This window comes from Microtus oregoni, unplaced genomic scaffold (genome assembly GCF_018167655.1).
Source record: "Microtus oregoni isolate MIOR12 unplaced genomic scaffold, Mior012 000016F_ref0000370, whole genome shotgun sequence".
Lineage (NCBI taxonomy): Eukaryota > Metazoa > Chordata > Mammalia > Rodentia > Cricetidae > Microtus > Microtus oregoni.
In genome coordinates, this window is record NW_024543075.1 from 23,685,915 (window position 1) to 23,808,682 (window position 122,768).

At 45.8% G+C, this 122,768-nt stretch overlaps 1 protein-coding gene across 1 annotated transcript; it reads right to left on the reverse strand.

Moving 5' to 3' along the window:
* Positions 1–32,117: 32,117 nt before the first annotated feature.
* Positions 32,118–104,759, reverse strand: Otoa (otoancorin). Its single transcript, XM_041667004.1, has 27 exons — positions 104,494–104,759; positions 104,372–104,402; positions 104,228–104,255; positions 102,672–102,759; positions 99,721–99,852; positions 96,756–96,991; positions 88,876–88,979; positions 83,041–83,141; positions 79,274–79,413; positions 75,147–75,270; positions 71,925–72,140; positions 68,201–68,368; positions 67,549–67,692; positions 64,764–64,822; positions 63,930–64,047; positions 62,305–62,378; positions 61,822–61,957; positions 60,680–60,870; positions 57,450–57,543; positions 54,299–54,428; positions 52,189–52,376; positions 48,110–48,265; positions 40,166–40,308; positions 39,725–39,861; positions 39,132–39,229; positions 34,532–34,718; positions 32,118–32,595 (listed from the first exon to the last, which is right to left on the reverse strand). The coding sequence occupies exons 1-27, from the start codon at positions 104,572–104,574 to the stop codon at positions 32,525–32,527; spliced, it is 3,375 nt and encodes a 1,124-aa protein (XP_041522938.1). The 5' UTR covers positions 104,575–104,759; the 3' UTR covers positions 32,118–32,524.
* Positions 104,760–122,768: the final 18,009 nt, after the last annotated feature.

Consider the following 122,768-nt stretch of genomic DNA (forward strand, 5'->3'; position numbering starts at 1 on the left):
AATGAGTCACTAAGAGGACATTTTATCTCCTTTGTCATCCTCTGGGTGTACGTTCTAGAAAACCACGAGCTTCATTAAATGAGTTCAGGCTCAAATGGAACACAGCAAATTTGAAAACATAGGCTATGCGACTGGAAAGAAGGCTCAGTGGTCAATGCTCTGGCTGCTCTTGCAGAGGATCCAAGGTCAGCTTCCAGCACCCACATGGTGGCATACAACCACATGACTCCAGTGCCAGGGAAGCTGTGCCCTCTTCTAGCCTCCTCAGACATTGGATTCACATGTTGTGTGTGTGTGTGTGTGTGTGTGTGTGTGTGTGTATATATATATGCACATATATGCAAAACACACACACATATATGCACATATATGCAAAACACACACACACACACACACATATATATATATATGTAAATAAATCTTTGTTTTTTAAAAGAAAAGTTGGGCCATATTACCCAGAAAGCTCTGTCTTAGATGTATAACCCCAAAGAATTGAAAGCAGGCTCTTGAGTACACAGGGAGAGATATTTGCAATGTTGACAGCTGCTAAAGCAAGGACACGACCCACGTGTCTAAAACAGATAAATGAGAAACAAAATGGGGTATAACAATATACAACGGAATGGTACTCGCCTCTTAAAACAACTTCTACCATTATGTTCTATGTGGTGAGCTTTGAGATTGCAATACTAAGTGAGATAAGCCAGTTGGCACCGTAGCACCTGCCACACTCTTTAACCAGCGTAAATTGGCATTCTGGTTCTGACCTGAAATAACTGGATATGTGTAGATATGAGAGTTCTCCTATTTATGCTTAGATGCAAGGGAGACAGATTACTTCCTGCACCAGTGGCAGATGCCTCAGGCCACAGGATGGGAAGGACCATGATAAACAGCTCTGAATGAAAACTTAGGTCATGTCCAGGTTAGTAGAGACAGTTGAGGATATTGGGTCCTCATAAACATCTGAGTACATGAATGGCCCCCACTCTTTGGGAGTTGAGAACTGACCCACTAAGAAAAGGAACACATCACAAATAATTGAGAAATCAAAAACAAGAAAGCTGCTTCCAGGTGCTTCTTCCCAACATTTGCCAAACTTTGATGATTTTAAAATAATGTTTTGAAAAGTTTTGGTAGTGAGACTTAAGGTAGACCTTTCAATGAACAGGAAGATTGGTCATTTTTAAGACACTTTGTGGAAGAAAAATTCCAAAAAGATTAAGATTGGTGCAGAGACCAAGGAAGCATTTTTTTTTCTATATCATATTGATCATTTCAAGTGGAACTGTTAGCTGTCTTAGAAAAATTGTGGTTCTGAATTGCTTTCGCCTCTCACTCTGGACCTCTGTTCCTAAGGGGTTGTTTCCTAAAAGAAAACACTCAACCAGAAAATTTCAACACACCATAATCTCTCCAAAGATTCGGAAATCTCTGTGAAAAGACCGAACGTCGAAATTGAAAAGTTTTGGCCCTGGCATTCAGGTGTGAGTGAAATCTTTCTTAGTACGTACCCCTTGTCTGTCTCTATTCGGGTAAGCCAACTTTTCTCTCTGAAGTGAAATAAAATTCAAGTTCACAACACTAAGCGTCAGTCATACTCAGCGACCTCCTCTCCTGCTTCCCTTTTTGAGGTGTTCCGGAGACAGCCATCAGACGCCACCCCTCTGCTTAGTCGGCCATTCTCCTCTGCTCATTTTCACTTAACCTGAGTGACACCGCTGGTGTCGTTTCCAATGGGAACTCATTAGACCGGGTCATCTCTGGGGCTTCTTTCAAGGTTCTTTTATGAAGGATTAGTGTCCCCTCCACACTATGTGGGGGTGACTTTCCATCTACATCAATGCCTTGTCACTAAAGCAAAAGAAAATGGCATTCAATCTCTCAGTAAGGGATCTCACTAAGTTTGCTATTTGTCCACTACGGATGGGACATTTGGGAAGCTCTCAGCCTCCCTGAGGACCTGTCCTCCCCCCTCCCCCACACTGATCTTGCCATACAGTCTTCCCAGGTCTGCTGTCTGACTTCCAGACCACCTCCTAGAAGGAGAGTCTAGATCTAGTCACTTAGTGATGCTGATGCAGCCAAGGGATACAGGTCCCCACATTCGGTGTTCCCCCGGCTCCTGTGCACTGGGGGAATGCTTTAAAGACGGCACCCAAGTGTCCCAACTGGCTGGTCTGAGCCTGTGAAGCTGGAGGCCAGATGCCAAGGAGAGGCCAGATGCAGCTGCTACCTGTGATATCACATGGGAACATGGAATGCAATAAGATATGGAAAATTAGACATCTTCCTTTTCCCAAATTTCCCTCAATCTTGATTCTCCTTTAGCATCAAGGGGCTCTTCCTGCGAAGATGGGCCTTTCTGTGCAGTGGGGCACAGGATCCACCTTTTCCCATCCCACTTACCGCCTTTACAGGCAGTGCCCCTTGCTAGTTTGCTTGTGTAACTCTTCTCCTATTATTTACTTCATGTTTCTTTTTCTTGGGAGGAGGAGGTAGAGTATGCATGCAAGGATGGGGTGCAGGTGACTTCTGCCTTTTTTGTTTGAGAGCGTCTCTTACCGGCCTGGTACTTCATGAGTAGGGCTGGCTAGTTGTCTAGCCGGTGAGCTCCAGGGACCTAGCTGTCTCTGCCTCCCATCTTTGTCATTGCTGGGATCACAGGTGAGTCTCACCAGTCCTTTAGGAACTCAAAGGCAGAGCCGCACTCTTTCCAGACAACAGCCGTACTGCCTAGCCTCTGTTTGCTTGATGTATTCTTGTGGCTACCTTGTCTTTAATGGGTCTAGTCTTAACCAATAACCTCTCTGTTGTTATTCGCCAGGGGAATGAATTATATATTGCTGGGGTGATACTGAGAGGCTGTCGGCCAGCTAGAATCCCCTCCCTCCTCCTAGTCCTCCTGTGGACAGAGCATCTTGGCAGAGAAGAGAAGTAGGGTACCTCCCCAGCATTAGAGAGAAGGGTCCAAAGTGAGCTCATGGAGAAGCAATCACTTCCCAACCAGCACACAGTACTTGACAAAATACCATCCTAGAAGATGCCCAGGCGAGAAGCGAGAAACGCCAGTTTGAGGAAATACACTTATGTGTGGATTTGGAGCTGGCTTTCCAGATCCCCTTAAGGCCCAACAAACAAATTATAATTTAGACAAGTCTGGGATTCTTCACAGCTCAGCTTGTGGTGAGGGTATTAGCTTCACAAGTACAAACAAGCTGGGCTGTCTCTGTGAAAGCCACTCCGAGGCACCTCACTGGGAAACCTGCCGGCACCGAAAGCCCAGGGATTTCCCTGCATGCATTCAAAAAGGGGCAAGTTTGACCCTCCGGGTGCTATATGATCCTCAGGAAAAGGTGCTCTTCTAGACCTTGCATAGATGCCAACCAAATGACAAGGTCCGGCATGTGCTACTGAAAGCTCCCACCACAGTGAAGCAAGAATGACCCCGGCCATGGCCCTGCTACTGCTGGCTCCAGCTTAAAACTCTGTATAGTCCAATAACCCATATTCCATACCTGGTTCCAAGATGAATGTACGCTCTCACCCATCTTGTCTCGCACTCCTTACAGTACGCTCCCTTCCACGGAGAATCGGTGTAAGTCTCTCACTCCTTGCATCCAAGCTAGGCATGCAACTTGTTTAAGATAACAGAACATGGTGGAAATGATGGGTCTAGAGTGTCAGACTCAAGGTCTCTCAAACAGGTGCTTTCTTTTAGGATCCTGGCTCCGCTTGGACAACCCTGCCCAAGCTGGCCCAGTAGAGAATGAGAGGCTACATGGAGGACAGCCAAGGTATCCCAGCCAACAGACACAGAGAGACAGACAGACAGAGACAGACAGAGTGACAGCTCTTGGATCACAGTTGGCATCACCTTGCCTTGATACTGGATCTCCCAGCTTCCACAGTTGTAAGAAATAAAGTTCAACATTTTACAAATCACTGTCTCTGGCATTTTGTGACAGCAGCCTGTAAAAGGGGAATGAAACAGAGTACCCAAGACCATTCCTTCTTGCCCTTATCCAGAAAACTATCAGGACTTTGTAGGTCTGGTTTAAATGCTACTTCTTCCAAGACCTCCCTCAGTCTTCGATAAAAATTCTCTTCCTTCATGAATCTTAACACAATGAACTGTAATTCTTTAGCTAGCCATGGAGCTTCTTATCATCTTCCTAGTCACAACTGCATGTAATTCCAGCGCCAGAGTGCCCTCTTCTGACCTCCTGAGGTACCTGCACTCATATGGCACACAGAGACAGACACACACAACACATAGACACGGACATACATCAACACATACACCTACACAGACACACACATAGACACAGATACACGGACACACACACAGACATACAACACATAGACACAGATGTATATACACAATACACATATAGGCATGCATACACACGCACACCACAAACACAAAAAAGAAAATCTCCCTCAAATCAATGTATGACTTCTCGAAAAAAATTATCTAATTCTTAGAGAATTTCCTACCTTGGATTTCTGTCATATCCATCCCCTCCACTGACTCTTCCTGGATCCATCTCTCCAGACCACCCAACTTTGTGCCTTCTTTTTATTTGAACCCATTGAGTCAAATGTGTGCCATTCATATATTCAACTGTATGCCATCCACTAGGTCATGGTTAATCTAACAGGGTCACAGCCTTAAAGAAAACCTCTGTCTGTCTGTCTGTCTCTCTCTGCAACTATAGATTACAGTAGGTCCTCAGCTAGGAGTGGGACCTCACGCCCACCTTGCCCCTGCATTCTGGGATCTTGTGTGGCTTGAGCTTATGCATACCTTGTGCTGCCACAGCTGCCATGAGTTGGTGGGTCTAACCGCCCTCTTGTATCAAGATAATCATATTTTCCCAAATAACACAGGAAAGAGACTATGTACCCAAAGATGTCTGGGCCTCAGCATGCAGTAACCCTCTACAGGCAGAAGGTTTAAATTTCTATCTCTTCAAAATTCCAATACAAATTGTTTCTACTCTACTCGTTTTAATATAAAATCCTATTTTTCACTTCTTAGACATCATTTTAAGTGGTTTTTAAAAAGATTCAACCTCGTTTGCAATAAAAGAAAAGCAAGGAGCTGGAGAGAAGGCTCAGCAGAGACGAGCGCTTGCTGTTCTTGCCGAGGAACCGAGTTTGGTTCCCAGCACCCATGTCAGGCGGCTCATGGCCGCCTGAAACTCCACCGCAGGCACCTGCATGTGCACATATTATTTTTTACTCTTTTAAAAATAAAGGCAATTTAAACCAACTATAACATAATAGCTATAAAATTGGGAACAATTTTTCGTGTGATAACACACTGCTGGCAACGTTATGGAAAAATGATTCTCTCTGCCTTTGGAACCTTGTGGGAGGAGGGGGTAGCTGCAAAATTTGTGTTCAAAATTTCAAAGAAAGTTTTCAACCAAGCCACAATTCGACCTCTAGGAGTCCAGCTTCCTGATTCCTTGCACAGACACATGTGCAAAGATTTCCAATCCCTGCTATGTGTAATAGAAAAAGACTGGAAGCCCCTAGTGCCAATCATCAGGAGACCGGGTCCAGGAAATGCTGTATGTGCCGACTGCAAAGGGCATGCAGACACAGAATGTAAAAGATTTACTAAGACTACACCTACGAAGGAAAAAGAAAAGAGAAGGAATTGAGCAGAGAGGCCATTAAAGCATCGTGTAGATCTGCTTTTCTGGAATCAGCAAAAATTGCTTAGTAGAGAAATTGTCTCCCTGACAGCAGACACAGGCTCAGTTACTGGCTGGAGTGCCGTTCAGAAGAGCATGCTGGAGCTCCACCGCTGGAGTGCTGTTCAGAAGAGCACGCTGGAGCTCCACCGCTGGAGTGCCGTTCAGAAGAGCATGCTGGAGCTCCACTGCTACGCGGAACTCTGAAAGATCTATCAGCTTCGTGCAGTCAGCACCCCACTCCTTGTAGTGCAACTCTGAGCAAGCTCATCTCCCGGTCTGGCCCAAGAGTCACCCACAGAACAAACATGAAAGGTATAAATATGTACTCCACGAAGTACTGTTTGGTCAGCTGTCTGTTGCGGCAAAGAAACACATGAGGCAATCAACTTATAATGAGGAAAAGGTTACTCTGTTTCACAGCTCTGGTGGGACCATTGTTCCGTTGCATTGGGTGTAACACAGGGAGAAGCAAACTGCTCACCTCATAGCTGAGAGATTGGGGTCCCATGATCCCCTTCAAGGGCACACACCTAAGGACCTACCACACGTTGCTGGTGGCATCTTAACACATGGACCTTTGAGGAAACACTTTTCCAAACCATAGCAATTAAGAGAGCAATAACAGGAGAGAACAAAAGAGAATGCGGTATTTGGGATCAGATGGGCTGCTAATTGCAGCTGTGTGAAAACATGAGAGTTGTGTGCTTTAATATGCAAATTTCACTTATAATATCAATACTAGGAAAGTGGAGACAGGGAAATCCCTGCTGGCCCTGGTCAGCCAGCTCTGGGCCATTGAGACACTCTGTCTCAAGAGCGGTAGATAGCATTTCTAAGGATGACACCCAAGGTTATTTTCTGACCTCCTCACTCACATACACAAACACACAAATTTCACCCCCACACACATATACACACATGCATCATACATAATTATTACAAGAAAGGTCAATTTAGCATTGAAGAGTTGATTCTGTACTCTTGCCAAATAAGCATAAGGACCAGAGTTCGAATCCCCGGAAACCCATATGAATGCGTAGTGAGCATGGAGGCCCACCCACCTATAATTCCAGCCTCAGAAGGCAGAGACAGGAGATCCACAGAGTAAGCTGTCTAGTGAGACTATCCACAGCTCTGGACTTGAGACCCTGTGCCTCAGGGAATAAAGGGATAGAGCGATGATCCCCAACATCAACACTGGGCCTTCACAGGCAGGCACATGTGTGTACATACACTTCCATGCTCATGTGCCCTCCCACACACACGCCAACATGCTTACACATCCATGCACACCACATGCACACACATGAGAAAGGAAAGGGGAAAAGGCTAATTTTCATGTGAATTGTACCTCAATTTGTTTAAAGAAGTAGGAAATACAGGGTTACTGCTGCTTTGAAGACAAGGGAACAGGGTTCAGAAGTGTGCACAGAGCTAGCACGGACCCGTGCATGCAGCCGTGAAACTCGGCGTCTGAGCTCTCCAATCAGAAGACAGCTTCATTTCCTCTGAACAGCCTCTGTGCTGCTCAGATTTCTATCCCAGCATATAATTACACCCTCTCTTTCAAAAACACCACTAAAGATGTTGTTTAATTGTTCTCATGGAAGAATAAATTACTTGCCATCAAGAAAAACAAGTGATGAAAAACTCCCTGCAAGACTGTGATTAGCAATTCACTACAGTGCTGAGTGATCCTTCCAGGAAAGCCAGCCCCCCTCGGGGTGCACTGACAGTGTCTATTACACAAGGCTCCGTCCTTCCAGGGTCAAAGCACCTCAAGGACACAGACACAGTAAAGTTCTGGAACCGCATGGCAAATATCAAAACTGGCTGGAAAGAAGAGCATGTCTTCTTGAAATTGCCTTACCGGGTGCTGGGAGACGGCTCAGTGGATAAAGGGCTCACTGTGTGAACATGAGAGCCTGAGTTCTGAGCTCCAGCATCTACGGAAAAGCTTGAAGTGCAGACCAAGTCTGCAACCCCAGTGTCACAGCGTGTGCACTGGTGAACTGGAGCTCACTGCCAGACAGTCTAACCAAAAAGTAAGACCCACGTTGAGTGAGAGACCCTGTCTCAAAAGCTAAGAACGATATTAGAGGAAGACACCCAACTTCAACTTCTGCCCTCCGCATTGATTGTATATACATGGGCGTGCACACACACACACGCAGTGCTTTACCTGCTGATAACTGCTCAGCAGCAGGAGGATTGCCATGTCCTCATAGGCTGCTTTAGAGTAAGGCTGGCAAGGCAGCTCCATCTTCTTTCATTAAAATAGAAAGGACTGTCCGCCTGCGTCTCTGCACCGAAGCACAGCTTTTGAACCCATTTGATGGTGTCACTCAATAAGGTCACCTTTTTCAACTTGGCTGCCTCTTTTTGACCCAAAAATAATTTCCACCTTTTCTCCAGCTCCAGGCTCCACCAGGGTTTTTATTATCGCATGTTCCTTTCACGGTGATTCTGAGCTGACCTTGAATGAAGAGACAGACATTTTTTAACTGGGTTTGACTGTATTTCATATTGGACTGCTCCAAGCCCAGACTTTTCTTTGGAGTTGAAAAACTACCAGTTCTTACTTCCAAAGTCACACAAGTAGCTTTTCAATGTCTTTGCCAGTGTTTGGTTTTTCTGCCGTCAGTGCTCAGATTTCTCTCGATAGAGAGACATATGGTCCGGGCCTATTTTAGCAACTCCATAATAAAACCAATTATAAAAATAAGCATCTAAGAATATCTTATGCTTTTAGGACTGACATGGCTGCTCACTCCTCAATTGCTAGTTGTGGTTGGCACTGCACTCAGCATCTCTCTGTGGTCAAGTGTGCTGCTGCAGACTCAGAGGCAATGTCATGTAACCACGCAGAGATTCTGAGCCGGGCAGATAGACATCCATTCATCGTATTGCACGTGATGCCAACTCCAAACTTTTGGTTTAAATTTTTATATCTTCTAGGTCAAAATGTAACTTTGACGCGGGTCATCTTTGAGAAAGCACCCTGCATAATCTTGGTGAGGCATGAAAGCAGATGGTGGAACTGCTCAGGAGGAAGAGGGGGCCAGCGTGGGGAGGGAGGCAGAAGAGGATGGCGGGTGAATGTATATAGCTGAAAAGCTGTAATGAAATCCATATCTTGTATGCCAACTGAAAAACCTAATTTAAAATGATGCTAACATTTTATGAACTGAGGCAGGGGATTGCTAGCTCAAGGCCAACCTGGGCTACAAAACAAGATTGTGTCAAGGAAAGAAAAGGAAGGGAAGGAGGGGGAAAGGAAAGAAGAAAAATGAAGAAAAAGGGAAGGAGAGAGAGGAGTGACGGGAGGGACTAGGAGGAAAGGGAGACACAAAAGTCCACAAGGCCAGAATTCTCAGCAATCCTATGTACTATTCATTTATTCCTTCATCCAACAAATATTCGTGAAGTGGCTGTTTGCACCCCCAAAGCTCTATGAGTCCTGTAAACACAACTGCAAAAATAAGAAAATAAAAACACGGTCTCTGACCTCGTGGAATTTATGATCTCTTAGGGAGCTATAGATGCTAAATAAATAACCACACACGTGTGTACTTACATGCTGTGAAATGTTCCAAAGGAAACCATGCTACCCTGAATGGGACCAGGGGCTCACTTTAGTCTGGAGAGTGAAAAAAAGCAATATTCAATGTGAAAACTGAAAGATTAGTGATTGGGTTGGAGCAAAGAGGGTGGAAATGTATTTCAAGTAGTCTGGGCGGCAAGAGCAAAAACCGTGGAGAAGGCAGCCAAGGACGTAGTTAAGGGAACGAAAGGAGGCCCGCATGGCTCACACAGCTAGAGAACCACAGCTGAGCATCCAAAGGAAGACAGGACCAGAGAGGCCGGCAGCGCCAGCCCATGCTGGGCCTCGGCTTATGATAAGAGTCTGGGATTTTCTAGAAACTGTAAGGGAGCTTTTGAAGGTTTAATGAACACAGCAGCTTGATCAGATAAGTGTTTGTTTGAGGATTCTCTGGCTTCTGCTGAGAAAACAAACTAGGCAGGGAGCAAAAGAAGTGTGGATGTGAGCGGAGGCTAAGGTCCCATTCTGTTGGGATGTTCTAGAAGCCCAGAGTGATGACAGGGTGGAGAGAAAGAAGCAGATAAACTGAATGAGGCTTGTTGTTGTTGTTGTTGTTGTTGTGTACAGCACAACACATATGTAGAGGTCAAAGTACAACTTTATGGAGTCATTTCTCTCCTTCCATCTTAACACGGGTCTCAGGGATCAAACTCAGGTAGTCGGGCTTACATGGTAAGCACCCTTGCCCACTGAGTCACCTCACCAGTCAGAACTGGGGGTAAGCTGGTGAACTACACAACAGTTGGAAAGAGAGTGTCTGTTCAAAGGCAAAGAGTGTGGGGTAGAAGATGTGCCAAAGCCGTGAGCCCAGCAGCTAACCACTGCCGTAAAGCAGTGTGCCATCTGGGTATCTCCAGGCCTCAGTTTCCTCACCATTGAAATGAGAACTCTGCTTCCTATCTTTGAAGATGGCTGATCTGATGGATGAGAACAAAGTCTGAAGGCCATCACTAGTCAACACTCTTTAAGGCAGCCCATCATCACCATCTTTGCCTTTTCCATGATGCTGCTTGCCAAATGGGCTCAATCTTTCTTCTGTCTTTGTCCATCTTCTCACCCCTACCCAAATACTGTCTTTGCTCCTTTCATGTGAGACTAGGGTCACAGTCCATAAGTCCTCTGGATTGTCAACTCTTTTTGTCCAAGAGAATTTCTTCTACAACTCTGGGAAAGCTGTGCCTCCCCCTTTATCAGCAAGTCTTTCAGACACTGTAGGCTTTTAGTAGTTCTTAATCTCTTATTATATACTATTATTAGCACATGTGTGTGTGTGTTCCTGTGCATGCATATGAGTATTCATGTGTGCATGTATGAGGCCAGGGATGGATACTGGCTGTCTTCTCCCATTGCACCCCACCTTGTTTTTGAGACAGACTCTCTCAGTGAACCTGGAACTTTCTGATTTGGCTAGACTGGCTGGACAGTGACCCACTGGTCTCAGTTCTCCAGAGATGGGGCTACAGGCACCCTAGCCCCAGCTGAGCCATCTCTCCAACCTGTTTTGACTAGTATTTTGTCAACTTGACACAAGATAAGTCTTTTGGGGAGAGGAACCTCAGTTGAGAAAATGTCCCCACCTGTGAGCAAGCCGTGGGGCATTTCTTGATTCATGGTTGATGTGGGAAGGCATGGCCCACTAAGGGCAGTATCAGTTCTGGGCAGATGGCCCTGGGCGCTGTAAGAAAGCAGGTTGAGCAAGCCATGCGGAGCAGTCCAACAAACAGCACTCCTCCATTGTCTCTTCATCCGTTTCATCTTTCCAGTGTCTGCCTTGAGTTCCTTCCTGCCCTGGCTTCTTTGTAAAGAATGAGCCAAAAGAAACCCTTCCCTCCCCAAGTTGCTTATGGTTATGGTGTTTTATCACAGTATAGAAACCCTAAGGCAAATTATTTTTATCATTTTTTATAGCAACATATCATATCAACTTCTTTAACTGTCTAAATTAAAGTACTTAGAGTAGCATGGTTTTATCTGAGCAATTCCACGACATGAAAGTCTATAATACATAGAGGGCTATGTATTTAATGCCTACCTCTCCCAGAAAGTGTACAAGCTTCATGTGGCCAGAGACCATTTATACTGTGTTTACAAGGTTCCAGCTAGAAACCAGTGAAAAACAGAAGGTGTGGCCTCACTAGAGCATTTTCTGGTCACCGTCGTGGCTGCCAGTCCAAAGTTACCTGGACCTAGAGAGATAGTTCAGTGGTTAAGAGCATATTACTCTTGTAGAAGACCCAAAGGTTGGTTCCCAGCACCCGTGTCTGGTTCACCACCTGTGCCTCCATCTCCAGGGGCTGTCTAATCATTTTTCTGACCTCTGTGGGCACTCATGTACATGTTGCACACACACACATGCACACACACGCACACACACACACACACATAGATTAAAACGTAATTAGTCCTCATTGCCTACACATGATTCTTAAGTAATGGTTGCTATAACAAGGCCAATCACACCAGCTCCTCCACAGCAGGGGACATCATGGAAATGTCTGAAGTCTGAGCTATGGCTCTCATGGAGACAAATTGCAACTTCTTAGACCAGGAAATTCAAGGTTTGCAGTAAGCTGCTTCTGGATAACTCCCCAGTTAAATCAATTAAAGAATTAATAAATAAATAAAGCTTAAAATCAATTGGAATAGTATTATGCCAACATCAGTTTCCGGGTTTCAGCAACATGATAGGGTTATGTAAATATCACCAAGGGAAGCCGCCGATGGGCAAAGAACACTTATGCACTACGTTTGCACGTCCTGTGAGTTTTGGACTATCTCAAACTAAGAGATTACAATTTTCAAAGCCATTTAAATGCAGCCTTAAAAATTAGTCGTGGCCATCCGACTTTGAGCACAGTGGCTTCACATCTAGAGGCTTTGGGGAAGAACATAATACAGCTTCATATGGTATAACGATGTCTCTGTTGATCACAGACCACAAATATGACAAAGGTCCCACGAGATTGAATCACCTAGTGAATCGGGAGCTGTCTTCATCAGTCTAAGTACAAGTAGTCATGTTCCCACACCTGGGACACAGGCTAATGGTGCATTTCTCAGAATGGGTTCTTGTCATTCAGAGATGAGTAAGAGTGCTTCACGAGCTATCAAAATGGCAAAAACAGTATACAGCTCATCTGCAAAGACAGGCAGACCCAACGTTATAACGGTAACTCCACTTCTAGGATCAAAGTTCCCAGCCAGTGATGGGTCATCTTGAGTGTCTGCTTTTTTTTTTTTTTTATTGAGAAGCACCTAGCACAATGGTTCTCAGTCTTCCTAATGCTGCGACCCTCCAGTATAGCTTCATATGACATGCTGACCCCAGCATAAAATTATTTTGTTGTTACTTCATAGCTGTAATTCTAATACAGCTATAAATTGTAACATAAATATCTGATATGCAGGATGTCCCATATGTGACGCTTGGGGGTCGCAACCCACAGGGTGAGAACCAGTGACCTAGCAGGTTAGTGAAGTATGCTCTGAGTGTATCTGAGAGTTTTTCCCAGGAGGATTAGATGCAGAGGGCACTGGCCTAAGGAGTGGATTAGCCACTTGGTAGAGTCTCCTTACCATGGCCATATTGGCAGCTGCTGGAAGACAGAGAGTGGAGTTCAGCTGGAGCAAAAAGGTTTCTGGGAACCGTTCTTTGAGCACTACATCTTGTCCTGGTCCCACACAACATGGGAATCTCTCTGCTTTCCCACAGGCTCTCTGACATAGTGGATTGGACCCTCTGAAACCATGAGCAAAATAAATTCTTCCTTTAAGTTGCTTCTGTCAGCTTCTGTCACAGTGGTGACACACAGACTATTAGTCCATTAGCAAGCGTGGTGGCTATAGTTCTCAAGTCTATTATAGATACCATCTCCTTTGAACACCTGTGCCGGGCTCTCGAGATGACTGTGGGGGTCTTCCCCCCACCCATCCAGCCCCACAGTCCTCTCTGCCTTCTTCAGCCTGAACAATTCACATCATTCTCCTATAGCCCTTGGTCCAAGCATCCTCAAGTATGTCCACAGTTCCATCCCTGCACTTGTGACTTCTGTTCACAGTGGTACAACATGTGACAGAAATAACTTAGGGAAGGGAGGATTTATTTTTGCTCACCACAAAAGAGGTTTTGTTTGTCATGGCATTGGGAAGGCGTGGCAAAGCTGAGATCATGATGGCAGGAAAGTGTGACAGGCCCTATTCACGTCACAACAAACCTGGAAGCAGAGAGAGGTTGACAGGAACCAGGAGCCACTCTAATCCCTAAGACTCACCCCTAATGACCAACTTCCCCCATCCGGCCCCTCTTCCTGTGGGTTTCACAGCGTCCAGCTGTAGAATAAGTATGTGAAACACAAACCCGTGGGAGACATGTCAGACTCCAGGTGACAGTCCATACCCACAGATGACAGGAGTGGATGGGCACTAACACTGAAGACCATGTCTCGGTCCTTTCTGCCCATAGTTCACTTCCTCATCAAACAGTAACCAAGCATTGAAGAACAATAATTCTTTCTTGGACCAGCAATCCTAATCCAGGGACTCCTCTGCCAGGCTTTTTTAGTTAGGACCTGTCTCCCCCACCCTACCTTCGCTCATAACCCCGCAGGAAAACCTCTCACTTCCCCCATCTGGGGTCAGAGAAACTATATTGAAAATGGGGTCCCTCATTTCAAGTGTTGAGGGAGAACAGTCATTTCTTCATCTACTATAGAGTGGGGAATGTTAGCTCCACTGAGCCCCAAACAAGTTCTCAAATGCTTTGAAAAAAAAAAAAAACTTATAAATCAAAGAGTGTTTGTCCATCTCTCAACTCTGCAAAACACATGCGTGCACCTGAAGCTTAAACAAAGAAATCCATTAAACAAACAAACCTAAAGTCATAAAACCCAGATTTAGAGATTTATCCCCTCACAATAATGAATATCCAATTCAGAATACCATTTTGTCTTCAAAGAGCCCTGAAGGCTCTTATCTTCGTTATCTTTCCCTGCTGTTAGCAGAAATATTACATCTTTGGAATGAATAAAAACATTATTCCCCAAGCGAAAACAGAAAGGGCTTTGAACTATTTGGGGGTTAGGGGAATAAATCAACTCGTAGTTACCAATAAACCAAAAAGAATAAAAAAGACTATTTCAAACCAAGTTGGTTCCTCTTACCTATATATGCAAGCGTCAGTTCTCAAATCAGCTTCAGAGTAAACAGACACAATCAATTCTTCTGTGTGCCACACAAGCCCCTGTTCAATCAAATGATTTAATGCTGTCCGTGGAAAGGGAGCCAGGCTGTTGACTGAGTTAACCTGAAGCGCAGCTTCTAGACCTGATGGCAGTAGACTTTACTTCTCCTATGTAATATCTTTCACCTAGGATAGCATTCCTTATACATTATATGCAAGCCTATCTCTACTTCATTCAAAGTTTAAAGCACTTCCTTCTACAGAATTGCTGGGTATTACAATAGAATGATAGTGGATACCCTCATACCTGTTTGATCTGGGTGTTCACTGTACGAAGGCACAGGCCAAGGTGACCAATGGGGACAAATATCCAAAGGGCCATGCTCTTTTCACAGGTTAGGCCACCTAACCTGGCTCAGAGGTCCTTGGCTTAGAGGAAGGATGCCTTTTAATATCCAATAATCCCAGACAGAAGAGTCATTTTTTGCATTTATCTACACAATATCAAAGCAGGTTGGCAGTTCACTAAAGGAATCCTAGGTGTCTGCTGTGGGTGTAGGCATCACCCACCTACTGGCTGCTGCCTACGCTTCCCACCTTCCTCTTGCAGATGGAGACAGGCCTTAGTCCCTAGCCCTGGATGCACAGATAAAGCATTTCCCTATTGTTATGTCTTGGGTCTCTCTCTCTTTCTTTGTCTCTCTCTTTCTCGCTCTCTTTTTCTGTGTGTATGTGTGAGACAGAGTGTGTGTGTGTGTGTGTGTGTGTGTGTGTGTGTGTGTGTACACTAATACTTTGAATTCAGACATTCATGTTCCTGGGGTACATGTGTTAGTTCTCGCCTTCCCCCTTGATTGGCACAGGGTCTCTTGTTATTTATTGTTGTATACAGCAGGTGAGGTGGCCCAGGAGGTCCCAGAGATTTCCTTGCTCCACTTCCTACCTGTAGAAGCTCTGGGATTTCAAGATGCTCATTCTGCATCTTGAAATCTCTAGAGCCCATGACTTTTATATGGGCTCTAGAGATTTGAACTCAGGTCCTCATGCTTGCACAGTTAGTACTTGTACCACTGACTGATCTCCTCAGACCTCTAGTATTCTTAAACTCTGGAGTTCCACTCCCAAAAATTGTGAATACAAGACCCATTCTTTCTGAGTTGTCTCTTATCAAAAAAATAAATTACAGGAGAGATCATTCTCAGAATGCCCAACCCTTGACAAATAGAGGATGCTTCACAAAATGCATTATAGGACTGCAGGAAAGAGAACATCGTATTACAGCTACGCCAAAGAGCCTCGGTGTTGGCAAACTTAAAATCACATTTCTGTCTTAGAGTATTATATGCAGATGACTGGAAGGATTTTTCACCTAAGTTGCAAAGTAAATTTTAGATAAGCTTGATTTTAAATATAGGACACACAGTACGTGGAGAATTGGCTTTGAGGGTTTCTAGGAGAACCTCAAAGATATAAACTGGTGTGTTTTAAAATTTTAGAACAAATGACGATGCTCCAGAAACACGTTGTACTGGTTGCTTTTAATTGTCCACCTGACACGATCTATAATGGTGACAACGATAGACAGACAGGCAGGCAGATGTTGGCATTGTTAGGGCTGTGATATGTCTACCAAGGAGCGCTGCATACATGGAGTAGATCCAGACTAGAGAGAATCTGTGCAAAGGCAACAGCGCTGAAAGGATGGGGCTACGCAAGCCCAGAGAGTTCCATTACAACCCCACGGTGCTGGACACACAGCTGTGGAATTTGGTTTTGGGAATTGATAGATTTGGGGGTTTTGGTTTGATCATGCTTAGCCATGACCTGTTTCTTCCATTTGCAATGAGAATTTTTAGCCTGTGACATTATATATTGGAAGTGTGTAACTTGTTTTTTATTTTATGGGAACTCACAATCAAGAAACACTGTACTTGTTCGATTTTCTTTTAAGACTGGGCATTTCTACGGTTGGGCTATATTTGCATCATGAGATTCTGAGGACAAGAGGTGAAAGGTTACAACTTAAAGTGACACTTGTGTGTTGGCATGTCAAGCTTTAAAGGGGTAGAGGTGCGCTAGTTAGCTTTAATTTTCAGCTTGACACAACCTGTGCTCATCCATGAAAAGAGTCTCAAGGAGGGCCTGTGTAGGTAGGTCAGGCTGGCCTGTGGGCGTGCCTGTGGAGGATTATCCTGATTCTGTTAACTGAGCTGGGAAGACTTAACCACTGTGGGTGGCACCATTCCCTAGGAGATCCTGAATTGTAAAAGAGTGGGGAAAACTTGAATACAAATATGCATGCATTAGTTCATTGTTCTTAACCGCAAACATAACAGTCACACTTCTCTCATGTTCCTGCTGCTGCTGTGACTTCCCTGGTATGATGGACTGGAACTGGGGATTATGAGCTGAATAACTCTTTCTCCATGATTTGCTTTTGTCACAGTATCTGACCACAGCAACAGAAAGAAAACAAAGCTAGGACACACATACCGTACATGCCAAGATGCTGGTAACTCGGAAAACACCAGCACTTAAGAGAAAAGCCCTGAACCACTGTACTAAGTAGCAGTAGCCACGCCAACTCAGGCCCTTAACTGTTATTGCTTAGGCGACTCCACATAGCCAGTCTCTGGGAGAAGTTCGGGAAAGACTCACTTTTTAAGTGATGTTGGAAGGAAGTGATACGTGATAAGGAAGACTGGAGAGATGGCTCCATGATTAAGAGCACTGACTGCTCTTGCAGAGGACTCAGTACTATTCATGGCACTCACGTGGTGGCTCACATCCATCTGTAACTCCAGTTCCAGGGGACCCAATGCCCTCTTATGTCCTCCATGGGCACTACACACATGTGATACACAGACCAACATGCGGCAAAAGACTCATAGATATAAAAACAAACAAAAATTTGAAGGATGTTTTAGAAAAGTAAGTATATAACATATGTTTAAGAACCCTCCTGCTAGTTATGTAAGAAGTAGAACTAAAAGTAAGGCCAATTGTATAAAGGGATGGTTGTCCTGATTTACATAAGCCAAGAGCTAGCAGTTTAAAAGGAATTCAATTCAGCAACCTGTACGGCATCACCCTTTACTACTTATCAGATGTTGATATCCCCTGGACAGCCACCATGGTGTCCTGAACACACACGAACTTTCATTCATCAATTTCATAAGGATTTGCTGAGTAGCTGTTACTGCACTAACCTTTGATCCAGGTCCTGAGTATGAACAAGGAGGACAAAAGTCTCTGTGTTTTGGAACCCACATTCTAGGCTGGGGTGGAGGAGACACACAAGGAACCAAAAGATTAAATAAACCATATGATAATTGATGAGGTGTGCTATGGGGAAACATAAGGCAGGAAGGAAAAATGGAATATGTCCAGAGCACACTCTCATGTGCAGTGGTCAAAGAGATGCTGGTCCTAAAACAGGGATGAGTGAGCAAGTCCTGAGAGACTTGCTGGAAGTGCCTTGGAGGCAAAGAGAACAGTCAAGAAGGACCCAGCCCCATGGAATGAGCAGATATGAGCCATGAGAGGGACAGTGAGGAGTCTGGTATGACTGCAGAGAGATGGTACACACTGAGTCTTGCACATAATTTTAAGAACAATAGTTCTGATTCTGAAAGCCGTGGACAGTCACTGTAAGGTTCTTAGCAGAGGGACCTGTTTCTTCTCCCATCTTTTCTGAAAGAATACATAGTTGTCCTTGAGGGTCTGGGGGGAAGATGCAAAATAGACCATGGGTATCAAAGCCAGGGGATGCTCAAGTCTGGTGTGTACAGTGGCATGGTGACTGCAGGTGAACACCTTCCCATCCTCCAGTCATCCTCCAGATGGCACAGAATACCCGACAGGATGAGGATGGCCCATACAAGTTTGCCATACCACATTAATTATGGCAAAGAAAAAGACTGAGCATGCTCAGTGCTGGTGTCATTCCTTGCTGCTGCTGCTGCTGCTGCTGCTGTGTATAGCCCAGGCTGACCTCAAACTCATTCTCCTCCTGACTTAGCCCTGCACCCTTGTGCCCGGTCGGAGGCAGGGTTTTCAAATCATTTTCCAGCCATGACTGGTTTGCTTTGCAGATGTGAAACCCACCAACACATACCGTCTGATGTGCTTTGACCTTGTCACTGAGTCCAGCTTTGAAGAAAGACCTCACATGAGAACAGATTGTTCTCAACTTTCTGTACCCAAACTGGATTTGTTCTCTCTTGAGACTGCTTAGGGCACAGCTAACGAGCAACACCCCCACATTCAAATTTGTCATCCAGTCTGCTTTTTAACAGCCTTAATTGAAATGCAATTTATATACAATAAAATTCACCGCGTAAGGTTTATCACTCCGAGGGTTTTCATATACTCGTGAAGGGGTACAGCTTTCAGTATAATTTATTTTAGAACATTCTCATCACCCCAAAGAGAAATTACATTCTCATCGGCAGTCACCCCCTATTTTCCCAGCTCCTCCCCCTGGCCTCTGGCAGGCAGCAGTCTATTCTTGTCTCTATAGATTAGCCCGCCATGGTCATTTCACAGAAATGGAATTGTATAACACATGGGATATATTTTGTGTCTGAATTCTTTCACTTAACATAAGGTTTTCAAGATCTACCCATTTTGTAGCCCCAATCAGTAGCTCTTTTTTTAAAACGCCTTTGCTGTTCTTAATGTGCATAAAAGCATCCATCCATACCATCACCCTCCAGACTTCTTAAAAACTGAAGTTTTATGCCCATTAGTAAGAACCCCTAAGTCATTCTCTATCCCCTCTCAAGTCTGCCTGGCTACGCTTCATACTTTTTAATTGCTAACTAATATTCCATCGCATGTCTACATCAAATTTTATTTAAAGTATCATTCCAATCTGGGATGGAAATAGGCCCTAAGGGTATGTGATAATTAGTTTCCATTACTGTTACAAAATACCTAAGAGAATCAGCTTACCAAAAACAAATGGTTCATTTTGGCTCATGTTGGAATAAGGTTAACAGACCACCCTAACAGGAGCAGATGGTAGAGGATGCCATTCACCTTATGGCCAGGAAGTGTAGAGACAAAGAACTATATCCAGGCAGCAATGGCCCCTGGGAGAAGAAGAACTAGCCTCTCCCAGGATGAGCCCCCTTATTGGCTGTCCAATGCAAAGTAGTCAGCCCTAAAACCACTGCACATTACCAATAAAGATGGACTCAGCCAGCTATATTTACATGTATCTGTACATACACATACACACATATATACATGTATATATTATATGTGTGTATGTACATGTGTGTTTATATGTATAAATAGTAACAATAAAAGAAAAAGAATATTTTGAAGAAGGGTGGTTGGGGGGCAGGAGGGAGATGATAGAATTACATTTCAATTAAAAACATTTTCAAAAAGCAAAAACTTCACATAATTATTATTTATAGTTTAGTAATATCATCCAATATGTAGTCAGTGTTCACCTTCCTCTGACTAAATGGTATATGCGTGCATGTATGTTTAAATAGCTAAATGTTTAAGTTACTGTTTAAATAAAGCTTATACATTATGTTTTCTTAAGTAAGAAAGAAAAAGAAGAAAAGGTGGGGTCTCACTTCTTGGGGGATGCACCCCCAATGACTGAAAACTGGGTCCCACCTCAAAATTCCCACCCCACCCCCACTTCCCAGTATCATCAAGCATGGACTAAGCCTTTAACATGGGTTTTGGGAGAGATTTCAGATGCAAACTGCAAGAGGCAAGACTACATAGGGTTGTTGCAGCAAGAAGCCCAAGGGAGAGCCGAAAGCCAGTCGCTCTCACGTGATATGGTCAGAACTGGCCACATTCTGCTGTGTGTATTTACCCATCTCCTGGAGGTTTCTTCACGTTCCTCTGTTTAACCGTTCCTGTAATCACTCCAATGCACCTCATCCAACTCAGCGGCTCACAAGTTTAAACTGCAGTGTGAAAACTTACCTTGACCCTTCTTGCGGCCTTAGGTATGTCGCAGCACCTCTGCACTCCTGGGATCTACCTGCATGAAACGAGCCCATGAGAATCTGCACAACAGGCACATTGCACAGAAACGCCATTCTTTCTCTGGAACAACAATTTCACAGCCTCGGTCTCTAAAATGATTCCTTCAAGTTCAACAGATACATATTCTTGGATCTCTGGCCAATATTTCCCAGCGACTTCACCAACTAACTCTGTTTCTGCAGCAACCTCACCTAACACGTGGGTTGAAATGCCCAGGGCTTTTTCTGTGGCTGGACCCCACATAGTGTGCTGACCTGATTTTAGCACCACACACAACGGGATGACTCGATCTTGATACCATGAGGGCACTTGGGTTGGATTTTTGTTTATATGTATAATATGTTTAAGGTATTGAGTAGTGAGATACACTAAAAGTTGAAAGGACTCTGTACTGGACATTTCCAGCTACCACGATTTTACATCTCTATAACATGTTCTGTCTGAGGCCGGTGGGTTATATTGACACAAAGCATGTCCCACCACGTCTGAACTTGAGGAGACTGACAGCAATTTGTGGGTAAAAGTAAAAAAAAAAAAAAAAAAAAAACCCTAAAATATTCTGTCAAATGGACAAAGAATCAAAAACCCAGAGAATATCACTCTTGGGCTGGAGATGTTTTCAATGTGGAGCATTTGTCTAGCATACATGAGGTCCTTGGTTCCTTCCCAGTGCTGAAAAGATAAGCAAATAGAATAGAATTCACCACTCCAAGACGAAAGCCCTGCATGATAATATATAGTGTGAGCCTAGCACCCGAGAGCCTGAGGCAGAACTCAGCTGCGTACATACAACGACTAGAACAGGAGAAAGAGAGAGATCATTCTTCAGTCTTGCCCTGTTTGACTTTACTAGGTATTTTCTCTCTGCATTTTCAGAGAAAGGCAACGAGGGGGAGGTGTTCCCACAAGGGAAGAGCTAAGGAAACACAGAACTCCATGGGTTGATCAGTTGTCTCTTTGTTGTGAAGAATGAACAGTAAATTATACTTTGGTTCCCATCCCCCTTCTCCCTCCCCCACGATGGACTCATTAGTAAAATCTACACTGTCGTATCAGCTGCCTGCTTTTGTGAAAGAAATTATCTGGACACCAGCAGCCTCAAACAACACCGGTGTGTTATTGCCTCAGTCTCTGCGGGCAGGGACTTGGAACCTAAATCAGCTGGGCCCTCTGCTTCAAGGTCTCTTGCACCTCGCGCAGGTCTTTCGATGAGAGAACCTCATCGAGAGACTTGACCAGGGAAAAGTCAAGTCCATCTTAGGAGCCGCTGTCAGAAGCCACCTTCACTTAGGCCTTTGCCACATAGAGACTGATCTACCAGAGCAACGGAGCAAGACAGACTGATGCCAGCGGGACAGACGTCCTAGTCATTAGTAACCTTATCTCAGAAGCGACACTCCATCATTTTTGTACATCCTGCTGATTAAAAGCAAGTTGCTAGACCCAACCAGAGTTCCGGGAGAGCCTGAATACCAGGAGGGGAGAATGATCTGGGGCCCTCTTCAAGGCTGTCCGCCACAATTACCCAGCAGTGCTTTCATGTGAACGGACTGTGAGAGGACTCAGTCTAGCACAATGAGGCGCATAAATAACCTATAATTAGGAGGGGCCCTGAGGCAGTCATTTGCAGACAGCCTGGTGAGGTTTTGTTTGGGGAACTGGGATTGTTCCTGCTGGATCAGTTCAGGAAACACTTGGGTTAATTTGACAATTGTATTCAAAGCCATTAACTACAAGGACAGTTTCCAGTTGTCCCAGGCAGAGCAGTGAGAAATTTGCATATCTATGGCATCAAAGACAAACTTAATTAGATAAAATAGGCAATATCAATTGACCTAATTCTGCTTTTATTGGCGTGGGAAGCTGGGGACATTTCCATAGTGTCTCCCTGGCAGCCTTTAAGGGTTAATTCTTTGACACTGGATGTGTGAAATGAAGCAGCCTTCTGGAAAGAAATTGGTGTCTCGCCTCAAATTGGGTAATTGAGGGCGGTTTAGGAGGGAAACTATTTCCAGGATTGTGGGCAAGGTGAAGAGGAAACCAAGGGTGTGAAGTGCCCTGGAATTAGCAACAGCAGGGAGCTCTTGCCCACCAGGCCTGAAAGGGAAAAAGGAAGAGAGAGGGTCCTCAGACCCGGAGAGAACTCAGCTATAAAAAAAAAGCAAGTTCCAGAACAACCAGACTACACAGAGAAGCTCTGTCTCAAAACAGAGATAGATAGATGATAGATAGATAGATAGATAGATAGATAGATAGATAGATGATGGATGGATGATGGATGGGTAGATGAACAGACAGACAGACAAAGGAGGGAAGGAAGGAAGGAAGGAAGGAAGGAAGGAAGGAAGGAAGGAAGGAGCTGTTCAACAAAAGCAGAGACCTTCAAGGGGATCTAAGCCCCCACCCCTCTCTGTCAGGGGGAAGCTGAAGGAAAAGAGATGCTGCTGTCTCCTTTTACCCTCTAACCTGCTCCTGGGTCCTGCTAGCCCATCCCAGCTGGACACCAGAAGCTAAGTAGCTTAACCAGGCTCCCTGGACAAGCAAAGGTGACAAGAGGGCAGAACAATTTAGAGATGTAAGGCAGGAATTATCCAAAATCTAAATAAAAAGCCAGATAATGTACTCGGGGCTTTTTTAAATGGCAGAGGTCGTAAAAACCTCTTCAAGGTATGAACAGACACTATAGCTTCTGAAATCTGGTGTTCAAATTTGCATGGAGAAATTCAGTAGAAATTGGGGGGCATATATATGCATGTGTGTGGTGTGTGTGTGTTTGCATGTGTGTATGTTTGTGTGTTTGCATGTGTGTGTTTGCATGTGTGCATGTTTGCATGTGTGCGTGCGTTCATGCGTGCATGTATGTGTGCATGTCTATGCCTGCCGGTATGGGATGTGCAGAGGCCAGAAGTTGATGTTCAGAATCTTCCTTGGTCTCTCTCTACCTTATTTTTTTGAGACGAGGTCTCTCACTAACCCTGAGCTCACCAATTCACCTGAGGCAGCTTTCCCATAAGCCCTAGAGATCTGCCTGTCTCTGCCTTCCCAGGGCTGGTATTACAGGCACAGGCCATGCCTGGCTTTTCATGTAGGCAGTAGGAATCCAGATTTGAGTCTCCATGCTTGCACAGCAAACACGTAACAGACAGGTCCATCTCCCCGACCTCCACACAAACTGCTTGTGGAATGATAATCTTCTGTGGAGAGCTAAAGTGGCTTCCGGCAGTGTTCTCAGGAGGGTCACAGTCCTGTGTAAGTCGGCTTTCCTCAGTGCGACAAAATAAATCAGGCGGATAACTCATGGAAAGAAAGCTTACTTTGGGCTCATGGATGCAGAAGTTTCAGTGCATGGCCACTTGGCCCTTTTGTCTTTGGGCCTATGACACACAGCATATTATGTTAGGGAAGCCCATGGCAAACAAAGCTGTTCACCACATGGTGTCTAGGAAACAGAGAGAAAACTAGAAGACCCCAATATCCTCTTCAGTGGCGTACCCCAACTGATCCTGCCTCCTAGAGGCCACCACTACCTCTCAATAGCACCAGCAACTGGGGACCAAGCCTTCAGCACAGGAGGACTTTTAAAATCTAAACCATAGCAAGTCTCCACTCTCGATATCCACCCTTCCACATCTACCAAGAGAGAATTCCCAGAGCCTAGCAAGGAGACACGCCCCAGTAAATGCCTGAAGCTGCGTCGTCATGTCCCAAGTGGAAGCAGAACAAACCATACATGCACTGTGTTGCTGATGCATGCATACCTGTTCGATGTACATCGGACATGATATGAGGCTGACAGTAATTAATACTAATAAACTAGAACAGTTATAGAAACACAGAATAATAAAAGTCATGGCTATGCATTTTTTTTCTTTTTCGCTCAAAATAACATCTTTGAGCTTTTGACTTTCCAGGACTTTCCCTGGCTTCTCTCTGACAGATTCCGTTTGCCAGCATTGCTACTCTCCCTCTTGCTTCCCTGATTAAAATGAAATCCTTGAACACAGTCACGATGACGTCACTACAATCAGTCTAGTAACCAAAATGGGTTCTTGGTGAGTAATAGGTAGGTGGCATGTGCCGCATAGATACCATAGCTGGGCAAGAGGATAGTTAGCATCCTAGGCAGGATAGAATAGGTCAGCACAAGGTCCTATGCCCCGCAGAACACTACACAGTTTAAAGGCTATGAATTGCTTTTTTCAGGAGTTTTAAATCTCATGTTTTTTGGACCATAGGTAACTAAAATCACTGGTAAGGAATTACTGTACTCCTATTCAAACCTAGAAGCATTGTTCATAGGTACAGGACTGGGCCCTAAAAGGAAAGCCTTTAGCATAACACAAGAATGATTCGAGAAGCCTGGTGTGGTGACACATGCCTTTAGTCCCAGCACTCCAGACGCAGAGGCACGTGGATCTCTGAGCTCAAGATCTGCCTGGTCTATAGAGCGAGCTCCAGGGCAGCCTTGGCTCTACAGAAAGACCCAGTCTCAAAAGGAAAAGAAAACTAAAGCAAAAATGAAGAACAAATAAACAACAGAGACAAAAAAAATGATTGAAGACTAGAGGAATAGGAACAGAGGGGGCCGAAGAAGTCTCGTAGGATATTCGAGGGGCTCAACATCAACACATATTAGTTCCCAGCACCGCTTTGCTTTCACTGCTGTAGCCGACACTTCACCAGCTGAGTGTGGGTGCCTGATTACAGAGACGGTCACGGGAGCTAAATTCCTGGCTGTACACCAACAAAGACAAAGACCACTGCGCCTGCGCGAGTGCGTGAGGGGTCTTCCTGACAAGTCACACAGCGGGCGCTGCGGATGCCAGCTACAAGATCCAACTTGATGGTAGCAGACTGTCCTGTAAGCAAACTCCTGCCACACGAGAATACAGGCCCCTCCTGGACACCAGAATACTTGTCCTTGACGCTGCTAAATCAGGAGAAAGGTGAACGAAAGATGCCACTGGCTGCCCTGGGGGACTGGAAGAATCTGCCCAGCTGAGCTAGCAGACCACAATGCAAATGTGGGTACCACTCACACCCTTGAGACCTAATTCCCAGGAAAGAAGAGCCCAGGAGCGCGGGCAAACTCACTGTCTTCTTCCGGACATGTCCAGGGCTCACGGCATTATTTCGCTACTTTGTGAAAATGAAATTTGGGCCCTTTAACCCTTCAGACTCAGATACACCAGGTCCAAATTCAAGGCTAAGATTTCCTTGGGTAGCACCCTGTAAAGCCGATGGGAGACAGTCACAGGAAAAAAAGCTATTTGGAAGGACTGAGGGTGTGCCTCAGCAACAGAACTCTTTACTGGGGGGGGGGGGGGGATGCCCCATATTTAATATTAATAGCATTTTTTTACTTATTTGTGTGTGTGTGTGTGTGTGTGTGTGTGCAAGCATGTGTGTGCATGTGCCTGCCTGCCTGCAGAGGTAACAAGAACACTGGGTTGTGTGTTGTTTGTTAGTAGCTGACACGGGTGTTGAGAACCAAACTCCAATCCTCTGGAAGAACAAACAATAAGTGCCCTTAACTGCTGAGACACATTTCCGGCCCCATCACTACCATTTATTAACTGCATTTTCTCAGTTCACCTCTCTTTCCGTCCTTCTCTTCCTCCCTCTGTCTCTCTGTCCCTGTCTTTCTCTGTGTCTCTGTCTCTGTCTCTCTCTGTCTCTCTCTCTCTCTCTCTCTATATATATATATATATATATATATATATATATATATATCTTTGCCTCTGCCTCTCTCTGGGTCTCTGGGTTTCTCTGTGTGTATCTCTGTCTGTTTCTCTATCTCTGTCTCTCTCTGTCTCTGTCTCTCTCTGTCTCTCTCTCTCTCTCTCTCTGTGTGTGTGTGTGTGTATTTATGACATGTGCACTTGCATGTTGTAGTCAAAAAAACAACCTCAAGTTTAATTCCTCCTCTGGTGCTGTCTACCTTAAGTTTTGTTTTGTGAACTAAGGTCCCCATCTGGCCCTCTAAAGTAGCTGGACTTGCTCTTTTTACCTGGATTCTGGGGGTCAGACTCAGGTCTTGAGCTTGCAAAGCTAACGTTTTACTGATTGGGCCGTCTAGCCAGCACTCTCGGTTCATTTCCGAATTCCACTGCTTTATACAGTTTCTCTCTCCACCATTTCAAGATGGCTAGCCAGCTTATTTCCCCCTCTACTCTAAGTGCTGAATAAAAATCAAATCTCCAGAGGCTGAGGGATTGATTGTTGGAACAGTGAGTGTTCTGGATGGAATAGCTCAGTGGGGTTTCAGATACAAAGTCTGTTCTGGCAAAGCATGCAGAACTTTCATGTTCGGAGCATGAGTTCTAACCTAGTTTCCCTCGAGACCTGATTTCTAGGGCCTGTAAACTTAGAGAAGGGAACTAATTGGGTATGGGGGTAGTGAAGGACAGCTATCAAGTTGTACAGAACGTTTGGAGGCAGAGGAGTTTAATGAGTAAAGCCCCTGGTACTGAGTAGATGGTGGGATGGCAAGTCAAGAGATCAAGTGTATCATTTACCTGGAAATAGGAAATGGCCTTCCCTGTGCAAAGAACCGATGCTAGCCGCATGATGGAGCTTGGGGTTAGCTGAGGCTTCATTGACTGAGGTTAGCTGAGTTAGACCTGGCTGAGTTTATTTCTGTTCTATGGGCCCCTTCCCACAAAGTTACCTGAGGCATGCACATTTAAAAGTTTTACTTGACTATGTCCTGTCTGTTCACAGCACAGTGACCAAAACTCAGATTTAGCTGGGTGGGGACATAGACTCATCTAATGAGACACTACACCTCACAGAATCACAGTCTGGGGCCAACAGCTTGCGTGCGTGTGACCTGATGAAGGGAGCAGGCATAATGGTTGGAGCTCTGTGTGAGGCACTACACAGAGGAAGTGCCAGTAGCTCTTAGAGGCTAGAAGGAATTCCCCACATCAAATCTCTCTTGACAGCTCCGCCGTGTTCCATATATCATTGGTGCCTCCGACTGCCTCATCCAAGTCCAGGAAGAGGTGAGAGTAAATACAATCAGCTTACCAGTGATTGCAGATATGCCCATGGGTTGAAAACTCAGCTCCTCTTCTGGACCAGCCAGCACTTGATGCAGTGAAGAGGGGGCACATGATGAACTGCCTGTGGGGACTGAAGAGTCTCCAAAATCACCAGACATCCAAAATGGATTTGCAGATGGGGACGATTTCCAGGCCACACTCTAGAGATGTCCCAACCAAGCATGCTGTGTGGCCTGACTTCTTACTGATTTTTTGAAATAGGATCCCACTATATAGGCTGACCTTGAACTTAGTTCTTTTCCTTGGCCTCTGGAGTACTGAGATTACAAGTGCAGGTCGCCATAACTAGCCCACAGAATTCTTCCTTAAGTGAGACTTCAGCGGATATATAGAGATGACAAAGTACTTCCTTAATTTTTAGTTTTACGTTCTTGAATGCTTTCCCAAATATCTAACTGTGTATCACTTGTGGGCCTAGTGTCTTTGGAGGACAGAGAGAGTGTTTAACCCTCTGCAAATAGAGTTGAAGATGCTTGTGAGTCACCATGTGGGTGCTGGGACTGTCCCTGGATCCCCTGCCAAAGCAACAGGTGGCTCTTGTCCTCTGGGTTATCTCTCCAGCCCCAAGGACTAAGTACTCCTAAGGTCAAAGAAATGGCTACTGCTTGATATGAACTTGTCACTTTCACCATGGCAGCACTTCTTCAACAAAGCCAAGTCACCTGCCCTCATACATACAGAACAACCTGTCACTGTTTCTGTGGCTGACCCCCTGGGTACCAGAACTAGAGGAAAAAAGCTGAACTCAAACTCCATTCGCTGGCAGGCTAAAGCTGCAGAAGACTGCCAGCCCAGCCCAGAGCAAGCCAAGGCCCAGCATCCTAAAAGTGGGTGTCTGCAAAAAGATCGACTGGGTGATATTCAAGATGGCTAACAACCAGGAAGACACGGGTCCTGCCCAGTCAGAACCATGGCCAGCGGCATACCCTTCACTGAGAGCAAATGACCTCCATCCATCCCTGTCTGCCTCTAACTACAAACCTGTTAAGAAGGGGGAGACAGGAGTCCACTGGGAAGGCTGACATTGCAAGGTGAATGGGACAGCACCTGCCAGTGTGACCTACTGTGTCCCTGCATGCAAGGGACTAGGCATTTCAGTCTGACACCCCAGGGGTCCTGCAGGGCACAAGCTAGATTTGTCTTTCTGCCTGAGGCCATCACCAATTATCTGTGCTGTGAGGCGAGCTGGCCTTCTGCCAGAAGAGGAGGTGAAGGGATTTACAGAATCTCTCTCTGATCTAACTTATTAGAGGAGTTAAAGCTGCCCATTCCGGAGGCAGCACCGCACAGAGGTGAAGAAGTCAGGATCCAACCCCCTACTAAAAGGGAGGGGAGCTCCTTAACCTCCCAGGGGCTCAGCTTCCTTGTCTTGCAGAGGGGCATCATCTCAGGACACGCCCAGTCAGGTCCTGATGACAGTGGAAGAAGCCAGTAACACAGCAGAAGCCTGACGAAGTGGGCTCTCCATGGGGAGTCATTATGATCATCCAGAGGGGAAGGGTGACCAGGAAGGTCAGAAATCAGTGATCAAAACTGAGGATGACTCGCAAAAGTCACAAAGTAAGCAGAGCTCAGAGAACGCTGTGGGCAGGTGTGGTGGAGCATGCCTGTGAGCCCAACACTCCTGAGGCAGGACTGGGAGTTTGAGGCTAGCCTGGGCTACATAGTGAGACCATGTCTCAAACACACACACATGCACGTACGCACACATGCACGCACACAAACAGAGGGTGCTAGACAGGTAGCTCAGTCAAGATATTGCTTGCCGTGTCTTACCTGAATTCAATCCCCAGAACCCCACCTTTTTTTTTAATAGAAACAAAAGCATAGGGAGGAAAGAGAAGAGAGAGTGATGGGATTATGTTGTAATTTTAATTTTTTAATTAAAAAATAAGCTACAGAAATTAAAAACAATAAAATAAAATTTAGGTGTGGTGTCTCAAACTTGTAATCCTAGCTCTAGGGAGGTGGAAACAGCAGGTCCCTGGAGTTCACTGGCCAGTCGTCCTGGCAAAATTGTGAGTTCCACTGAGAGACCCTGTCTCAAAAACACAGTTGGCAGCAGGGAGACACCCAAGGTTGGCCTCTGGCCTCCACACGCACATACAAGTTTACACATGAGTACACACCTGCACATACATGCACCCACACACATAGAGAGATGCCGAGAGAGGGATTTTATTGTTTGTCTCTAGTTTTCCAGGATAGCCAAGGCCATAGGAAGTGGGGAGAGCTGCTAGCATGAAGGCCTTTCTGAAGAGGCTCCACTAAGTCGCATGCTCGTGCCTGTCCACACAGCTGGTCTGACGCATTGAAACAGGGGACGGCTGCTGTCCATGAAGCAATCTGTGCTTGGGGAGAAGCATTTGCTCCCACTTCCCCACCAGGAGGGAAGAAAAGCAAATGGCACATCTGCCCCACGGTAGTCTTCTGGTTTTCCATGTAACCATGGATGTCAGTTGCCAGCATTTACAATGGCGCCCTCTGCAGGATTCCCTCAGCCTCATAGGAAACAACCACAGGCTTTGGGAGGCCCGCACTGTCTCTCCCTCCCGTCTTCAAAGGGGAACGCCTATTAAGGACTCATTGAGTAACCCAAGATAGGGGGTGGAGAGATAGTTCAGTGGCTAGGAGCACTCGCTGCTCTTGCAGACAGTCCACAAGGTGGCTGTCTTAGTTAGGGTTTCTTTTGCTGTGAAGGGACACACGACTATGGTAACCCTAAATAAGAAAAACGTTTAATTGGGGCTGGCTAACAGTTTCAGAGGTTTAGTCCATTATCGTCACCGTGGGAAGCACAGCAGCAGGCAGGCAGACACGGTGCTGGAGAAGGAGCTGAGAGTACCACATCTGGATTGGCAGGCAACAGTAAGAGAGTAAGCCACTAGGGTGAGCTTCTGAGACCTCAAAGCCCACCTCCCGTGACACACTTCCTCCAACAAGGCCACACCTCTAATAATGCCAAACCCTAGTCATCTGGGGGGGGGGGGGCATTTCCATTCAAACCACCACAATGGCATCACAGATCCAGTTATAGGGGATGCAGTTTCCCCTTTGGCCTACCACGGGTACTAGGGACATCCATGAGCACAGACATACAAACAGGCAAAATATTCACACACACAAAATGAAAATAAATAACTTTTGAGAGAGATCCAGGATGCCCCCCACTTACCACATGAGTGTTAGGATTTTTTCCTAACGCAAGCTCTCTGCCAATGCAAATTCCCAATCAAGCCAAATCAAAACAAGCCGAATTAAGAGATATCCAAGTTTACTGGGATTCCTGCACTCTTGGGTGCCCCCCACCCCACTCAGGAGAAACCTGAAGGCCATGAACGTGACCACCAGGAGGAAGGAAAAGAGACCACCTGATCCTCTTTTGGGAGTTCATTTAAATACTCTGTGGGACTGGTCCTGACCCCCACCCCCCCTGGAGGGGTCAGGCCCTGGCATGCTGGGATTTGGAGTTCAGACCAATACAACTCTCAGGCCTGGGGACTGGGATAGATGCAAGGGGGCTGGGATCTACACTCCCAACTTAACAATGAGGAATGACAGGTTGTTGTAGAATATTATTTTAACTAGGCAAAGATGTGTTACATTTGTTTATGCTGTAAAATATTACTTTAACTTTGTAAAGTGTTTTACATTTGTTTATGCTGCATTTGTTTAACAATGTGATGTAAGAATCTGTTACACTTGTTTGCGCTGAATTTGTTTAATTCTGTACAGATGTGTTGCATCTGTTTCACCTTGCCTGCCTAAGGCACCTGATTGGGCTAACAAAGAGCTGAAGGATCGATAGCTAGGCGGGAGAAAGGATAGGCAAGGCTGGCAGGGAGAGAGAATAAATAGGAGGAGAAACCTAGGCTTGAGAAAAAGCAGAATGAGGGAAGAAGGAGGAGAGAAAGAAGGACATGCCCTGGTCAAAAATCTAGGCAGCCGCTAGCCAGACAGACATACAGGCAGCAAGAAAATAAGAAAAGGTAAAAAGCCCCAGGGAAAGGCAGATAAAGAGAAACAGGTTAATGTAAGTCAAAAGAGCTAGTAAGAAACATGCCTAAGATAGGCTGAGCATTCAAAACTACGTCTCTGCGTAATGATTGGGGAGCTGGTTGGTGGCCCAAAAGAAAAGGCCAACATACCAAGTGCCTCAACAGTCACCTTGCAAATGGTATAGCTTCCAGTAGGTGGTAAGGACCAATGCTGCCCCACCCTTTCCATTGCTCTGACTTCTTGTCCGTAAGACCAAAAGAACCTGGCAATTCTAGAAATAAGTCATCCCAGGAGGATCAAGTGGGGGGAGGGGAGGGGCCGAGTTTTCCACACTGATCAGAAATCGCTTCAATGATTGACACACCCAATATATTTTTATTTCTTTTTATTTCAACCCACTTGCCAAAGCCCAGAGCAGCTGAAAACCATGCCCTCTGCCCAAAATAAAAACGTTTAAAAAGGTTAACTTAACTCCGCTGATTCCCAAGGAAATAGGAACATCTGGAAAATGTATTTAGGAATTGATTTAATGTTGAGCCATGTTAAATGCTTTAATTTCCAAGCAATGTGATGCCCACCAAAACATCAATTAGTTGCAGCAATCAGGCAGGAATATTGGCTTCTATTGAGAGATTCATTTATTTCAGCCCAGCTAAGTGTCAAAGGAGAACTCCAACACAACCCTGGTGCTTCGGGGAAGGGAGATCAAGCCAGACTGGAAACCAGATCATGCCCTGGCTAAAAGAGCCTCTCCCCCACACACACACACTAGGGAGACAGGCTGGCTTAAGAATTTGTAAGATGATTTTTAATAATTATTTTTCTAATTCCCTGGAGTCTCCCTGCTCTCTCTGAGGCTCTTCAGGTAAAGGTCTCCCACAGTCTGAAGCAGCTTCCCTCTGTATACTTCACCAGCTTCCCGCAGCAACAAACAGGTCACTCAGCATAGGGACTTGGCCATCAGAAGTAGCAGGGAACAGCCAAGCCAAAGACCCTGGGAGGTGGGCTCTCCTGAAAACAAACAAGGGCAGGAAGGCCTGTGAAGTTACTGAGGACCATAGAGGATGGATGCATCATGCCCAGCTCCCTGCAGTTCTCTCTCTGCAATGGGACCTCTCACTGCAAACCTCCATTTCTTCATCCCTTAAATGGGAGCGATAGAGGGATGGGAACAGAATGGGATCATGTGACTGTGACTCCGCATGTGCCAAGCCCACCTTAATCAAAGGAGTCAAAGAGCTTTTCCAAGTTACAGATGCCTGGATGCATCGCTAGGCATACTGATTCAGGAACTCTTGGGGAGGCCCTGGAATCTACATCTAAGCATCACTCCCCCATCCCCCGGTATTTAAGAAACAAGAGAAGGAGAAAGGATCAGACCCCCCCCCCAAAAAAGCGGTCACTGAATGGCTGTGGGGGGGGAGGAAGGGCATGTAGGGTCTTGTCCCTTTCTGATGTTGTTTCGAGAGGATTTGGCAATGTCTCTTAACTTAGAAGCGTACTTGCCACTGGGACAGATGCAGGCTGCATAGCTGCATTATTAGTAACAGTAAACGAGATAGCCTAATAATACAGAGAATCTCTGCAGGTCTGGTTAGAGACCCAAGGCTCAGCCTTTGTCCAGTTCCCACATAGGGTGTGGGATGCCCCTGAGGGGTATCATCAGATCCAAAATGCAGGGTGCAGAGCAAGGGTACAGTAAGCCTTTGAAAAAGTGCAAGACTTGTGTAGGCTTGACTTGTTTGTGTACGAACAGACTATGTAGACAAATACACCAGGCACTGGCAAAGTCGGTTGCCCCTGGAGAGAGGAACTGGGAAACTGGGAGACGGGAGACAAAAGGGAACAGCTCACCACATCACTCTCGGATCTTATGTGTTTAAAGCTATATGCCTTATCCATTTTGTGTATCATCATACAAAATGCCATATGCATTCTATGTTTCAGTGAAATTTTGCAAAATATAATAAGTATATCACTTGTAGCTACAGAAATTGTTAAGTCTCAATTTTGACATCTTCAGTAGAAAGAGAGGAAAAAACACGGGATTGAAAGAAAGAGAAGGGAGGGAGATGGGGAGAGGAAGAAAGAGAAAGGAGTCCTAGTTAAGCATCACATTCTCATTCTAGTCTGGAATTTCAGGTGCTATTCCCTACTCGGGGTCCAGCCTACCTCCATCACCCTCTCTCTACCACACTGCCTCAGAGGCACCCCGCACTGTCTTCTCTCACCCTTATGTGACTGAATTTGTGAGGGCAAGGATAGTGCGTCTGCCTTGCTCTAAGCTGTCTCCCCAGAAGTACAGAGCCACAGCTAGACCAAAGGTGGTACTCACTCGAGACTGGAGTCAGGAAGATGTGAGAGTGGATGGGCAGAGGAGAGGAGTTGACAGGAGTCAGAAGAGAAAGCTGTAGTGTCAGGGGTAACAGCATCTGCTCTGCGGATTTCTCCCTCCCTCCCTCCCTCCTCCCGACCTTGCTTAGCCCCCAGTCACCATCATTGCCTCCCTACTCTATGGCTTTGAGCTCTTATTGGCTAAGGCCTTGCCTGTCTTACTTGCATCCACATTCTCAGCCCCTACTGCAGACTTAGAACACAGTAGGTACCAAAGAGATACACAGTGGTGGATTAATACTGGACAGCAAGTAGGCGGGTGAAAGGAGCCATTGAAATAAATTTAGTCCTGATAGATTCTGATTCGGTGGATTCTGGGCCACACCCAGGGAATGTGAAGTCTTTTAAAGATCTGCCCCAGGTAGCTTCAAAGATGGGAGAGCTGACAGTGTTCAAAGAAAGCTTGGCTGGAACTCTGGACTAGTCTTTGAGAGCAAATACCCAATGTCTATAAAACCTCCATCCTCAATCATGGAAGCCTCCCCCACCTTTCAGGGTGGTCCAAGGCTCAGAGAAGGGGACTTGAGGTGTGGCTTGGGCAAGGGCTGCTCACCTGTTGGGGACCCAGTGGAGGAAGGGCCAGCACTCACAAGATCATCCTGCCAGGAGTGAGTCTTGGCGCCATCTAGTGCCCGCTGGAGGCTCTGCAGCTGTGCTGAGCTGAGCTGCAGGCGCTGGGAGCTGGTCACCGAGGCAGCATTCTGAGGACCCAAGGAAGCGATCTGCTCCGTAGACAGCTCCTGCAGGCAGGAAAGTCGGGACAGACCCTCTGCACACCCTCTCTGGATCTTCCAAACCTCCTTTATCTGCTCAGAGCTTCATGACTTTGTCATACCCTTGTACTGTGACCGTAAGCAAGCATTAAATAGAAACAATATTGGAACCCCTGTTCTATTTGTCCACCAACAGCAGCAGAACGTCTGGCCTCTTGAAAAATATGGGAGATTATGTAAAAGTGTTCAGGGGTATTAAGCCATTCTAGCTCCGAACTGAGACTTTTACCTTGAAGTAACTAGACATATTAAAGGGGATCTTGGTTTTCCACATGAGTGCTGTTAGTGACCTTTACACCAGAGAAAATACTGATGAAGGCAGCTCCAGCCTGAATCCGAGCGCATAACAGTTGTGTGATCTTCAGCAAGTTACATCACCTCCCTCGGCTTCTGGACTTGCTTTGAGGTGATTCCGAGAACTCACCTCCAAGGCCAATCCCTGTCCCTTTGGCATAACTGTCGGAATAGTCTCGGATGAATCCCGGTAGCTCAGAAGCAGGCAAGAGCAGCGATTTTCTGTTAATACTGCCGTGGACAGAAGAGGCGTGCTCTGCTGCATGCCCTGTGACTTCAGGGCTGCGAACAAGATATTTTCTGAAGTCACACAGTTTCGAAAGGACTTGGTGGCTCGCTCCAGGGAGACTAGGATAAGTTGACAGGGCAGAAGAGTCTGTTTTAAAGCACCCCAAAAAGTTAGGAATTCACAAGCTTCTGTTCTTTTGTCCTTTCCTTTCCTAGTGGTCACTTACTTCACTCCTTCCAAGAAGCGGCTTTCTGAAATCAAATCCTTCTGCTTATGAGCCTAGCATGGAGTCCAGTCTTCTGAACACAGCAATAACACTTTCAGGCTGGGAGTCCTGCCTGTCTCTCCAGCCTCTCTCCTGACCCTTTTCCTTCCCAGCCAAACAAGGATCCGCATGCGCCCAGAAGGAACAAGCTCTTTGTACCTTCCTTGTGCCCTTCCCCCTGTCTGGGACACTTTCCTTCCCTCTGTAGGTGCGAGGCCACCTCGCTCACACCTGTCGTTAACAGTCTGTATTACAGAAATTGTCTCTTTTACTACTGCCTTGTGACCCACAGACCAGACTGAATCCCTAGGCCTGTGGTGTTTCCAAAAACAAATTTAAATTGATTACCAACATGTAAAATCAGGAGATTTCACATGAAAATGGAAATTTCTGTCTGTCTCTTGAGAAAGCAAGGAAGATCCAGCAACACTAAGCTTACATGCATTGCTTACATCACACTGCATTGATGTGCCTATGGTGAGAAGCCTGTGCACGCATGCACGGGCGTACACACACACACACACACACACACACGTTGTAGCCTTAGTAACCAGGGTAGCCAGTGCTCTGCAGCTCAACTCGGGCCCCATTCAGCCTGCTACATCCTCGATGCCACCTTCACATGGCCCCTGTGGGCACTGTGCTATAACCTCTTCACCAGAGACTCTACAGACCCAGATGCACCTATCCTGGAGCCTGTCATGATGCAGTTGAAATAGAAATTTCCAGAATAGGCAACTGCCTGAACAAGGAAGCTACCCCGACTATCCTCCAAACATGATCAGAGGGAAGTACTCAGAAAAGGCCATGATTCATGGCCTCCCCAATGCCATCTGCCCAGAGAAGAAGGAGGAATTTGCTCAGTGGCTAGAATAGTTTGAGTCAGAAATGTTCCTCACCGGTTCCTGTGTTTGAACACACCTTTGAGACTCAGGGCCTATCTTGTGCAAGAAGGCCACTGGATATATAGTACTAGTGGGCCTTGAGAATTGTATCCTAGCCTTGCTGCTTCCTGTCTGGCACAGCCATGCTGGACTGCACCCACTAAGCCCTGAGCTGAGACAAACACCTTCCTTAATTTGCTTCTGCCATTTTTTTTTATTTTTTTGGTCACAGCAACAGGACAAGTAACTAATGCAGTGGCCTTGGGGACAGCTGCTTATTTCCCCATGTCCAGCATCCCAGTGTGGTGGACAGAATGCATCCCCAGGTCACTCAGAAAGCAAAAGTGCCAAAGCTGAGTTAAGAATAGTGGCCCATGGCTGTAATTCTAGCAATCATGAGGTTTAGCTAGGGGATGGTGTTTGAGGCCAGCCTGGGCTACATACCAAGCTTAAGCAAATTGAACAATATATTAATATATTAAGACATTATCTCCCAAACAGAAAAGGCTAGGGAGTCAGCTCAGTCAGTATCCCAGCATTGGGGAGACAAAGGCAATTACTTCCCTTGTTCATTAGCCCATCTAAGCCTTTTGCTGAACTCTAGACCAGTGTCTTAATTAGGATTTCTATTGCTGCAACAAAACACCATGACCAATGAACAAGTTGGGGAGGAAAGGGTTTATTAGGCTTACACTTCAGCATTGCTGTTCATCACAGAAGGAAGTCAGGGCAGGAACAAAAAATAGGGCAGGATCCTGGAGGCAGGAGCTGATGCAGAGGCCATGGAGAGGTGCTGCTTAGCGACTTGCTTCCTATGGCTTGCTCAGCCCATCTTCTTAGAGAACCCAGGACCAGTATCCCAGGGATAGCATCACCCCACCCACCATGCCCTGGTCCCTCCCCCATTTGATCACTAATTGAGAAAATGCATTAAACTGAATCTCAACGAGGCATTTCCTCAACTGAGGCTCCTTCCTCTGATGGCTCCAACATGTGTCAAGTTGACACACAAAACCAGCCAGCACAACTCAAAATCCAGATCATAAGTGTGCCCTTCATATCTGGATTAACCAGTGAAGGATGCTGTCTAAAGGCGTGGAGCCTGGCAGTTAAGAGTATTTACTGCTCTTCTGAAGGACACAGGACTCCATTCACAGCACCTACATGGTGGTTCACAGCTATCTGTAACTCCAGTCTCAGGGGAGACAACGCCCTCTTCTGACCTCCTCGGGCACTGCACATACGTGGTGCCCAGACATACATGCAGGCAAAACACCCACACATACAAGATGAAAAGTTTTTTTAATATTTATTATGTATACAATATTCTGTCTGTGTGTATGCCTGCTGTCCAGAAGAGGGCACCAGACCTCATTACAGATGATTGTGAGCCACCATGTGGTTGCTGGGAATTGAACTCAGGACCTTTGGAAGAACAGGCAATGCTCTTAACCTCTGAGCCATCTCTCCAGCCCCCAAGATGAAAAGTTTTAAAAGGAAAGGGGGGAGGCCAATAAGATAGTTTAGCAAGGTAAAGGCACCTGCTGCCAAGCTTGAACACTGGAGTTGGATCCCAGGACAACATGGTAGGAGGAGAGACCAATAGTTTCAAGTTGTCTTCTGCCTTCACAAATACACCATGGTGCTGACGCATCTGCACGTGCACGCACGCGTGCACGCATACACACACACTTAAATGATTAATTTTAATTTTTAAATAAAAAGGTGGACAGCAACAAAGGAACAACACCCAATGTTGTCCTCTGGTCTCTACAAGTATGCACACACAAACACACACATAAAAACACCAAGGCCGCCCCCATCTCGCGAGAGAAGACTGTCCCCACAAACCTCTCCTCATCTTACTCGTGGGAAGGAAGCAAGAATGCTTACTGGCACTCCGCTTCCCTTCCTCCTACTGAGTCAGGCCCCTCTGGCATGTTCCATAGTAGCTCACGTGTGCCAGCATGGGCCTCCTCACACTCCTCCTCCTGTCAACAGAAACCTATCGATATCAGCTCACTACCAAAGAAGTGTTCCCAGCACTGTGATCCCTGTCTACAGATCCAAAATCCATGAGCTCGAAAAACTGAAAGTGTAAGAAAAACCAGCAGAAGTTGACCTATGCTGACAGGAAGCTATTTATAGTGTATTTAGTGAGACTTGTCACAGGTGTCTTCCCAGAAAATGTGTTCGCTTGTGAATGCTCCCTCAGATACCGCTAGAGGTGTTGGGACACTGGAGTGACCTTTACAAAACCTGGAACCTTCTGAGTTCTGAAATATACCTGGGGGCTTTGTGCAAGGATTTATGAACTAATCACAACAGCAGAAATAGAAACTCCGTATCAGGGGCTATGAAAGGAAGAGGGCTAAAAAGAATAATAAGATAAAATGGAAATTTAAGGGGAAAAAAAGAACGTCTTTAAAAAAACACCTCAAGGTATTGTGTGAGAATCCACAGCGGACAGGCTGATCTTCTATGACCCAAAAAGAAAGAACTGGCTGAAAGCCCCAAGAAGCCAGGTCTGGCACCGGTTTCCCTGTAGGATCTGAAGTCAGATTGAGCTCCCATCTATTGGGTTCTTACCCCCGAGCGTATCAGTCCTCAGGTAGCACACAAGGCCACACCCTAAAGCTGGTACCCAAAGCTATCGGCAGAATGAGTTCCCACAACACCCATCTCTCCCTGAAGAAATGAGCACCTACTTTGAACGTCTCCCCAGGCAGGCATCTTATGGCTGAGGGTTTGAAGTGAGGCATCCGTTCCTTGTCGAGCACTCGGAGCTCTGCCTTAGTTAACCCGGCTAGGGAGAAAAGAAATCACGAGTGTTGGACTCAAGCTGCCAAAACTCCACAGTGCTGTAGAGGGTTCTGTATAACATACAGATCAGTGATTCCCAGGAAAGCACCATTCCTTAGGTCGCCAGAAAGGCAACTAGGGAATTTAGTTCCTTAATCAACTCAAGAAAATATGTGGGTCACATTAGCCCTGATTGGCCTCCTATAATGGGGTGTATACCAAGAAGGAGGTTCATTTACACACTTTAGGGGCCAGTCAAATCACATTCTAGACCAGTGTTTTTGGAACTATGGCATACACAAGAATCCCCAAGAGGGCTCATTTAAAATGTAGACTTGTGGGCACTGTCCCTGCAACTTAAGTCTTGACATCCAGATTCTACTGTAAGTCCTTCTTGTTTACTTCAATGAGACTAAGAATTGTTATTTTGTTCCATTATATTTTATTTTAGTCCCAGTTTTCAACTTAAAGAGAGGGAATGTGCTTAGGGACCTCTTACCTGCGATGGTCCCAAGTTCCTGTAAGATGGAGCTGGTCCACTCGGTGGGTCTCCCAAATACAATTTCTGCTTTCTTCTTAAACTCAGCCAAGACAGGAGTGCTGCAGAGCAGCATCCCAATTCTGGCTACCACTGTCCTGGGTAGAGAGGAGGAATCTGGTGAGTCTGGGGGATTCCCCAGTCATAAAGCAGTACACAGAGGATACATAATCTCAGCACCTAGATGAGATCCAGTAAGTCCCAGTGAGTCCCAGTGCCAACTTTAGCCCAGAAAAGGGGCAAAGATAAGAAAGTGGAGATCATCTGGATGGATGGATGGATGGATGGATGGATGGATGGATGGGGATGGATGCATGCATGCATGCATGCATGCATGGATGGAATAGTGAATGTGTAGGTAAATGGAACATTTGCCATTTTTTATACTTGCATTTTGGTTACCTGAATTCTGAGGTCTTTATAAGTGGAATTTCAGTGGTGTCCATAGCACAAAGAATGGAACCAAGTCCAACCAGATGGAAACTCTTCAGATCCTGGATCCCGTAGCCTGAATCTTTAAGGAATGCCTTCAGAATGGTTTTAGCCTACAGATAGAAAGAAAGAGAGGGGAGAGGGAGGAAGGGAGGGAGGGAGGGAGGGAGGGAAGGAAGGAAGGAAGGAAGGAAGGGAAAACGAAATATATATCTGCCAGTTTCTTTATTTGCTTTATTTGGAAACCATTATGGCTTCCAGGTGGCTTGGCTGTCCAAGTTCTTGGGCATCCAGATCTCGATATTTTCAGCATCCAACTCCTCAACTCTCCAGCAAATCCTTCTATGTCCTGCCCCTCCCTGCCTCTGCTCAAACCATCTCCTCCATATGAAATGTACTTCTGTATTTCCAACTATTAAAACCCAGACATTCCCTGTGTTTTAGGTCAATTCAAATGTCATCTCATCATGAAAAGCTCAAGCTAGAATGATTTTTCCCTTCTCTCTTTTCTACAGAACTGTATTATTTCTCAATCTTTGGTTTCAGACACTAGAAATGATTTTTGCACTTAAAAGTAAAATTACACAGGGTGTCTCCGATGAAGTTTAAGGGTCTGATTACAGGGTCATGCATAATTCCATCAGAGAAGCGATTCAAACCTCATGGAAAACCACTCTCTCCTACTCTCCCCTCACCCCACGTAGTTCAGCTGGAGTCAGCTGCATCATGGCCTATCCTGTGCTAATCCTGTCATTTCCCTGCCTGGCCACAGTGACTGGCTCTAGATTAGTCATGTAATTTAGCCAGAACTAACCAAAATTTTGGATAGATTAATTCAAAAAATTTTTTGTTTTTCTTCTTGAACTTAGAAAAAAAACACACAGGCGTCCTTGAAATGATACACATATGTGTCTTCTAGAACCCAATACGCTGAGAAGGCCTACCTATGACAGAATAAAGCAAATACAAAAGAAAGCAGAATCCCTTGATATTGGGAGAGCTAGATTCCCAGCAATAGTCTTGAAGCTCCTAATGAAGCTGTCCCTGAACTCTGAATTTGAACTTTTCTGTTATGAACAAAGTGCTGGTCTGAATGAGAATGGCCCCCAGAGAGTCATATATTTGACTACTTGGTCCCCAGTTGGTGGAACAAGTTGGGAAGGATAAGGAGGAGTGGCCTTTTGAAGTATATCACTGGCGGTGGGCCTTGAGGTTTCAGAAGCCATACCATTTCCAGTTATCGGCACCCTGCCCCTGCCTTGTGGCTGTGGGTTAGATGTAAGTTCTCAGCTACTATTCCAGTGCCGTGCCTGCCTGGTACCATGTTCACCACCATGATAGTCATGCCCCCTCTAGAACTTTGAGTCCCCCAAATTAAACATGTTCTTTCATAAGCTCCCTGGGTCATGGGTGTTTTGTCACAGCACTAGAACAGTAGCTAGGACAAACATCAATCAATTCCTGCCCTCACTTAGGTGAGTTTACATTGAATTTGTGGCTGCTTATGAATAAATGGACCCTGATTCACTTGATTTGCCTAGACTGGACCTGAAAAAGATCCAAACCAACTCCTTGGGGCTGAGCTACAAATGGAAGGATGGGTACTTCAAGGCTGATGAGAGCAGATAGGAAGAGATCAGAAGATGAAGATGAGGAGAAAGCATCCAAGTGTGAACATCCAGCATTTCCCAGTAGGAGCAAAGATGATGGGACATAGTCACCCTCCCTCCTTTCTCGGGGTCAGCCATATGCATCATACAATACAAAGATGATGCTGAGAGGAAATGCTGAGAAACACTGCAATGCTGAAGTGGGGTCCCACTTTCCATGTGGCTGCTGCTGTCCCATCCCTCAAGTCTATTTAAAGTCTCTATTCTCAGAGACAGCTGTCCCCCTGGACTCCCCCACCTCAAACAGCATCCCCTTTCACTATTCTTATGAACATCCCCTCTATCTTCTGTTCCCCCTCTATCACTTACTTTTTGTCTGTCTCACTAGTAGATCCCCAAAGGATCATGCCTAGCTTGTCGTTGTGTTCCAAGTAGCTAGCCTAAAGCCTGCTATATACTTTATGAGTGATTGAGTGAAGAAATGACCATCTGGGTGAGTGACCCATATACATCATAGGAAAATATATGCCTCTCTGAGAAGACATCATTTTGATGCCTTCCCAAGATGATGATGGTAGTTACAAAATAATCCCACACTAATTTAGATTTTGTATAATAAAGGGTTATTTATTTAGGGGAGACTCACAGATCACTGTCCCAGATCACAGTCCTCTGCACAAATGAGAAACAGGAACAGAGTCTAGCAGTGGGAAGTGAAAACTGGAAGCAAGAGAGTGAGTGCACACTTTACAGCTGCATTTATAGTATAAGAGACCAAGCTCAAGTGGGCTGGTACCTTAAAGGCTGTTGGCTGAAGGAACTGAAGGAGCTCCCACAGCACAAAGACAGACTCCATTATGGTTTGAATATGAAATGTCCATATGTCAAACACTAGATCCCCAGTTGGGGCAGTAGTTTGAAGATTGTGGAAACTTTAGAAGGTAGAAAGTAAACTACTGGGTCATGCCTTTAAAGGTTCTACCTGCTCCCCAGTGCCTTTCTCACTCCGTGCCACCAGTCCACCATGAGGTGAAGCACCTCCTTCACCACACACTACTGCCACCACGATGTTCTGCCCAAGGACATGAAGCCACATGACCATGGCCCAAACCCTCTGAAACCATGAATGAAATAAGTCTTTCCTCTTTTAAGTTAGTCATGTTAGATATTTTGTTACAACAAAAAGAAACAGACAGACTAGTCGCTGATGAGTTGCCTTCAATGGTTACATAGCTTTTAGCAGCTATAGATGAGGTCGGAACCCTGAATGCAGATAGGTTCAGCTGCAGCTTCAGTCTGCATGGCCCTGAATGGATGGTGATATGGGCTCAGAGTAATAGAAGCTAGTACATTGGAGACGCAGTGTTTGCTGCACCACTCAGACCACTTTACCACAACGCCTCGTCTACTCCCCACCACAGCCTGGTTAGTCAAATATTAACAGCCCCTTTCACAAATAACCCACTGAGGTAGGAAGAGGCTAAAATGATATCTATTTGCTAGGAACTAATAATTCTATGTCAAAAAAAAATCAGATGGAGGCTGGGGACATAGGTCAGTGGTTAAAGGCCTGCTGTGCAAGAGTGAAGATGGGAATTTGAATCTCAAGAACCCATATTAATGTCAGGTAGGCATGGAACCACTCCAGCGCCATAGATGGGGATCCCCAGAGAAAGCTTACTAGCTAGACTAGCCAAATCAATGAGATTTGAGTTCAATTAAGAGACCTTGGATAAAATGGAGAGAGAGCAAGGAAGTCTCCCAGTGTCAATCTAGGGCACACATGCACACACACCACAAGAAATTTTAAAGCCCAGGCAGTGGGACACCACAGTTGTCTTAGCCAATACAGATGTTTGCCTCTGGAAGGAAAACACGGAAATTCAACAGCACCCAGTATCCCCAGACAGTCGAGTACTAGCTAGGCAGGCCCCACCCTGCCTGGCTCCCGAGATTAGGCAAGAACAGACCATTCCGAGTGGTGTGACCATAGACTGGATTTTTCTTATTAAATCTTCACAATCAGCTTTTACTAGTTGGCTCATGGCAATTTGTGCTCCTCAAATATCATGGATGCCCATTTTCAGATGAAAGTGCAAAATTACAATTCAAATAAAATTGCCTTGAAGATGTGGTATTAAATTGCCCTTGAACCTGGAACCCAGAAAATGCAAGCTCAGCCCGCGAGGTGATAAGTCAAAATATATTTTCTTGAATGACTGGACCAGTGTATGTGTAATGATTCTGGGACAATTAATACCAACACTTGTAGGCAATATTAACCACTGAAAAATGAGTAGCTGTAAGATTTCAATCTCTCTGTTCATCCCTCTGGCTTCGATAATAGTTTTTCCCCCTTCTATTAGGTTTTAAGCTGAACTATCTGATAATGTAGTTCCTCCAGGTCTGACTATTAATCTAGAAACATGCATTTAAAGGTTTGATTGGAGGCTGAAGTTGAAGAACTGACTGCAAATGATATATGCAAATGTTACGTTTTCATATCCTTTTCAAACATATTGATATATCTCGCTGCCATCCACGGGAATTAAAACTGGCGCACGGGGAGAGGGATGCTCTCACTTTTAAGTTGGATCTATTTTTTGGTTCCTTCCAGGCTGCAAATAAATTCATTTTAATATCAGGAATGGAATGTGGCATTTCCTAAGCTAGTTAAAACCAGTTTTAGAGTCAGAGAGCCATGGGACTGCAGAATGTTAGTGGAAAGAGCTTTGGATCATTGGGTGTCATCCTTTCCATTCTGCAAACAATAAAACCAACTCAGAGAAAGGGAAGTGACCGTGGTACTGGTGACCCAGGATGCTGAGGACAATGATAAAAAGACTAGGGACTGCAACTGCTGTTTGAATGTGGAATGTCCCTTATAGGTTCACCAGTTTGAACACTTGGTCCCCTGCTGTAGCACTGTTTGGGAAGGATGTGGAACCCACAGGAAGTGGAGCCTTGCTGAAGGAAGTAAGTCACCAGAAAGTGAGACTTGAAGCCTATAGGCTGGCCTGACTTCCTGTTCTCTTTCTGCTTCCTAACCACCCATTCAGTGGGACCAGCTGGCCTCCCTCTATTGCAGACAGGCCTCCTTGCCCGAAGTCACACCTTCCCCACCAGAATGGACTATGTCCCCTAAAACTGGAAGCAGGAATAAACACATCCTTCCATAAGTAGCCCCTTGCCAGGTGCTTTGTCATAACAGTGAGAAAGGGAACTAATACAATTGTTTTCCTGACCTTCAAATATTATTGTTCAACATGTTTTATTTTTTTAAAACTCATTTAATCCTCATGACCGGAATCTCCATATTAGCCATGCTCCCGGCAAGGCATGATTTACACCATGCTGTATTTGAAATCTGCCACTCAGAATCGTGGGGTCTCACTTACAAACACCTAGTGAGAGAAGAGCCCACGCATTGGTTTTGCCTGCCCAACACCCATCCCCCTTGGCTTAATAACACCACTACTTTCCCTTCCTTCAGCTACTGGGTTAGTCTTATCTTTCTGCTGTTACAAATTCCTACCAACCTGGTGGAAAAACAGATGCATTCACTTACAGTTCTGGAGACTTTAAGTCCTAAAAGGAGTCAGTAGGCTGCGTTTCATTCGAGGGCTTTGGAGAGAATGTGTTTCCTTGCTTTTTCTAGCTACTGGATAGTTCATTCCTTAATTCATGACCATGTTAGTCCATCTTCAAAACCATCAGCCTAGCACCTCAAAACCCGTTTCCCTCTGCTTTCATTATTGAATCGTCTTCTATGGCTGTGGCATCCTGCCTCCCTCTTACAAGACTCCTCATGAACACATTGGGCCCACCAGGATAATTTTACATCTCATTGTCTTTTTTAAAAAATCTTCCTTACATGTATGGATGTGTGCTGAACTATGTGTACATGCGCCATCTGTGTGCAAGTGCCCATGGATGCCAGAAGAAGACATCAGATCCCCTGGAACTGGAGTAAGGGGCAGTTGTGAGCCACACATTGTGAAAGCTGGGAATTGAACCCAGGTCCTCTGCAAGAGCAGTAAGTGTCCAGGCCACATCAAGATCTTTAAATGACTTCCATCTGTCAAGTCGCTTCCTGTGATGGATTGTATTTACAGGTTCTAGGCACTTGGGTTGGAGATCTTTGTGGAAGGAGTCTGATCTGTCTCCATACACCTTCCCCAGTGTCGGGTCACCATGGAGTCAGAAACAGGACTCCGCTCACTGTAGCAGGCATAACCAACTAGCAAAGTCTGCCCCAGACAGGAGTGACTGCTCAGAGCTGAGCAACTATAGGAGTGGAGTTAACGGTAGGATTTCCTAATATAATAAACAAAGCAGAGTCACATTTTGATGGGGCTGCTGGTTAGGTAGTGTGTAAACCTAATGCTGAAAACACTCCTGAGGGATAGCTGGTCAAGAACAAAGCTAACACGGAGGCACTTATGACTAGATACTCCAATGCCTCACCCAATCAAAACTAAAATTCTGGGGGGGGGGACTTATTTAGTTTACAGGAGATTAACAACCAAACAGACTTTCAACTTATCATAAACAACTAGAAAACTGAACAAAATTTAGGAAGTAATGACATTAAAATATTGAACAACCAGGGAGCATGTAAGAGTGATCATAAAACAAAACAGGGTAAATAAATAAAGGAAGCCCTAAAATTGCCCCCCCCAGAGGCGTTTTCCACATCATAAGGCAGGAAAAACCAATGGATCCCAGTGATCTAGCTACGTTGTAGACATAGATCCAAGGCCAAAAAGCCAGCCTAGCAAGCTACCGTCCCCACTAGTTCAAATCTCAGCACTTACCAAATAGCCATCCACGTCTGCTGACCTCTAGAAGACAAGGGTAATCTTAGCATTCATTTACTCAATACATATTTATTATGCAATGAAACATGCATGTGTAACCATATATTTTTAAAGAAAAGAAATATGTGCTAGTCATGTTTTATGGATACAATTTCTGTACCCAGCATCTAGCCTAAGCCAGTATAAATATCACAGATATTCCCCAGAGAAATGAAATCAAACTCTTAGAATGTTTTCTTCCCATAAGAGCAGCCTCAAAGAACTGACAATCTGGGCTTTTCTATAAATAATTATACAAAAAGATGAGAGAGAAGCCCAAGTTCAGGAAGGCCAAAACAGCTCTCATTTCAGGGGCAAAGAAAGAGGAGGAAATTGTAGAGAGAGAGAGAGAGTTCTAGAAATCAGCAATTATGTCTTCTTGAGTACTGAGCCCTGATTTCTATATATCAGGATGTCAGGACTGAAAGCACACAGCAGGCAAGAGGCAGCAGAAGTGGTAGGCTAAGCAGTTCTCAAAGTTCATGTGGAGTTGGAAAGAATTTTCTCTCCCGCCAGCCAGAGTGGAGAGACCTTGATATTCATGAAGAATAGGCGGGTTTCTTAGACGAATCGTGTCTCAATGAAGGAAGGACAGAAGGAACCATAGAATAAAAATCACTTTGTCCCCAAAAAAGTTCAAAAGAATGCGATAAAAAGATAAAAATTACTTGCAAATACTTATATAGATTGGAGCAAAGACTGTTTTTATCTCTTTTTTTTATTGATTTTTCTTGTGCTCTACATTTTTCTCTGCTCCCCTTCCTGCCTCTCCCCTCTCCTTCAACCCTCTCCCAAGGTCCCCATGCTCCCAATTTACTCAGGAGATCTTAAGACTGGTATTTTTTAGGAACTACAACTAAGTCAAACTCTTAACAATGAGAATTTCATAATGCCCACCAGTCAGTCAAAATTAGTAAGTGTCATTGTTTCCTTGCATTTGGCTCAGAGCAAGTGAAAAATGACTAGGCTTTCAAACACACCTAACCCTTAATTAGGAGAAAAATCAGCCCATAGATGCAGACTAAAAAGATGGCTCAGTGGTTGAGGGCACTTGCTGCTCCTCTGGAGGACCAGAGTTCAATTCCCATCACACACATTAGGCAGTTCATAACCCCTGTAACTCCAGAACTCCAGCTTCGGGGGACTGATGACCTCTTCTGCTCTCCAACAGTACCTTCCTCTCTCTCTCTCTCTCTCTCTCTCTCTCTCTCTCTCTCTCTCTCTCTCCTCTTTCCTCACACACACACACACACACAATTTTAACGATAAAATAAAAATAAATCTCTTTTTAGAAACAGACTGAGAAATGACAATAGTAATGGAGGTATTAGCAAGGACGTGAACGAAACTATTATAAACACGATAAATCCATTCAGGAATATAAAGTCAAACAGAAGCAATAAAAGGGATGAGAATCTTTTAAAGACCCAGGAACGTCCACCCACCTGTCCAGGGGTCCATTCTGACTGCTGACCGAGGGATGTCACAGTATCTATAGAGCTGAGGTTCAGCTGCTCCAACTCACTCTCATTGAGAGCCAAAGCAATGTGCCCCAGGGAGACAATGTGGTGGTGTTTCCAGTGTGAGGGCACGTCCCAAACCTTTAGGCAGGAGAAACACGGACCAGACCAGATGTTAGTGACAGCACCTGCTATGGTCTCTACTTAATACCCTCCCAAAATCCATCGCTGAGACCTAATCCCGAATGTGATGGGCGTAGAAAATGGCTCAACCCTCAGAAATAGAATTCCTGCCACTTATAAAAGAGATCTTGAGAGCTCCCTGCCCAGTTCTATTTTATTAGGCAAGACGCTGTAGGAAATGATTACCTAAGAGAAATTCGCCCCCACTAGACATTGACTCTATCCGTGCCTTGATCATGGACTTCTTAGCAACCAGAACTGTAAGTAATAAATTCTAGTGTGTATATGTTAACCAATATAAGGTATTTTTTATATTTCAACCTCCAATAATCTGTAAAAATATATTTTATAGAAGCCCAAAGAAAATCACAGAGAGAGAGAGAGAGAGAGAGAGAGAGAGAGAGCTTTTTGTACCAGTTCATGCCAAAAGCCTTACAGAAGTTGATAGTCTTTCACCAGAGAGTTCTACTTCTAAAAATTTAGCCCGAGAAAATTATGAGACCATGGTGCAAAGCTACATGTTTAAACATGTATAAAGGCTTAAGTAGGGTTTGAATATGAAGCATCCTCTCAAAAGCCCATGGGTTGAGGGCTTGGTTTCCAGCTGGTGGTGCTCTGAAGAGGTGGTTAGACCATGGTGGCATTAATCCCATTGAGAGATTAATCCATTAATGAGTTCATAGCCAAATGAACTACTAAGATGTGAAAACTATGAGAAGAAGAAAGTCATGTGGGCACAAACCTTTGAAGGATAGTAGAGAGCCTCAGTCTGTCTGTCTGTCGTCTGTCTGTCATCTCACTCCCATCCCCTGGCTGCCATAAGTGAGCACCTATGCTTCATCATGCCCTCTCTACTATGATGTTCTGGTATATTTTGATCTCAAACCAAGAGCCAGCTGAACATGGACTGAAGCCCCTGAAACCGTGGGCCCAAATGAGACTTTGCTCATGCTAAGCTGTCTTGACTTGGGTACTCTGTCACAGAAACGGAAAGCTGGCTGGCGTGAAGCATTTATAAAAAATTCAAAGAACCCAAAGCTAAATGACTAGCTAAATAAAGACCAGTCACAAAACACTGATGTATATTTATCTTTCTGATACGGAAAAACACATTGCTTGCAGAAAACAAGTTCCTGAATAATGAGTGTGATATCTATCATTTTTGCAGCAGATATATGCGAACCAAATTATCTTGTATCTGCATGTTCTGAGAGCTGCAGACACAACAACCCATACATTAAAAAATATTCTTTTAAAAATTCCATCTGGGTCTGGAGCTGGAGCTCAGTGGTAGAGTGCTTGCTTTGCTTGTGCAAGGGCCCTTGTTGCTAGACCCAGCACCACCAAAGACACTGCAAATGGACTGAACATTTATCCCGATGTAACAGACTGCTTAGGGCTCACCCTAAGTAATTATAACTACCTAAATGGAATTTACATTGTACTGTGTAGGGTGGGCTCTTTGCAATTATCACATCTTTTTACGTAGGGACTTGAGCATCCGTGGATTTTACTACCTGTGGAGCTTCCCATAGGTACTAAGGACATCCACGTGTAGTACACAAAAGAAATCTATATATTTTCCATCCATATATGTAAATCTATCACACTTCAAATCTGGCGCCAAACTATCAATGATGCCTGGTGAAACATTATCACCAGTTTTCTTCTTTATTATTTTCTTACTTTTCTTGTGTATCAGATGATAATTTTTAATCCCTGGTTATTCCACTGCCAATCAAATGATGTAATAAGCCAATCAAACTGAATTAATACATTCAGGCTTAATAAACATAGCGAAGCACTCCTGGGTGACCCTCAGGAGGACGAGAAAGGTATCACATGGCAAATATACCTATGAGGTCTTAAGTAGCCTATAGGAGTGATCTTGAGAAGCCCAAGGAGAGACTGACTTTAGGCGGGCTTTCTTAGTGGCGGAGTTTAAAGAGGGCAGTTCCAGGGGAGATGCTGCTCAATGTGCTGAGAGCTGGGTCTAGAATTGGGGCCCCCCAAACTGGAGAGCCTAAACATCTGTGTGTCCGTGTGTTCATATGTGTGCAGACATACGTGAGTGAGCAGGTGCATATGTCTGCATGGGCAGGAGGAGGCCAGAGGTCAACCTTAGACGTCTTTCTTCAGGTGTCATAAATGGTATGTAAGTTAGGCATTTTACAAGGTCTCTCACCCTTGCTTCAAGTTCACCATGTAAGTTGGTTGGTCTTGACCCCCAGGGATCCTCCTGCCTCCACTCCCTAGCTCTGGAACTACAAGCATGATACCATGCCTGACTATTTGCCATGGATCCTGGGAATGGAACTCAGACACTCATGCTTGCATAGGAAGCATATTGCCAACAGGACCCTCTCTTCAGCCATAGTTTCTGACCTTTCTATTATAAGCTCGGGTTACCTGCATAAAAACCAGAAATATGAATATAATTTTAACAACTTCTTTATCCCATGAGGATACTAGGTTATTCTACGATCTCAACAGCTGTAATGTTTTTGGAACTTTTGAGTGTGTATTATGTGGTACATTGCATGTGGTTGCATATATGGGGGTTCTGTAGGACCCAGGGCAACTTGGTACACACCTGCCAAGACAGGCTCTATAGAGACCAACCAGAAAGTAGGCCCAGGTCTCGGTAGTTTACCCTAAGGCAATATCTGGTACCAAGAAAGACCACAAACAGAGACTACCCAGGCACCACCCAGGAACAGACCATCCAAAGGAAATTCCTAACGTTCCAACTATTGTAGATGAGGTCACGGGATGTCCCTTAGCACAGCACACACGTATCCCCTTTTCACCAGGGTAGCCCTAGACAGATGTCAGCCAATCAGGGCTCCTGAACCTTACAAATCCCTCACCCCAACCTCTGTTATTATAAAAAAAAAAAAAAAAAAAAAAACAATTGTGCTGGGGCTTTCCAATCACGCCAATACAACAGACACATGGAGAGTCCGAGTTCAAACTTGAATAAGAATAAAGGCTCTTTGCTTTTAAATATGGGACTCGGTCTCCTTGTTGTTTTTTAGGGGACTCTCTGGATCTGGGCATAACAGGTACTTGTATGTGGTGGGTGAATATGAGTGTGTGTACATGTGTGTGTGCACGTGTGCCTGTGGAGGGCAGGGGTTGGCATCAGGTATCTTCCTCGATCTCTCGTGTGCCTGTGGAGGTCAGGGGTTGGCATCAGGTATCTTCCTCGATCTCTCTCCACTGATTAGAGAGATGTGGCTTCTCTGCCTCTCAGCAGCTGGGATGATACTGGGCCCTCGCACCACCAGCTTTTCAAGAGAAGTGCTTTACCCACTGAGCCATCTCCCCAGCCCCTCAAAGGGATTTGTGTGGCTTTGTTTTTGTCTTTCTGGGTTTCCCTATGTAGACTTGGCTGTCCAGGAACTTACTGCGTAGACCAGGCTGACCTTCAACTCACAAAGACCTGCCTGTCTCTGCCTCCCAGTGCTGGGATTAAAGACAACATTTTAAAATGATGATGACAAACTCCTTCCAATCCCCCCTTTTCCTGCTCTAGGATGAATCTGCAGCAGCTGGGAGGCCAGCTGCAGGCACCTTTTGGGGTTCTCCACGAGGAGGAAGCCAAGGCAGCGGTCTTGCGAGCAGTTTAGTTCAGAATATGCAGACTTGATTGGCTGAGACACAGATCATCTGTGTTCTGCTGCTGCCCTAGCACAGAGGCGCTAACAGTTTGCCCATTTCTCAAATGAGGAAACCATGGCCACGCCACTGAGAAGAGGCAACAAAACTTCAACAAAATGACATAGGTGCAGGGCCTCAAGGGTTCATAAGTGGAAAGAAGGGGGCTGCATACTGGTGCTTGCTTGTCTTTCTGATGTTCCTCCCTGAGGCGGGCTTACCTGGATTGCCTTCTCCTTCAGGGCCATTAGCTGAGGCCTGCGGAAACCCTTCACGGCTCCTAGCAGTTCCACATTCCTGATAAAAGTGTCCCCTTCCATGCAAAGAAGGGCCTCAGGGTCCCAGCAGGCATTGGCTTCAGCCAACCTGAAGATGTCATCAGAAGAGGGAGCCACAACTCCGTGGCAACCTGAGGAACATGTGCCACGTGGGGAAGTAACAAAGGAAATAGAATTGTGGGAAATGTTAGTTGCTTTCTTAAACAATAATCTTCAGTAGTCGCATTCATTCACAAGAGGCAGGGTGGTGTAAACGCTGACAACAGGGAACCAAGGACTGGCATCTCTGGGTTTCACAGTAATGACCTATTTGGACCCATCCACCAAGAGGCTTCACTGTACTGCAGCTGAGCAGGTGGCATATGCCTGTAATTAGCGCCAGGAGAGCAGAGTCAAAAGCATCCATGTAGCTTACCAACTCCCTAATCTTGCCAAATCTGTGAGCTCCAGAGTCATTGAGAGAGACGGCCTTGCAGATACTCTTCCCTGGAGAAACCTAAACAAACATCTACCCTTTCTTATAGGGTTCCAACACAAAGTGGTTTGCAATTCCAGCCAAGTCCATTTTGGGAAAGCAAGGAGTTCATTGAGCTTACTTACAAAATTTGAGAAAGGGGTTCCTTTCCAAAATGTGAGCGAACATAAAGAAAGCATGCAACAGCGAAGTCTCACTCTGAATAAACAAGTGAGTAACAACTGCTAACCATCACTGTCTGTGACAATTAAGCTGGCCTGCCCTGTTACCTGGGTACCCTGTCCCTTTAAGAGACAAGCTCCACCCACTCCCAATTGTTCCCCCCCTCCATTCTCTCTCTCTCTCTCTCTCTCTCTCTCTCTCTCTCTCTCTCTCTCTCTCTCCCTACCCCCTCCTGCCCCTGTTCTTCTGAAGAGGCAGCTCCCTGCCTCCTTCCCCCCTCCTCTTCCTTCTCTCCCTCTCCCCAACCTCTTACCCTCCCAATACCCACTAAATAAACTCTCCATACCCAAGCTCTCTCCACATGTCTGTCAGTCAGTCTCCCATCCACCGGGTCTCCCACCCATGGGACCTGCCAGGGTCACCTGCACCATAAATTGTGGCACTATCCCCATCGCTATCATGCCAGGTACGAGTCTGTATTTAACAGGTACTCAGTACAGATTATAAAAATGATGACACTCCTGGTAATCCTGGTGCTCAGGAGGCTGAGGCAGGAGGATTAAACATTCAAACCCAGCCTGGTCTCAAAAGCAGGAAGCAGAGGAAGAAATTTCTGATAATTTCCTACCCTGCCAAACCCTCTGGAGCCTGGAAGGTTTAAACTCTTTCTCCCTCACAATGACCCACCGCAGTTTATAAAATTCATATTACCCAACTTGAGAGGGTGGAACCTGAGGCACAGCTGGGCATGGTGGCTCTCACCTGCCATCCCAGCACTAGGGAGGCTGATGCAGGAGGAACAGGAATTTGAGGCTGCCTGGACCACACAATGAGCTGCAAGCCACTGAGCTACAGAAAGAAACCCTGTCTGAGATACCGAGAGTCAGAAGAGCTTAGGGAAAGTCACACGGCCAGTAAGTCACAAACTCAGAACCCAAACCCTACCAACCTGTACCATTTAGCTGCTAAGCTATGCCGATCCTTTAAGATAAGCCAAATTGAGGCTGTGGAGATGGCTCAGCAGTTAAGAGCACTGTCTCTTTCAGAGGACCTGGGTTCTATTCCCAGCACCCACATGGCAACTGTGGTGACCCCAGTTCCAAGAGATCTAGCATCCTCTTCTGCTCACTGAAGGTACTGTACAAGCATGCATGCAGGCAAAATTCCCCATACATATAAAATAAAAATAAATAAATCTTTTAAAAAAATAAGCCAAACCTAATGAAATGCTTGTCCCATGTTGACTTGTCAAACCTTCATGCCCGGCCCCTGATTTCAGATACAGGCCTGTCATTCTTTGGCCTGTGGGTTTTGCCATTCTACCGCTGTACAAGTATTTCATACAGCTGCCTGAGAAGGAGATGCTGTTATGTCACAGGAAACAATGCCACCATAGATGCCGGGTTAAACACTCACCAAAGGTGAGGTCAGAGCTGGGGCTCTCATTACTGCTGTTCCGAACAGACTCAAAGACAGCCCAGAGGAATTCTTTGGGGGGCAACATCCCAACCATCTTGGAAGCTGTTTGTTGTAGAAGGTCAGGAAACTGTAGTTAAAAGAAAAAAACACATGAGATGCATTTAAGTCAGAGTTTAAACGGTGACACTACTTAATGCCTCAAGATGTTTTTTCTTTACAATATCTTGTTGTATAAATTTAATCCTTTACCCAACTAATATCATCTCTAATGGGGAATCCTACCAAATGATACTTGACTTCCACAGCAACACAATAAACACTGCATAACAGGCATCCATCACTTTCCACCCATCAGACTGCCAAAAATAAAATAATAATAATTAATGCTAAGCTAGATGTGGAAGGCTGTGCGTGTGAGATTGTCCAGAACTGTTGGATGGTGTGCCACCACCAAGCAATCTGATAATAATCTGATAATATCCACAAAAGGCGTAAGTTTGCATACACCTTTGCTTCAATACTATTTTAATTTTTAGCTTTCTATTTATTATTTTTAAGGGGGGGGCAACAACATTGGGGGCTGACAAGAAAGCCCAGTGATTAAGAGGAATTTCAGCTCTTGTGGAAGACCCAGGTTCTATCCCCAGCACCCACATTATGACTCACAATTATCTGCAAAAACTCCAGTTCCAGGGGATCCAGCACCCTCCTCTGACCTTCTGAGGCACAAGGCCTGCCAGTGGTGCACATACCTACACTCGGAGAAAACACTCATACACATAAAATACAAATAGACGGGAGGGTTATGTGAATTCTAACTAAAGGTTAACAGTGAGGGAGCTTTGGTGACCCTGGAGAAGGTATCGTTTTTCTTAGTGGAAACAAACCACTTTGTTGGGATTTGAGATAGTATGGGGAGCCCTGTCCATGAGACCAAAAAATGCATCAGGCTCTCTTACAAGGCCCTGCCTCATTGTTGCTCAGCCACCAAAGAGAAAGAGCCTTGCTGAGGCACCTCCCCTATCAGAATAGTCACAGGACACACCAGCAGCTCTCAGCCCTGGACAGATGGAAAAAATGCCTGTGAATTATGCAGACAATCAGGCCTGAACTTCACAGATGCTGAGTCAGACAGTCCAGCATAGTGACCACTGTAGAGACTCCTCAAGGCTCTACTTACCTCTATCTCCCTCCCTCTCTGCTCCCCCATCACAGGGTCCCCCTATACAGCTCAAGCTGATCTGAAACTTGAGATATCCTGCCTCTACCTCCAGAGTGCTGGGATTGCAATCCTGAGCCACCAAGCCAGTGCATTCAAATGTGCCCTAAGGTTCTGCAACGTTCACACACTGCAAAATCAGTCACGCTTCCGTCAAGATTGGACTCCAAGTACGGTAACGTTCCCACAAGTATGTGGTAATGCTATTGGTAAGCCATTGCATACAAGCACAGCCAAGGGCCAACAAGATGGCTCTCATTGAGTAAGGGCATTTGTTGCCAAAGCTGAGGACTGAATTCCATCTCTGGGATCTACATGGCGGAAGAAGAATTGATTCCCCTACTCTCTGACCTCCATACACACACACACACACACACACACACACACACACACACACACGAAAAAAGAAAGGAAGAAAAGCTTGTTCTTTGTTTTTGAAAGGATAGCCAAGTCCTGCTGGATAACATTTTCAGTCAAGGGGCCACATAGCAACAGTTGGCCCAAGAGATGATGCCTTTTGTTGCTATCAGTTTGTGTGACGTGTTCTATTCTACAATGTTTGCTCAGTGAGAAGATCACCCAAGGAGGCATGTCTCCTATGCTTCCCCAACCCTCATAACTGTATTAATATTTATATTATATTATATTTGTATATGTATTTTTACTTTTTAAACACATACTTATTTACTTATTTACTTGGGGGATGCCTTGCCATGGCACATGTGTGGAGGGCAGAAGACAACTTTGGGCAGTCAGTTTTCTCCTTCTACCATGTAGGTCTCCGGGTTCAGCCCAGGTCTCCGGGCTTGGCAGCAAGTGCCTTTCACCAATGGCCCCTGTAGTTACGATTTTTTTAAATGCAAAGTGAATAGCCAAATGCTTCATATTTCTCATTATCTGGCTTTAAGAGGGATGTGTATGCACACATGGGTGGGATTTCTGAAAGAAGGCAGAGAAATCTGGGGATGGAGACCGGCTCTAATGGGGAGGGGGGGCTTGCTTTTCATCCAAGAGCCTCTGGGACATTTGGGATCTGTTTAACCAGAAGTATGTATATCTTGCTTTATTTTTAAAAGCATAGAGAATGATCCAGCAAAGCACCCACATGCCCACACTGCCTGCAGCTTCAGAAATAAAACATCACAGACATAACTGACAGGCGCATTCCTCACACTCCCACCTTGCTCCTTCCTAGATGGAACGAGGATCCCGAATTTGGCATAGACCATCCTTGTGTACGCTGCTAAACCATTCTTGCTTTGAACATGCTCAAAATTAATTTAGCTAATATTTATTCATGTGCTGCGTATCCTACCACCATAATCACTTGCGGCGCAGGGATTTTTATAACTCCATGTTGCTTCTGAGGTTTTACCATGTTGATAGAAGGCTTTGACAACCTCGCAAGTGATTTTTTTTTAAAGATCAGATCTGCATATAACACTTGTATATCTAGTGCTTTTGATTATATGTTTGGACACCAAAAAGATGGTTTTTCTATGACTGGACAGAGGATGGAAGACAGGTTCATGCTAGTTTTACACGCTGCTTTCTTACATTGCATCTGAAGCCCACACCATAAAGAGTCATTGTTTTATGATATGTATGTGTGTTCATGCAACCATGCCCCTCTGGGTATCTGACCTAGAATGGGCAAGTGTATAAGGTGCTCACAGATCGCAGGATGCTAGATGTATGGCATTGGCTGTCCTGACTACATCTGTGTGAGGAAGGTCTGGGGTTCATCTTGCTCAAAACTCAGCTACTTTCCTAGAGTCTTGGCCAGTTTGTGATGAAGCCAGAAATATCTGAGCTCTCTGAGATGCAGTAGAAGTTTGGAGAACCACAGAGCCTGATAGGTTCTAACCAGCCACACTTTCTCTCCCTTTCAGATTCCCTCAGCCTTCTCCATACACTGCACAGTGATACCTTTGTGGCCATCGTGCGCAATTCATCTCCTGAGAAAAATGCTAAGAAAGGCGCCACGTCCTTCATCGTCTCCACTGCCCAATTCTGAGGTGGTCTAGGAAGAGACACAAGAAGCAGAGTGAAAAGGCATGCCATGGGGGTATCTGATGCCCTTGCATCCCATCATCCTTCAAACCTAGAAAGGCTATCGGTCCTTTCCTGAGCAACAAACAGACAAAAGTAGGCATTTGGCAAGACTGACCAACCAGAATTGTCCCTGGGACTTTAACTGGAACTACCACAAGCTCTTTCTGGCTCCCAATCTGTTTTACAAGTGTTACTCCACTAGATGGATGGTCAGTTCCTGAAGGTGGGAACCACGCCTGTCTTAAGAGACACGAGCATCTCCAGTCAGTCCCTTTAGGAGGAAGCTGCTGCATACTTGGCACATGTGTGTCAGGCTCTGTCCCAGGGTCTTCACTCACGTTTGCCTCCATTCCACAGATGCCAATACTAAAACTGCTTACCCTGTCGATAACAGCAAGACGCCTGTGAGAAATGACTACTGTCAAACTTTGTTCCCAGTGTTCAGTAACTGAGACAGGAGACATGAGCTTGATGCCAGCCCGGGCTACACAGTGAGTTAGTTCCAGGCCAATGTGGACTGCAGAACAAGCTTCTGTCTCAACAACAACGACAACAACAAAACTGAAAACAAAAGAAAGACATGGTGCTAGAGAGATGGGTCTGCCGTAAAGATCACTTTCCGCACTTGAGAAGGACCAGAGTTTGGGTCCCAGCACCCACATCAGGCCGTTCACCATCACCTCTAACTCCAGCTCCAAGGGATCCAGTGCCCTCTTCTGGAATCCATGGGCACCTGCACTCATGCACATTCAAACATACATGTTTGTACATGAGCACATACACACACATAAAAATAAATCTTTTTTTATAAGCTGACATCTCAGCACTGATTAATATCAAGGTCCTACAGAAATGTCTGGTCCACAACAGGAAATTCTACATAGGAAATGAGAGTTCTTCTTGGCTGCAGGGAGCTCACATTTCCCTGGATCCAGGCTTCTTCATCTTTATCATCATCAAATATCAATATCTTTTTGAATTGTTATTTCATTCATTTATTTATGGAGGGGTTGTGTCATACTAGGCTTGTGGAGGTCAGAGGACAAACTGAGGGAACCAATTCTCTCCTTTCACCAATTTATCCAGGAAATTGAATTCAGATCTTCAGTCTTAGCAACAAAGCAACTTTACTCCACGAGCCACCTCCCCAGCCCATCATCAGTATCTTAACAACAGCGTAAAATAACGTAGAGAAACAGGACGCCCCACTCACTGACAGCAAGAGCACAAGATCGGGCAGCCGCCATGAAAGACATTTTGATGGGTTCTTGAAAACCAAACACATCCTCCGCTTATGACCCAGCCACTGCACACTTCTGCATTTACACAAGAGGTCTGAAAACTTATGTCCCTAAAAATATCTGCATACAAATGTTTATAGCAGCCTTAATTATAATGGCCAAAACTTGGGAGGCACGGAGATGCCCTCCAGCTGGTGAATGGACAAACCACCCCAGATACCGCCAGACAGTGGGGTATTATTCGGGCTAATGAAATGAATTATCAAGTCAAGAAAGGACAGGAAGAAAACTTGAATGAGTATTATTAGGCAAAAGAAGTCTATTTGAAAAGGCTAAATACTGAACGCTCCCACTACACGACCATCAGAGAATACAAAGCTATCAGTGGTGAGCAGAGACATGGGGGGGATGAGGAACTGACTAGGCAGAGAAGAGGCCGGTAGAAAAGAAAAATACTAAACTTTTTTTTTGGTATTTTATCCTTTTTACATTTGGGGGAACAAAGGCCATGGCACATGTGTGAGGTCATAAGACAGCTTATAGGAATCCATTATCTCCCTCCACCATGTGGGTTTCATTCAGGTCATCTGACTTGACTACAGATGCCTTTCCCCACTGAGCCAGTCACCAGCCTCAGTGTGATTGTGTGTGTGTGTGTGTGTGTGTGTGTGTGTGTGTGTGTGTGTGTTTCAAGACAGGGTCTTTCTGTGTAGACCTTGATGTCCTGGAACTCATTCTGTATATCAGATTGGCCTCGAACCCGAACTCAGAGATCTGCCTGCCTCTGCCTCCCGAGCGCTGGGATTAAAGGCATGCGCCACCACTGCCTGGCTCAGTACAATATTATAATGAGGAATATGGCATCACACATTTGCCCAAACCTAATGGATGTAAACCAAGAGTGAGGCCTCGTGTAAATTCTGGGCCTTGGGTGCTGATGTCAACAATGATACTAATTTGATTGGAATAAATACACAGTTTATGGGTTAGGATGAATACACAGTTCTGGTAGGGAACAATGTAATACAGAAGCTATACTTGAGGAGTTGGTAGGCAAAGGAGTCTTTACCTCCTCTCAATTTATCTATGAACCAAAAACTACTCTTGCCAGGTAGGGTGGTATTTACCTACAATCCTGGCACTCAAGAGGTAGACACAGGCAGATCACAATTCAAGAATAGCCTGGACTCCATAACTCAAGGCCATCTGGAACTACGTAGAAAAAGTCTGTCCCAAAATAACAAGGACTGGGGTGTAGCCTAGTGATGGGGCACTTGCCTAACTTGAACAAGGTACTGGATTCTATCTTTGGCATTCAGAAAGAAATTCCATAATGTAATCGTGATATCTTACATCTAAAGTATCATATCTTGTGATTATGTGTGCATGTGTGAGTGTGCCTGGGCATATATGTGCACATGGGTGTGAAGGCCAGAGGACAAACTTGGGCATTAGTCCTCAGGAGCTGTCACCTCTTGTCCCTGTGAGACAGGGTCTCTCATTGGCCTGCAGCTCAACAAGTAAACTCGGTAGCATGGCCAGTGAGCCCCATTTCTCCAGTGCTGGAATTAAAGGTACATGTCACATCAAGCTGGTTTGGGTTTTGGTTTTGGTTCTGAGACAGGGTCTCTCTGTGTAGCTTTGGAATCTGTCCTGAAACTCTCTCTGTAAGACGGGCTGGCCTCAAACTCACAGAGATCTGCCTGCCTTTGCCTCCCAAGGGCTGAGATTAAAGGCTCACGCCAACACCGCCCAGCTAGTGCAGACTTCTTGTCCTAGCCTGGTGGTCTCTGTGGAAGCAACCGAGCCAGGCCACTCTCGTCCATCCTGCTACAACCCCGCAGCACAGCAGGCTCCTCTTACCCCCACTGCTCCAGAAGCCTGGACTTCACCGCAGCCCTCTGCTCAGAGCTGAGAGCTGTGCAGCCCCTAAGGCCGTGCAGAGCAGTGGCCCAGGCTCTGGGTGAGATCCCTCTCTCAATGAAGGCGGCTGGCAGATGGCACAGGAGGTTTCCCACAATGTCCACAGTGTACTCATCGGCAATGACACCGTCCTGAAACAACAAGGACAGCTGATGGGAGATCCGGCTGGAGTCAGGACACTCCCCATCCTCAGACCCCATTAATCTGTCTGGATCAGAATCACCTACCTTGCCACAGCCCACCAAAGATAGTACTGAACCTGATGCCCCCACACAGGGAAGCAGGCCTCAGGTGCCTGGGAACCCCCAGCTTAGCACACAGCAAGGCCTCAGTAAATGGAGACTGTTACCATTGTTACTGCTCTAGGGATACTGCGTATATGATAACTAAGATCAGGACACACCCCTCAGTGGTAGAGCACTGGCCCAGAATGCACGAGGCCCCGGGCTCCAGCATCAGCAACATAAGATAGGCATCTTGGTATGGCCTAGGAAGCAGCACCTGAGCCCCCAGCGCTCTTTCTCGAAATGGCAAACATAGCATGTGCATGTGTTGGCTGTGGGAAGGGACTGTGGGAAGTGTTCCAGGCCTTAGTCCACTCCATCATCACAGGACCTGTAGGTAGCAAGCATTTGTGCTCTGTGCAGATAGCGAAACTTCCTGGTTCCCAAGTACTATGCCTGGGGCCCTGACACGCAGCACTATGTTGCCCCCTTTGTGCCCGCAAGCGCTGCAGGATGCTGTGCATTTGTACCCGCGTTACACATGAGGATGCTGAGGTGGAGGGAAAGGCAGGCTGGCTAAAGCCACAGAACCAGTTGCTGGCAAGGCTTAAAAAGAACGCAGTCCTCCACTGTAGATGTCCATCATTCTCTCTCTGAGATGGAAGTTTCCAGTATCAATGGCCAAGATTACTCCAGATGATAATTTCAGGGCCTGCTCTGAGACTCACAAGTCAGACTCCTAAACATCACTGCAGGCTCAAGATGCCACCGAGTCCCTTCCACAGCTCCCTGAGACTGCCACAAACACATCAAAGGGTCGAGACACCAGGGAAAGTGTCTCCCAGGATCTTCTCTTACCAGACACTGTTGCACTTTCTTGATGACCAAGCTCCTTTTAAGGGAATCTAAAACCAAGGTGTCCAAGTGTCTCTTCCCCAGGCTGATCAGAAAACGCACACAGCGAGAAGTGGGAATGGAAGCCAGGAAGCGGGACCTACAGAAAGACCAGAGGACGGAGGAAAGCGGTGTCTGCTCTGCACTGACCCAAGACCAGAGGCAACAACAGCACCAGACACCACCCCAGGGGTGTCCTGTAAGCTTGAGCACTCCAAGGGATGTGCCTTGTGTCTGAGAGCAAGTCTCCTGCCTACCATGCTCCAATTTAGAGACCCTGTGGAACACTGTCTTCTCAGAGCCCAGAAGTAACCCCAGACTCGCAGGTCTGACGTGCTCTTCACCCTGCCTCTGGCTCCTTAACAGAACCCAGAGGGAAAGAATCGCAAACTTCGGGAACCCCCTCAGTGGGTGACTGAGTCAGAAAGGGGCTCAGTGTTCACTTACGGGAGCGTAGTCAAGAGGAACGGTGGCAAGGAGGACCTTGAGACTTCCCAGTATTTCCATGCCAAACAATTGACCTACAAGGTAAGCACGGGGAACTCAGCCAAACAGTAATAAAATCAAACACAGATAATGCCTCATAAATGTCCGTTTATGTAACAGAGTGTCTCACAGTGTAGCTACCTCTCCTTTGACCACAATAGCTGTCAGAGGCAAACTGAGGCACTGTCCCCTGAGACCAGAGGCAACAACAGCACCAGACACCAGAGCCAGAGGCAGGGTGAGGAACGCTTCAGACATCTCAGTTAATAGTTAATAGTTGAGGAAACTGAGGCAATAATAAGATGAATGTATTCATTCATGTATGAGAATAACTTCATTTATGATTACAAAGGAGTGACATTGCATCTGAACATTCTTCAACTGTTGTGGGAATTCATTCAGCCAATAGTCTTTTGGGTACCAGCCCATGAGGGCGTGGTCTGAGGTGATATGTGTGGACTGATAAGCGCAGACAAAAAACATGACCACTTTCTTGGGTGGTGGTCGGAGCTCTCTTCATAGCTTCCAGTGCCCACAGAGGACCATGATTCTCTACCCTTATTGTGAGATTTCCCCCAGATAAATACTTGTTAACCTTCATCAACTGGGCTATTATGGACCTCATTAATTATGACTACATTTTGGCATCCAACGTGGGGCTCGAACCCACAACCCTGAGTTTAAGACTCTAATTCAACAGGTAGTCAAACATCTGGCATGTGACTAGAACAGGATATCATGTGACTATTTTTACTTTTCACTATATTGATTCATTTACGAGTGTGCCACAGCATGCATTTAGAGGTCAGAAGACAACTTTCAGAAGTCAGTTCTCTCCTTCCGCCATGTGTGTCCCAGGGATTTGAACTCAGGTGTCCAGGCTTAACTGTAAGCACCTTTACCTGCTAAGCCATCTTTCAGGCCCTCATGCAACTGTCTTGATTTAATAATATAGATTTATATAGTAACATAATGCTTATATACATAGGGAGAGGAAACTGGTATGAATTCATGTGTTTTTATGTTACATGTATTATAAGGTACACAGGGGTCTTTGTGCTCATAGATAACTAAGGGAAACTAAAGGGAACAGCCAGGCAGTGGTGGGGCACACCTTTACTCCCAGCCAGGCAGTGGTGGGGCACACCTTTACTCCCAGCCAGGCAGTGGTGGGGCACACCTTTAATCCCAGCCAGGAAGTGGTGGGGCACACCTTTACTCCCAGCCAGGCAGTGGTGGGGCACACCTTTAATCCCAGCACTTAGCACTCAGGAGGTAGAAGCAGGTGGATCTCTGTGAGCTCAAGGCCAGCCTGGTCTACAGGGCTAATTTCAGGACAGCCAGAGCTACACAGAAAAATCTATTTCAAAAAAATAAAAAATAAAAAAAAAGAACTAAGGGAACCTGCAATGAGATCTGTTATCTTCCCAGAAAGCTGGAAGGGGACATGTTTTCTGTATCTGGCTCTAGCTAGCTCAATATTACATCTGTATGATTCTGGTATAAATATCTTTAGATACCACAGTCGATCCAGGCCCAACCCCGGCATCAGGAGGGAGCCAGAAGCAGGAAAACACCCCGGGTACCTGATCTGGTGAAAGCAGGGAGAAGTTGTTCTCGAAATACTGGAAGTGGGCCAGGAAGACATGGGCACTCATAGCATCGATGTGTGAACACTGCACGCCTTTCACCAGCTGCCCAGCACTGTGAAACAAAGCAAGGACCTCTAAGAAGGGGTACGGAGGGGAGAAGGAAGGAGCCAAAGGAGGAAAGTTCCACCCAACACGGACTGAGCACTAAATTGCACTAAACCATGACTTCTAATATCCCTATAGGCTCTGAATTTCAGTATTTAGTCCCCAAAGTGTTATTTTGGAAGACTCTAGAAACAGGAAGTAGGACAGAGGCAGAGGAAGTAGGTCACTGGGGCAGGTCCTTGGCTATATGATCACTTCTCGTCTCCCTCTTTGTTTCCTGGCCCACCACAATGTGAACATCTGTGCTCCACTCTACCCTCCCTGCTATGATGGACCGAAGCCTTGGAAACTGTGAGCTAAGACAAAAATATTCCTCCTTAAAGTTGCTTTTTACAAACATTTTTATTGCATTTAGTGTATGAGTGTGTGTGTGTGTGTGTGTGTGTGTGTGTGTGTGTGTGTGTGTACAAACACCCGTATACACTGCACACATGGAGGTCAGGGGACAGCTTGCAGCAGCTGGGTCTCTTCTACCACGTTTTTCTGTGGCTTGAACTGAGGTCATCAGGCTTAGTAGCAAGTGCCTTAATCCACTGAGCTATCTCACTGGCCCTCACGTGGTTTTTGGTGTTTTCCCACAGCTCAGCTGCCCCCGCTTGGAAATCAGGCTTCCCTGTGGAAGGCCTCAAAAGGCCTTCAGACCAGGCAGCCACACCACCCTACCTCAGGATCTCCTCAGGCTTGTCTGTGGTCTTCTCCAGAAGTTCATACAGGAATAAGGCCTGGGACAAGAAAAAAGAGACAGTAATGGTGGGGCCCAGCGCACTGACGCCCTATGTGAGGAAAAGCACCCTGTGGTCTCATCTTACAGAGGAGGATGCAGAGGCTGAACACGGGACTACTAAGCTGAGATCCTCCACCACTGAGTGGCTGACCAATCTCAGAGACGGCCTACCACACTCCAGATGATTCTCTGTACTTTATAACAGTGGCTCCCAACCTTTGGGTCATGACCCCTTTGGGTGAGGAACTGTATTAAAGGGTCTCACCATGAGGAAGGTTGGGGACCGCTGCTCTAGGGGTTGGGTGAAGAACAGAAGCATAGAGTTGAAGGGTTGATGCTTTACTACCTTAGCTTCCTGAAGCTGCTGCCCTGTGAAGGACTCCGTGTGGTCCCTCTTTGTGTGCCCATCTGCTAGCCCTGAACCAGAACAGCAACAACGATGCGACCATCATGGACCAGAAAGTAACATCAATAAAGGAGCTCGTGCCCACAGCACACACTCCCCTCAAACCCTCCCAGGTGAGCACTCTAGAATGCGAGCACACAGGCAGGGGAGTCGTTTGTTTTAAGGAATGAAATTTTACAGAATGCCTAACTTGCAGAAGCGATCAAGTGCGACATTTGTCTATTTTATAGACTCTAAAACTTTGAACGTAATTCCCCAAACGCAGTAAATTATGAGCCAGAGTTAGACAGAGGCTTCTGGTATGTGACAGCTGAGGGCCTCAAAGTCTCCATGAAGCTGGGAAGCAGAGGAACATTGCAGGTGCACTGTGTACGGCCCCTGGGGTTTCCAAGGACAGTAGGCCTGGGAACCCTCTCACAGGTTTCCCACTCCCAGGAGATGAAACCTCCACTAACACAGCTGCGGGGACAGAAATACCTCGAGGTCATCTACAGAAGGATAAATCTCCAAACTAAAACACATGTTCAAGCTCCTGAACCAGACAGTGGCTTGTCACAACGGAGTGCTAGGACATTGTCCAACCTCGTGAAAGACCCCACAGAAGATGCCCTGCTGAGTTGTTCGCTTCCACATTCCTGGTCCCTGAGTGGTCTGGGAACATGGTAAGTCCGTGCTTGATAAACATTCCCAGGGCCCAGAGAGATGACCCCGTGGATAAAGCGCTTCCCAGGCCGCGTGAGGACCTGAGTTTGTCTCTCCCAGACCCGTGTAAAAGTTGAGCACAGCAGCACACATGTGCAAACCCAGCTCCTTGATGGGGAAATGGAAGACAGGGATGGGGAGATTCCTGCAAACTCCTGGACCAGAGTACTGACTGGGTTTGTGTGTCAACTTGACACAAGCTAGAGTCACCAGAGAGGAAGGAGCCTCGGCTGAGGAAATGCCTCCTTGAGATCTGGCTGTAAGACATTTTCTCATTTGGTGATCAATGGGAGAGGGCCCAGCCCTTGGCGGATGGTGCCATCCCTGGTCTGGTGGTCCTGGGTTCTATAAGAAGGCAGGTTGAGCAAGCCAATGGGAAGCAAGCCAATAAGCAGCACTCCTCCACGGACTTTGCATCAGCTCCTGCCTCCAGGTTCCTGCCCAGTTTGAGTTCCTGTCCTGACTTCCTCCAGTGAAGAACAGCAATGCTGAAGTGTGGGCCAAATAAACCCTTTCCTCCCCAACTTGCTTTTTGGTCATGGTGTTTTGTCACAGCAATAGAAACCCTAACTAGATAGCCAGCTAGCTTGGAGTATGCCTCTGTGAACAACAAGAGATCTGTCTCAAACAAGATAGAAAACAAGGACTGATACTCAGGGCTGTCCTCCGATCAGCACATGCACACACCATGGCACCACACACACACACACACACAGAGAGAGAGAGAGAGAGAGAGAGAGAGAGAGAGAGAGAGAGAGAGAGATTTTAGAAGTGATCGCTGGGCTCGGTCAATAAAACACTTTCCACACAAGCATGAGGACATGGACTTGGTCCCCAGAACCCACAAAAGGAAGCAACTGGAAGTGTGAAGACAGAGGAGATCCCTAGGGCTCCCCAGACAGCCAGTCTAACTAAATCAGCAAGCTCTAGTGAGAACTGAGAGAGTCTGTCTCAAAAGGTAAGTAAAGGGTGACCAAGAAAGGCACCTGAGGTTGACTTCTGGCCTACACACGCATGCACGCACACATGCGTGTGCACACACACGCATTCCCCCCCACACATGTGCAACAGGCAAAATAAATCACTTCATAAGCAAATGAAGTGGAGCATGACTAACTCAACAGAAAGTCAGGGAAGGTCCCACGGCCAGAGAGCAGTCTCAGTCACCTTTTCAAGCAGCCCGGACGCTGGCGATGTCTACCCATAAACACATAGCGGCGGGAACATGTACAGCATGCTTCTCTCGGGCTGGGCGTCCTGTGTCACCATTGTTACCCGTAATCATCCTCATTTTGCACACGAGGCAACTGGGGTCATGTGAGGAGAAGTCCCTTCCCCGCAGCTAATAAATGGCAGTCAGGATTCATCCTCAGGCCTTGTCTACCTTCTTACCACACACAGCTTTGCTTCCTGGGCTCAACAACAAGAATAGAGTGTCTTTTCAATCTGACCTTAAACAGACCGTTCCCATAAAGACAAACAGTGAGAAGTGCATGTTCAGAGTTGGCTGTGTAACTCGGCAGAAACGCGCTCGCCTGTCTGTGGGAGGCCCTGGGTTCCACTCTCCACATCACAGAAGGAAATGCGAAGTTGATCTGTGAGCCCTGCAGTCCTACCTGGCTCCTCCGCAGCTTCTTCTCCTTCAGGACTGTAGCGTTGAACTGGGATCCTTTCCACAGATCAGAGAGAGACACTTCCTTGAACAGAGCTCTGGGCACCTCCACAAGGCCTGAAACAGCGGCATCTTCTGCTTCCATCAGCTGCCGAAATTGAGAGGAAAGACAGAACACAGACTGACTTCTGAGTGTGTCTAGACACTGCTTCCCACGTCGTAAAACTTACTTGATCTGCCTAGCAATCGCATGAAGTAGGAATGGTTACTACCCCCATTTTACAAGTGATCAAACCGAGGCTTAAAATTGGTGAGTTGGAAGCTGGTCAGTGTGACTCAAACCTGAGTCTGTGTAGCTCTAAAACCCACTGTTGGAGATGGAATATGAACAGCTCCTCTAGATAGCTCATGTTTGGAAAACAAACTAGGAAAGCAAAGGGGTCTTGAGGAGAGGGTATCGTGGCCAAAGGCACACTATCCGCAAGGGGAGACGCACCGCCAGGAGCCACGTCTTCTGGATTCAGAACACCCCACACACCAACAGCTGGAATAACCCAAGCCAAAATGAACAGCCCAAAGTCATGGCGTATTGCCAGACTCTGTAAAGCACATGCTCTGTAAGCCATGTGGCTAAGGATCAGACTGTCACCTCTCACCTTCCTGAGGATAGCTTGCTGCTGGGCAGGTGACAGACGGGACACATGCTGGGAAACAGGGCTTCTCAGGACCTGCCAGAGGTCCTTGTGGTCCATGTTGAAGAAGGCTTCTGTGCTGACCCCTGTGAGCAGCATGCCCATCTGGCTGGCGCTGTAGAAGGACAGCACCTGGCAGAGAAGCAGTCGTGAGAACCATGCTCTCTCAGACATTTCTAGGCCAACCTGATGCAGGTACTGGGATGGGTGATAGCCAAGGGGAGCAAGGTGGATACTACACACATGACTGTCCTTCTATCAAGAAAGAGAGTTAGATACAAAACGTGAGACCATGGTAAGTTCTCTGGTGGGGACTGCTATTCTTTGCAAGTCCATATGAACATAAAAAAGTGGTGGTCCCTGAGTCACTGATGGGCTTTTGGTTTTGGTGTTTGACACTAGGCAGGAGACCAGCTTCTTTGTCCAGGACAGCAATGGAATTGCAACCATCTCCCTCTGCTTCCTGGAATTATTTGCACAGAAAATGTCATCATAGACTCCCAGAACCTCCATCAAGGTCCAGAAAAGCCAAGGTCTTCAGAGTGTCAAAATGAAGTCATCATGAACCTAGAGAAATGAGACAAATGCTGGCCTTGGCCTTGAGTACAGAAGTGAACATGAGTGAACCATGGTTGTCTTCACTGGAGTTACCATTGCCAGGATGAAACACCATGACCAAAAACCAAGTTGGCGAGGAAAGGGTTTATTTGGCTTACACTTCCACATTGTAGTCCATCATGGAAGGAAGTCAGGGCAGGAACCTGGAAGCAGGAACTGAGGCAGAGGTCATGGAGGGGTGCTGCTTACTGGCTTGTTTCCCATGGCTTGCTCAGTCTGCTTCATTTTTTTAGAACCCTAAACCACCTACCCAGGGATGGTACCACCCACAATGGGCCGGGCCCTCTCCCGTCAATTATTAAGAAAATGTCTTACAGGCAGTATTATAGCCGGATCCTAAAGAGGCATTTTCTTAATTGAGGGTCCCTCCTCTCTGATGACTCTAGCTTCTGTCAAGTCGACAGAAAACTAAAACTAGCCAGAACAATGGTGCCATGGTAGAGATGGCATTCACAAGCAGACTCCAAAGCAGACGCCTTGAGCTTTGCCCTCTATGTTTGCCTTCCGCTGTAACTTTGGCAACTCAATCTCTACATTCTCTATGCCCCACGTGAATAACCTCAGAAATGAAGGCTGTTAACTGAGACCATTAGGATGATAGGAAAACTAAGTGATTAACCCACTTAGAATAGAGCCCAGCATACAATAAGCACTCCATAAATGTTTACTATTATTTTCATACTGGGATTGGTCCCAACCCAGCTGTCAAGAGCCAGTTGACATCCTAGGGAGTGACTAGGAGTGTTAACAAGAAAGAATGGGACTCCTAAGTGTTTAAGAACCAAGTCTCTGGGGCCTGGAGCCTTTTTTCTGAACCCAACATGGAGAAAACTCTTCCCACACATACCATAAGAAGGCAGCTGCAGTGTGGACCAAGGCTCCTGCCCTCTCTACAGCCCAGGACTGAGACAAAAAAGCATCACTCCTGACACCAGTGTGATGGGGAATCCTGCCTGCCAACCTGTTCAGAGACACCTAAGAGGTGAATAAAGCTCTGAACATGCCTCTTAGAACATTTTCAGGGAACTTTAGCTTCCTGGCCACCAAGAGATGAACAACCTACACTTCCTTCCACACAGTCTTTCGGCCGCGATGTTTTGCGTGGCCTCAAACTCAGAGCTAGAGAGCCAGCTGACCACAGACTGAAACCTCTAACTCTGCAAAGCCAAGGAAGGCTTGCCTCCTTTAGTCTGTTTCTCTCGGGTAGCTAGCTGGCTGTCACAGCCATGAAAATTCTGCTCTCATGCCTGCTAGGAGGTGTGTGGGCAGCCTTGAAACAAAGGAGCAAATCCTGGGGGAGGGGGTGTCCCCCAAGTGTCCATGGTTCCATAGAGGCTTCCTCAAAGAGCTCACAGCGTGTTATGTCCCTGATGCCCTGTGTCTCTCTGTGCACTGCTGGAGGAATCCGCAGCAGTGTCGTGAGGAAGGAGTCTTAGCCCCATCTTAAAACAGGGGCACTAGGGCAGAGAAAAATTAAGCTATTGCCTAATGTCACGCAACAAGTAGACAACAGAGCAAAGATTCAAACCCCGGTCACTTCCTCCACACTTCTGTGGAGTTGTTTCTGCTGGATGTGCACATGGCTGACGGTTACAGACAGAATGCTTGTGGCCTCCTCCAAAATCCATTCGCTGACTCTTGCCCCTGTGCGATGGTATTGGGTTACAATGAGGTCACGAGATAGCCTGGTTAGTTTTACATCAACTTGACACAAGCTAGAGTCATTTGGAAAGATGGACTCTCAATTGAGAAAATGCCTCGGTTGGCCTATAGGCAAGTCTGTCTGGTAGTTTCTCAACTGATGATTGGTATGGGGAGGGCCCAGCCCACTGTGGGTGGTGCTGCCTATAGGAAGGTAGTCTTGAGTTGTATAAGAAAACAGGCAGAGCAAGCTCTGGGGAACAAGCCAGTGAGAAGCATTTCCCCACAGCTTCTAGGTCAGTTCCTGTCTCCAGGTTCCTGCCTTAGCTTCCCCTGATGATAGGTTGTTACCCGTAAGCCAGATAAACCCTTTCCTCCCAAGTTGGTTCTGGTAATATATTTTACCACAGAAATAGAAACCCTAAGTCATAAGATAATTAAAGTTAGACAGGGCCCTGAACTGTTAGAATTAATGCCTTTACCAGAAATGAAAACAGGGCTGGGAGATAGCACTCAGTAGGCAAAGGGATTTCTACACAAGCATGAGGACCCTTAAGTTTGGACACTCACATAAAAAGATGACCAGGGGGGCTGGAGAGATGGCTCAGAGGTTAAGAGCACTGACTGCTCTTCCGGAGGTCCTGAGTTCAATTTCCAGCAACCACATGGTGGCTCACAACCATCTGTAATGAGATCTGGCGCTCTTTTCTGGCCCGCAGGCATACATGGAGGCTGAACACTGTACATAATAAATAAATAAATCTTTTTATTCATTTATTTATTATGTATACAATATTCTATCTGTGTGTATGCCTGCAGGCCAGAAGAGGGCACCAGACCCCATTACAGATGGCTGTGAGCCACCATGTGGTTGCTGGGAATTGAACTCAGGACCTTTGGAAGAGCAGGCAATGCTCTTAAACTCTGAGCCATCTCTCCAGCCCCAAATAAATAAATCTTTAAAAAAAAAAAAAAGATGACCAGGGCAGTCACCCTATAACTCCAGCATTTGTGGTGGGAAGCAGAGACAGGTGGATCCTTGGGGCTTGCTGCCTGGCCAGTCCAGTTAAAATGGCAAGCGCTGGGTTCAATGTGAGAACCTGTCTCAATAACATAAGGTAGAGAAACGCTTAAAGAAGACATTTCAACATTCTTGTAGCCTCCACTCATACATAAGCATACATAAGCATACATGTATTCACCAAGAGACAGAGAGACAGACAAGCTGCTGTCATGGAGTTCACATAAGTATATAAAAAGATGGCTGTTGTCCACAAGCCAAAACAACAGCCCTTAAAATGAGGCTTCCCAGGACTGTGAGAAGGGAAAGTCCTTCTCACAGATTAGCTCTGTGATCTTTGTTACAGCAACCTGATTAACATCACACTGGCCCTCAGGCACTTGAAGAAGGGGGAAGGTTCCAGCTGACCTTTTCCTGGGCCAAGTATTTGGCAGACAAGATGCAGATCTGGCTTCTGCTCCAGCCTGTGACCTGGCTGAGGGTAGAGATGGCGCTGTGCACTGCCTTGGGGGAGAGGGATTCCAGCTCCCTGCTGCTCAGACCCACAACAGCATCCGACAGAGAGCCCAGGGTCTCGTTGAGGGTCTGGTTCTCTGTAGCAATGTCCAGAAGGTTGGCCTTGAGCTGGAACGATAATAAACTGGCCTGAGCCTTGATAAAAAGCAAGGCAGTGTCTCCCTCCGACCGCATCCGGATAGAAGGACTCCAAACCGCCCTTCTAGACAGGGCCCAGGGCAGCAAAGCAAGGCATTCTTGGCCAGGGCCAGACAGTGACTGTCCCCTGAGAAAGCCTCCTCCAGGCCTGGCTATCACGTGCTGAAAATTCACTTTGGGTTTCATTTAAATATTAATGTGTTGTTAAATCAACCTCCAAGCACGGCAGGAAGAATTTTATTCCCCTGTAACTCCATCACATTTTGTGGCATCTATTTCCCTGCTGTGATCCTGAACTCTATATCCATATATTTGGTTGCTTCCCTTTTGTGAACTATCCAGGGGCTTTCTCATGGTAATACATAATCTGCATAAAAATAATTCTCAGCAATACAAGAAAAATAAAGTGAAATCCAAACACAAGAAGGTAATTACGTAAATGAGCATAGGGCTTGGTCATAGAACAGTTCCCAAAGGTGGGGGAAAAGGAGGGAGGATAGGAAAGAAAGAGGGAGGAAGGGGAAAGAAGGGGGAGGAAGGGAAAAGAATGGAGGAGTGAGGAAGGAATGAGGGAGGGGGAAGGAAGAGAGGAAAGGAAGGAAGTAGGGAGAGGAAAGAAGGAAGGAAGGAAGGAAGGAAGGAAGGAAGGAAGGAAGGAGGAAAGGAGGGGGAAGGAAGGAAAGAGGAAGGGAGGACATATATATCTTTCCACTGGTCCTATGCCTTTAGAAATATACAGGGTGAAGAGCCAACAGGTTTATAATAGAAACAGAACTACGTAAGGCTTTATGTTTTCACATGTCTGCATGCTTCAAAGATTGTCTTAATGATTACTTTTATTGTAATAAACTTCCCTAATTACAGTCAAGAATTCCTGTCTGTTAAGGAAGGCAATAAACTCACCAACTATATCATGGTTTCTATAAAATAATAACGATAAATTATTTAATAAATATAAATAATAATGATGATAAGAATAATAACGAGAGGCTAGTGAGGAGCTTCAGCAGGTGGAGGTACTTGGCCACCAAGCCTCATGACCTCAGCTGGGATCCCTAGACCCCACAAGGTGGATAAAAAGAACTGACTCTCAAGTATTCTCTGACACATAAATACGCACACACACAATAAAGAAATAAGTAAAAATGATAAATAAATGCAAAGCATGAGGATAGCGATCCGTTTTAACACTTGAGTTTGTATAAACCACATTTCAATCACGCATGCGTAACCCTTGTAGCTGCAGTCTTGAAATTGCCACTGGGAGGCAGCAGAGCTAAAAGGAAGAAGCTGGTTCAGGCTCTCACTTCAGCTGGGCTGTTCCCAGACCTCAGAAGGAGGTGGCTCTCAAACATGGTCCCAGGCAACAGCAGCCTCGCATATCGGCTGGGAATGCCCAGTTCCAGGCCACGATCAGACCTGAGGAGTCAGCTGTAGCGCAGAACCCAGCGGTGTGCTCTTTAAGGAGTGAGACCCCTGAGCCTTCAAGTCTGCAAATTGCCGAGCTCCCTGTGCCCAACAACCGGAAGCCCGCCCCCGCCTTCACCCCCCACACCTCCCACCCCGCCTCACCCCATGTCTAATTGCGTTTGTCTTTCTTCTTGGCCAAAGGTGTCTCTCTCTCGGGCCAAAAATTGCAACGATTTTCTTATTTTTGCTTGAGCTTAAGAATTTTTCCTTGAGCACGAAAATAGACCTTGGCAAATAGATGGCCATGGTGGGAGAGGCCAAATGTAGCCAGGTATTTGGAATTATGTGTGAATAGCTGCTGCCTTTACCAAGACTTCCTTTTAATGGTGTTGTAATGTGGTGGTTCTAATTGCTTAATTAAGAAAAGAGCGATCTGAAATTTGAATGGGAAAAACAGAAATAAAAGGCTAGATATTAGGTAACACAGGCTTGAAATCCAAGCACTCAGGTGGCTGAGGCAGGAGGACAGGAAATTCACGGCCAGCCAGGGATCCATAACTAGACTTTACTGAAAACAAACAAACAAACAAACAAACTGAGAGAGAAAGGGATAGGGGAGTGGGGTGGGGGGAGCCATCTGCATTAGTTATTTGACCTGGAACTCCATGAATAACACTCTTTCAGGGCTCCTCATCCTGCCTGCACTGGGATCATCTGGAGGCTTTCATTTCTTTCTTTCTTTCATTCATTCATTCATGGCAAAGTGGGTCGCTCTTGGACCACAGCACTCATGTGGCAGCTAGGGAACAACTTGCAGGGTCAGTTCTCTGCTGCCACCACGTGGGTTCTGGGGATCAAACTTGCATTTTCAGCTTGGCCCTTGCCCTGGCGGCTGTTTTTTGCCCCTCCGATTCTCAGGGTTAAACTTAAGGACCCACACAATGTATGCAAGGATTCTACCACTGAGCTACATCCCTAAACCATTTCCATGTTTTTGGTTTTGGTTTTTTTTTTTTTTTAATTTTGAGACAATGTCTTAGTCAGGCTGACCCTGAATTTGTGACATTCCTGCTTCAGACTTCCAAGCAGCTTGGACCACAGGTCTGTGCCACCATCCTGGGCCTCTGAACTTATTTAGACACCTGGCATGCCCAGGTCACGTCCCTAGACCAATAACATCAGTCCCTGGCATGGCGCCTGACAGAGCCTTTGCTCCTGTGAAGCCCCTTGACCTCCAATTGCATCATCTGTCCTTCAGCCGCTCGTCGGCATGCATTACCAGCCTCACCCTGGACCTTGGAGCAGATCTGCCCTCAAGATCCCCGGGCTGTGCTCAGTACAGATGCTGAGATTCCCAGACCACCATTCATTTTGGTTGGCCAAGGGTGTTCTGATTGTGTTTCAACACACACATCCATGTTTTCTCTACACTGTTTTTTGTAATTACTTGCTTATGTTCCTCTCCTCCAGAACTAACGATGCCATCTGCCAGGTTGGACTCAAAGGCCAGGCAAACTGGTGAAACTGAGGCCGAGGAGGTCCCAGGGGCCCGCCTCTCATCTGTACCTTCTGGATGCCAGCCTGGTAGCCCTGGAGGCGGCTGCATTTGAGCATCTGGTGGAGAAGGACTTGGGCCAGGGTGGGGTCCAGCAGCTCCAGATCATCATAGAAGCAAACCAACATCCCCAACCTGTGTGAGAAAATAAGGGAGGCTGTGGGGTTGCTCAGGGCCGAGCGCAGTCCAGACCATGAAAGTCATGTCCTCGCAGTGACCCTCACTCACCTGCTTCATCCTGTGCGCCCTACCTGGATCCTTACCTCTCAACAACCCCACAGACTAGTTTTCTTTAGACCCTGACATGGGTTGAATGTGGAATGTCACCCCCAGGCTCACGTATTTGAATGCCTGGTCCCCAGCTGGTGGCAATGATGGCTGAAGGAGGTGGGAGCAGACAGACAGTGGAGGAGGTGACTCGCTGGGAGCAGACAGTGGAGGAGGTGGCTCGCTGGGAGCAGGCAGTGGAGGAGGTGACTCGCTGGAAACAGACAGTGGAGACAGTAGCTCACGGGGAGCAGACAGTGGAGGGTTTATAGCCTGGTCTTGCTTCTGGTCTTGTTTTCAGTTTCCTGGTCGATCATGATGTAAAGACCTGCATGGGCTTTACCTCTGAAACCGTGGGTCAGAATTCAACTCTCCTTTAAGTTACTTCTGTCAGGTATTTATCACAGCAACAAGAAAAGTAACTAATACAGCCCCATTTCACAGAAAGTCAAACTGAGATCCAGAGAGATCAGGGGACTTGTCCAAAAGCAAGCAATAGAGCCTGGAACTTAAATCTAGAACCATCCAGCTGAGCCACCTCACCTCCTAGGAGGAGAAACATACGGAAAAGGTAGATGGCAAAGATCTCCCTCCTCCATTTCAACATAGAAATATAAAATTGTCCACCCTGAGTGACAGCTCTAGGCTCAGGGATGCTTTACCACCTGAAAAGAAGAGATATAGAATAACCCGGGAGTGGAGGAATGCAAACTCCAGTCTTGCTGGGGGCATTATAGCTAGCGGCTGAGAGCATAGACACTGGCCAGCTAGAGTCTGAAGGCCAGTTCTGTGAGATATTTGCCACAGCGCATGCTGTGGGCTACGGTACAGGATGAGCCTGTCTCTGAACTCTTAGTAGCTGGGTTTGCTTTTCTCATCACAGTGCATCATGGGAACTATGACGATGAAGGAATGAGGGTGACTGGAAGTAAAGTAAGGCCAGGCAGGCCCAGTGATGAGTCTTCCTGGCAGATACTAAGCGCTCACTCGTTAGTGAATGTTCTTAGCGATTGCACAAAGACTACCCAGCTCAACATGGCCTGACCAGCTGGTTGCCTCCAAGCAGCCTGATTCAGCCTTCCTGGAGACATTGACATAGTCTGCCACAGACACAGGAGACCACTAAGCTATAGAAAGAGTAGGATGGTGGTTACAGGAACTGGGGGGAGCCCAGTCAACAGACACAAAGTTTCAGTTAGATAAGAGGAGTAAGTACAGGAGATCATGTCTCATGACTACTACAGCAAACAACAGAGAACACTGCTCAGACTAGGTTCTAAGCATTCTCACCACCCATACAAAACACATGTATGTATACCAGTCTACAATCTATAAATATGGTATTTATTTATTCATGGGGAGGGACGTGTGTGTGCATGGGTTGTGCACACTTGTGTGTGAATTCAGATGTGAGTGCCACAGCCTGAGAAGGTGGAAATACAACTCCTGGGCTAGTCCTCTCCTTCCACATTGTTAACGCCACGGTCATGGATGCATTTCATGGATGTGTATGCGTGTGCCAGGCTTGCTGACCCACACACATCTGGGGATTTTCCTGCCTCTACGTCCCCCGTCTCTCCAGAGAAGAGCTAGGGTTACAGATGCTCACACTACATCCAGATTTTATGTGGGTACTGAGATTTGACCTCGGGTCTTCACTTTTGCATTGCTAGTGTCTTTACCCACTGAGCCATCTCCCCAACCCTGCAGTTTCAATCTTGAATGTCCCTCGAAGATTTATATGTTGCAGACCTGGTCCTGATGATTAAATCACAGGGGGCTCAGATTCCCTCAACATGTTAGCCCATTGACAGATGCACAGCTTTACAGGGGGTGGTGAAGACGTTGGGAGGCAGTAGGTAACTGGGAAGGGCACGTTTTGCCCTGATACATTCATCCCCCTCCCAATACACACACACACACACACACACACACACACACCCCTCTGCTTCCTGGGTGCCACGAGGTGAGCAACTTTGCCCTGTCACTTGCTTCCATGATGATGTGTCAATGTGTCACCTCTACCGAGCCCAAAAGCTACAGGGCCAAGCAACCATGACAGAAACCATTCAAAACCACTAGCCAAAGCAACCTTTGCTACTTTAAGCAAGTTCCCTTGGGTATTTTGCCACCGTGACAAAAACTAACCAGCACTCTATACTATACACCATAAATAAACACAACTTTACTTGCAAAATAACTTTAGGGAAAAATTTCACTTATCGAGCACATGCAATGTGTCAGATATGTATCTTTGAGAGAAGCTGATAAGGCAGGGTAATTTTTGTCTCCCATTGTACATGTGGATAAAGAAAGGCACAGGGAGGTGATAAGATGTGGCCAAGGTCACAACTTGCAAGAAGTCTACAACTGGATCCCTGTCCTTAATTACCAGGGGTGTGTGTGTGTGTGTGTGTGTGTGTGTGTGTGTGTGTGTGTAAAATAGTAAAATAGGATCCATGCTAATGGGTGGAATTTAGTATGGACAGGGAAGACTGAGACATGGTTCCAGATGAACATCTACTCTAGAAGGGTTCATTTAAAGGATTTTAAGGTAATTCAGGGTGTGACAGCCAAGACCCTGAGGGGATGGAGAGAAGATTGTGTACAGGTGAGTTTTTGCCAAGTTGACAAAAGCTTGGGGTCATGTCAGAAGAAGAAACTACAATTGTGAGATGTCTTCATCAGACTGGCCTATGGGGATGTCAAGGGGCATCTTCCTGATTAATGATTGATGTGGGAGGGTCCAGTCTACTATGGGCGGTGCCATCCCTGGGCAGATAGTCCTGAGTGGTCTAAGAAAGCAGACTGAGCAAGCCAGGGGAAACAAAGGCAGCAGGCAGCATCCTCCATGTCTCTGCATCAGTTCCTGCCTTCAGGTTTCTGCCTTGAGCTCCTGCCACGGCTTCCTTCAGTGATGAATTACAAGTTGTAAGATGTGATAAGTCACCAACTTGCTCTGGGCAGTTATCAAAGCAACAAAAACCAAACTAGAATAGAAAGTCCTTATTACCTCCTCCCCTGCCTGACACCCTTCCTTCCTCCAGGATAAGGCACCCCTCCCTGGAAATGGCTAATATGAGGATCTTGGTACCAAGACTAGATTCTAGAACTGATATCATCCAGCAGCTCCCCAGATGACAGCCTGATACAAGGGATTCTCTCGAACATGGGAACCTACCAGCTGCCTCCAACACTTGCCCCAACCTAATAGTCCTGCCCTGTTCGCCTTAAAATGGCGCCCTGACTAGTAAAGATGGCCTAGCTTGAGGTCAGGGCTGGAAGAAGCATAGGAGAGGTGTCAGAAAATGCCTGACCTCCAGGAGATGCTCAACGATTTGTCCCCTTTCCCTTTGCAAACATTTACAAAGCGTGATGAGCCCTTGGGAGCAAACCCCTCTCCTCACATGCACAGAGAAGTGTGGGGCTATTATCAGGGAACCCCGGATTTGCAGTCACTCTAAGGTAGCTGGTACTTAACACTGAATATGTGCATTGAGGAAGTGTGTGTACATGTGTGTGTGCATATACATGCATCCTCATGTGTGTATCCATGTGGAGGCCACAGGATGACATCAAGTGTCTTCCTAAATCTCCCTCCAACTTACTGATTGGAGACAGGATCTCTCAGTGAACCTTGAGTCCATCAGTTACCAAGCCTAGTTGGTGCCAGCTCCCAGGATCATCCTGTCTGTGTCTGGTATCCTCCCTCAGTGAAGGGATTGAGGAACATGCTGACACACTTAGCTTTTTACCTGGGTGCTGTGGTTCCTAATTCAGACCCTCATGCTCATTAGCCAACCGCTTTACTAATTGAACCATCTCCCCAACCCTTGAAATAAATATTGGAAGGGCCTAGGGCCACTCTTGCCTGTGGATGGTGGAGATATTCCTCATGTCAAAGCTAGAGCAGCGGATCCTCTCCAGAAATGCCTGAGCCAGCTCAGGGGTGACATCATACACCGTGTCCAGCTGTTTGGTGGCATTGTCATAGCTGATAAACAGCCCAATCTGGTGGACAAGAATGGGAAGATGGGTGAGGTTAGTGAGGACGGTCAATTGGCCCAGGGGAATCCATCCTGGTGGTCCATACTGTGCCCATCTCAGCCCTATGGTTATGCTTCCAGTTCCCAAATTACTTTATTTCTTTTCTTTTATTACTACTGTTTTCTTTTATTTGGTTTTTTTCTTTTTCTTTTTGGTTTTTGGAGACAAGGTTTCTCTGTAGCTTTGGAGCCTATCCTGGAACTAGCTCTTGTAGACCAGGCTGGCCTCAGACTTACAGAGATCCACCTGCCTCTACCTCCCGAGTGCTGGAGTTAAAGGCGTGCGCCACCACTGCCCAGCCTATTATTATTTTTAATGTTCAGTGTATATACTCACCGTATACGGCACTATGCACACAAAGATATGTATATGAGTGTATATCACCTGTTGAGCATTCTCCCCACATTCCCTTCCCACCTCCTCCCCGCATCGTTAGCCCCGTTTTTCTCCTAAACATGTCACTGCTGCTCCCATGCCTTATATACACACGAGGTTTTATGTATCTGTATAAAATCTGTGACCCACAGCGAGAGAAAGCATATCTGTCTTTCTGAGACTGACTTAATTAGCTTGATACGATTATCTCCGGTTGCATTCATTTCCTGCAAATAACATAACTTCATTCTCCAAGGCTGAAAATTTCCATTGTGTAAAACTGGACTCAGGGAGGAAAGAAAGAAAGAAAGAGATCTCAACGTTATGTGGGTGGGAGGATATAGGGGGTGAATATATTGAAAATGCCATGCATAAAGTTCTTAAGGAATTAATAAAAATAGCATTAAAAAGTAAAAACCGCACTAATTTCAAATAAACAAAGATGATAGGATGATAAGTTCCATTGTGCACAGAGAGTATGTTTTCCTCATCCACTCCTTTCCTGCTGGGCATCTAGGTGGCTCCATCCATCTTAGCTGTTGGAGAGTGCTGCAAGGGACAATGACGGACACAGGTCTCTCTGACCCGCTGACCTGGAGGCTGTAAGGGTCACTGATGGGCATGGGTCTCTCTGACCTGCTGACCTGGAGGCTGTAAGGGTCACTGATGGGCACAGGTCTCTCTGACCTGCTGACCTGGAGGCTGTAAGGGTCACTGATGGGCACAGGTCTCTCTGACCTGCTGACCTGGAGGCTTTCAGGTAAATAACCAGGAGTAGTATACCTGGGTCACATGGGAGATCTAGTTTGGGGAGGGGGGATTGTTTGTTTTGAGATAGGGTCTCACTCTGTAGACCAGGCTGGCCTCGAACTCACAGAGATCCACCTGCCTCTGCCTCCCAGGTGCTGAGATTAAAGGCGTGCCCTAGCACGCTCCACGTTAAGGCTTCCTTCTTGTCTGTATCCTCACTGGTACTTTTTCAGTCCTGGGGAAAGAATTGCAGTTGCACACTCTCAGGCTGGGCAGGAAGGTGTTGCTTTTTAACATTCCAGAGGCTGATAGGATATAAGGCTAATCGTTCCACTTGTGGCCCTAGACTTACTGTGCTGAGTACAAACAATGCAACCCACAAATTTCCTGCTTTGAAAAGAGAAAATTATTTTTGAAATGGATGAACATGGTTATAAATGGCCCTGCGATAGAAGACAGAACATTTGTTCTCTTTGTAAGATACAAAATGTGGTCGGTCTATATTACATATGGTGCTCAGTGTATTGTCCCGACTCTAGTCCTGCTCCATTTCGTCTGCATGTTCAAGGATACTGCACTAGCATGCTACAATAGGACTCATTGTGGTTTGACCTCCTTCTTATAAGAGACTTTGCTTTCTGGATGTTGTTCCGCTCTGATTCGGTATTTTAAAAAGTGCTCAGTGGACTGGGGAAATAGCTCGGTGGATAAAGTCCAAGCATGAGGGAAAGGTTCAGATCCCCAGAACCCACATAAAGAGTCAAACAGACATGGCAGCCCCCCTGTACCCCAGCACTTCAGAGGCGGAGACAGGAGATTCCAGGGCCAAGCTGGTTAGCTACGCTAACCAGAAGGAGCAGCCCTGGGCTCTACTAGACACCCTGTCTCGATAAACAAAGTAGGCTAAAGAGAAGGCTTGGCAGTTGAGAGCACTGGCTGCTCTTCCAGAGGACCCAGGCTCAATTCCCAGCACCCACATAGAGGCTCACAACTATCTGGAACTTCAGTTCCAGAGGATCCGATGCTCTCATCTGGCCTCCATGAGCACCAGACACATAGATAGAAATGCAGGCAAAGCACTCACACAAACAAAAAGAGCAAAACAGTAATTTTAAAAAATACACAGAGAGCAATCAAGGAAGAAACACCTGATGTTGACTTTGGGCCTACACACCCTCCTGCACACATGTACAAATGTAATTACACACATGAGCACACACACACACTGGCACACACCACAAACACACACACCCCATATGGAAAGGAAGGTGCTCTTAAACCCCTCCCTTGAGGATTATCTCCTTTGACCGTATATAACCCCCTCCCCACTTCTCTATATTTGTAAGTCACAAGAAGTTGCCCAGGAATGCCTGATCTTAGAAATCCCCCAAAAGCTCAGATTTCTGAGAATTTAACTATAACTACGTCCTGAAAATTTGCTCAGCTTTGAGAGAATAAAGAGGGAAAGGGGTGACAGGGTTGCTTCAAAGACCCAAGCAAAACAGCAAAAATGTCTGAGGGGCTCCTTAGCCTCCTAGGTAAAGGAGAGAAACCAGGGCTGGTGAAATGGCTCAGCGGGCGAAGGTACTGGCCTGCAAGCTTCAGTTCAATCCCTTGAATCCATCTTGGAAGAAAAGAACAAGTCCTAAAGCTGTCCTCCGGCCCTCAGACAGGCGCCATGGCGTGTGCACCGTCACGCTAACATAGGCACACCCTGCATATGATGATACAAGAGGAACCAAGTCCTGCCTAGGTTTCTAACAACCAAACACTGTTGGGTGGACCGCTTCCTGAAGAAGGCGGTCATTTGATGCAAGGTGAGAGACAAGGCCCACGTGCTTTTTGTTTTTGTTTTAATGGGGCCCAGCCCCCTGCTCTTTAGGAACCTCTGTTGGAGCACTCTTCAGAGACCGTATTTCAAAGTCACAATGCCCAAGGGATCTTAATGTCATTGAGTCAACATCAGAAGGAAAGAGACAAATTGACTGGTGAGTTAAGTAACACGAGCCACAAACATTTCTCCACTGTAAACTCCAGAGTTCAGATCCAATCATTGCTCATGTTGAAGCAGCTATTAATAGAAGTCACTTTTAATAGAAGCAGCCATTAATCCATGCTGCCCTGGCTTGAGCCCAGGCTTCCCGGGACTGGAAGCTCGAACACTGTTGTCCTTGGCTTTTCTTGAGTATAACTATCTCCTCACATGAATCTTGATTCACAGTCAGTGTTCCCTTCATATCATGTTGGCCAGGATATGTCCACAGTTCCTTTTCTTCTTAGCTCTTCTGTGCCAGAATACATCCCTACCATTGACCCCTGGGGCTTTGTTCCAAGAGTTTTGTTTAAAAGGTAGAGATAGTCTGGGCCGAGGCAGGTGTATGATTTACCAAACATTGGGAGTTTAGAGCATGCTCTTTCAAGGTATATTAGCAATGAGAACATAAAAAATATACTTTTCCAACTTACTTCTATAGGACTGATTTTCATAATTTCTTCAAACGAGAGGTGAACCATGTATCTGCCCAAAATCCATAACTTTTCTGCACTGACCCATGAAACTGAGCCATCTACAAAGAGAGAGAAATAAATAAATAATAAGTAAACAAACAAATAACAGCTTCTAAATGGGGAGGTGGCTCAGCTGGTAAAGTGCTTGCCATATAAGCATGAGAACCTGAGTTCAATTCCCCAGAACCCACATTTAAAAAGAAGAAGAAAAGAAGAGGGGAGGGGAGGGGAGGGGAGGGGAGGGGAGGAGAGGAGAGGAGAGGAGAGGAGAGGAGAGGAGAGGAGAGGAACATCAGCACAGTTGTACACACTTGCAATTCCAGCACTGGAGAGAGAAGGACGGGAGGATTCCTGGAGCTTGTTAAGGCCAGACAGCCTAGCCAAATTAATGTGTTCCAGGTACAGTAAAAGATTTTGTCTCAAAAAATAAGATAGAAGATCTACAGAGATTGTTCAACAACTAAGAGCCCTAAATGCTCTTGTAGAGGACCCAAGGTCAGTTCCCAGCACCTGTGTTGGGTGGCTCACAACCATCTGGAACTATAGCTCCAGGGCATCTGACACTCTGTTGTAATACGAGCGGCAGGGCTGCGTCCCCAGCACCCCGGCCGCCTGCTAGCTTATGCCCGAAATAACAACACACAAACTGTATTCATTTAAACACTGCTTGGCCCATTTCTATCTAGCCTCTTCTAGGCTAATTCTCACATATTAATTTAGCCCATTTCTAATCATCTGTGTAGCACCACGAGGTGCGCTTACCAGGAAGATTCTAGCCTACGTCCATCCTGGGTCGGAGCTGAATCGCGTCTGCCTCAGAGAGCAGAGCTATGCGTCTCTCTGAGCTCACTTCCACACTCTCTTCTGGCCTCCACAGACACACACACACACACACACACACACACACACACACACTAATAAATTAACCTTTTAAAATAAACTAATAGAGTGGAAAACGATTGAAGGAGACACCCAGCTCTGACCCTGGCCTCCACAAACGTCCATGTGCACTTGGATCACATGACTTGCAGGGATCTTTGCTATCAGAACTCCTGTGGCATTTATTCAGCCACCGTGTATTGAGTCCCACCCGTGAGACTCTACACTACACACAGGCCACAGCCACCGAGAGCCAGCACCTGAGACTTGCCACTCGACTGTGTGGTCCCCAAATCAGCATCATCAACATTACCTGAACTTGGTAGGTACGCAGATTTTTTTTTTTTAATACTTGAGACCAGAAAATAAGGTGATTTATTTTGAGCTCAATTCTTTAGTCAATAATCTGACAGCTTAACATTATGCTTGACTCTCTTGACTCTCTTTTATTACTACCTTTATTTTAACCTAGTTAGTAATAACTAGCAGGTTGTCATCCTTTTTACCAGGATGTTACTCTATTTGAGCAAAACCAAGATTCCCTGCATGTACCCCAAGTGCCCCCAGGATCTCTGCTTGCCTGGGATGTCTTTCCTTAATTTTTACCTACCTTCAAAGCTGGGTTCAGATTTTCTTTTTCCTTGAAGCCTTTTGGTGTGTGTGTGTGTGTGTGTGTGTGTGTGTGTGTGTGTAGCCATTTCTCATTTCTCATGTACTATCAACTTCTTTTTTTGTTTTGGGGATTGTTTGCTTGTCTGCTTTTCAAAATGAGGTCTCTCATTTACCTAGAACTCACAGAATAGGCTAGGCTGACTGGCCAGAGAGTCCCAAGGTTTCACCTGTTACCTCCTGGCACAAACACTATAAACACACACCACCATGTGGACTCTGGGGATTGAACTCGGGTCTTCATGCTTGCCAGGCAAGCACTTTACCAACTGAGCCTGGCAACTGAGTAAGACCTTGTAAGTGAAAACAGGGTGGAGAGTTTCTTAGTGGTAGAGCCCTTGCCTGGCATGTGTGATGCCTTGGATTCAACCCCTAGTATCATAGTAATATGTTCTGGTATTTGAAATCCCCCATCTGTGACATATCAATAGGACTTTGAGACCAGTCAAGCAAGGATCCAACATCAGATTTCAATAAACTGGAACTGGCTGGGGTTGCCTCACCCCTAGGTGTTTGGTACAGATGTTGCACACAGCATTGCACTGGTAGCCTTTGGAGAAAAGAAAGAAGTGAGAGCATATAAATCTGTCACCAAGAGCTGTTTGGGGAGATGTGGACCCTGACAAGGTCTAAATGAGATAGACAAGTTACCTCTTTCTGGACTGATTCACAGAATATTGTTATCTCCTTAAGCTCAGGCATCAGGGGTATGGGAGTTGGGGGCTAGGAAGATGACTGAGCTGGTAAAGGGTCCTGAGTCTGCATCCCTACCATTCATAGAAGCACACATCTGTGACCCCAGCATGCCAGTGATGGTAATGAGGATTTAAGCCAATTCCCAGTGCTTATTGGCCCTCTAGTCTAGCCAATCAATCAGTGAGCTCCAGGTTCAGTAAAAGACCCTGTCTCAAAATAATAAAGTGGAAAGTAATTGAAGAAGACATCTGATGTTTACTACCTCTAGTCATCACAAACACACACACACACACACACACACACACACACATATCACACATGTGCACATGCACCCATACTATACATATGCACACTACATACATATATAAATAGTTTTAAAAATTGAAGTCTGGCTGGGCGGTGGTGGCGCACGCCTTTAATCCCAGCACTCGGGAGGCAGAGGCAGGCGGATCTCTGGGAGTTCGAGACCAGCCTGGTCTACAAGAGCTAGTTCCAGGACAGGCTCCAAAGCCACAGAGAAACCCTGTCTCGAAAAACCAAAAAAAAAAACAAAATTGAAGTCTGTAGATGTCACCATTGACATCTGAGAAGGCTGTTGAAGGAAAGTGTGGCCACAGAGGCACAATATCCACCAACATCCAAGCCGAATTGGCCTTTTCTCAACCAATTACATAGCAAGAGCTGCATTTCGGCAGAGCCATGATAGCCAAGCATGTAGTATTTTAATAGTCAGAGTTCAGTCTATTTCCTCTGGGAAGTTCATGAGCTAAAAGAATACAGGGTCCAAACAGAATGAATCTGAATTCACTGTAATTTAATAATGGGACTTGCTGCACACAGGGATTCTAGCAGGAAAATCAGTTCTTAATTAAACTGACAATAAAGACTTGGGTGACCTCCTCAATGCTGTGTACCGTGAGGCCAGGGCTAGAGGGAACTCACCCATGTATTTAAGGCATTGATTGTATGCTGTTTAAAGTTGCTCCCACGGGAGTCTCAGAGATTGATTCCAGGAAAAGACAAGTCGCATAGCCTGTGCTCCAGCCTGTTGGCTTCTTCTGTCTTCTCAACACACTGAGCTCATTCTCACTCCAAAACCTTTGTATGTATCTGCTGTCCCTCACCCTTGGATGTCCTCCCTCCCTGAACCTCACATGACAGAATCAGTCTTCTCATCTTGGACTTAATCCAGATGGCACCCACAGGAAAGGTCTTCCCTGATTTCTTAGTTCAGAGATTGATCAATCTCAGCCAATCATGGGACAAACTCAGGCCACCATCTGTTTTTATATAGTCTGAAAACCAAGAACAGTTTTTATATGATTGAAACGCAAATTAAAAAGCACTAATGTTTGGTAACACTTGAACATTATATTAATTTAAACACCACTGTCCATACAGAGTTTTACTGGGATTCAGGGCCTCATTCATCCATCAGCTGTGACTGCTTTCACCCTGCGGTGTCTTCTATATGCTCAAATGGCTAAAATATGTGCTAATTTTAGGATGGGCATGTGTGTATGATGTACCTGTGTGTATGAGTGTCTATGAGTGTGGACACATGTGTATGCATGTGAAGGCCAGAGGCTGAATGTAGGTGTCGTCCTTGATCACTTCCTCCCTTAAGATTTTTTAGTCAGGGTCTCTCTCTTGAACCCAGAACTCACCAACTTGGCTAGTCTAGCTCACCAGCTTCCTCCAGGATGCTCCTCCTCCACCTCCTGTGGGCTGTGATTCCAAACAGGCTGCCATTCTCAGCTGCTGTTTACCTAGGCGCTTTACCCCCTGAGCCATCTCTTCAGCCCTATTTCCTTTTCTGTTAAAGCACTGTAGAAAGGCCTTTGCCAGCCCTGTTCTAGTCTGAATCGGTCGCCCGTCCTATGGCATTTATCCACTTTATCTTCCTCATAACAGCTACCAGTATCTAAAATCCTCTCTTCTCCTTCCCTGCCCTTCCCTCATTTCTTTTTCTCTCATCTCTTTTCTTTCTCTCTCCCTCTCTTCTCCCTCTGTACACCAAACAATGCCCCAGAACCATGCGCCTAGGACGCCCTCGGTACCTAAATCCTTAGCTGTTCTGGTCCCTAATATAAATGGGCTAGCGTTTGCACATGATCAACACACATCTCCTCTGACACTTTACATCATCCTCAGATCATTTATAACCCTGAGCACAATGATCCTGTTATGCTAATAGTTGTATTGTTCAGGGAGCAGTGACAAGTGTAAAGTCTGCTCACGTTCAACGCAGACACACCTGATCACACATTAGTAAAGCGCTTGTCAAGCAAACAAGAAGACCGGAGTTTAACGCCCAGAACCCATTAAGGAAATAAAACCAGGCCAGGCATGGTAGCACACGCCTTTAATCCCAGCACTGGGGGGGGGGGGGTAGAGAAATATAGATCTCCATGACTTTGAGGTCTGTGAGGTCTGTGAGTTCCAAGCCAGTCAAAGCTACAAAGTGAGACCCTATCTCAAAACAACAACAACGAAAACAACAACAGCAAAAAGCCTGCTGTGGTAGACAGGCTTGGAATTCCAGTTTGGAGAAGTGGAGACAGACAGCTCCATGGGGGTTGCTGACCAGACGGCGAGTCTCAGGTCTCAGTAAGACAGCCTGTCTCAAACAGCGATGCTGACCATCTAAGGTGCAACAGTTGAGGCTGACCTCTGACCTCTGCACACAAACAAACACACACAAAGAAAAAAGAAAAGCCTGAAGCTCTGCATTAGTTTCTGTCTCCACTTGGCCACTCTAGGGCATAAAAAAAGTTTTAGTGCACAGCCCTCAAATAAATGCACCCCAAGGAATCGCTGCTTCAGTTGCCAAGAACCAATAGAAACTTTTCTAACAAAAACCATCTTATGTCACTTGAATGCGTACTTTTTTTGGTGGACAAGGTTGTGACAGGGTTTCTCTGTGTAGCCCTGGTAGTCCTGGAACTCACTCTTAAGACTAAGATGTCCTTGAACTCACAAAAGACCACCTGCCTCTCAAGTGCTGGGCTTACGAGTGTGCGCCATCACACTGGGCTAATGCACACATGTTACACATGGGTTTTAAACTTGCAATCCCACGGAAGATGTCACCACAGAACAGGGATGAGAGATCACTCGTAAGACAGACACCTCAGTGTTTGAACAGCAGGCTAATGCCATGGGATGTGGTTCTACTCTACCAGCTACATGGCCTAGGTTCTGGGAGTGTGGCAGGGAAGGTGGGATAAAAATCACAGAAGTAGGGGGCTAGCGAGATGGCTCAATGGTTAAGAGCAGTGACTGGCCTTCCAGAGGACTCACATTCAGTTCCCAGACCCCACATAGCAGCTCACAACTCTCTGTAAATCCAAGATTTGACACCTTCACATAGACATATATGTAGGCAAACATTAATTGCACATAAAGTAAAAATAAATTTAAAAAAATTTTAAAGCACAAACTCAATGAAATCAACCCTGATTTTGGAGGTAAATAACCTGTCTGGAGGGTGGAGCTTCCCTAGAAGTCACTCCATCCAACCCTCACGCCCTGGCAAGCAGATCTCACCAGTGATGTTGAAGGGCGTCCTCAGGATTCCGGTCATCCAGGAGTAGAGAGCTCTCTGGGTGTGGGCTGAGGTTTGGTCGTAGACATCTTTGAACACTGCAGATCTAAGACAAAGGGACACAGGTATCCATTAACAACACACAGGTGGATGCCCACTAACAACACAATAGCAGGTGCCCACACTGAAGGAGCCATGAGAACACTGTGCCCAGGGCTGTCACTCTGAAACCTCCACAAATCTCATTGACATGTTGACTGCTTTTCCTCATTTTCACTCTTCCCCTTCACAGCTAAACACCTTGCAAAAAGCAGCCTATGTATCTTGTCTCTGCTTCCTTAGCTCTTAATTCCTTTTGTGTGTATATAGCTTTTTTTTTTAGATATAACTTATGTAGTTGGAATTTTCTTTGGGTCACCAACCAGTGCCCAAATAATGACACAGAGACTTGTTATTAATTATGAAAGCTCAGCCTTAGCTTAGACTTGTCCCACTAGCTCTTTTAACTTAATTTAACCTATTTCTATTCATCTATGTTTTGCCTCTGTGTGTTTTACCTTTCTTTCATTCTGTACGTCCTACTTTCTGGTTTCCCCCATGTTTATCTGGCTGGCCCTTGGCATTTCCCTGGTATCTCCTTTTCTTTCTTCTTCTATCCCAAATTCCTCCTCCTAGTTACTCTCCCTGCCTGGAAGTTCTTCCTATACCTCCTCACTCCATTCAGCTTATATTAGAACACTCAAGTGCCTTAAGCAGACAAGGTAAAACAATAACATATCTTCGCATTATTCAATAATGCAACACATCTTTACATAGCTAAACAAATGCAACACATCTTTGCATAGTTAAATAAATATTCTGCACCAAACTTACATGCCCTATAATTCACTTGCTTAAAGTATATAATTCACCAACACCTCCAAAAGCAGAATCAGTTCAAGGTCAGCCTTGAGTATGCAGCAAATTTGAGACCAGCCTGGGCTGTATAAGATTGTGTCTCAAGAAAATGAAATCATGATAGTGTTCAAGAAAATGGATGGAACTAAAAAATATTGTATTATGTAAAATAAATCGGGCTCCAAACACAGCATACAAAGACTTTAGCTTCTGATTTTTACACAGGTATTGTATGAGAGTGGGTGTGTGATGGGTCTTCTTGGTTGTCAACTTCATTGCATCTGATTCACTAAAGCCCATCATCATTAACATTTCCAGCAGCTTACAAGGAAACTCCACCCCCTTAGCTGTCACCCCTCAACCCCTGGCTCCCCAGAAAACATTAATCCACTTCCTCTCTATGGATTTGTCTGTTCTGGATACTGCATATAAATGGAGTCATACCATTTGTGGAGGCCCAAAAATGAGAGCCTATTGCCACCATGTCTGTTAGTCAGAGAGTTTGGAGGTTGCTCAAGATGGTTGACAATTGTAGTTTCACATCCTGACTCAGGATGTGATTACCTGGTTCTCTACAAGTAGACCCATTCCACCCTGACAGAGGGTCAGGTTATGTAAGTGTACTCCTATTCCTTCTTTTATAATATGAGGTTACCTGGAAGTGGTTTCCTTCAGGATACTTGGTCTAGAGTGGCTTCACTGCCTAAACAACAGAATGCTGATGACTTGATGCCTCAAAATATTAAAGCAATTAACTGTTCAAGCTGTCCTTTGTATCATGTTAAAGGAGTCTTTTGTTGCCTTCTTCCCCCTTTTGCATTGAGGTATAAAAGTGTATGGAAAATTAAATGTTGGTAATTTCAGTATTCACTGGAACTCCCTCCCAGTACTATTCTATGGTTTCTGCTTCATTTTTTTTCACGTGTCTTCATATTCTTTATTTATATTTCTAAATCCCCACACTCCTACCCTGGCAAGAGGTGTTTTTGTCAAAGCTGGTCCCTGACAGCCACTCATTATTTCTGGGTTTTGCTTCTTGCACATGCATGATGTTTTCAAGGCTGATACATGCTGGAGCATGAATCAAGCTTTAATTTCTTTTTATGGGTAAATAATATTTCATTATCTGGGTAGTCTACATTTTGATTGTCCAGTAATCAGCCAATGAACATTTAAATTGCTTTTACCTTTTATTTTGCTTCTTCCTCTGTTGGTGCTTGGAATTGAACCTGAGACCTCACACATGTGATGCGCATGCTCTACCAGTGAGCTGAGTATACACACACACACACACACACACAGAGAGAGAGAGAGAGAGAGAGAGAGAGAGAGAGAGAGAGAGACCATCCTCCTGTTTAGCCTCTTAAGGAACCACCAGTTGTCTCTGCAGCAACTGCCTCACTGTGTATCCCCACCATCACCACAGCTCATCTCTGATTTCTCTTATTGCCTTCAATACTTGTCAATATCTGGTATTTTGACAAATAACCTCCTGCTGGTGTGAAGTGGCCTTGTCACTTTCTAAACCACTACAGTCTGATTTGCCACTGCTCTATCACCCCCATGGCTCCAGTCACCATCATCACCTTCTCACCCAAGCCAGAGGTCCTGATTGGTACAAATAGTGCTTCCCATTTCTTAGCCTCTCTGCCCATCCTTCATGCTCATTCTAAAAACCTTCCAAACCTCTGTGTCCTGAGAGCCTTCCTCCCATCATACCCACACATTGAGTACAAGTCCCACAGCTACGCTATGAGTACAGTTCTCCATATCAGCACCATGAGTACAGTTCTCCATATCAGCACTGTGAGTACAACTCTCCACATCAGCACCATGAGTACAACTCTCCACATCAGCACCATGAGTACAACTCTCCATATCAGCACCGTGAGTACAACTCTCCACATCAGCACCATGAGTACAACTCTCCATATCAACACCTTGAGCACAACTCTCCATATCAGCACCATGAGTACAACTCTCCATATCAGCACCATGAGTACAACTCTCCATATCAGCACCGTGAGTACAGTTCTCCATATCAGCACCATGAGTACAACTCTCCATATCAGCACCGTGAGTACAACTCTCCACATCAGCACCATGAGTACAACTCTCCATATCAACACCTTGAGCACAACTCTCCATATCAGCACCATGAGTACAACTCTCCATATCAACACCGTGAGTACAACTCTCCACATCAGCACCATGAGTACAGTTCTCCATATCAGCACCGTGAGTACAACTCTCCACATCAGCACCATGAGTACAACTCTCCACATCAGCACCATGAGTACAACTCTCCATATCAGCACCGTGAGTACAACTCTCCACATCAGCACCATGAGTACAACTCTCCACATCAGCACCATGAGTACAACTCTCCATATCAGCACCGTGAGTACAACTCTCCACATCAGCACCATGAGTACAACTCTCCACATCAGCACCATGAGTACAACTCTCCACATCAGCACCATGAGTACAACTCTCCATATCAGCACCGTGAGTACAGTTCTCCATATCAGCACCGTGAGTACAGTTCTCCATATCAGCACCGTGAGTACAACTCTCCACATCAGCACCATGAGTACAGTTCTCCATATCAGCACCGTGAGTACAACTCTCCATATCAGCACCTTGAGCACAACTCTCCATATCAGCACCTTGAGCACAACTCTCCATATCAACACCGTGAGTACAACTCTCCACATCAATACCGTGAGTACAACTCTCCACATCAGCACCATGAGTACAGTTCTCCATATCAGCACCGTGAGTACAACTCTCCACATCAGCACCATGAGTACAGTTCTCCATATCAGCACCGTGAGTACAACTCTCCACATCAGCACCATGAGTACAACTCTCCATATCAGCACCGTGAGTACAGTTCTCCATATCAGCACCGTGAGTACAGTTCTCCATATCAGCACCATGAGTACAACTCTCCACATCAGCACCATGAGTACAACTCTCCATATCAGCACCTTGAGCACAACTCTCCATATCAGCACCATGAGTACAACTCTCCATATCAACACCGTGAGTACAACTCTCCACATCAGCACCATGAGTACAACTCTCCACATCAGCACCATGAGTACAACTCTCCATATCAGCACCTTGAGCACAACTCTCCATATCAGCACCATGAGTACAACTCTCCATATCAACACCGTGAGTACAACTCTCCACATCAGCACCATGAGTACAGTTCTCCATATCAGCACCGTGAGTACAACTCTCCACATCAGCACCATGAGTACAACTCTCCACATCAGCACCATGAGTACAACTCTCCATATCAGCACCGTGAGTACAGTTCTCCATATCAGCACCGTGAGTACAGTTCTCCATATCAGCACCGTGAGTACAACTCTCCACATCAGCACCATGAGTACAGTTCTCCATATCAGCACCGTGAGTACAACTCTCCACATCAGCACCATGAGTACAACTCTCCATATCAGCACCGTGAGTACAGTTCTCCATATCAGCACCGTGAGTACAGTTCTCCATATCAGCACCATGAGTACAACTCTCCACATCAGCACCATGAGTACAACTCTCCATATCAGCACCTTGAGCACAACTCTCCATATCAGCACCATGAGTACAACTCTCCATATCAACACCGTGAGTACAACTCTCCACATCAATACCGTGAGTACAACTCTCCACATCAGCACCATGAGTACAGTTCTCCATATCAGCACCGTGAGTACAACTCTCCACATCAGCACCATGAGTACAGTTCTCCATATCAGCACCGTGAGTACAACTCTCCACATCAGCACCATGAGTACAACTCTCCATATCAGCACCGTGAGTACAGTTCTCCATATCAGCACCGTGAGTACAGTTCTCCATATCAGCACCATGAGTACAACTCTCCACATCAGCACCATGAGTACAACTCTCCATATCAGCACCTTGAGCACAACTCTCCATATCAGCACCATGAGTACAACTCTCCATATCAACACCGTGAGTACAACTCTCCACATCAGCACCATGAGTACAACTCTCCACATCAGCACCATGAGTACAACTCTCCATATCAGCACCTTGAGCACAACTCTCCATATCAGCACCATGAGTACAACTCTCCATATCAACACCGTGAGTACAACTCTCCACATCAGCACCATGAGTACAGTTCTCCATATCAGCACCGTGAGTACAACTCTCCACATCAGCACCATGAGTACAACTCTCCACATCAGCACCATGAGTACAACTCTCCATATCAGCACCGTGAGTACAGTTCTCCATATCAGCACCGTGAGTACAGTTCTCCATATCAGCACCGTGAGTACAACTCTCCACATCAGCACCATGAGTACAGTTCTCCATATCAGCACCGTGAGTACAACTCTCCACATCAGCACCATGAGTACAACTCTCCATATCAGCACCGTGAGTACAGTTCTCCATATCAGCACCGTGAGTACAGTTCTCCATATCAGCACCATGAGTACAACTCTCCACATCAGCACCATGAGTACAACTCTCCATATCAGCACCTTGAGCACAACTCTCCATATCAGCACCATGAGTACAACTCTCCATATCAACACCGTGAGTACAACTCTCCACATCAGCACCATGAGTACAGTTCTCCATATCAGCACCGTGAGTACAACTCTCCACATCAGCACCATGAGTACAACTCTCCACATCAGCACCATGAGTACAACTCTCCATATCAGCACCGTGAGTACAGTTCTCCATATCAGCACCGTGAGTACAGTTCTCCATATCAGCACCGTGAGTACAACTCTCCACATCAGCACCATGAGTACAGTTCTCCATATCAGCACCGTGAGTACAACTCTCCACATCAGCACCATGAGTACAACTCTCCATATCAGCACCGTGAGTACAGTTCTCCATATCAGCACCGTGAGTACAGTTCTCCATATCAGCACCATGAGTACAACTCTCCATATCAGCACCGTGAGTACAACTCTCCACATCAACACCGTGAGTACAACTCTCCACATCAACACCGTGAGTACAACTCTCCACATCAGCACCGTGAGTACAACTCTCCACATCAACACCGTGAGTACAACTCTCCACATCAACACCGTGAGTACAACTCTCCACATCAGCACCGTGAGTACAACTCTCCATATCAACACCGTGAGTACAACTCTCCACATCAACACCGTGAGTACAACTCTCCACATCAACACCGTGAGTACAACTCTCCACATCAACACCGTGAGCACAACTCTCCACATCAATACCGTGAGCACAACTCTCCACATCAGCACCGTGAGTACAGTTCTCCATATCAGCACCGTGAGTACAACTCTCCACATCAGCACCATGAGTACAGTTCTCCATATCAGCACCGTGAGTACAACTCTCCATATCAGCACCATGAGTACAGTTCTCCATATCAGCACCGTGAGTACAACTCTCCATATCAACACCGTGAGTACAGTTCTCCATATCAGCACCGTGAGTACAACTCTCCACATCAACACCGTGAGTACAACTCTCCACATCAACACCGTGAGTACAACTCTCCATATCAGCACCATGAGTACAGTTCTCCATATCAGCACCGTGAGTACAACTCTCCACATCAGCACCATGAGTACAGTTCTCCATATCAGCACCGTGAGTACAACTCTCCATATCAGCACCATGAGTACAGTTCTCCATATCAGCACCGTGAGTACAACTCTCCACATCAACACCATGAGTACAACTCTCCACATCAGCACCGTGAGTACAACTCTCCACATACAAAGTGGTAAGCCTCATTTAAGGGAAAACTTTCCCACTGCAAAAATGCTGCTTCTTACTTTTCCCTATGGAATGCTAGTGGCTGAGGATGAGTCATTTAGTCTCTCTGCCCTTCAATTTCCTTGTCCATAAAGAAGAGAAAAGGAGAGCAGGAAAGAGTGTAATAAAGAGAGAAGACCTGGGGCAAATCCCCTGGGTTCAGTCACCTCAGGGTCAGGAGATGGAGCCCTCATGAATAGGATCAGTGCCCTTGTCTAAGAGACTCCAGAGGGCTCTTACAACCCTCTGCCAGCAGAGGACACAGCAAGATGATACCTATGAACCAGAAGGTAGAAAGACACTAGATCTGACATGAACAAGATTTGATCTTGAACATCTCAGCCACTAGAAATAAGTGTCTTTTGTCCAAAATGTCCATCCCATAGCTGACCAAGATACTCGGGAGAGCAGCATAGGTAGTTAAGGTATAGTGGCACTGTTTTTCAGTGTATTTTAAGACTATTTTTACTTAAAATAAAAATATTAGCTTTTCATTTATGGAAACAAAGCCAAATTTACCTTAATTTTTTTTTCTTTTCCATGTATCCGTATGTGGTGCACTTGTCTGTGTGTCTGTGTGTGGGTACATGTGTGTGCCCATGCCTATGGAGGTGAAAATTTGATGTTGGGAGTCTTCATTGCTTGCTTTTGCACCTTATTTGTTGAGGCAGAGTCTCCCAATCAAGCCCAGAGTTCATCAATATGGCTAGTCTCCCTAGCTGGCTTACTCTGGGGGATCCCTTGTCTTTGTCCTCCCAGGCTGGAGTTACAGGCAGGCTGCCACATCCACCTACCACTTACATGGACTCTGGGTATCCATGCTTACACCATTTACATGGACTCTGGTCTACATACTTACACAGCAAATGCTCTACCACCGAACCATTCCCCAGGCCCTAAAACAAACATTTTTTTAGATGGAAAGGATGAAGACTTATAAAGAAAATCATGGAACAAATCACAGGGCGGGAGGTAGATAGATGTGACAAAACCAGGAGAATAGTTCCCAGACACTACAATTGAGAGAGTTTTAATAAAAAGCATCTCTCGCTCTGCTTCCAAAGATGTGTCTATTCATGCCCACCACCATCTCCCTCGCTGGGTACTAACCTCCTTGGGTCAGCACAGCAACCCCTGAGCAGCACACAGAACTGAGAGTTCAGAGGGAAAGACTCACAGGTTCTTAAAGGCATCCTCACGCAGGTCCTGGGGTAGCCGCTCGATGACATCAGGCTGCAGAAAGCTGCCCAGGGACCCTCTGAGCACCCGGCCCAGGACTTCCACACACTCCAAGGGGTTCAGCACCTGGAAACAGCGTTCCAGTGTGATGACAAACAGGCTGCGGTTTACCCCAGGGCTCTGAAGAGCTGTTTCCCAAATGTCTCCCGAGTTAATGACAGTGTCCTTCAGGTCCTGGAGGAAGGAGAGAAATTAGAGTCTCTGCATCTTTGTGGCTAAAGTACATGGGAAGACAACCTGAAGGAAGAAATGTTTATCTGGTCTCCTGGTTTCAGAGGGATTGATGCAGGGTCACTTGGTCCTATGACGGGGGTGGGATCTTGTAGATGGGGTTTTGAAGGAAGAAATGTTTATCTGGTCTCCTGGTTTCAGAGGGATTGATGCAGGGTCACTTGGTCTCATGATGAGGGTGGGATCTTGTAGATGGGGTTATTCCCTACATTTTTGGCAGGAGAAACAAGGAAATGGAGGGACAGTTTATAGTCTTCTAAACTTGTCCCCCATGACCTACTTCCTGCAATTAGGCTCCATCTCCCAAAACAGTCCCACCAGCTGGGGACCATGGGCTTATGAGGCACTTTCCATATTCAACCCATCATAGTCACACGAGAGCTGCCTCCTGACTCAACAGCCCTGGAAGAGGCTCACATACTGCAGCATGAAGAAATTCAGGATGACAGTTTCACATCGTGCTGTTGTCTGGAAACTTCCATCCCCTTTGGGTCAAAGGTGAGTCTTTCACCTGCTCTTCCGTCCTCTGGGTGGACGGCAGTAACGCCACATCTTCTCTCCATTAGCACAGAAGTGACTTGGGGCTTCCTCTGGGGTGACCGTAGGGTCCAGGCTCCACAGTGGGAGCAGGATCCTTGTCACCAAGGGAGTCATTTGCACTTCCACAATGCATTACAGCTACCGCAGACATCTTGAGACCTTTACCGTCAACACTTTTTGAGAGTTCCTGGAGTCACTAGACCTGCTGCTGAGTTCTAGTCCTCAATGTGTTAAAGAAACACACAATTTACCTCTGTTTGTACTGGGCCTTTCCGTATGTGTTCTTCAAGATAATCGACTGCCTTTGCAATCTTCTGTATTTTTGTTACATAGAATTTTAAAACATCACTCTGAAATAGGCCCACGGCTTCCTCAGGCAGGAACCCATTTTCCAACCTCAGAATCAATCTTTCTAAGAAGTGTCACTAGAGGTTACACTTCAAGATTCTGTTTCCTCACCTGAATATTAAAATGCAAGATTACTTCTTATTTTTTTTAACTTTGATTTCAGGCGCCATGTATGGAATTCAGGATGTTGTTCATCCTGGGCCAGCACTCGACAACTATGCTAAACCTTCAGCACTTTTTCATGTGTGTGCATGCATGCGTGTGTGTGAGCATACATAGAGCTTCACTCTGTAGTCCAGTCTGGACTGGAACTTCCTAGGCAGTCCAGAATGATGTCAAAATCTCTTCCTACCTCAGCCTCCTGACTTCAAGGATTGCAGGCATGAGCCAGCAAGCCTGGCTTTAAATGGCAAAATCTTTCTTAACTTATTTAATGTTGTGAAGGAGATTAAATCAATCCATGCATATTATACCCTTAAAACATTGACAGATGGCTAGCTGTCTGATGGGCCAAAACTGACCCATTGCGTGTGTGTGTGTGTGTGTGTGTGTGTGTGTGTGTGTGTGTGTGTATGAATAAAGTTTTATTAACATATACCCATACCTAATAGCAGAGTTAATTAACTGTGACTGGGGGTGTATGCCCTACAAATATTTTTAGTCACTGGTCCCTTGCTGGTCATTACCTTACAAAAACATCTCGTAAACAGAAAAGCCTCAATAACCATTAAACAATATAATTTTTAAAAGATTTTGAGTTGACGCTATTTTAAAAACTGAAGTTAATTTCAAAATGAAATCTATCCATAGCAAGCTAGTGGCTATTATGTTTTAATAACTAATATTAAAGTAGGAACAGATTAGGAGTTAGGGATATAGATTTCCCAACACTCATGAGGTCCTAGTTTTGATCACTAACACTACCAAAATAATTAAATAAAAAGTATATAATCATTAAAATGTTCAAATCCTCTTAAAAAGCCTTGTGAATTAAAACTAAGAAGAATCTTAACATTTTAGAGCTGAGACATCTCAGCAGTGAAGAGCAGTGAAGAGTGTGTCTGTCTTGCAGAGGAACTTGGTTTAATTCCCAGCACCCACATAGGGTAACTTACATCTACCAGACCATCCAGTGAATCCAATGCCCTCTTCTGACCTCCATGGGTACCAGACAGACACATGGTGCACATATACACAGACAGACAGACAAAACTCTCACACACATTAAAAGAAAAATAAACTAGTCTTTTTTTTAAAAAAAAAAAAAGAATAATCTTTCCATCCTGAGTTCATCTGAGGAAATTGGGGCTAAGCAAGGATTCAGCCCCATTTTGGAACAGTGATCCACACCCAACTCTCACTAATAAATGGGTACCAGCCCTCAGCTCTGGAGCCTCAGGGCATTCTGGAGTTTGGGGATCTTGCTGTCTGTGCCGCTCATGTCATTAATCTTGTTTTGTAGTCAGTGTGAGCTGCTGCTTGTCTTCACCCTGTACTGTAGCCTTAGGGACAGAGGCAGTTCTTTCTACACCCACTGGACACAGCAATCACCCTCAGACTCTTACCAACTCAAACTATTAGAAGGCCCTCAGTACACTTAGTGCCCAGAAAAGTTAAAAAAAAAAATGTAAGTTGGAGAAACTGGAGAAGAAAAGCCAGGTTCTAAAGTCCCAAGTGTGGGTGGTAGTGAAGAGAGAACGGCGTCAAGAATGACCAAAGCCTGGGTAGTCCCAGCAAATACCAACTGCCCGGCCCCTCCTCACGAGATGCCAAGCACGCCTCACCAGGTGGACCCACTTGTCTTCCAAAAGGCATTTCATGGCAGTACGGAACTGCTCGGCATCAGCGTCCCTCAGGTCTTCCAGAAGCTTCTGGGGCTGGTACAAATACTGCTCCAGGTGGGTTTCCATGACTGCCTGAGCATGGATGGGAGAGATTCAGTCAGTGAGGACAGAAGCCAGGACAGTAGGTCAGCACCATGGCCAGCAGCCAGTGGGTTCCCCTTGACACTTTGCAGAGCCCACCAGCCGGCAGGCAGCCTGCATGTGGGGGCTTTCGTGGTTGCAAAGACTGTAAAGTCGGGGGATTCCTTACAAAATCCAGATTTCCAACTCCATTTAGGAAATACGGAGGATGAAAGAGGCTGGGCATGCTTCCCTCTTCAGGTGACCAGCCTGACATCCCTATTCTGCTGCCTGCCTGGTCCCTGCCCGGGCAGTGGGCCTCTGATGAGGAGCTATGTGTCCCTGGTCTCATTTTTCTTTTTCCCTTTTTGTTTGTTTTGCTTTGTTTTGTTTTCTTGAGTCAGGGTTTCTCTGTGTAGCCCTGGCTGTCCTGGAACTCACTTTGTGGACCAGACTAGCCTCAAACTCACAGAGATCCGCCTGAGTCTACTTCCAGAGTGCTGGGATTAAAGGTGAGTGCCACCGCGGCCAGGTGTGCCCTTAGGGTCTTACCACGCAAACCCTAGCGCCCAAGGAGAAAACCTAGGCAGAAGGAGTAAACGTGTCTGAAGTCCTTATCAGGCCACTGGCCTCCCCTGAGAACCTTTCCTCTGCTATTTGGGGACTCGTTTCTTTCTTTCTTTCTTTCTTTCTTTCTTTCTTTCTTTCTTTCCTTCCTTCCTTCCTTCTTTCTTTCTTTCTTTCTTTCATTAGGAACTTTTGGACTTGCTGCTGCTGTTCAGTTTGGGGAGTGAGCATCTCACTATGTAGTCCAGCCTGACCCTAAATCCACACTCCTCTTGTGTCAGCTTCTCAGATGCTGACGTTACAGTTGTATGCCCAGCCTCAGTTTCTTAAATATTCCTCACACTAATATTCTCTAGGAAGGCAGTGTGAGACCATGCTTGTGGGCAAATCCTGGGTACAAAGACAGATAACACATCTGCAAATCTCCAGGCTCACACTTATCTGAACTTCAGCTTAGTTATAGTATATTTGTGTGCTGTGCTTTGTCTTTTGAGAGGGGTCTCATATAGTCCCAGGTTGGTTTCAAGCTCACTGTGCAACCACGGATCATTCTGAACTTGTGATTCTTCTGCCTCCACCTCCCAAGTACTGGGATTGTAAGTGTGTGTCAATCATGCCCTTTTCCTGCAGTGCTGGGGATCAGACCTGGGGCTTTCTGCACGCTAAGCAAGAGCTCTGTCAGCTGAGCTACTCCTCTAGTTCACGGACATCCTATGTTTACATTTGCCGAGTTGGCAATCCTACATCTGGGCCTCAGAATTCACATTTGGAAAACAGGACCATGATAGATAGACCCATGCAGGGTGTTGGAAGAATTAGATGTCTACAGCATTCTCGGGGGTACCTAGCACAGAAGTGCTCAGTAGTGTCTGTCCACCATCTTTTCTTTTTCACTCATGATGAGTTTTCATTGACTTGATGTCTGTCCCTACTTCAGGATGGTGGGAGTAATGTCTAGTTCTCCGCCTCGTTCTCAGTGCCTACGGCTATGCCGGCCTGCCAAGGGTGTCAAGAACCTGACTGAAGATGTGTGTGTAGCAGTAATAGATCTACCAGTATGGGAAACCTTACTGCCAGAGAGGAAGGGGTTACTCCTTACTGCTAATTACACTGCCAGGAGTGATGAAGACAGGTGCAATATGGGCCCAACAGTCCCTCCAGCTGGAGGAGCAAATATCCAGCAGGCTGCCCTCTGGGTGTAATTCTGCTGTGAATGTCTGTTGATATTTCTGTTTTTATTAAAACATAAGGTAAAGCTGGAAATAACAAAGAACGGAGCTGTTCTTTTATTCATCAGTCCATGATGTGACTTCATTGCTAAACAGAGTAACGGGGTGTTGGCACTGTATTAACTCATCCTCAGCCTCACACGGTATCGTCCTGAGCCACCAGACATGACACCCCACTGTGCCCTACTGATGCTCTAGCCGAATTTCCACGGCTGTCACCAACAACCGTGGATCTATTGGATGTGGTTTATCTCCCAAGACTCAGGCGTCAGAGGTTCAGTTCCCAGGAAGGTGGCATTAAGAGAGGATGCCACCTCGAAGAGGTGGACCCTGGTGTGAGGGGATGGGATGCTGCCTTGGGAGAAACTGAGAGAGTTCCCATGAGACACTGGTTAGTCCTCAGAAGAAGATTAACGTGAGCTTGACCATGAATCCTGCCCCAGATTCCTGTCTCCCCATGTGATCTTTCCCTCTCAAGGCTGTGCCCACCACTGCAATGCCATCTACCAAGTTTAGACACTCAACTATGTCTGTGCAGGAGCCAGCACTATACTGATGGATTGCTAGCCTCTAAAACTATAAAGTAAATTACACTTATTTTTTTAAAAAAATATTTTATTCATGTATGTATATATTAATATATATATATACATACTATGTGAGCATAAGTGCACATGTGTGTAGAGGTGCCCACAGAGACCTGAGGAGGACAGCAGATCCCTTGGCTATAGAGTTGCAGGTATGTGGGAGCCACCAGCATGGGTGCTGGGATCTGAAATCTTGTCCTCATGATTGAGCAACAAGCACTCTCAACTCTGATTCATCCCTTCATTCTAAACCTCTTTGCTGTCTTGGGATTTTGTTACAGTAGCAGCACCTGGTCTTGGATACTGTGTTACAATGATAGAAAAGTGTCTGATACACTCCTGATGTTCTTTCATCAGTAAATCCCCTCCAGTTTCCACTCGGTGCACAGCTGGTTTGCACCAAGAGATGACCGATAGAAGAATGTAGGAACAGGTCTCACATGCGCACCTGCAGGCTGGGGATGGTAAAGACCACATCCCGTGAGTTCAGATAGGCAAGGACTCTTTGGGACAGGTCTACAGTCCACACGTGGGACCTGCAAGCAAAGAAAGATGGGAGAAAGTCAATAACCAGGTCCCCTGAAAACAATCCTGTCCTGGCTGTGTGCCCTGAGGCTCAGAGGAGAGGAGGGAAATGGGCCAGCGATGCTAGGAACTTAATGTTGAGAAGTAGAGTGACCTTCACCTGGCACAGTGGGAGGAGGTGTGTTCATGAGTGTGCGTACAGATATATATACACACAGGTGTGTGTATGTGTGTGTATACAAGTGTACAAGGGAGTATATGTGTGCATATACAGGTGTGTGTTTGTATACAGGGATATGTGTGAATTTGTGTCTATACAAATATATGTGTGTATGTATGTTTGTATACAGGTGTATGGGTATATGTGTGTGTATAAAGGTAGGTATGTGTGTGTATACAGGTGTGTATATCTGTATATACAGGGATATGTGTGTATGTGTGTTTGTCTGCAGGTGTATGGGTGTATTGCATGTGTATAAAGGTGTGCATGTCTATTTATACACATGTATGGGTGTGTACATACAGCTATATGTGCATATGTGTGTATACAGATGTGTGTGTGTTTACATGTGTAAGTGTGTGTTTGCATGTGTGTAGATGCCTGAAGATAACCTCAAGTCTCATTGAGACAGTTCTCTCATTGGCCAGGAGTTCACTGATTCAGTTAGACGGCCTGACCAGCAGATCCTAGGAATTTCCTGTCTGTATTGCCCTGGCAGAGGGACTCCAAACATGTGCCGCCATGCTGAAAACTTTCATGCAGGCTCTGGAGGTCAAACTCAGGTCATGTGAGGCGCATGCTTTATAGCCTCTGTCATCTCCCCAGCCACGACAGCTTTTTTCTAATCTCTTTTTTGTTTGGATAAATAGTTGGATGGATGAACATATACGTAAATAAATAAAATTACAACCTGAAAGGAAACATCTAAAACCCCCATTGGAGTTCTCACGGGAAGAGGGATGTTTACAGGGGCCTCTCATCTTAATGTGATTGGCTGTCCCTGCCAGGGGCCCGAGGCCCCCATTTCCTCTTCTTTATGGAATGCATATTAGGATTTAATGCTGAAAAACGGTCTCTCAGCAACATTGCCACATCATCCCATCTCTCCAGCCTCTCACACGGGCCTGGGCATCACAGAGCAGAGGTGGCAGCAGGCCCTGGAGCTAGGTGCCAGGGTCACACCCCAGCTCTGCCACTCCCTAGCTGTATGGCCTCCACTCTCCGGCCCCAGTCTGAGGAGTAGAGTAAACACAGACGTGTTTCTCTTCCCCAGCACTGGGGAGAATGTGGCCTCCTCAGAAGCGCTTCAGACATCTCGGTCTTAAGATACAACAATGGAGGAATAGGGTTTGGGGACAAATCAACTCAAACACTACATTGGTGGAAGCTCATATACTACTTTTCTCAAGTAAGAAACTCCATGTGAGAGCTATTAGGGGGGAAACGCCATCCCTTGCAACCCCTAGGAGGCAGATTACCTTCCAAACTGTATAAGGTCCAGAAACGCTACAGTGGGGACAAAATGAAGAGACAGCTATGAGTGGACTCGTTCCCCCGACACCACAGCCATATTCTGTTTGAAGGTCTCAGAAGGTACACATGGGACAGACCGGGGACATTACCATTCAGATAGTTTCCCTCTATTATTTCTTCCTAAAAGGCAAAGAGAGCAAATCAAGTAAAACATTCAAATCGACAGCACCAGTAGAGGAGATTTTGATTAAAATAAAAATGGAACACTCACCGCCATTTTCTGCAACAATGGGTGTAAATCTGTAAGAAAGCCATCGGGCCCGTGAGGAGAGCTGAACTGGGTGACCTTCATACGGCAAAGGCAGCCACCACGGGAGCCCAACAAAAGCCGCTCAGGTTTTCCAGGAGTTGTAATCACTAGGATAACTATGCTCGGTGTGAGAAAACCTTGGCTCACGGCCCCCACTGAGAACCTTCACACAGCATCACTGGGAGTGTCAGTTTGTCTAGCCACTGTGGAGATCAGGAAAGAGGTGTCCCACAAACCTAAGCAGAACTACTGTCTGAGCCACTCTGTGTCACATGGAGGCAGCTAAGGTACACACCACAGAAATGCCTGCCCATCTGTTCTCGGTGATGCAATGTTTCACAATTACCAGGATATGGAGCCAGTCTAGAAACCTATCGTCAAAATACTGATGGGAAAGGTGGGGTATACACACAATGGAGCATTATTCTACCATCGAGAAGAAGGAAATTATATCGTTTGCAGGTGAAACGCTGGAACTAGAGATTATTGTGTTAACCAAAATAAAAGCCAGACTCGGAAAGACAGGCACTATGTGCTTCCCTCATGGGTGGGACCGAGTGAACCTGTGGGGAATGGGGGAAAGCGAGGGTGAATGCCATCGAAGTACATTGTGTGCATGTGTGAAGATCCCTCAAAACCCTACACATACCCACAGACACACAGATGTACACACATACACACGCACGCACTTCTGAATGCATCATGAGCCTCAACTGTCATATCCAGCTACATCCCCTAAAATGTGTGGAAGCCGTGAAAGATGTGTTTCTCCTCAGGACTTACCCTGCCCAGAGCTTGGGTCTCTCTGGCACATACTTCCATGGCTCAGAAAGAGGACCAGGAGAAGGGAGAACATCCTAGGTCCTTGAGACAGTCTCCTGCAGGTAAGTCAAGCACAGAAATTATTCAGGTCTTAAATTTTTTTACTTTTTAAAATGTATTTAAGAATATTCAAGAGCAAAAGGAATAGACTCTAAGTCCTCAAAAATACTTTAAACGACTCAGTGATTCCAGCATGTGTCTAAGACCCTTTCCTCATGCCCCCATTTCTAGTCTTATATCGCCCTGTTCTGCTGCACCTAGAACAAAGGAGGGCTTCAAGTGCTCGCTCCTTTATCTCTCACATGAGCTCTGGATTCAGGATGTAAGAAATCTCACAACACAATAAGAAGACACCCCAACGGGAAAACAGAGTTTAACTTTCTTAAAATCGATATGAAAATGTCCAGTAAGCACACAGAAGCTACCACAGCATGTGAGTCACTTTCTACAGAGCTCAGCTCAAAACAAATTCCATTTGTGGGGTTTCTAATAAGCAGACAGGACAGATGGCTGTTTGCAAAATTTAAATCTACGCATGTCGCCTTCCTTCCTAGTATCCCCAGGATAAAACAAAACATGTGAAATAAACCCACAATGAGACCTCACACAGTCACTAAAATGCCTAAAAGCGGAAGACTGACAACAGCAAATGTTGGCAGCGCTGCGATGGGAAAATAAGATTACATACTTGGGACTCTACAATCAAGGAATTTCAGGGGCTCGGGCTGTCGCTTAGTTGGGAGACAGCTTGCCTAGCAAGGACAAAGCTCTGAGTTGGACCCCAAGCACTGTAAACTTGGCACTGGAGGTACACACCTGTAATCCCAGCACACAGGAAAGAAAGGCTAGAAAATCAGAAGTGCAAGGTTATCCTCAGCTACCTGGTAAGTTCAAGGGCAGCCTGGGCTACATAAGACCGTCTCTAAAAAAAGAAAGGAAAGGAAAAAGAAGAAAAAGAAAAGGAAAAGGGAGCTTCAATTCCAGGTATTTGCCAAAAGAAATGGAAACGTGTAGATGCAAAGATTGGCTCAGCCTTCTTTGTAATAGCCGAATCTGGGAGCAACCTAAGTGTTCAACACGTGCAAGGTTTAATACAGCATCTATTCAACTGAACCAGGGGATTGCCACTCAGAAATAAAAATTAAACCTATTGCCTTAGACAATTAGAAGACTTTTGTGGAACAGAATATTTGTTTAACTAAATAAAGATGTTTTCCATCTGTTTATGCTGTGTTGGTTTAACAATGTAAAGATGTGTTGCATTCGGTTTACCTTACCTGCCTAAGGCACCTGATTGGCCTAATAAAAAGCTAAACAGCCAATAACTAGGCAGTAGAGGGATAGGCAGGGCAGGCGGGGCAGGCGGGGCAGGTGAACAGAACTGGTAAGTAGGAAGAGGGATCTAGGCTCAAGAGAGAGTGAGGGAAAAGAAAGGGAGACCCCGGGGCCAGACAGCCGAGAGCCACTGGGGGCCAGTCAGCAGCCAGTCAGTCAGACGCGGAGGAAGCAGAAGGGTAGGATGCACAGAGCACAGATGAGGTAAGTGGGCCTCAAGGCCGCACACTGATTGATTTAAGTTTAAAGAGCTAGCTAGAGACAAGCCTAAGCTAAGGCATAGCATTCCTAATTAATAAGAAGTCTCCATGTCATGATTTGGGGACTGGCAGTCCTAGAAAGCCTGCTACAGAAAGCCAGACAAAATATGTTAAACAAAGGTTTCAAGATACTGAGTGCAGGAATCAGAAGACTGGGGTCTTGGAGAGAAGATCTGCAGACAAGCAGAGCCTGGCCAGCACTCCTGTTCCCACCCTGAGTCTCCAACCCATACAGCGCAAGCTGAGGAGGCTGAACGGGAGGTCAGGAAAGTCAGGGCATCCAGATGTCCAGGGAAGGGCGCTGAAAAGGAGTACACCACCCAGAGAAAGTTCGGGAGATCTGAGGAGGGATTCCTTGAGTATTGAAGAGGCCACCTGAGACAAGAGAAATGAAAGCACAGAAGGTGGGAGCCATCCTTATCCGGGAGCAGGGGCATTCCCACAGCTAGAGCAGAAGATGTTGCACTGGGACCGTTTCCCTGAAGAACCGCCTCAGGAATGGCCACAGGAAGCTGCGTCACTTCCTGGATCGATGCAAGAGGAAAGGAGGGACAAGACTGGGTGAAGAACATGAGACTTCATCCCACATTTTCCACTTCCTATCAGTCTGCATTTTGAAATGGGAAACTATTGTAATCACTGTAGAGTCCACAGGAAAAAGAACAACAAGGATGACTGTCAGCAGCACGCTGAGTAAAAAGAGTCTAGGAATGGGACTAGGAAAGGTGGCTCCACCGCTAAGCGCTTGCCACACAAGCACGAGGACACGAGTTTAGATCCCTAGCACCCAAGTGAAAGGCAGATGAGGCATGCCTGTAATCCCAGCCCTGGGGAGGGAAAGACAGGAGGATCCCTGAGGCTTGCTGGCCAATCAATTTTGTTGAACTATTAAATTCCAGGTTCAGAGAAAGTGGGAGAGCCTATGTCAAAGAGTAAAAAGAGTGACTGAGGATGGTACCTTATGTCAACTTCTGGACACTACATATATGCTTATGCACACATTCATGCACATGCACCATTCATAAAAAATAGAATATATTACACAGTTCTATTTATGTGAAACCCCAAAACAGTTAAAAATCATCTACCTTGACAAAGTCAGGGGTCACCAGGGACACTCTGAGGGCATGCTGGGAAGCCTTGCTGCAAACGAGCATGAGAGAATTTCAAGAAGTCTGATGGAAATTTATTTATTTTTGTTTTGTGTATATGAGTGTTTGCCTGCATTGATGGGTGTGCAGTACCTGCAGAGGCCAGAAGAGGGCATCAGATCCTCCTGGGACTGGAGCTACAGACAGATGGGAGCTGCCAAGTAGGTGCTAGAAATCAAACTGAGTCCTCTGAGAAAGCAGGTTGTGCTCTTTAATGGCCAGGTCATCACTCCAGTCCCCATGCTGGGAATTTCTCTGTCATGGTTGCAGTGGGTATTACATAGAATCCACACTTACCCAATCTCCTTGGAATGGCTGTTTTAAATGGCTGGGTTTTACTGCATCTAAGTCATAGCTCCCAAAAGTTGCAATCGAAAGAGAAAAGGAAACCATGGGCTAAAGAGTCATGCAGTCTGGTTTCTGTTCCACCTCTGCCCCTCATTAGCTGTGTGATACAGGGAATTTGCTTCACCTCTATACTTCAATTTTCCCTGTGTTTCAGTTTAAAATGGGGTAGATAGTGGTACTGTCTGAGCTTGCATTATATTGTTGTGCTAAAATTCTGATCAAAACCAACTTGGGGAGGAAAGGGTTTGACTCCAGGTTTACAGTCTGTTATCCAGGGACGCCAAGACAGGAACCTGGAGGCAGGAGCCGAAGCAGAGGCATGGAGCTGAAGCAGAGGCATGGAGCTTGTTCCTAATGGCTTGCTCAGTCTGCTTTCTTATACAATCCAGGACCACTGGGCCAGGGACAGCACCACCCACAGTGAGCTGGGTCCCCCTATATCATTAGCCCATTAAAACATCCCACAGATGGGCCTAGAGGCCAATCTGAAGGAGGTGGTTCCTCAGGTGAGCGTCCCTCTTCCCAGGTGACTCTAGTTCATGTTGAGTTGACAGAGATGAGCCACCACAGGTACTCACCTCACACCATCTTTGGAGAAGTAAATCGGTCACTTTGAATGGAACTTTGCTTGGAACAAGTTTTGAGTGCGAAGGGTTTTGTTTGTCTGTCTGTCTGTCTGTCTGTCTGTTTGTTTGTTTTTTCAAGACAGGGTTTCTCTGTAGCTTTGGAGCCTCTCCTGGAACTAGCTCTTGTAGAGCAGGCTGGCCTCGAACTCACAGATATCCTCCTGCCTCTGCCTCCCGAGTGCTGGGGTTTAAGGCGTGCACCACCATTGCCTGGCTGAGTGTGAGTTTTTAGTAAGCAAAGAGGTCAAATGTCAAAGTTTCAGCCTATGCCTGTCACTGTCACTTACTCTCTTTTCACTCCTCAGATAAAGCTCTCTAGGGGTTGTACCACCTACTTCTTTGTGCCTTGCTCCCTGAGACTGCTACTCAGTGCTCCTTTCTGTCCTTCCAAGATGTCATATTTCCCAGGTCAAGGTCCTTCGTGAAGATTCCTCCCCTCTTTTGGCCTGGCTAACTCAACTCATTATAAATCCCGAGTCTTTCATGCAGCCCTCCGTGAATTCTCTAGAGAGACCACCGATACTTCTCTTTCTGAGCACCAGGCATGTCTAAGGTACATATTTATATCTGTATAATTATTTCATGCATTCATTTATCAAATGTTTATTGAGCATCACTGCAGGCCAGGCATTATCTACACTCTAAGGATATGGCAGTTTGCAGAGTTGTGTCCCTGCTGATGTGTTAGGGAGTCAGGAGGAAAATAAATAGGCAATCTAGTAACTCTGCTTATGTCAGGGAATGATGGATGCTACCGAGGAAAAAGAAGCAGTGAAGGAATGGGAGCCATGGTAAAACACGGAAGGGAGGATCTGAGGACAGGAAGGAATGAATCACAGGAATATCTGGGAAAAGAAAGTTCCAGAAAGAAAAGAGTATGATTTGTTTGCACGCTTTTCCATAAACCACACAAGAAAGGAAGGTGATAGGCTGGGAGCGGCTGGCCTCATTGGTAAGCACTCACCCTTGGTTTTGAAGCAGTTGGAGTCACTGGACAGGCATTAGCATGGGGACATCTTACTCTGGCTTTTATTCTAACTGGATACTGGATACGTGTAACTCCTTGGATGGGACACCAGCCTTGCTGAGAGTTTTGAGGAGGACTCAGCCCCAGGGAGTTGGGGTTAGGAAACTCAGCTGGTTCCGGGGGTGTTCAAAGGTGCAGCCAACATGGGCATACAGGACAGAGAAAGAGAGAAGTCATAGATGGTGACAAGGATTTGGGTTTGAGCATGTAAAAGACTAGTAGCTTGGGGAAAGCACTGAATCACCAGGTTGTGGAAGAATCACTGAAGCTCCATCATGGACATTCTAATTCCGAGGGGCCGATTGGCCATATGGTACGGATGGCACTGGGAAAAGCAGTATTTGAGTTTGCAGGTTGAGGGAACAGCTCAGACCAAAGCTATCCGCACACAGCAGTCAGTGCGTTTTTAAACTCAGGGACTAGATGAGATAGCAGAGAAACGAGTGCAGAGAGAAAGATTTTTTAAGGAATGACATGTGGTGGGGCAGAAGAGGGCAAGACTCTGTCGTGAAAATGTCAGGTTGCCCAGGTACCAAGAGCAAAGTCAAGATTGGAAAACTGCCAGAACAAACAACCTAGCTCCTTCAGTAAATGATAGTGGAAGGGGACTAAGGAGATACACCCATCACTTGTATTGCATAATTTGAACTCTGATTCAAATATAACATTAAGAAAACAATTAGGGAGCCCCTCCTCTGGGCTTTATATCCCAATCTACAACTTTGGATGAAGACTTTCACTTTATCAGAAACCAGGCTGGATTTGGGACCCCAGGTAAGACACCATGTGCCCACCACCTGCCAACACTCCTGAAAGCCCACCCAACAACCCTAGACTACACACCATCCCCTGGGCTCCATATCCTGGTCTACAAATCTTTACCAGAAGCCAGGATGGATCTAAAGACCCCAGGCCCCCCCAAACCCCAGTGGAGACACCCTACTGGAACTGAAGACTTGCTAGTCACCAGAATCCTTAGCTACTTAGTTCAAAAGACCAGAGAGGAAGGAGAAACCAAGGAACAAAACACATATCCAACAAAGACAAAAGCAACCAACACCTAGACCCTATAATCATCCCAAATCCAGTCGGGCAGTGGTGGCGCACGCCTTTAATCCCAGCACTCGGGAGGCAGAGGCAGGTGGCTCTCTGTGAGTTCGAGACCAGCCTGGTCTACAAGAGCTAGTTCTAGGACAGGCTCCAAAACCACAGAGAAACCCTGTCTCGAAAAACCAAAAAAAAAAATCTCAAATCCATATGCCTATATGATAGTATAAGAATATAATCAGTAACAGAAATGGTAAAATGGCACCACCAGAACCCAGCTATCCAATGACAGGAAGACCTGAACAAGCCAACACAGCTAAAGCACAAGAAAATTACCTAAATAATAATAACTTTATGAAGATAATAGAGGTCCTTAAAGAGAAAATTAAAAAATACCTTAAAATTGAGGAAACGACAAACAAAAAAATTGGATGCAATCAATAAATCCCTAAAAGAATGCCAAGAAAGCCAAGAAAAACCAAACAGGTAAAGAAAACAGTTTAAGACCTGAAAATTGAAATATAACCAATAAAGAAAACACAGACAGAGGGAATCCTGCAAATAGAAAATCCGAGTAAGTGAAAGGAACTACAGATACAAGGATCACCAAAGAATACAAGAAATGGAAGGGAGAATCTCGGGCATTGAAGACACGATAGAGAAAACAGATTCATTGTTCAAAGAAAATGTTAAATCTAAAGATTCCTAACACAAAATAGCCAGGAAATCTTGGACACTATGAAAAGACAAAACCTAAAAATAATAGGTATAGAAAAAAGAGAATGATCCCAGTTCAAAAACCCAGAATATGGTAAACAAAACCATAGAAGAAAATTTTCTCAACCTAAAGAAGGACATACCTGTAAGGGAACAAGAAGCTTACAGAATACCAAATAGATTGGATCAGAAAACAAAATCTCCATACCACATAATAATTAAAACACTAAACATTCAGAACAAATGAAGAATATTACAAGTGGCAGGGGGGAAAGGCCAAGTAATATATAAAGGCAGACCTATTAGAACCACACCCAACTTCTCAACAGAGACCCTAAAATCCAGAAGGGCCTGGACTGATGTCTTACAGACTGTAAGAGATCACAGATGCTAGCCCAGGCTACTATACCCAGCAAAACTATCAAACACCATAGATGGAGAAAATTTCTTTCATGACAGAGTCAAATTTAAACAATATCTATCTACAAATCCAGCCATACAAAAGGAACTAGAAGGAAAAATCCAACCCTCGAGAGTTAACTACACCCATGAAAACACAGGCAATAAATAATTTCATACCAGCAAAATTCAAAGAAGGGAAATGCACACACACAACCACACAGACACACATATACTACCAACAACACCATCAACAAAATAACAGGAACTAACAATCATTGGTAATTAATATTCCTCAAATTCAATGGACTCAATTTTCCAATAAAAAACATGGGCTAACAGAATGGATAAAAAAAACAGAATACATATCTTGTTACAAGAAACACACCTCAATATCAAAGATAGACAGTACCTCAGAGTAAAAGATTGGAAAGAGATTTTCCAATCAAGCAGAGCTAAGAAGCAAGTTTGTGTAGCTATCCTAATGTCTAACAAAATAGATTTTAAGCCAAATTTATTCAAAAAAGATAGAGAAGGGCATTTCATACTCATCAAAGGAAAAATCCACCAATATAATGTCTCAATTCTGAACATCTATGATCCCAATGTAAGGGCAACCCTTTTGTAAAAGTAGCATTACTAAAGTTTAAAACACACAACACCAGGGAGGGGAGCAGAGAAAAATGTGGAGCTCAATAAAATCAATTTAAAAAAAACCACAATACCCCACACAATAATTGTGGAAGACTTTAAAACCCCACTCTCACCAAGGGACAGGTCATCCAGACCAAAACTGAACAGAGAAATACCAGAACTAACAGATGTTATGAATCAAATGGACCAGCAGGTATCTACAGAACATTTCACCCAAACACAAAAGGATATACCTTCTTCTCAGCACCTCTTGGAACCTTCTCCAAAACTGACCACATACTCAGCCACAAAGCAAGTCTCAACAGACACAAAAAAAAATTGAAATAACCCCCTGTATCTTATCAGACTACCATAGATTAAAGCTGGATTTTAACAACAGACAGCCTACAAATTCATGAAAACTGAACACCTCTCTACTGAGTTACCGCTGGATCAAGGAAGAAATAAAGAAATTAAAAACTGCCCAGAACTCAATGAAAATGAATGTACAACATACCCAGACTTACAGGACACAATGAAAGCGATGCTAAGAGGAAAGTTCATAGCACTGGGTGCCTTCTTGAAGAAGCTGGAGAGATCTCATGCTAATGACTTAACAACACACCTGAAAGCTCTAGAATAAAAAGAAGCAAACACACCCAAGAGGAGTAGATAGCAGGAAAAAAAAATCAAACTGAGGGTTGAAATCAATAAAATAGAAACAAAGAGAACAATATAACTAATCAATGAAACAAAGAGTTGGCTCATGAGTGGACTGTGGGCAGCTGAGGATGGAAACATGAGTATTCAGGTTGGGGAGGGGAAGAGGACACTACTGAAAGAGACTACTGGAAACGGGGGGCATTTCGGGATCAGCGAAAAACCTGGTGCAAGGGAATCTCCCAGGAATCTACAAGGATGACCCCAGCTAAGACTCCTAGCAATAGTGAGTACAAAGCCTGAACTGGCCATCTCCTGTGGATCAGACAAGACTTCCCGTGGAGGGAGTGGGAAACCAACCCAGTCACATAACCTTCAAGCCACCGTCTGTCCTGTTTATGATGTGCTGGGGTAAGGATGGCCTACAGATTGAGGGAGCAGCCAACCAATGACTGGTCTAGGCTAAAACCCATGCCAGGAGAGTCAGCCCACCCTGACACTGCCTGGAGCGCACAGTCTGGATGACCCAGAAAGCTAGGATGGAATTAAATACAACTGGAGGGGGAACGTGTTAATGCAACGATGCCTGACGATATCTGCTGTGCACACAGATTGGTACCTAGCTCAACTGTCATCAGAGGGGTTCCATCCAGCAACTGATGGAAACAGAGGCAGACACACAACCAAACATTAGGTGGAGCTCAGGGAATCCTGCAGAAGAGGGAGAGAGGATTGTAGGAGTTAGAGGCGTCAAGAAGACAAGAAAACCCACAGAATCAACTAACCTGGGCAGATAGAGGCTCACAGAGACTGAACCGACCACCAGGGGGCCTGCATGGAACTGACCTGTGCACTCCGCATATATGTTTCAGTTGTGTGTCTTGGTCCTCTTGTGGGACTCCTAACAGTGGAGCAGGGGCTGTCTCTGACTCTTTGACTGGCTTCTGGAACCCTACTCCCCATACTGGGTCTTCTTACCCAGCCTTAAAACATGGGGAGGTGCTTAGTTAGTCTCACTGTGACTTGATATGTCATGTTTTATTGATACTCAGGGAGACCTGCCTTTTCCTGAATAGGAGTGAAAACAGAGGAGGAATGGATTGGGGGATGGGAACAGAAAGGGGGCGGGGATGGTGGGCTGGGAGGAGAGGAGGGGAAACTGAGACTGGAATATAAAACAAATAGATAAATAAATTAAAAATATTAGGACTGCAAAAGTGGCCCAGGTGCCTAGCATGCACGAAGCCACAGGCTCAATTCCGAACATCATGTAAGTCCAGCAGGCTGACATACACCTAGCACTTGGGAGAGGTGTGAGGGTCGAAGTTCAAGTCTTGCTAGGATTTCTACCAGACTCTATCTCAAACAAAACAAAACAAAAACAAACAAACAAAAAGAACCCTGAAAATTTTGAGCCCTGGCTATGTGCATATTTTAAAGAATATTTTTAAATTTGATGACGAAACTGATGTTACATTTTTTTCTAAAGAGCCATTATCTTTTTTCCTTTTTTTTTTTTTTTTTTTTTTTTTTTGGTTTTTCGAGACAGGGTTTCTCTGTGGTTTTGGAGCCTGTCCTGGAACTAGCTCTTGTAGACCAGGCTGGTCTTGAACTCACAGAGATCCGCCTGCCTCTGCCTCCCAAGTGCTGGGATTAAAGGCATGCGCCACCACCGCCCGGCCCATAAATTGTTTTATTTATGAAACTAAGAACCTTAAAAGGGAACTTCCCTCAGTATTTCCAGTAAAGAGGGAACAACAGCACCCTCTTCCAATATTAGAAGGAACTTCTGGAGGTAAAGAAAATCCCATGGTGGGTTGGTGCTATCCAGAAATTACAGGCACCCAGCATTCTCTACTCCAGCTCTCATCAGCACTGCTAACTTATTACATTAATGGATTGTTTTGTCCCTCGGGGAACATCCACAACAAACATTAAAAAAAAAAAAAACCTATTGTGCTCCTTTGACTTTCCAGGGCCAAGACAGACCATGACACTTTCGAAACACCCAGGCACCAAGACCCTTCATTCTGATAGGATCTGAGCAAACCACAGCTCACCAGCTGTGCCTCAGAGCTGCTAGGCTCAGCTCTAACAACTAACTTCCTGGATCTGAGCAGTTGGGGAACCTCTCGCCTCCTTCCCTGTTCTCTCTGGTCACATGCCGCGGGGCCATCAGCCTCATTCTCGGTCCTCCAATTTCCCAGACAATGATGCTTCTTGTGCCTGACCTTGCTGATCCTATTACCCCTGTGAGAGGGTTACAATAATGAAATAAGCACCCCTCTTTCTGGGGGACTGAATGTCTTCCGTCTGGTGAAGCCCAGCTCACTGCCAATTGGGGATTTGGTTTTAATTAAAAGCCCTTTGGGGTACTCTCTTAGAGAGGGCTGGTTAAAAGGATTGAAAGAACATGGACCATTTGGTGGTGGACAACTGATGGCTTTCTCTGTGGCCCTGTCCTTTCTCCACCAAACCACCCTGCAGAACCTCAGATGACCACCGCGGCAGTCATTACAGACCTCAGAGCTCCTTGGGACGGGGGTTGCCTGATGGAGCAGTCAGAGGTTTGGTCGACTGGAACAGAGGTGCTCCCAACTTTACATCTCAAAACTTACAAGTCCCAGGTGAGCCAGAAGCAAGCTGTTCTTCTACAAAATGAGAAGCGGTGCTCGGAGGTTCCTTCAAGCTGAGACATGCGGCCCAGACAACTAACAGTCTCCCACTGCTGTAAGGCAGCTCCATTTAAAGTCGGGGGCATGAGCTCCACATATGGGCCCATGTACACACACACACACACACACACACACACACAAAAGGTATTTTATAGTTGAGTATGATAGCATGTGAATGCGTGTAATCCAATCTTAGTACTCTGGAGGGTGTTAGAGTCAGGAGGATCACTGCCAGTTCAAGGGCAGCCTGGTGTATATATCAAATTCCAGGATACCTTGGGCTACATAGTGGAACCCTTTCTCAAAACCAAAAACCAACAAACAAAGACAGCTCATGGCTAAGGCAAAGGAAAACCCACACGAGTTAGTAAGCTTGCATTTACTTCAGTACGTCATATTGGGACCTTCTAGCTTAGGGCTGCAGAAGTCAGGGGGATGGTGAGTTTGGGAGGAGAGGTACGGGGGCTTAAGTACCTGCCCCCTCTACCAGAACACAAACTCTCAGTGTCTGCCTTGACCACCATCAAAAGGCTCTGACTTCCAAAATGCAAGAAAGGAGGAGAGAAGGGACTTCCTGGGTACTCTCGTCACCAGTGTCCTTCCCTGCTTACTCTATCAGCCCTGAGTTTCCCCGACTGTGTTTCACAGATGAAAAGCTCACACAGCGAGCAAATGGCAGCGTGCACTCTAACGCTGCAGAATCCCTAGGATTCATGGCCCTTGAAAACACTGAAGGAGGCCAGCCTAGCGCATGCATGGCCACACCGAATACTTGCAGAAACTTGGAGGCAAACACCCCCATTGTGCCTACTTCACCCATGAGAATGGTGTATCTCAGAAGCCAAGTGAGCAGATCAAGGCCTTGCAGCTACTAAGTGACAGAGCCAGATCTGGACTAAGGGATTGCAAAGGCCAGACATGCTCAACAGTCCCACATCCCAGTCCCAGGAACCCAACAGCAACCCAGGATAGGATCACAGCTTTAACTTGAACCGCCAGTTCCTACCTGTGTGTTACTGAGTAAATCCCTTAACCTCTCTGACCATTTCCATCTTTATATATGAGGAAGGCATGTAAAGATGATTTTAGGCATGCATAAATGTATTGTGACAGGTTAGATAGCTCAGTGGGAGAGCTTGCTCACCTAGCATGTGGGTGGGGATTGCATTCACATCCCAGTGCAAAATAAACTAAGTATGTATCCAGTGCATTCTGGTCCCATCTTTTCACATTTCCTCACAAGAGCCAGGAAAGCATTAATTAACACCTCCTCGCCTTTAACATTCCCAAAGCTCCCAGCCCAGCCTGGCTAGCAGAACTCAAACAACAATAGTTGTTGTGTGACTGGTACTATTGTTGCTGCAAGGGTCCTTAAAATGGGGTCTGTTACTGATGTGACTGTTATTAAGTAGGTCCTGATGCCTTCTGTTCTGTGAAGGGTCAACTCTCTCTCTCTCTCTCTCTCTCTCTCTCTCTCTCTCTCTCTCCGTCTCACCATCCTAAGGATATCTAGAAGCATATAAGGTACCCGCACTCTGCCTACCGTCTGTCCACTGCTGTCCCCAGCGTCTGGTCCGTGGGTCCTCACCTGTTAAGCTGCAGGCTCCAAGGCTCTGAGTCCAGCCACGGTGGTGTGACAGCCACTCCTTTCAGGACTGGACCAGAGCATGCAGCTCCTCCGCCCCCTTTCCCGCCTAAGTCTTGTTGCCTGGGATCTCCCAACCTGGACGGTTAGCTTCCCTGAAGACAGCGGCCAATGACAATGCAGGGAATTTATTTGGGTCTGGATTCAAAGAGACCATTCAAACTCCAAAGTCCAGCTGGGAGGAGAGATGCTCAACTGTCACCGCAGCACGTGGGACGCTGAGACGGGAGAGCTACAAACTAGAGACCAGCATGGGCAACAAGGTGAGGATCCAATCCTAAAAAACAAGACAGCAAAACTACAGTGGGAGTCATGTGGCTGCTAGATGCTTGGCAGCCTGGCTGCTTCAAGCTGCGATCACTGTAGCAGACTCTCTTAGGAGTACCATCTTAGCCAGCTGTGGTGGGCACGGACCTCTGTGAATTTGAGGCCAGTCTAGCCTACAAAAGGAGTTCTGGGCCTGCCAGGGCTGCACAGAGACCCCTGTCTCCAAATCCACAACAATAACAAAAGAAGTCTCTTGTTTTTACAAACACAGTTACAAACTGTAAGACGGGCTGAGATGGGCATGAGGATGAGATCTAGGAGTGGCAGGAGAATGGATGGGGTGAGACTGGCATGTCTCTAGTTACTGAAATTGACGTGAAAGGCTCCTGACTTTAGCACCATGCACGAAAAACAAAACAAAAACCATGTTTGGGGCTTTCCAGAAAAACACCATTCTTACTAACAAGGCTACAAGTGATGCACACAGTGATAGTAGAGAGAGATCCGTCTTAGGTGCTCAGCGTCAAGTCCGTGGCTAGACGACCACCCATCAACGGCACGAGTGTACTTCCCATTAGAATAGCCTTGTGCTGCCAGGGCAGCCCAGTGGTAGAGAAGGAGCCTAGCATGTACCAGCCCTGGGTCCCATACCCACTGGAAGAACAATCTTTTAAGAAAGATCATATAATAAACACACACACACACACACACACACACACACACACAAACCCTTTCATCTCCAAAAGAGCCAACTACTAATATATGTGCTTTTATTAAAATGAGATACAAATACATTAAAATAGCAGGTTGTATCAGAGAGATTATGCATACCTGTTTTTCATCTTACCCAGTGAAAATACAATCATGGACCCTGGAGGCTCTCTGGCAATTCTCCCATTTAATGAAACATCTCAATCATCCTAATTTTTAATTATTTTGTCACAATAAAATTAAACATTCTCTTCAGAAAGGACCCCCCGAGGTGTTCTGACGCCCATCAATGGATTTTGATATTCTTTCTCCAATATCCTCAAAACCATCCTTTTGTCCTCCAGGCTTTGGTTCAGTTCTCAAGCCCTGAATGATAGGAAAATCTGGCATCTTCTGTCAGCTTCTGATTAGAAACCTGTGAGCTTTGCACGATTTCTTCTGGAGAAGTAAAAGCATCTATCACAGCATGTAGAGTCGCATGAATGGGCACATACTCACATGCACTGGGGAGCCCTGCGAAGAAACCAAAATGTCACCAGTGGTACGCTCCACTATGAGTCGGACAGGTGATGTTCATTTTCATTGCCTTCTTTTGGGCTGTTTTTCTTTTCTCTAGTTAGCGCGATATCTGGAATGCAAAAGCTCCGCTTTGTGAAGTGCTGAGAAACTGACATTGTGAGCTTGACGTCCTGGTCACTTCAACCCACCGCTGGGAGACGGCTGGGGGCTCATGGGCATTTAAACGTGCAATACTCCAGCCAAGGCAATGGCACAGAGCTACAGCTCCCTCCACTACAGGACCTGGATACAAGGATCACTCCAAATCCTTGAGTTTGAGACCAGTCTGACCCCCATCTCAAAAAGTAAAAATATACTGTGTCTTATCCTAACAGGGAACCTGACAATAGCATCTGGGCATCCTATCTATCCTTATCTATGTTCTCGAACTGAAGTGCAGAGATCCAATGTTGTTACCACCTTACAGGTATTGAAAGTAGTTCAAAAATGACTTTATACTAAAGGCATTCATTCATCTGAATAGGTCAGACTGACTTCCAAACCCAAGGGGACTCTTAAATTCTAGTTATGTAACAATATTCTCCCAATTCCCCAGAGAAGTCTAAGATTTCATAGAGAAAAGGGATTCTGTTGTTCAGGGTACAATGGATATTTACAAAGTGCACTTTACCAGGAAATGAAGCCAAACGCCCCGAGTTGAACTATAAAAGTATGATGCATTAATCCTTAGGGAATGAGAACCAAGCAGCACCGGCTCGTATACATTAGACAGCTGCCATCTAAAATAAATGTTGGCACGGATGTGGGCACACTGGAACTCGGGGCACTGTTGGCGGGCATATAAAACCGTTTCATTGTTGTAGTTTCTCAGGAAAACTAAAACTAGAATGAGTTACAGTGTGATCCAGCAGTTCCACTTTTGGTATCTTCTCCCAAAAAGTGAGGAGAGTCTTGAAGAAATATTTATACATTCATAAACACAGCAGCAACATTCACACCTGAAATGTGGAGTTTTCTGAGCGTCTATCAGTACAGAAGTGGATGAGCCTTCCACTTTCAGGATTCTACGTTCCTTGCAGATATAGGGTCATGGTCTTTTTTAGGTTTGTGTGTGTGTGTGTGTGTGTGTGTGTGTGTGTGAGAGAGAGAGAGAGAGAGAGAGAGAGAGAAGAGAAGAGAAGAGAGAGGAGAGAGAGAGAGAGAGAGAGAGAGAGAGAGAGAGAGAAAGTAGAGACTGGTTTATTTCACTTAGTATAATATATACTAGGGTAGAACCTGGATATGGAGTTGGTTAATACGAAGTCTCCAGTCTGGCAAAATGAAGTGTTCTAGAGACAGATAGAGAAGACTGCACTGTTAGACTAAACTAAACATCACTGAAAATGGTTGGTGGTCAATCTATATGGAGAAGACTGCTCTGTTAGACTACACTAAACATCACTGAAAATGGTTGGTGGTCAATCTATCACATGTATTTGACTACACAATGATGGGAAAAGAAAATGATGGCATTCTATGTCAGTCAGCATTGATAATTAAAAATGAAATCAGCTGGAGAGGGCTCAGTGGGTTAGAGCACTGGCTGATCTTACAGAGGTCCTGCATTCAGTTCTCAGCAATCACATGGTGGCTCACGATGGACCACAAGACCTGGAGCCCCCTCTGACCTCCACTTGCACCAGCACACAACCAGCACATGTACACATGCCGGCAAAAACACTCATACACATAAATCTTTGAGGGGGGAAACAGCTGCTGGAGTGGGGCATCCTGAATGGGAACGGAGGACAGGAAGACTATCAGGAAAAGGAGCGAGACCTTGACAGCCTGGAACATGGGATGGGTCATCAAACAGGAGCACCAGGGCCTACTGGATAGAATTCTAACTTTTACAAACCTAGAATTAGTTCCTAGTCAGCTTACTTTTAAAGCAGTTCAAAATTAAAGACACCACTAAAGTTTTAGAATTTCTACCTAGAAGATAGACAACACAATACACTGAACTGATAAAGCACGGTGTATACATAGCTGCCGCCTGTGAGTCTCCATAACCACCACTAACAGCCTTACGGCCTCACACCCACACTCATCACATAGCTACAGGAGACCTCAGAATCTCGTGTCGCAGGGCTGTAATTCCAGGATGGATTCTTCCCATTTACATCAGAAATATTTCTTCAGGCCCATACAATGTGAATTTCTGCTGCATGTGTGTGCGCGTGTGTGCTGATTTCTGGTAGCTTCTCCAATTGCTCTCCACTTTATGTACTGAGGCGGGATTTCTCACTGAAGCTGGAGCTTACCTGGGGAGCCACCTTGCTCCAGAGATGTCTGACTCCCACATGCTAGGATTCCAAGGTCTTCATGTACCTGGGGATCTATACTCCAGCCCTCATGCTTGCTCAACAAACATTTATTCAACTATCTGCAGATCCATTATATCTTTGATACACAGGCTGCAAGTCTTTGAGCGTTCTGGTTGTTTCGAGCCAATTATAAGCCCAAATTTGTGATCTGTGGCGTCAACGCTAAATTCTGTACAGTGTTAATGACTGGTAACACCTACGGTTCACTTATTTCCCACGTCAGCTTGTTTCCTGTTGCAAGTTGGCTACAAACAAAACAAATAAACAAAAAACTGACAGTTGGAGCAGGATGGTGGAAAATACAGTACCGACTTTAATGACCTCATCCAAGAGGGAAATGACTAGGGACATTGTGTCCTCCTCCCCTCCCTTCTCTGTACCCAGTGCTCTCAACACTCCAGGGGTTTTGAATGCAGGTGCAGGGCGCCAGGAATCCCAGGTGCAAGCTGTGTTTCCTTTCTCTGTTCACCTTTAGGGTCAACTGGCAAGCCTGCCTGACCACAGATGGAGCTCTCGGTTTCTCAGACACGACCTCAACTGGGTTTGAAGCACTTACTGCCAGGAATGCTGCGCACAAGGCCACATTATTACACTGGGGGGGGGGGGGGGGGGGGCTGCCCGTCAGTAAGCAACAGTACCATCTAGTGGCCAGTGGTGACACGCACCGAGGCTTCCCAGCCCTGACAGCAAACATAAACACCTGGTTTCCAAGTCAAAACCCAGCATTCCTAATAAACTCATCTTTGGAGAACCTCAGATTTTCTTAAAAAATTGTCTTGAGCACATAAACGCACGTGCTTTCTCTGCTTCTCTGTGATCTTTTCAACAGACCTCAACTTCAACAACAGGGGCTGCTCGGGGGCCGCTGGCCTCTGAATACCCTTCCCTGGCTTGGCAGGATTAAAACAGCAGCCCCTCAAGTGAGGCCAGCTAGCTAAAGAAGCAAGTTTCCACAGCAGAAGTAGTATGTTAGAGTTGTTCCGTTCCTCTGTTCACAATCTAGGGTGCTACCTGTACCTCATTTACCT

What these genes read in the sequence shown, in the direction of transcription:
- Otoa (XM_041667004.1), bottom strand. Translation starts at nt 104,574, where the DNA reads ATGAAGGTCACCCAGTTCAGCTCTCCTCACGGGCCCGATGGCTTTCTT. An exon ending in GGAACTTGGGACCATCGCAG is followed by an intron (nt 39,230 to 39,724) that starts GTAAGAGGTCCC and finishes TTTTCTCCCTAG; the next exon opens with CCGGGTTAACTAAGGCAGAG. An exon ending in CTCCACTGGGTCCCCAACAG is followed by an intron (nt 32,596 to 34,531) that starts GTGAGCAGCCCT and finishes GTTTGTTTTCAG; the next exon opens with GAGAGCCCACCTCCCAGGGT.